Source organism: Haliotis rufescens, unplaced genomic scaffold (assembly GCF_023055435.1).
Source record: "Haliotis rufescens isolate VD_foot unplaced genomic scaffold, xgHalRufe1.0.p SCAF_5, whole genome shotgun sequence".
Taxonomy (NCBI): domain Eukaryota; kingdom Metazoa; phylum Mollusca; class Gastropoda; order Lepetellida; family Haliotidae; genus Haliotis; species Haliotis rufescens.
The window spans coordinates 27,902,061-28,046,239 of NW_025964223.1; the positions used below are offsets into that span (position 1 = coordinate 27,902,061).

Genomic DNA, 144,179 nt, shown 5'->3' on the forward strand with positions numbered 1-144,179 from the left:
GCACCCCTTTTCCCGTGTCACTGTACCCTTGTGGCGTATCACCGTACCCCTACGGCGTGTCACCGTACCCCTTTTGCCGTGTCACTGTACCGATGTAGCGTGTCACTGTACACACATGGCGTGTCACTGTACCCATGTGGCGTATCACCGTAACCCTACTGCGTGTCACCGTACCCCTTTTGCCGTGTCACTGTACCGATGTAGCGTGTCACTGTACCCATGTGGCGTGTCACCGTACCCATACAGCGTGTCACTGTACCCACTGTATTTGTGTTGTCCTGACTTAATTATTTAAGTCGTCATATAGCTGGAATGTAGATAAATGCGGCGTAAAACAACAAAACAAAAACCCAAACAAACATTAATCTTGAATATAGATTCTGATTTATGTCACAGCGTGACTTTCACTGCGGGACTGATACCGGTTCGCGTGTTACATCATGCGTGTCGGGGATGCCCAGAAACAATTGTTTTGAACCTCTGTAACATTTCGGATGTACCTTTATGGAAGTAGAGTGTATACATTTCGTCAGGGCAGTGTACACCGTGACATTTAATAAACGCCGATACCATGAGCATGACAACACTGCTTAACATCGCTGCTTTTCGAATACGGAACAAGCTGTCACAGCGAAAATCAATGTTGTATTACGAATCACTGAATTTCGGCTTAAAGTTGTTCAATAAACGAGTAGCAAAAGACATTATTATTATTGCGTAAGATGCACACAAAATGCGGGAGAATTACATACGTATAGAAAACCCCAAATACGGCGTCCTACGAAGTTCTTATGAACATAATATAAAATGAAGAAACTACATAATAATTATCATTTATTCTTTTATTAGTAAAATTTTACAGTTCAGTTTATAGTCGTTTTGATCAGAGTGTCGCTGTAGATCTGGAAGAAGTGCAAGTAAATGACAGTGAATCACATTTGTTTATCATATACTATGTATTGCATGTATCTTTAAACTATTGTACGTGTAACAGCGATCTTAATCTATTCGATATATACATAGAGAATAACGTGAACAGGCTGGTAGGAAGCAGACCCGGGCGCCTTCGACATGTGGTGTGTAGGTACATGGGAAATGGACATAACTCGATTGTGTTATGTCTGAAGTTTGGTGTGTGTGTGTGTGTGTGTGTGCGTGCGTGCGTGCGTGCGTGCGTGCGTGCGTGTGTAACAAATCTAGACTACAAAGCGAATTTGACGCCTGTGATGTGATTGTTTGGCTTAAGAAATTGTTAACCGCGAAGAGGTTACGCTATGTTTTATGAATGAAAAAAGGTTCCAGTGTGACCTTACGTATGTGAACTGTCATGAACGAGGTCACGGTTATTCAATCAAAACATTGTATTTAAAGGAAATCGAGCTCGGGCATGTTAAGCGAACTCTATACCCCCTAATGTGTTCTGGACAGTTATGGAAAGGACATCAGTCGAATACGCGATACAGTTGCAAGGTCCAAGTACGATGAATATATATAATGCCGTTAGTCATACCTCCTCTCGCACAAGTAGTCATATTTTCTTTGGCATGGAATATCATGCCACTTATAGTTGTCGCGGGCCACGAGTGCAAGGCAGTCTTGATCAGTAGTGACACCGCCCACTCCTTGGTTTGGTTCGCCGGGTGCCCAGTTTGTGTTGGTGAAACTGGCCTGGTCAACGTCCCACACCCACAAGCCCTCTGACCTGAGGTCGCTAGCACCGACCCACACCGTGGCGTTATCTGGATAGACATTGTAGCGCTGTTTGTATCTTTTCATTTAGATTGTTTTCTATATCAATGACGCATGGGTAGATGAATATATATATATACAGGTAAGGTTCAATCGGCGAAATACTCACGGTTAACATACGTTAGGAAGGCTTGGACATTAGACGCTTTGCTAGTTGTGTTTAACGTTGCAAGATGACCACCGAATTCACGACAGAAACTCTGAAATGTAATTTGTGCTTGTTTGAGTATCTTTAGACGAATTTCAGAACGTAATATGTCAGACAGATATGTTTCAAGGTTTCATATTTAAAGGTAATCGGGTCCCTCGGTAATCGGGACATCTTAAGTGGAGATGGGGTGATGGTTGACTGTTTGGGTTTGGCCATATACTTCAAATGAATTCGAAAACCTCTCAACAAAAGTATTTCAGTATTCGTCAATGAAATCGTATTTCGGAAACAGTCATAGCACTTCCACTGTCAGATAAGGTTGTATGGCATGTCGGATCTGTGGAGCCATTAAATTGAGGTGAGTTGTGCCGAAGGGAACAGGTGTTGACGTTTACCACTGTGATGCTAACATGAGCAGGGTTATGGTGCTGACAGATTAAGAACCACAATCTATCATATTCAAGTACAGTAAACTACGTTTATAACGAACACGCTTTTATCGAACCGACGGATATAACGAATTGTTTTGGGGTCCTTTGCTGTATATGTGCTTGTAACGAACTACGGTTATAAGGAACAAAGAATAGTGGCCCCATTGAGTTCGTGATAACCGTAGTTTAGTTTATAAATCTGCTAAGCGTATACTAACGTTTCGGTTCTTACAGCATTAACTCTATAAAAACAATGTCCTTTCAAAATGGTTAGCCATCTTAAGCTCCAGTTTTGACTACTTTTATAAATTCTGGTCATTGTGTCATAAACTATTTTTTATTATCTTTGCAAATTAAATGTAGAATGAAACTATGTGCATCCTGTACAAAAATATAACAACAACGACAAAAAGAATCACAATCGGAGCCAATGTCGGATCTGAGCGAACGATCCGACACGCCTATTTGACGCAACTCTTAACAGTGAATGGCGGCATTGGACCCATGAATAGTGTACATGTAAAGCTTGAAATATTTGATGTATACCTAACATTTGTAGATGTTTGTGTCAACATATAAAACTGAATTTTAAATTTTACAACACAATATATTATCTCACTAATTGTCTTTTACACTGACATGCATCTTAACTCACCCCGGCGTGCAACCACGACGTAAAACCCTGGTACAGTGTATAGCATGACTGGTCGTATTTCGTCCATCCGTCTGGACACACTGCAAAATAACTTCAGTTTTGTTCACAACTAAACGATTAATCTACAGTAAATGGAATTCAATAACAAAAATATAAAGAAACCTAAAAACACTTATCTCCCAAATGCAATATCCAAATGCATTACAAAGGCAATAACACCCATAATGATGATGAGAATGGGATAACGAGACAGCATGACAGCGACAAGGTCTTACCTGCGAATGTAAAAGAGGAAATTATACTTAATGACAAGAAAAAATTCAAGATCATTTCGAGAAGCTACTTCTTGCTCGACCCCGTTCTCTCAGGAGAATGTTTTTAGTAGAAAAGGTTTGTCGCGTCTACATAGATAAGACACAGACATGACGTGGATCCGACACAAAAGACAAGCGTGACAGAAGGAGTATTATGTTGTCATTGTAATTATATATTGTAACAGCCGGGCATAATATATAAATCATATAAATAAATGTTACAAAATAAATCCTTATGATCTTTGTCATGCCTTTGTTATCCAATACTATTGTGTGACTCCCTCAGAGGAAAAATCACACCATCGGTCGTTTGATAAACACAAGCATAGTCACACGAAAGTACGTATATATCATGATTTACAAATCTTAAGTATAGGAGGTAAAGATTAGATAAATATATGTAAGAATTATACAGTAAACGGTTACGAACTCCACTTATTTTAGTTTGTTATAACCGTAGTTCGTTTTAAGCATTTTCGACTGTCAGCCATACGGAATTTTTTCACTCTAGTCGTCACATTTTACAGGCAGAATATATCCTTTTCAACGGCTATAGAAATCATTGTTTTACTATTGCTGATTGAGTAGTGTCAGTACTTAATCCAGTTAATCACTTGTAAACAGCCGCGATTTCTCTATATCCATTATTTCGTTCTTGGCATGTTCGTTATATCAGTCAATTTCATATAATACATATACAGCAAATCTCCAGGATCGAAAGAATGTTGTTATATCCATCAGGGGTCATGGGGTCATGACAAAATTGGACCTTTCAGTTGTCTTTTTTAACCTTACATGTGCGCCAAACTCATATGGTGTATGTGCAAGAAATCTTTTCCCGGTATAGTTATATGAGTTAACGATGAGCAGTGGACCTAGGACATGCAACAAAAGTGTTCTGGAGATTTAACAAAAGAATATCCCAACTTGAATAAAGACTGCTAGCCATTGGGGCAGGAGACTGATCAGCATGTATAAAACATTGGGATCTTTTGTTGAGGTTTTATTCCTCCTATCCCACATAGAACATAATTATTACAAATGGTAGTATCTAAATATATAGTGAATTATTGCAACGTTAACCTTGGTATAGTACATATGAGTTGACAACTTGTGAGATTGTTCGCTGATGTTTGTTTCAGTTTGAGAACTTTATAAAAGAAAAGTGGATGATTTCATCATTTCATCATTTCATCATGCCAAGTCAAGTCAGGTGTTTTATACAAGATGTAGGCCACTTGTCATATATAATCTTATATACATTAAAAATATTGCATTACTATTCAAAGTGGTTAGGAATATCATGTTTTACAAAAGGTTCTCATTGTTCATATGCATACGGCCATATACTAGTATATATTTACCGAAATGTCTCAGTATAGTGTTTGTTGTAGACATGCGATATATAATTTTGTAGATATTTGTCTTTGGGTAAAATACATGTGGTCACTTTTCCAATCTTTATATCACACAATTAAGATGTAAATCTAGAAATGGTATTCATCTTCTGTATCACGTCTACAAAATGGGCATTAACGTTGCGATACACCAATACCCAAACAACTGCCTTCGTTTAGTTTTAATCTTTATATACCACATCTTTACCTATTCAACATATTACGTAAGGGTAGTTATGAACTGTTAATCTTTGTATTCCTGCATTAGTACACTCATACCACACATAGCACATGCCCTTATCCTTGTGTAATAGATGCAAACAACGCTAATTTGATTAAGACATTTGAAACCCACTGTCAGTTATCCATTTCATAATCACATCACGCTTTTCGAGACATTTGACTTGTTCTATGCCCGTATTTCATCACACTATGAACCATTTGATGCCAGGATGACCATATCTGATCTAATACGCGTAAACAACGCAGATCATTTACTGGACAAAATTGGATATGACATGTACCATACTGTGCAATGGACGGAGCCATGTTGATGTTCTGGCTAGCACGACACTGCAGGGCTGACATCTCAGGTGACACTGTCAGATTGTCGACCGCATTCGTGGTGTAGTGGATAGAAGCATCAGCCCGGAGAGTGGAAGGTCATGGGTTCGATCCCCGTACGCATTATACCAAAAGACATCATAGATGGTAATTGTTGTTCAGGTGCCTGGCGCTAGCTAGGCTATATCAGTGGTCTGGCACTATATAATCGGCATTAGTCCGAACTAGTACAAGCAGACACACACAAGTGCATACACCTCACTATATAAGTGCAAACATTTTGAACGCGACGTTAAACCCCATTTCACCTCACCCCACCAATGAACGTCCTGCAAGAGTTCGCAACATATCACTTCTGTATTTTGCCCTGAACACATGAACTTCTGCGTGTGACGTTGACATTAGACACATATCAATTCGTTTTGTTCTGGAAAATCCACATATCTTCCTCCTATATTACATGCTGTAAACATCGTGCTGGATGCTTTATTCACAACATATTCAATATCCTTTTCATTTTATTGTGACAGGAGGGTATATAGTGTGATCTTAAGGCAATGATCTCTGGGCATACCATACTCATCTTCAAGTATTCCAAGCACACGTAATGTACTTGATTACAAAGAGCAATACCATATCTTCTTCCGAAGTTTATCATTAATGACATCTACACGAGGCAAGAGTGTCCACTGTGGCAAAGTTTAGTTTCCTCCCTTGCCATTTTAATCACAGAACGTTTAACAAAATCAACATCCGTGTTCCGAAAACATGGTCGCTGCTATGGCCACAACCATTGTCTGTCGAATATTGAAACATTAAGCTATTATTAAAAAAACTATGACAAAAGCATAGGCATGCCACAAAACAAAATCTTAGCTTAGTCGCAATAGCTAACTACATCCTGCCATTAACAATCATCAGAAATAGTGTTTAACAATATATCCTACCCCATAACACTTTGGACATATGTTACTAGATGTTGATAACACTTTCACGCAATATCTCAGAAATCGTTTGTGACAGTCAACAAATAAACCGCAACTGCCACATCCAAGAACAGCAACATTTGACTCATGATAACCCACGCATTTTGTATACTTTCACAACTGTATAACTGTATAAACCGCTCGATATATTCAATGTCCCACACACTTCACACGTATACAGTAATATTGGTTTAATATGCGCATCAGCTATTTTAAATATAACAGAGATTTTCTTTAACGTGTAGTGTACCTGTTTCACGGAAACTAAAGTTTTAGTAGCTTTATCAACAAGAATATTAATTCCCTCGAACCAACACAACCAATTTGTAAACAGCAACCCTTGATAATTATAATACGTCGATATGTTTACATGTTTATATTCCCATGTATCTATTTTCAGTGCTTGTAAGTTTTCCACGATTCCGAAAACCTAAGATTTCTGTGTTATCGTAATTAACATGTAATCACCATTTAATGCTAAATTCGTTGGGAACATTTAGATATCTTTGCAAACCATAATAACAGGAAAACTTGTTGTCCCTTCAATGTTGCCCCATGTACACTCACCCCGCCCCTTTCAATGCACTAGCTTACGTGTATTTGACCTTTTAGGTTTTATATTGGATGGGCCAAATGTTTTACTGTCGTTTCAAGAACAAAATAGTAAAGTCAAGCAGAGGAAGACTGCTGATCATAAAGCACCTGGGAGACTAAAGCCCCCTGGGAGACTATACATGTACGACACTCAAGACATTTCAAATCAATGAATAAAAGATATGTTCTTATGAAAATTCTTTTTCTATTATTTTTGCCGACTGTACCACAATGTATCGTCACGTACACTGTGGGACACAAGGGACACATGGACGAACATGTTGATAGTGTTTAAGTCACGTGTCTTCCAATCCATTAAGAGGGAACACATGAAAATATGGAAAATATACGAGTTTAATTGCCGTTTTCATGATCATATACACAATGACATGTTGTTTCAATCGAAAGAGTCTTCATCCGACAACAGGTAAAACCCCATTCAAACTGCAAAACAAAACGACAGAGGGAATATATTCCTACAAGATGGATTTAAGATACATATAATGTAAATCTAACTGCAATGGTTGGTGTTTGATCATTTGAGACGATACTACATTTCTAAAATAAGGATTAACCATATATAAACATGAAACTATATGATTAAGTATCAAGCATGATTGGAAATGTTTTTATTAGTTTTAACAGAACCCTCGGTCAATATCTTTCTAAGCTTAAGGATGTTGCAGTGTTAATAAGAACATTTTGAAAGCACAACTGCTTGACGAATCTTGCAAATGTCAGTGTCGTAGGGCTATTCAGATTTGCTAAGAGAACAAGAATACAAAACAAACTGGTAGAAACCACGCGTGAATATGAAGGCCCGTTTAATATCAAGACTTTCTATCATTGTTTTATAGTTCCTACCCCAGATCCCTAAATAATAATGAGAGAGTTTACAGTGGAGGTTACGTACGGCCTTTCACACAGATAGGAGTACTTTATTTCACAGGCAGCATCGGCAAACGTGTGTTCTTGCCTGCCAAACAACATGACACAATCTTCTTGTAAATCTGCTGGTTGGTTTGGCTCGTGTTTACCCCAGGGGAGGAAAGTGGCAGTTTGTCGGGTTGATTCCCACACAAACACTCCTTCTTCTCGCACATCAGAGAGTCCGATCCACACGTTGTCAGTCTCTGGTAACAAAGGGCGTATACTTTCCAATGTAATGTTCTACTATTTACAAATAGCACACATATGGATTTACAGTAACTACAATACTTCATTCAAACCACACACACACACACACACACACACACACACACACACACACACACACACACACACACACACACACACACACACACACACACACACACACACACACACACACACACACACAAAATTAATTATTCCGTGAGACCTCGGGTTGGAATAGATCCGCAGCAAACTCTTTCAACAAAAAAACATTACTATAATATTGTTATTGGAACACCATGGTAGAATTCATTTGTGGTCAGTATTATAATACTTACTAAGAACATTGGATTCTGCTATCAATTCCTGTAGATGGCCATTTTCAACTTTGGTCTCAATTGAAGCCAGAAACGCATCATGTTGTTCGCACGCAAACTGAAGACAATAACATCAGTCAGTTCAACAGAATAATTGTGACATGTTGTAAGTGACACATAAACGAAACAATTGACATGTTGGATGAACAGCAGCCATCACATGAATTTCAATTCAATTTGATACGACTCAGGATAAATATGCAGTTACCGTTACATCCACCATCATCTCCCCGATACCTTACTGTAACTGAGAGACCCGTGAAGGTCTTCAGCAACCCATGCTTGTCATAATAAGCGATTAACGGGATCGGATGGTCAGGCTCGCTTACCTGGTTGATGCATGTCACCGTATCCCAATTGCGTCGATATAAGGCTCATGGTGTAAATCGCTGGATTGTCTGGTCCAGACTCGAATATTTACAGACTGCCGTCATATAGCTGGCATATTGCTGAGTGCGGCGTTAAACAAATAAACAAACAATTAAACGATTGTTTTGGAAAACGACATTTTTGATAAAATGTTGATTCTTAAAACAACATGCTGTCAGTTTTTAATTACATCGATCAATTCATAACCGCTCCAAATGGGTGGGAGGAAACTTACCACTGCCTCTGGCCATGACTGAGGGCTTTGTCTGAACAGCCGATAGCAAGATTTGTCAAATCTAATCCAACCATTTGGACATTCGCCTGATACTGTTAAACATAAGCCAATGTTTAAAACGACATCATAATACACGTCGCAGCCAGTGTTGCTTATATTTTAGGAAAGGTATGGCAATGTTAAGTAAGATTGTGTTTTTTCCTGCTCGTTATTACAACAGTTAATAGTAAAAATAGTATCAATCGGAATTTGAACATGTATCTTCTAAATGATGTGCACACGCTTTTCGATGTCATGGATACACCCCTCAAAGATAACCTACCTGTGGTAAGTGAGATAATCACAGTCAGGAATAACGTTAGGGCAATCATATTCACAACTGCTCTTTTCTCTTTTCGTTGGCATATTAAACCCAATGAAGATGCAATCCAATTTATATGAATAGGCCAGGTCCCTACCACTCACGTGACCAAATATCTCTCGTCGCCTCCTGTTACTGAAAGTACAATTCCCAGGTTCGATGACTTACTTATACCCCTAATGGGTTTACGAGGTTGTTATGATTTGTAATAAGACCTTTAAACATGTTTTCGTAACGAATATGTAGTAATTAGGCCATCCCAATGAAGGACAATTTTAATAAATCATGACGATGAAATGTTGAACCTGGTTTTGTGGGTTATAGCCGGAGCCAGACTCGGGACATTATCAGTCCCAGCACACTCCATTCGCGACCCTCAAACGTCACTTTGCGTGCGCTCGCTTAAACCTTATTATGTACATCCATGAAGCAATTAACGAGTGTCCTCATTAAACAGAAGCAGCAATTATAGCGTCAAGACGTAGACTGGAAATGGACAGCAAATCATAAAGTGCCCCTCTAAGATTGCCAACACATATGGCAGTGAAATAAAACCTCCAAACAAATTTGAAAACATGTTCATTACACAAACCACACTCAAGAAGGCCAAGGGCAGAGGTAAGCCATATAACATTCCACCATCTTTAAGCTCACGATAAAATTCTCTCCCAAGTGATGCAGCTGGGTTCTGACTAATCATGCATTGACATCATTTGGGACCTGTTGCATTAACACAATACGCGAGACATGCTTAAGGAAAAGCCAGTGCTGTCATATAGAAGTGACAGTTCACGATCTTGCCATGTGACGATACCATGGTGTCCTTCTCAGGAATGCCCCGTTGATAAAGCAGTGCCACCTTCACAAAGGTTGAAGTCCTTCAGTCAAAGGTTTTAGAGGTCGATAGGTGACCGTCATACGTATCAGATTTGCGTATTATCTCGATATGCTTACAAAATTAGACACTTAGTTCCGCCCTTGATGCAATTACCTTCTAACCCGACCTTTCAGACGTCTGTTGATGTCAGCATAAATACTGCATATATACAAAACCCTTTATAATGGCACTGTGTACATGCAGGCATAGAATGTAAAAAGTATCTTGCTTTATATTTTAATATTTTAATGTCCACTTTCTGTAATGTCAATGCATAGAAACGTGTGAACTTGAGTCATTTTATAATTTTCAGATTGACGAATCATGGATTATTTTCACCCGGCTGCTTTGTTCATATAACACGCTGTGTCTATGTGGCGGTATATTTCTTTGGTTAAGTAAATGTTCTAAGATGTTCCAACATGTGACCTGACATAATTTATATACATGTACATGTTCCTGATTAGTACAACTCTTTTTCAGGTCATGACATATTTTTGTTCAGGAGAAAAGCCAAATGTTTTATTTATTATGTATTTTCATAGTGGTGTTAGTCTCAAAACCACAGTGTCAAATATCAGCGTAGAAGACTGAAAGGAGTTCAGAGCAGTTTTACTGGTGTGTAATACTGACTCATGATATATTTGATCACGTAATACACAACAGGTATCTGTAATAGCATACACACTTTACTGGTGCACGGATGGTGATCTTTCACTAACACTCGGGAGAATAGCGATCACAACTGTTTGTTAAGCCCTTGAACGGCATTTAGAAGTGATACTAATAAGGAAGAGAATATATGGATGTCGACTTCCTAGTTATAAGGAACACAACATTTCGGCTATATACTTACTCCTTCATCAGGCGAATAAATGCTATGAGGCAGAGAACATATATGTGTACCTGTAAGACCAAACAAGGTATTAAGGTAACAAAAGTGGAAACTTAACAGGAGAAGCAAACAGACAATTGGCGCTGAAAGGTGATTAGCAATGGACAAATGGAAGCCATCACTCAACTTATCACTCATTGGTAATTGGTAATTATCTATAAACTGTTTGTTGTTTTACGCAGCAGTCATTCATATTTCAGCTGTATCACAACAGCCTGTAAATAAACGATGACACGCAATGAGCCAAGTCACCGAGACTGACGTCAGTGAGAAACAAACCGGTTTCGGTGCACTGACTGCGTCGATCCATTTCTATATATATGCAAACCGATTACAGTTGCGATAATTACTTCCAAGGAACAGAACTATGAGTATGTATGTATTGTAGGAATGTCATATTTCTGACGAGTCAGCACGAAGGAACATTCGTATAGAAACCGCAAATGCATGGTTTCGTAATGACAGTAAAAGTCATAGACAAATGGAAGGCTGTCGAGGTCAAGATAAATGTAAACTGCCACGTGGACACACTGTGTTTATCCTTAGAAAAGAGTGCAATGCGCTTTGGTCCGCATTCGCCCTTACACTAAATACACTCTTGAAACGGAACGTATAATGACCCAAATTGCCCGAGATCTTCTGAGTACCTTAATTGCACTACGTAATAGATTCAAATCTGTTCCTGGTATCAACTGAGAATTACGTACAATAACGGGAAGGCAAACTTAAATCTACCGATAAAACCGGCTCTATGCAGCCGGCCTGTCAAGGGTTTGACCCTCCTAGCTTACCAGAGGCGACAGAGATTGGGGTTGCTAGGCACAACAAGGGACGGGCTGTGCGCCAACGGCGGTACATCATTTTACAGTAGAATCAAGGTTTTGTTTCCGATGCAAAGATGGCAGAAAATGTTGTTGGCGACCAAGCGGCGATCTGTATGCCAGGACAATAATTCCTGATCTTGATCGGATTTAAGGGGGTGGAGTCATGGTTATAGGGCGGCATCACACATGACAGGCGAACGTATGCGGTTACTGAGAATGAACATTTGACTGGCCGGCGATATGTTGAAAGTTTGCGTCCTGTCGTTGATCCATTCGCTGGAATTATCGGCAGAAATTTTGAACTGCAGGATGGCAATGTCATTTCACATTGTTCTCAGGTCGTCATCGGTTATCTCCGACGATAAGGCACCCGGACATTGGACTGGCCCACTGAGATGTCCTCAAATAAAGCTTCTTTAGGGACTCAGCCACGTGGCCCAGCTTGGGGTAGCTACTCAGGCGGAATGGCGGGCAATGCCAAAGGCAACCATACGCAAGTTAATCAACAGTGTGCCATCGAGGTGTCGTGAATGTATCGCCGAACATGGTGGACACACCAGGTAAAGATCTACACGCTCGAAACTAACATTTCACAGACATTTATCGGCAGGATATCGTCACTCTAATTTCATCAGTTCCTTATTTTATACCCGTAGCATTTGTTATTGGTTACTTGTGTATGATCATTGCTCACTATAAGTGCTTCATTTTCGCACCGTATGTGTTAATAGGACAGAATAATGTAACATACATATAAATATTATATCACCGTAAGATACCTGATCCAGTTGGAAATGATTATGATCAAATATGTTTATTAACCTTCTGTATTTACACAACGAAATGATGTTTCGATTTTAAGGATATTTTCACCCGATGACTGGTAGATTTTCATTCAATCTGAAAAAAAACCAAATTAAACGAAAGCATTATAACTTATAACAAAAATATCTCAGGCTTTAAGGATTTGTCTGTGTTCAGTTACAAATTTCGTATTGCAAATAAATCATCACACTAATGAAGTACAGTGAGGTACAGGGAACTATTGGACAAGGAACATCGTAAGTGAAGGCAGACTTATGAATTTAGATTTCTGTATTCGTTCAATGCGAAGTTCTAGCACCTGCACCGAAAAACCGCATTGCAAAAATAAAGAAATGTCAACTTTGTCTTCACTGACTCTGCAACGTTGAAAATGCCGCATTAAATGTCTCTGTGTGAATATAACATTAAATACATCCATGATTAACTATGTACAACTGATGCCTCAGTGGAACAAAAGTACACCGGAAAAATTGCCTGATGTTCTCGATAGGTTACCGGTTATACTTATGATGTTAAATGTTTACATGTATGCACATAACTTTACTAGCAGGGTTGAACACATCTTCCCGAGGCAAGGGAGTTAACTCACTGTAAAAGTCCACTTTCCACCCTTGCCACCCTTGCCAAGATGTAACTCCGGAATTCAAGCCTAGTTCGGTAAGGTTGAAAATTGGACTTTTATAGTAAGTTAACAGCCTTGCCTCAGGACGATGAGCTGAAAACGAATGTGATAGTTTTACACTGGATATCATCAACAATGATATGCAATATGCAAAAAGCGTATAAATAACGTACGGTCTTTCACACAGATAGTGATATTTCAGTGAACATTCAGCGTCGGCATACTTGTGTGCTCCCTTGCCATACAACTTGACACAGTCCTCTTGTTTCGTCTTCGGTTGGTTAGGCTCACCATGAGCCCAGTCAAGGAAAGTGGCATTTTTTCGGGTGGACTCCCACACAAACACACCCTCATGCCTCACGTCAGCAAGTCCGATCCACACGTCTTCAGTGGCTTGAAACAACGGAGGTGTAGCATTAAAAGTTTGAGTTATATCATTCATCAATGTATCTTTGTTGCCATACACGACTGTGATCTAAGTTTGTACGTAAGCCAGATAATAATGATGATGAAACGAATGAAGACATACAAATACATTTTCCTTGTGTTTCGTTTGATAGTTAATGAAGAACTACTAAGTTAGGAAGTCAGGCACAAATTCAGAGCTTTGAACACGAAGCTACACCAGCGTACATAATTAGTAAATCCATTAAAAGAAAGTACATGTACATTTACAGGAAATTAAATGAAAGGTCGAAAAGTGTACATTGCGCATTCCAATTTATACACTTAAAGCTGTAATAGAGAGGTGGAGCTTAAACATAAATATCGGTGAAACTTTGTCTTGTTTTAGATACTTACTTAAAACATTAAATTCGGTGATCAATTCTTGCAGATAGCCATTTTCACGTTTTGTCTCAATAGACGCAAGATATCCTCCTTGTTCTTCGCACATAAACTAAAAACGGAAGAATGACAATGGAACAGACTGAGCACTGGTAGAGAGGGCGACAGCTTAATCATGAAAACTTGTACTTCGACATTGTAAGTCATGATTATAAGGAAGCGCCTACTTTTGGTTGTAAAGCATACGTTAATGTCATATGCAATAACATTTAGTGGCGTGGACACTACACAATTACTGAGGAAGGTGACGAATTAATAGAGACTATAGGTCAGAAGTATATTCAATTAACACATGTTCTTATGTCATGTACGTACCACGGCCTCTGGCCATGCTTGAGGGTGATTTCGGAACAGTCGGTAGCAGGAGTTGTCATACCTCACCCAACCATTTGGACATTCGCCAGATACTGTTGGACAACGTTACATTAAATATATAAAGATCAAATAAAGAGAAATGCTTCACTACGACACAAATAATACAGTTCCATGCACATTTGCCAGTGTTACCTACCTGTTACCGATATAATAATCACACAAAGTGCTGAAACAAAGACACTCATATCTGCTCTCCCGTTGGAATAATGTCCCCAACAACGATATAATCAGATTTATGTGAATGAGCCGGGCCTATATTTTCACGTGACCGACTATCTCGCCGCCTGTTTCCAGAGGTACATTTCCCAAAAAGATTCCGATTGATTTATTCCACCGTTTTGCATAAGCTACTGGACTGGCATCTACATCAATAAATTTTATTTATCGTTCACCAGAGTAAAGTATTCATACTCTTAACTTAAACATTGGCCTTTTTTGAATAATTGTAATGTTAAATTGATTATAAATTATAATAATTGGCTTCTTCCAGAATTATATCTCCGGCTACCAACTTTAATACTCATGCAGTAAGAGATAGTAACACCCCTAAGGCACTACTATCACCATATCTCTAACCTGGAAAGGGTAGTTGAGTGACAATTAATAGGCCAAAACCATATGTATATTTTCAGACTCAATCATATCTCGTAGGAAAGAAAAAAAGACATCGCACGAGGTGTATGATACCTAATGTTCGTGAAACTAGCTGTATCGCATGGTGTGAAACTAGTGAACATGCTCTTTCCTAGCTGTATCGCATGGTGTGAAACTAGTGAACATACTCTTTCCTAGCTGTATCGCATGGTGTGAAACTAGTGAACATACTCTTTCCTAGCTGTATCGCATGGTGTGAAACTAGTGAACATACTCTTTCCTAGCTGTATCGCATGGTGTGAAACTAGTGAACATGCTCTTTCCTAGCTGTATCGCATGGTGTGAAACTAGTGAGCATGCTCTTTCCTAGCTGTATCGCATGGTGTGAAACTAGTGAACATGCTCTTTCCTAGCTGTATCGCATGGTGTGAAACGAGTGAACATGCTCTTTCCTAGCTGTATCGCATGGTGTGAAACTAGTGAACATGCTCTTTCCTAGCTGTATCGCATGGTGTGAAACGAGTGAACATGCTCTTTCCTAGCTGTATCGCATGGTGTGAAACTAGTGAGCATGCTCTTTCCTAGCTGTATCGCATGGTGTGAAACTAGTGAACATGCTCTTTCCTAGCTGTATCGCATGGTGTGAAACGAGTGAACATGCTCTTTCCTAGCTGTATCGCATGGTGTGAAACTAGTGAACATGCTCTTTCCTAGCTGTATCGCATGGTGTGAAACTAGTGAACATGCTCTTTCCTAGCTGTATCGCATGGTGTGAAACGAGTGAACATGCTCTTTCCTAGCTGTATCGCATGGTGTGAAACGAGTGAACATGCTCTTTCCTAGCTGTATCGCATGGTGTGAAACTAGTGAACATGCTCTTTCCTAGCTGTATCGCATGGTGTGAAACTAGTGAACATGCTCTTTCCTAGCTGTATCGCATGGTGTGAAACGAGTGAACATGCTCTTTCCTAGCTGTATCGCATGGTGTGAAACGAGTGAACATGCTCTTTCCTAGCTGTATCGCATGGTGTGAAACGAGTGAACATGCTCTTTCCTAGCTGTATCGCATGGTGTGAAACTAGTGAACATGCTCTTTCCTAGCTGTATCGCATGGTGTGAAACTAGTGAACATGCTCTTTCCTAGCTGTATCGCATGGTGTGAAACGAGTGAACATGCTCTTTCCTAGCTGTATCGCATGGTGTGAAACGAGTGAACATGCTCTTTCCTAGCTGTATCGCATGGTGTGAAACTAGTGAACATGCTCTTTCCTAGCTGTATCGCATGGTGTGAAACGAGTGAACATGCTCTTTCCTAGCTGTATCGCATGGTGTGAAACGAGTGAACATGCTCTTTCCTAGCTGTATCGCATGGTGTGAAACTAGTGAACATGCTCTTTCCTAGCTGTATCGCATGGTGTGAAACTAGTGAACATGCTCTTTCCTAGCTGTATCGCATGGTGTGAAACGAGTGAACATGCTCTTTCCTAGCTGTATCGCATGGTGTGAAACGAGTGAACATGCTCTTTCCTAGCTGTATCGCATGGTGTGAAACTAGTGAACATGCTCTTTCCTAGCTGTATCGCATGGTGTGAAACGAGTGAACATGCTCTTTCCTAGCTGTATCGCATGGTGTGAAACTAGTGAACATGCTCTTTCCTAGCTGTATCGCATGGTGTGAAACTAGTGAACATGCTCTTTCCTAGCTGTATCGCATGGTGTGAAACTAGTGAACATGCTCTTTCCTAGCTGTATCGCATGGTGTGAAACGAGTGAACATGCTCTTTCCTAGCTGTATCGCATGGTGTGAAACGAGTGAACATGCTCTTTCCTAGCTGTATCGCATGGTGTGAAACTAGTGAACATGCTCTTTCCTAGCTGTATCGCATGGTGTGAAACTAGTGAACATGCTCTTTCCTAGCTGTATCGCATGGTGTGAAACTAGTGAACATGCTCTTTCCTAGCTGTATCGCATGGTGTGAAACTAGTGAACATGCTCTTTCCTAGCTGTATCGCATGGTGTGAAACTAGTGAACATGCTCTTTCCTAGCTGTATCGCATGGTGTGAAACGAGTGAACATGCTCTTTCCTAGCTGTATCGCATGGTGTGAAACTAGTGAACATGCTCTTTCCTAGCTGTATCGCATGGTGTGAAACGAGTGAACATGCTCTTTCCTAGCTGTATCGCATGGTGTGAAACGAGTGAACATGCTCTTTCCTAGCTGTATCGCATGGTGTGAAACGAGTGAACATGCTCTTTCCTAGCTGTATCGCATGGTGTGAAACTAGTGAACATGCTCTTTCCTAGCTGTATCGCATGGTGTGAAACTAGTGAACATGCTCTTTCCTAGCTGTATCGCATGGTGTGAAACTAGTGAACATGCTCTTTCCTAGCTGTATCGCATGGTGTGAAACGAGTGAACATGCTCTTTCCTAGCTGTATCGCATGGTGTGAAACTAGTGAACATGCTCTTTCCTAGCTGTATCGCATGGTGTGAAACGAGTGAACATGCTCTTTCCTAGCTGTATCGCATGGTGTGAAACTAGTGAACATGCTCTTTCCTAGCTGTATCGCATGGTGTGAAACTAGTGAACATGCTCTTTCCTAGCTGTATCGCATGGTGTGAAACGAGTGAACATGCTCTTTCCTAGCTGTATCGCATGGTGTGAAACTAGTGAACATGCTCTTTCCTAGCTGTATCGCATGGTGTGAAACGAGTGAACATGCTCTTTCCTAGCTGTATCGCATGGTGTGAAACTAGTGAACATGCTCTTTCCTAGCTGTATCGCATGGTGTGAAACTAGTGAACATGCTCTTTCCTAGCTGTATCGCATGGTGTGAAACGAGTGAACATGCTCTTTCCTAGCTGTATCGCATGGTGTGAAACTAGTGAACATGCTCTTTCCTAGCTGTATCGCATGGTGTGAAACTAGTGAGCATGCTCTTTCCTAGCTGTATCGCATGGTGTGAAACGAGTGAACATGCTCTTTCCTAGCTGTATCGCATGGTGTGAAACTAGTGAACATGCTCTTTCCTAGCTGTATCGCATGGTGTGAAACTAGTGAACATGCTCTTTCCTAGCTGTATCGCATGGTGTGAAACGAGTGAACATGCTCTTTCCTAGCTGTATCGCATGGTGTGGAGATCGATGAGTTTGATGACGTTGTACATTTAACCTAATTGCAACTACATATATTTGTATAAAGCATTTAGATGCATTAGAGTCAAATATTTGTTTAAAAAAACACCTGAGGGAACATCATTTTAATATGTAGGGAGGGTGGTGGTGTATTTTGAGAAAAATCTATTTTTGCCCCAGCTATATCCAACAAACTATTTATTTACTGATCATGAACACCATCAAACATTCTATTCATTTTCACAATGAACATAAAATGTTTTGTGACCTGGTTGAGGGCGTGATGTATTTCACCCCTGACCCATACTGGTGGTACATATCAAGGACATCACATCTGTACCAGCCTCTAGATGGAATAATCACACTACCATCAAAGTGACTGCATTCCATTGCTAAAACTTCTGGTGCCTTTTCAAATTGGACCCGAGGCGCACAAACTGTCCTCAGTCCTTAACATCGTTCATTGGCGTGTTGGTTTCTGAAAGTACAGTGCTTTGATACATCCTTTACCAGGTATGAAGCAATTCCGGAAGTGTATACGCAGTATGTCCATCTCCGCCCCTATTCTGTTGGTCATTTGAATGGGGCGTCGGTAGCACTGTCCAACTTATCTTTGCAATGACTACTCTGTCCCGATAGACACAACTAGACACAACAAATAGGTTTGAAATATTCTTGAAGAAACAGATCAGCAAGAAGGGGATCACAGTTGGTGCCCATGGGGATGCCTACTTCTTGCCTAAAAGTCTTGTACCCAGCAAGCGTCATGGGGTTATAACGATCATCACAATATTCATCGTTGCGTCCACTTACGAACTTGAACTTCGTGTTGTACCAAGTTTACAGTTGTTAGATATGTCGTCTCAACCGATGCAATCTCGTGTAGTGAACCGTTCGTGCTCCGCGAGTGAACAGACGGTGATGGTGATTACAACCAGTTCCATTGAAGATAAACCATCTGCTGACTCGGGGGAGTCGATCGTCTCGCGAGCCCCCCTCACCTACGCTGAACCGAGTTTGAAGCTTGATTTTTGTGTAGATTAAATATATATGGTCGAAATATAAAATCAACTCCGGATGTTGTAATCACACGCCCTCCTTATACGAACAAGGTCTTCTTTCAATGTTGTCCCCGTCATATACTGTTTTGTTACAACGAGTATATTCAGAAACGTACATGTATCTCGCGAGTTTGATAGGTCTGAAATACACTCGTAATAAAACGGTATCCAAAGGAGACGACCAGCTTGCACATTCACCCGTCCGTGCTATTGGCTCGACCATTGATCGTGATGTAAAGGGGTTATGATGACGATGAGTGTTGTTCGTATTGTAGATAAGTCGCGACTCCTAGTGATGACAAGAATAAGGGAACTAAACATTGAAGGGTTACATTTCATTTTGTGTCCAGTTGCAACATTGCGTTCTAAATTTAATTCAACAAATGTAATATTTGTCAGAATCTTTCTATTTCTTTAGTACACATGCCTTACGTTTTAAGTCCTTGTATGTTGTTTTTGCTCGTTGATCTTCCAATATTTACTCAATCGTGGATATCAAATAGTTTATTGATCTGGTTATGTATAATGCACTTGTCCGAGTCCATAAAGATTTCATGGACATATTGAGAAATGTTTTTCACAGGCTCAAGGATACGTTTTTATTCCATAAACTGTTTTTGTGTGTTTTTATTCAATCACGTGTATGGAGTAGGATTATTTACGCTTTAAGTGTAATTTCATGCACACATGAGAGTTGGAGGATAAACGTGTATGAACATACATGCACCAAATGTTTCATTATATAAGAGTCCAATGCAATAAACTTAGACATATCAATTGTGTGTTACGGAGTTTATTTCCTGAACGACTTGTAACAATGCATGATATTATACACGGGTGTCGCTGGTGACGGAATTCAAACATTATCCCGACACACTTGCTTGTAATCTGAAACGTAAAGTGAACATGAGTGATATTGAGACGAATATCATAATTGTAATTTCATAATATAAACTTTAATTCAGTACGTGTTGAAATGGGTTTTTTAGGTTTTGGACCTAATCCCGTTATATATCAATCGAGAATTCAGAAATTCATCTACATTCATTCACTAATCTCATATTTCAGGTAATCAAAAGCTCTTACACGTGCCTTGTACCGCATGGTACGTTCTTACTAATGATGATGATACGTACGGCCTTTCACACAGGTAGTAGTACTTAATTTCACATCTATCATCGGCCCATGTATGTCCGCGTTTCCCGTACAGTATGACACAGTCTTGTTGAGTTGTTCCTGTTTGGTTAGGCTCAGTACTCCCCCAGTTGAAGAACGTGGCGTTCTTCCTGTCAACCTCCCAAACCCACACATTCTCCTCTCGGACATCTGACAGGCCGATCCACACGTTGTCGGTATCTATAGGATATTCAAACATAATGATTCTGATTTTAAACAGACGTAAGAATCCAAATTATGAAGTAATGAATTTTCTATATTACATTCAAACATACTGAATCCGTGTTTAAAAAAACATAAGAATCCAAATTATGAAATAATGAATTGTCTATATTTCATTCAAACATACTGAATCCGAGTTTAAAAAGACGTAAGAATCCAAATTATGAAGTAATGAATTGTCTATATTACATTCAAACATACTGAATCCGAGTTTAAAAAGACGTAAGAATCCAAATTATGAAATAATGAATTGTCTATATTACATTCAAACATACTGAATCCGAGTTTAAAAAGACGTAGGAATCCATATTATGAAATAATGAATTGTCTACATTACATTCAAACATACTGAATCCGAGTTTAAAAAGACATAAGGATGCAAATTATGAAGTTTTAGTAAAAAATACATATCTAAATGTTCCGATGGCAGCTTTTAAGAACAATACACATGAATGTTTCTCTCCCTTGAAACCCTGCATATGGAGGACATGCAAATAAGCTACTTGCAACTGTCAGATAGTTAGATATACAAGTAACGATGGACTAACTCTACCTGCGAGGTTCAGCTCCGCAACCAGCGCATGGACGTTTGTGCTTTCACGCTGTGTCTCTATTGACGCCAGATAAGCGTCCTCTTTTTCACATTCAAACTTTCGTGCAACAGAAATAAATGTTTGTACATGGAATGGCGTGTGCATTTCATTAATGTATGGATTTATAATTATAAAACCGCCAACAATGATATATAAATTGCAATTTTATGTACACAGTTTGTCTTTGTCCACATGTTTGTATGAGCCATAAATGAGACTTCACTTTAAATGCAAAATCATAACACACACTTCAACAGATGCACATTATATTTCAGGCTGATAATGGTTGTACATACCACTGCTTCCGGCCAAATCTTTTTGGAATCTCTAAAGAGTCTGTAGCAAGAGTCATCATACCGTGTCCAGCCATTGATACACTCGGACCAAACTGATGTGTTGAATTAAGCATGATGGGACATACTTGCATTTAATGCACACATTAGCGGCAAATCAAGCTATTGAAAGTTAGCACAGAGTCACATAAAGACGTGTTGAAGCAAACCAATAAACAGAAATTGAAATATTTGAAGATTAGTTTTGTTTTATTGAATTAATGTTTTTTTCAGAATTTGTATGTAAATGTTAACAAGATTAACAAACAGGGAGGATACATTAATCTTTTAACTTTCAGACATTTAACATATTTTGCGAGCCTTATATCGACGTTAAAGGAATTAAGGTGTTCCATATGTGTGCAGCGTAACACAATATCTGCACTTACATTTGTAACGTTTCCTTTGTTTATATTACCTTATTGTGAATTAGTTACATATAACTTACCAGGTCCTATAACGACTGAAACACAGAGGAATGCTAACACAATGGACGCCATAGCTGCCTGACACACAGAGGTGACACCTGGGGGTGTGAGAACACAGGTGGTGCGGTCATTACCCGATCAGGTGGTCATGTGACTGTATTGCACATGCTCTTGGAATTTCTCTCTCAACCAACACAGGCGAGGGGAAAATGAATTTAGTTTATACACGTTTTTTTTACAATTGAGCTTATTGGCAATTGAAACGTTAATAATGGAAGAAAGCAGTGACATCGTGAAATGGAGTAACATGGCTCCTTCCAAACTTTTTCTTTTGAAACAAATCTCTTCTGAAGAAAAAATGGGGCTAAGACATTGAGGCAAGAAGTAGGCATCCACGTGGACACCAATTGTGTTCCCCTTTTTGAAGTCTTGAAGTCTACGGTCATTATACTGTCTGAGTGTACGTAGAGTTAAAACCCTACCATTTCGGTACAGTCTGTATCAACCAAAGCGTGTCCAGCTGGACTATGACGTAGTAAAGGGCACTGATACGTTAAGCAGACAGATTTTATATCACTTTTAAAAATATTTCTTAGAGAGGTTGGATTAAACGTTTTAAAAGCATAGTACATATATTATGTCGTACGACGATGAGAGTGGTCGTCATGCTGGTTCAATCACTGGTTCGTCTGCTACAGTTTCGAATATTCACACGCTACCGCGGTATAGCCGTGATATTGCTGTGACACAGACAAAACTCATTACTACCTACTCAAATTATTATTCGATCCAAAAGCAGCAGTTTTTGGCAACTACATTTGTTTATGACACATGAATTTAAGTACGTAAGTACCTATACCCAAACCAAGGCGATTACTAAGCCTTCTGCGTCAGATGTCATGTTTTGTGAATAAGATTAAATGGAAGATTGACCCTGATATATTTAGACTCACCGATTAGCTTTGATAAAACAACCCGTGCTCTGAAATTCTCACGAACGTCTTAATCAGTAGGTTGTCCCCGTGTCAGTTGGTAGTATGGTATTCCTTGTCGTACCATTGCAGGCATTGCACGGTAACAATGTGAAGCCTCAAAGTACCAACTGATATTATGTAAACACCAATATCGCTCACAACAAGATACCTACACCTTTCGCCTATCTACTTTACTAGAATCACAACTTGAATAACCATTTGGATCATTAATTGTTCTGTTAAGGTGAGGTGAGGTGAAATTGGGTTTAACGTCGCGTCCAAGATTATTGCACTTATATAGCGACGTGCATGCACGTGTATGTTTGTGTGTGGCTGCTTGTACTAGTCCTGACTGATGCCGATTTATAGTGCTAGCTCACTGAGATACCATGCCGCAGTTTAACATGAATACCCCACTCAGACACAGTATACTGACTCCGAGCCGACCAGTCCTTGTTTTAGCCCCTTAATGCCGAGCGCCAGACAGGGTAACAACAAGTACAATCTTTTAACGTCTTTTTGTATGACGCGGCCCGGGGATCGAACCCTGGACCTTCCGCTCTCCGGGCGGACGCTCTACCACAAGACCACGGAGGCGGTCGTTCTGTTAAGGGTTGAGGACAGAAGTTAGTGAATAACTAATTAGTGCATAACTAGCTGTTTATAAGAAATGAGTGGAAGCATTAGGGTAGCTGTGTTCATGTGTGCTTGCGTACGTGCGTGCAATTCAGCAATTCAGCAATTCAGCAATTCAGCAATTTTATAACCCTATTTTATTTATGTCTTTGATTTGCCTCAAAGAACGCAAACGTTTCTGACACACATGTAAGTATCAAACTATGAAACAATCACAGCGTAGCAGTAATGGCTGTGATTGCATCTGTACACTCACATGAATGACAAACATTACATGTTTGTAGCGTAAATATTGTCAATATGAAACCTGTGACATGATTTATCGATAACGTGTTTAAACAAAACGGAGAATGGTCTTACATGTACAGGGTTATAGCTAGAGTGTACAGTCATGTAACATAAACCGTTAACTATGGAGGAATCTTGTTAATGAAACTATCATTTATGCAAATACTAAGAACCATTATGACCCACACATGTATCAAATAAAGCAAGCATGTCCCGTTATAAGAGAATTCATACGAAATTAACATATCATGTACCCGGAATATCGACCTGCTTTACAACTTTGTGTGAAAGTCTCTTTACGCAGTAAACTTTCGAAAGGGTGCACGTTCTGGAATAAGCATGCTTTCGACCCTGACAGCAACATTATTTAACATTGTGAAACGCTTATATCAGAAAGAACTGCGTTATTCTCTTCTCTCATTGAGTTACTTGACGTTCAAATATTTGTTGATTTCGAAATGTCAGACGAAACAGAAATGTCATCATTCTTATTTGGGGCTGAAACAGAATTTATTAAAAATCTGGATCAACACATCTGGGAAACTATCATGCTACAATTCGCCTAGTATCTTTACAAACTAAAGCATCTCTTGATATGTATCTTAAAGTGGATATCTGTCTTCGTATTGATATTTGAATTTCATAAGCTGTGCGGAATTGTAAAGATGCTATGCCTTTCTGTATTGTCATAGCCGCGTGTTATTGAATATATTTTCATTGTAATCTTCGGAATAACATCTGTAAGAAATAAAGAATCTCTCTCGCCATGGAGTAAATGTTACATACTAGCACAGAGAACAGAACAAATGCATTCGTGATACTGCGTTTACATTTAATTAACGTGGACTATATGAGTTTGCCTCATCGGGAATCGGTATACTAATGACGACTGTTGGTGTCATATTTTGCAAAACACAGAAATCTAGTTACTGCACTTCAGTTTAAACCATACGGTCGTGATGAAGAAGACGTGTATTGGACTGTACACTCTGTCAATTAAGTTAGGCAGCTTGAGCCTCCATCACCAGGAAGCTCTGGGTATAATTGGGGTCAGCTTCGGTGGAGCAGCCGACGTCCTTACGTCAGGGGAAATCTGACTTCCCAGGAGGGCATCAAACCTGGGTGTTTACCTGTCCTCGGACATACGAACTGGGGGGATGTTTAGAATCTCACGAAGGGGAGGTAATTCCGACCACCTCTGTGGAACAAGCATTGCGTCCAAGTTCACATGATTGGCAGGACCAGCAGTTTTAGAAGCATCATGCTGTGCTTCATCTCTGGATATCTGAGAAGGATCTCGGGTTCGGGTGGCCCATGTTGTGCTCGTGGTTCTGTCTGAGCAGAAACACACAATAATCCGAAATACTGCATGTTGGTTTGGGGTCTGACGCATCTCTGACGAACCACAGGGACGTTGCTCGTTTAAGAAATACAAACTGCAATGTACAAATTGTATCAATCACTGGACTTTGTCACTGTACGTGAATATAGATTTCGATCAACAGATATGTGCCGTAGATGAAGGCCATTCTGGTCACTTTGTCGACTAGTCAGGACAAAGGACACTGAAAGTAACTCATCATAGCTGTCAACACATCTGTGAAGGTTCTAAGTTACCTTCGTCAGCTTTTTCTTTTTGACGCAGTAGAGAACAACCAAGAAGATTATCCCAAGGAAGCAAATTCCCACAACAGCAATCACAGCAATCGTACCGGGCTGCATACTTGAGTCTTAAAGTACAAAAGCTTCATGCATATGTGTACTAAATAGCTTCATAGTTACACAGGAGGCTTACCTAGATTGTGTGTGATCACTGCTCGAATAGGGAGATCCTTTCAATACATTCATTTATACATCTGGTTAGCGATAACTGTCCTCAATGACGTGCAACGCCCGTTACAAACTGTTGTGAATAAATAATGGTCCAACGTTCTTCACTCTCTGAACTTGTCTCTGCCCAATTGTCATCGAAATAGAATCAAAATATAATTTCTGTTACATTTTGTGCAACCTTTAAACATCTTGATTCACCGTTAACCCGTTTGGGGAGATAACTAACAAGGGCTATGCACATAAGCCAGGGAAGCAACTCGTGGCGTCATAGCTGCACCGAAATGGAATTAACCGATTATCAAAATTATGTTACAGTATGCACAAAATACACATTAAAGTAAATACCTCCTGGAGTGTTTCTTGATGCATAAGCTGGTGCTGAGGCCATGAGTGACCTAGATATCAACATGTAACGCGTTGTTGTTGGAGTTGCCTGTGTTGTCACGGTTGGACACGCATGCGCTCTCTTTGGTTGCGATACAGCCGATAAACCTAGAAACATTATCGGGACGAATCGGGGTTCGACCCACGATCAAAGGTTTCGGGCGTGCCCAAGGGACGCAACTCCTGCACAACGAATTGCTGTGCCTTAGACGACCGGGACATCCATGCTCCCACCAATATACATTGACTGTAAGAATGAGGGCATGTGGTTACGTACAGTGTTGACATCGTTCTTCCAATTCATAGCATTGTGGTATAATGTATTGACCACTGACCATTGCTTTTCGGCCTTTTGGCAATGGCTTTCTCTTTATGTTGTGGTCACAGGTGCCCCTGTCGCCTAAGTGGTTTGATTCCTATGACGGGGTCTTCAAATACAAGGTTCGACCTGATAATGGTTCCTGATTTGTCGGCACCATACCTGTGCTCATGGGTTTCTATTGATATAAAGCTGACACGCCGTGATATAACGGAGATACTCCCCACTGAATCAGTTTCCCATATTTTCAGTATGGTGTTCTTGATGAGATTTACATTTATTAACTTTTCCTTTTCAATTCAACCCTACGTATCGTACCATAGGCCGACCACGACAACAGTTGAATAGTACCCCAGTTACAAACAGAGACATGTGCAGGGCGTTGAAAAGGTGATCAAAATGTGACACTGCTTGTGTCTATTACCAACTCACCAGGTATGCAGTAGTAGTTCATAAGCATGTAACTAGTTTGTGTCAAGTGAGTAAGGAAGTCACATGGCCACCCTGCAGTGACCCTGTCAACTCTAAGCATACAGTCAGTTCTTCCAGTACAGTTGGTGTAAAACCCCAGGCCTTTGCTTGTCCGTGCAATTCAAACTGACAGTCGTCTTTTGCGTGTGTGCAACACTTTGTGCGGTTCCTGTTTAAGTCTGTTGATTCGCTGGGGCAGTTGATAGATTTATTTTTAGAGCCAGCATAGAAATCTTTAAGAGCGATTATCTCCCCTGGTTGGCACTCCGGTTACAGAAAATCAAAATCTGAGGACCCTGTCCCAAAACAGCCCGAAGATTGCTTTGGTGTCCATAGGAGTGGATCTGCAGGGACAGATAGCAAGGGGAAGTTATCACTAGATGTGTTAAATAAATGTGTAATTCGACAATGTATATTGCCAAAACGTGACCACAAGACAAAGGTCCTTGATGCCGTGTATACATGCAGCACAATTGTGAATACTGTACGGTTATTATATGGTTACATTGTATCATCAAATGTTTCTCTTAATTACATCTCGTAGGAAGGACATTGTTAAATACTCACTTGTCCTTGGACTGATCCACATGAGCAGTAGAACCCGTATTGCGCTGACCATCTTCCTGTATGTTCTTATCCACATGTGATCACTGAAAGTCCAGCTTTTAATGTAATACATATTTGAAAACTCCAAACTAAAACCCTTCTTATTACTTCGATAGTGTCAGTGTTATTTATAATCTTAATACCATTGATCAATGGAAGTCTCCCTGTCTCCAGCCTGACTGGGTGTCTGTGGCACGACATTGCGTGTTGATTATAAACCTCTCTCTTTGTTTGCAGACTTGTCTTGAATTTACAAGCATTGTTATCATTAATTTTAATCTGACTCCCAGAACCTCAGAGCTCAGAAGCAGATATTATGTTCTGCCGTTGGGTTAGAATTGAATGTATTTATTAGGTTGTTTTACAGGTATAGGCCTAGGTACACGTTTGAAGGTCGGTTCGCCATGACTGTGTCTCTAAATGTGTGCCATATCCGTGATCACATTGGACTTTCAACCCGAACCAAGCCCACACGCTATGAAGTATTGTTAAAAGGCAATACATTCAACTCGATCACACATAATCTGAGACATGTTCATTTGTAAGCAAATGGCCTCTCCTATAGTGACATTAGTGTCTCGGACAGAGATATGTTTGTTCGCCTCATAATCAGTTCTATAATGTGGAATATAACGCCTTTTCTTTCCTGGACCCTACAGAGATGATGCGTGTGAGTGAGTGAGTGAGATATGATGAACACCACTTTTAACCGTATGTTAGGCAGCTTAATATGGAAGTGTATTCCAGATGTCAAACATTCACCACTTGTTGAAAACCACGGACACTGATATGATGGAGACAAAACGAAGAATCTTAATCAGGGCGCACGCGGTATCGGATGACACGCATGAGTATGCACCTGTCAGTATCAGACCAGTACGTATGTGCTTATTGATATACTGTGTGTAATGGGGTCTCCATCGAGATGTATACAATTATTAGTCCAGAGATATTAAAGTCATATTAGTCAGCAATCAATCGTTTTAGCAATACCCTTAACTATTAGTGTATAATGAGTTTCTGATAGCTGGGAAAACGAATATCGATGTTTTCCTCACAAATAATTAGTTACTTTATTGACCACTTCCCTGCAATACTTCAATGGTGTTCCGTTGGCGAGTGACGCAGCATACACAGTTCTATCATACTCGGATTATTGATAATTTCATTGGTAATTGGAACGAAAATAAATTTAAAGTTTATCGCAACCATTGAGGTGTCATTCAAATAATATGGTATTGTGTTTTTTTCCAAAGGTAATATATATGGTTACGTACTAGTTTTAAATCTAGTCCTTTGTCGACATGTGTTATATAGTCTATATTTATGCATTATTAATGTATAATTTTTCTCTCGTCACGATATGGCTGAAATATTGCCGAATATTAGTAGATTGAGTATCAGCTCCAAACTCATGACGAATGAAAAGCAATACAGTCAATAGGATTTTGTTTGTTTTTTGTTTAACACAATAGTCCAGCTGTATGACGGCTGTCCGGAAGTCAGTGACTGAATCCGTTCAAAACAAACCTGTGACATAATGTCCAAACAAACTGTTACTTTGGCAGTCACCCGAGTATATTTCCTCAAGTTTATTGATAGAGCACTTTGGTAGATGTTTGATGGTCTTTTCACTGCCAGTGACCACATGTAAAAATCGATGAAATGTGTGTGTGTGTGTGTGTGTGTGTGTGTGTGTGTGTGTGTGTGTGTGTGTGTGTGTGTGTGTGCGTGTTTTCTGTTTACATTTATATATTGTTTGATAGGCATTACTTAGAAGTAGGCGGATGACAAAGTGGACACAATTAATGTATAGCAACTTCTTTAATTACTGTAAAGCGACGTTTGGGTATAGATCCTTATACCATTGTCAAGCAGGGCTTACTTAACAACGGTATAAGGATCTATATTGAAACGTCGCCTTTACAGTAACTAAAGAAGTTCCTAGCCATTAATTGTGTCTACTTTGTACGCTTATATAGTTTATTTGTTGTGTTTACATATTGTTGTTGACAATCCAGGTTTTTATGAACTGAACATGAAAACGGGGTTCGGATACAATATCTATTTGTGTGATGGAAGTATGTGATAAATCTAGTTTTGAGGTAATGAAGTCCCGGTCTGGTGGTACCTCCACTTTACAGAAAAAGAATGTTGATGAGTGCGATATTTTCGAAGTGCAATAGGGATATTGGTTACAGCAACATAAGACATCATACACTCATTGTTCACATTCGAGGGTATCGTGATCACACGTTAGACGCGTGAATGGGGAGTTGGACAATAAACTGTTTGCTGTAAAGGGGGCAGCGGCACGCACATTTATATGAAAGCAAGGTACTCACCGTTTATCAACATTTAATCAGTTCAAATCACCTGGACGCCCTCTTCCGTCAACCACTACCGACACTGACAGAAGTACTATTGTAAAAATATTACTTTTCACGGTGATGCGGCCGTCAAATCGGCTGTTTCAATCAGAGGGGGTTTATTGCGATTTGATACTTCTGGTCGACCAAATGAAAGTATTTTCCAAATTTATCTTAGAATAATCTTCATATTTGAGTCTTGCATTAGTTGTACAGACCCGTGTCAAATCCATGTAGCTGGGGTCATTTCATGACTACATCTAGGCGCCAATAAGACATCTAGAAAAGACATGTTTTACCATGCTGCATTAACCACATCAAAGAATTCCTGCCTTGCATCAGATATTATTTGGACGCAACATAGTTTAAGGTGCTGGGGAGTAAATCAGAAAATGTGAAATATTCGAGGACCAATCGTCGTTAATTCGCAGCTGCACGTACATTGCCAAAACTCTTCACAATTACGGAATAGCAAATTGGAACTCTAATATGAGTCGTTGAGTGAGTAGATGTTGTAACAGTTGATTTTTATATATAATATGAAATACAGATCCAACTATTTCTTTGATCTTCTGATCGGATGAATGGGGTGTCATTGTGATTCCTTAACCCAGTGCAAAAGTCATCATGATACTTCATGTTGTTTGAAATACATCCATTGTAACAACTCACACTGCACTTGATGCTATTAAAGGATAACTCGTCAGAAAGGTTAACTTTTAAAAACATGATTTATTTGTAGCTCATTTTTATGTTACAAGGTCATTCAAAATTGAAACGCATCGGTTAACCAAGGAATCGGTTCGTACACAGTGTCGTGTCTAATCAGTAATTAACTACACACATAAATAGTTAACCAGTTGTAATCAAACACACAGTTTTAGGTTTACATTCAGAAAAGACAAAACATTGGGTCATATACGTGGGAGCAGCAATTAATAACTGGCCCTGTAATAAATGTCACTGCACTCACGATCCGGAACCGCCAGGGACAGATAAATACCACCCCCATTTGGCATGTACACAAGTCGCAAGTCCGGTGCACGTTCGGTGTAGTCAAGGCACTAGATATTGTACGACTGCTTCATTCATTTGCTGCCACTAACAGTTATCACTGCCTTCAACAACATGTACTGCCACTAACAGTTATCACTGCCTTCAACAACATGTACTGCCACATGAGAATGATCATGTTTTATCTCACTCTATTTTGGTTACAGATGCCTCATTATGTGTTTGCATTAATTTTGTCAGCCGATCACCTGAGCCTTAGACTTTTATATCCATATAATATATGTTATGAAAAGATTTGTGTTATAAGTCGAAATAAGTTCATATAAACGAGAAACATATTCCATCAAGTAATGACCATAGATAGGGTTGAACCGGAACATCTTTAGGCGGAAACCAGCACCAAACAACAGTTCACCTGACACGACTAAGTCCATATGTACACGTAGCGTTGTCACACGACAAATGCTTGCAGGCATGTTGCCTTCATGATTGTCTTTTTCTTTGTCGTCACTGCAGAGTTACACTATTTCCCTCGAGGTTCGAGATGCCAAACGTCTGTCTTTACTGCGCCATTTTTGGACAACTGCGTCGCTGCTTTGTTAACAGTGTATGCTGAACGGACAGTGTGCCACATTTTAGGTACTGTGTCCACAGAAGGAGCCGCCGGAGAGTCATGTGAAGGGTCATCATCCAGCGGCTCAAGGCGCCTGGGGCGACGGACTAGTGCAGTTGTTGCAGGGGCTACTGGGGGTACTTCTGTACTCATCAGGGGAATAACCTCCCCCTGCAACACATGACAATAATCTCGGAATAAGCGACACATTAAGTAAACAAAAGGATGCTTATGTCTTTTACAAAATGCCAAAGGCGTCTCTAAATGTTTGTTGAAACACTGTTGAAAAGTACCATATACCGTTCATAAATATTCATGAAACGCAGTATGGTCCCAAATAGTCTAGGAAATACCTGTGTTTTTCTGAACTTCCTCTTAATAACGTATCCAGCTATGACAGCAAGAACCAATACGACCAGTACTACTGCCACTGGTATCTGCCAAGAATCTGAAGAAGAAATGTAGGATCGTTTTGAATGTACATGTCATTATTGTTTTTCAATAAGACGAAAATAATAGAATATTACCAAACATGAGTACCGTTAGTCAGGGTCGACCTTTTTATCTCAGGGACTCCTGTATTTGAATTTAATATTTCTGTATAACCCGGAGATTGCATATCGTTAGGGTGTTTTGTTTATATATCTGGGGATAGTCCTGTAGGTCCAGGAGTGCTTGTACCCTGGGGTGGTTCTGTGGGGGTATTTGATCCTGTAGACCCAGGAGTGCTTGTACCCTGGGGTGGTTCTGTGGGGGTATTTGATCCTGTAGGTCCAGGAGTGCTTGTACCCTGGGGTGGTTCTGTGGGGGTATTTGATCCTGTAGGTCCAGGAGTGCTTGTACCCTGGGGTGGTTCTGTGGGGGTATTTGATCCTGTAGGTCCAGGAGTGCTTGTACCCTGGGATGGTTCTGCTGATGTCCCTGTGGATCTGGGGTCGACGGTGGTTACTCGTTTATCGTTTTCACAGACAGAGTTAACATTATTAGAGTAGATGGAACCAGCAACGTCTTCGTCATAGGAACCAGAGCGAGTAGTGCCAGCTGTGCATGCTTCACCAGACGAAGCTTCTTCGGAATTGCAACTGATATTGATCACGTCACCGTTTGAACCTTGAATACAATAAGAAGAGAATTAATTAAATAATTAATATTAGAGATCTATGACGAATCATTGTGTACTTCACAGGTATACATGGGTATTTCATGTATAATAGCTATTTCTAAATATAGGAGGAAGATATTCTAGGGAGGGTGGTGTAAAAAAATGTTTTGGGGTTGGTAGGTTTTAATGGAGAAAATCTGTTCCAGACAATAATGAAAAAAACCCCACCAAAATATTGCCCCAAGTGATACAACAAAATTACAGTTGACTGAAGTAGAGAAATATATTACATGCCTTGACGCTATGACTGAAATCACCTTTGATTTGTACCCATAACCATGTTCCCTTAGTCATGTTAGATAGTGTTATCTGGACGGAGGAATTCTCGCTGGTGTAGGTGACTCCAGTGAAGTTATTCCCGGGACATAGCAATGTCTGAGAGTTGTTCCCATCAGTTATTTCCAGATTGGTGTGTGATCCGTTGGAATAGAAATGGATGCTTTCTATGATGATTGATGTGTCACAGGGTGCTGCTACTCTACATGAAACATCGTTCCTGGAGGTCGTGTTCTCTTCGCTTTTAATAAATACTGTCGTATGACTTGCTGTCTGGTTAGACGTAGGATCCAGTATATACGTTTCTGAAAAACAGGAACATAATACGAGTCGGAAATTAGTAAAAATAATCAATGTAGTTATTAACATGTGATTTCGTCTTGATGAAGTATGTTTATGTCTGTACTACTACACATTCCATCCAAACTTCAGGAAATTGCGAGTGCTAAGCTACTTTTGTTATTCCTTATTTGGCACATGCATACTGCACACGCTTCATGTAAGGTGTTAGCATCACCATATGGCTCCTAATAATCGTGGATTATTCGTGGCACAGTCAGCGAACTCCAGCAATGACAGGTGTATCAGCAATGACAGACTAAATAATGAAACAAAGTAAAATTTACTTTACGAGTAATCTTACCCAGGACACAGGAGAAATCCATGACCATGTATGTCGTGAAGGCCATGTAACCAGCGTCCACATACGTCATGTTTACTCCCTGGCGGGTCACTGGCCTCATGCACCTTGACTTCCCTACACACGCAGATAGGTATTCAGAGAGAGATATTCCCTTATAAAGAGACTTGTAGTCGTTTGCATCGTACGTGCAACACTTCCCACGATCATAATCAGCTCCAAATGCTGCCAGGGCACACCCAAGATTTGCTTTCTTTGCAAATGCGTAAATATGTTCGATTACAATAACTTTAGGACTATCGCATGAAGGTGTAAAGAAATCCGATTCATCTGACCCATCACCATAGCAACCCACTAATTCATTTGTGAAGGATTCTGAAAATTAAAAAAAATGAAACAATATATTTTACTTTAGTTATCACTGAATGAGCGTGTTTAAGGTATATTACACGATCTGGGTAAAACGAAATACGTATAAATTACCCAAACCCGATTGATATGAGAATATATCAGTTTTGCACATGTTATCAATAATACTGATCAGTTTGTCAACTAAACTAAACATACAATACTGTTACCGCCTATAGTTGTGGAGTAATACACTGGACCAATAGACACTTCCACAGAGTACATAAACAGCAACATACTCTGTCAAGTAAATAAGTTTGGCAGTGGAATAGAGTTGGTCCACAGCATTCTATAGCTATACTGGACGTACGAGGCAGTATAATGGAGCAGGTGGTCAGGTTAGGTGACCCGATGATGTGAGTCGATGCACGCAACATCAATCATTGGATGATCATTACTGAGTGCGGTGTTAAACGCATAGCGTCTGGTTTAACGTCGCTTTGAACAGTATTTCGGTAATACCAATGAGGGTCAGCATGATGACGAGAGGTAGCTGAACATTTCTGAGCCTATCTGTGATGGACTGTGTTGATAGAGTTGGTTGCTAATTATGTCATATCATATTATATATATTATTCTTTATAATTCCATCCGAGGTCTGCCAACGACACTGATAAATGTCTGGATCCAACTGGTATGACGACCTCCTCTTGGTGGTGTAAAACGTCATCCACAGCTGAAATTACGTCATGATTATTTGCATATTGCTTGTCAGATATTCATTTCTTCAAGCCTTGATATTCTCCCGCAGTTGGAAAAGCAGCTTAACAGGATATTTGCCATTAATGATTTGACCTTTAGGGAGGTAGGATTCCTTTGAGAGCCCAGAAAAAAAGAAGCCATAACTTTGTCAGCTGATGGAACAGACTTTTCGTGAGTCGTCTGTCATCCATAATCATATCACGTATTTTAGCAACATTTTCGTTAATGGTGGCAGGTGAATGTCTTCCCATCTTCCCGACGCAAGGGAGTTAACTGACTTTTATAGTCCAGTTTCCACCCTTGCCGAACTAGGCTGCAATTATGGAGTTATATTTTGGCTGGACTAACGAGTCGATGCATAGTCCAGTCGAAATCGCGCAACGAAATCCACATCCGGTTGGTAAACTGCCGTGCAGATTTCGGTCGACTGCAGGATTTGGAAAGCATGTGCTTCGCCAACTGAGCGTCGTCAGATATTTTCAAAATATTCTCATGTTTTTAATCAAGGTGGTCACGTGATTTGATGCACTTTGCTAAGTAAGGCCCGTTTTATTACAAAATAAATCTTGATTATGTATCGGATTGATCGCCATTTCGATTGAAACAAAAGCAAGTAATATGGGAGGTGGAATCTAACTGGTCAATAGGAGGGACATATAAGGGACATAACTCGTAATAGCCACTGATGACGCTACTATCGAACCCAGATATTCCGGCCTAGTTCGGCAAGTGTGGAAACTGGACTTTTCTAGTCAGTCAACTCCCTTGCCTCGGGAAGATGATGTCTTCCTGGCCCTTCACTTCCCATCTTCCCTTCTCAGTTTTGTTCAACATAGAATACCTAATCCTTTTTATGACTGCAGAGATATTCAGTCTGGTGGTGTATTTGGTTCAAATGCAGCATGTTAGTTGCGTAATTATTGTACTTAGACGTGCACACTGATGATGAAATACTATATACCATTCGTATTCAGGCTCATGACTTTTCAGCCACTCTGCATATATCCCTCGAGCTCGCAACATCCTGCAGTTACTGTATTTACACAAGATCAAGGAATTATGCTTGTATTCGTGACAAATTCTGAGGAACGGTATTATACAGGCCTATGTATACTTACCCTGAAAGCAGATGAACATGGCCAGAAATGTGGCGGTACGTCCGTTCATTTTCAGAAGTATGTCGTACGGACCATGGGTCAGATAGCCGGTCGGGGTTGAGGAGGAATGTCAAGACTTCCTGATTTTCAGAACCTGCGAATACGTGTCAGCTGTGAAAAGACATTATATACTAGATGGTTACCTCTGTAGGTTGTCACACTCGAGTCGCCATTGCAGAAAGCGCTCAACAGCTATGTTTATGCGTGTAGGAATACAACAGTTGGCAGTAGTGCAAGATTGAAATGATATGGGACATTTGTGCTACAAACATAAAGGACCGCCGAGTTATTATGTTTCATTACAGGTTGAGACTAAACCCAGTGCGTGTGTCCTGTGAGGCACGCATGCCCATAACAGTGTGGTGTCAGTTTGCAGACTGTCCGTCATTCAGCGCATTGAACAGAGCCTGGATATACTGGTAACTCTCTACCTTTGCCTCGGCACGTGTTAGATAATGCCGATGACAGTGTGGTGTCAGTTTGCAGACTGTCCGTCATTCAGCGCATTGAACAGGGCCGGGGTATACTGGTAACTCGCTACCTTTGCCTCAGCACGTGTTAGGATAATAAAACAAAAATGCCATGGGTATTATCTAACTTAGACACTGTGAACGCCGTGGACGCCGTGGCAGTAGTTACCAAAGTTTTAATAAGTATCGGATGAAAGCAATAATAAAAACTTATATCCTTGATTAGTAATTAGACAGAACGAACGTTATATAGACGTTTATCTCTGTCGGATAGTTTGTTACAATAACCGATTTAATCTTAAAATTATATATTTTCCTTGTATAAAAAAATATTGGGAAAACACAACACGTAGTACACTACAATAACATGCACCTTGTCTTTCTATCACATATACATGTTGTCGACATACATATAATAAAAGCATGTTTAGAAACCAATAGCAGCGTTATCAAAACCCACCAAATACAACCAGAGATGCAGCACACAAAATGTTGTCGATTGTTAAAGCAATTATCCTTTTAATGAGTCTCAAATTGTGAATGTAAACGACTGCTTCACATTGTGTCCATTTGGGGTCCCTTGTGGTGTTCTAACTCGTCAGTAGAAACAAACAATTGGTGGAAGTTCCTGATATGTGGACCCTGATCTGGGGTAAGACCGACGGCGTCTTGGTGAGTCACGTGTTGCTTGCCTCTCTGCGGGATAGCGCTAATTCCACAGCAACGTCCTGACGTCATGTTACATATGATCTTATGCTTACATGCCTCAAGTGGGCAAGGGAGATAACTCACCAAATCACTTGCCTCCTATTTTCCATGTAGCTGCCAACCCAAGGGTTCTAATCAGTTGTTCAACTCCGTTGGTCATCATCAATACACTATTTCAAAACAAACCTGTATATTTCTCTTGATTAACAACAGGCAATAATTGATGTTTGATTCTTTATTAACCTATTTGCATCCAGAGTTTCACGATCAGAGACTTGCAGAAAGTCTGAAACGGAGAAATTGAGTTGGATTGGAGCGACACCTATAAATGTAATACAGTAAGTCTTTAAGGGACTGAGGCCTTGGTACTGGGGTGTTGGAATTACCATACCTCCATGATCTCTATGGTTGAGATAACGGGCGATAGTTTAAACATACCTTTTTCATGCTTTTCATGAAATCATAATATGTTTAAACTAGAAAATAATAACGGGACAGCATACATTGGAGTGACGTCACACATGTTTGCACACATCAGATCGATCAATTCTTTCTGTTTTGGAGAACGTATTTGCAACTCCCAGCAGCAATTACGTATTGCCACACTTTGTGCTTATTTATTTACAGATGTCGCAATATTCAAAATATCCATAACATTCTTGATATGGCGTTGAAAGAAGTCATCAAACGTTACGTCATTGTTACTTACGGTCTCTCGCAGAGATACTGGAAATGAGACGTGCATATATCATCAGCCCATTTGAAGTCATATTTGCCATACATCATCACACAATCTTGCTGGGTTGAGCTGCTGCCCTGGTTGGGTTCCTTTCCACCCCAGTCAAATATAGTCACGTTCTGCCGACTGTTCTCCCAGACCCAAACATTCTCGTGTCGAACGTCCGACGCTCCGATCCATATTTTATCATCCACTGAAACACAAATATGATGCGATTATATTCCGATGCAATTTCTTTCTACATAAAGGGACACAGGTGTCCCTGTCGTCAAAGGCGCCGCACCTCGCCACGCAGAGTTACGTCCCTTGGACACGCCAGAAACCTTTGATCGTGGGTTCGAGTCCCGGTTCGCCCCGATTATGTTTCGAGATTTGTCATCACCGTACCCGTGTTCATGGGTTTCACCAAAGTGGCTTTTCTCCCACACGCCGTGAAATAACTGGAATACTGTCCAAACACCAACTCTTCAGGCTTAACCTGCATTAATGTAGATAAATATAATCAAAATCACTTGGATGTTTTGGTCTACGTCACCACGACTTTGTTTTGACTTCTTGATGCCAAAAGATACATGAGGCAGACCCACATTTATTTTCGTATAAGATATGTACATGTTACTTTCAGGGGTACATAGACGTCATTTGTGCATATATTCCAGCAACTGACCTTTGCCATTGAGTTCTCTCATCAGTGCATGGGCGTTTTGTATCTTGCTTGCAGTCTCGAACTGCGCGAGGTAGCCACTCTTCTTCTCACAGTCAAACTATGTAAGAAACGATCAAAACCTAATATACATATGTAACATTGTACTTTGTTCCACGCGTCGACATATATACACATTCTACACTTCTACCCACACACCTCTCGACATCAATCGCCTCGGCCAGTTGTACAAGTGTGACCACAATGTTGGGAACTACGTACGACTAAAGTAGAACAAAAGATTTATCTTTATTGTTTGAGTCTTGCTGTGTTGTCAGATTAGTCTTTGAATAATGTTAAAGTACTCACAATCCCATTAACTTTTATACAGTTCCAATATACATACATAACATACTATTTTACTGAATTGTTTGATAGACATTACTTAGAAGTTGACGGATGACAAAGCAGACACAATACTGTAAAGGCAACGTTTCGGTATAGCTCCTTATACCGTTGTCAAGCTTGATCTTATACCGAAACGTCGCATTTACAGTATTAAAGAAGTTGTTATCCATACGTTGTGTCTACTTTACTATTTTATTACTCTGTTCATAATTTATGCATGTTCGTTATATAAAATAAGATTTGCTGGCTCTGTTTAGATGACATATGACACTGAGGTCATTCTTTAGAAACATATACCACTCACAAATATTCTGTATATTTATATGTTTTATTCTTTATATACGCGCTCAGAATACCTACAATTCGGGTTTCTAATCAAACAGACACGCTAACATCGGCTTCCCGTTATCGCGGCCCTTGGTAGTGTCATTGTCACACAAACATTTGATATATTTTCTCACCCCTGAAGGTTACGTAACCTCATTCAACTCTCCCACCCTCCTACTCCGTCTCATCCATGTATCACGGACATACCACTGCCAGCGGCCATTCGGTTCCGTTTCGGTACACTCTGTAGCATGAGTTGTCAAACCGTGTCCAGCCATTCAGACAGTCGGCCGCTACTGAAATACGCGAGGAAACACATTTCACCACAGTTTTTTACGTGTAACGGCTGTCAAGTTAAATTATTAGTTTGAGTTTGATAGCGTGTGGAGAAACTTTGGATCCCTTTCAACATTTAAAATATGTGTTGAGAATTTATTTACCTGATGGAAAGACCAAACAAACTGCTAAGACTGCTGTTATAGGTGACATCTTGGTTGGCAGAGAGAACGAGTGACCAAGATCAGATATACCTTGTCTTACTGATAAGCGTCTGGAACATTCGGTATGGTGCCCTCAAAACTCGTCATGTACCTAGAAAGGGAGTTTTATCGTAGGAAATTGCATGATATATATACATTTCAAACAAACACCGACAAACGAAAACACCACACTAACATGTGAAATTAAATCTATTTTAATCTATTTTTATTTTGTCAATGTTCCTTTAAAATTTATAACCCAGGATTTGCCCTGATTATGATCCTTGGATTGTCAGAATCAATTCGGAACTTCAGGGATTTCGCCAAAGTGGTAAATGTCTAAGATCTTGATTAATTAGGGATGTCCTCACATACTGTTCAACGCGGCGTTAAACTATACCCACTCACTCACCAACTCACTCAAAAGCTACACAGCACGATTGATTACACTAAACACAAAACATTGATTCCAGCCTAACTGACCATTCAACCTTTGAATCATCAGGCCAGTGCGCACACGTTGAATGCCCATTCAACCTTGAATCATCACGACAGTGCGCACACGTTGAATGCCCATTCAACCTTAAATGATCACGCCAGTGCGCACACGTTGAATGCCCATTCAACCTTGAATCATCAGGCCAGTGCGCACACGTTGAATGCCCATTCAACCTTGAATCATCAGGCCAGTGCGCACACGTTGAATGCCCATTCAACCTTGAATCATCAGGCCAGTGCGCACACGTTGAATGCCCATTAAACCTTGAATCATCAGGCCAGTGCGCACACGTTGAATGCCCATTCAACCTTGAATCATCACGCCAGTGCGCACACGTTGAATGCCCATTCAACCTTGAATCATCAGGCCAGTGCGCACACGTTGAATGCCCATTCAACCTTGAATCATCAGGCCAGTGCGCACACGTTGAATGCCCATTCAACCTTGAATCATCAGGCCAGTGCGCACACGTTGAATGCCCATTAAACCTTGAATCATCACGCCAGTGCGCACACGTTGAATGCCCATTCAACCTTGAATCATCACGACAGTGCGCACACGTTGAATGACCTCCACCGTGCGGGTAAATCAGCAATATCGTGGGATCCTCCGTGAGATAGCATGCCCCTACTGTTCACATTACTTAATATCAGTTGTTGTCTTCTTGGACGCAATACCCCATCTACGGGAATGAATTAGTAGCAATTAACACCCATCCTACTACGTAATGCATAATTGAAGGGGTGGTTCATTCAAAATAGAATAATACGAGTTATTTCCCTTAGATCAGAAAAATTATAAATACTTGAAATCTTTTGACAGCGGTTCCTTGAGCAGTTGGTTATAAGGACACTTCTAGCAATATTCCAGCAATATCACGGCAGGGCCGACCGCTGATGGGGAGGGTGCGGGGAACCAGCTTTCAATCACTAGATTTAATGAGTTCAAATACAGTTTGGACTCCCCATACATCCGTGCAGGTAAATAGACCCACACAACATATGTTAGTCCTGCACCACGACTGTGGAATATATTTATTTTATGAAAATAAAACAATCGAAAAACGTATACAAAAGCAAGGCTAGGGAAAATTATTTTTTTAGAGTCGAGAAGGGTATTGTGTAATATAAGATTTCATAGACTAAATGTTAGTCTAAACAGAAGGATGTTTATTTTGCATGAATACTTTCAATTACAGTAATAGCTTGAGGACGATAGCAACCCACTAAATATTTCGTCTATACTTTTATAAAATACAAACCCACTTTTATTCTACATATTTTGTAACGGTTATATACTGCAAATGGGATCAGATATTATTCCCTCAGCGTCCGAGGAATCTTTAAATTGAATCTGAAAAGAACATAATTAGATAGTTGATGTACAGATATACGTTTTGGATGCATAATAGTTGCCACTGAATTATAAAAACAAACAAACTACCGTACCTCTATAACCTTATCACAAACACATCAATAGCTAAACACACGTCCTGTAAAAGTAATGAAGATTGCCAGTGTACATACATACATGCACATACGTCTGTTTCACAGTCCACGAACCATATTATTGACCCTTACAACCGGGTCTAACTGTTATGCTGTAGTCCCAAATGAAGCAAGTCCCGTCTCATTGTGGCCCCTTTTCACTTTCAATGTAATTGCTGGTTTCTATCAAAATGTTATATAGTCAGAGATCAAGCGTTAGTCTAACGTACTCCCATAAGTTCCCAAGGGAAGCACACGTTGTCAGAGGAAATATAGGGATTCACGCATATGTAAAATACTTCATACGTGACATATTCATTCTTATCTTGAAAGCACTGATAAGGTCGAACATCAATTTTATTCACCATGTGCCCAAAACACATGAAAGTAAACACACACACACAACTCCTTTTATCCCCTCCAGGTCAACCCCTACTTTTATACAGAGTATTTTCTGCACAACCTATATTTTAATCAGTTTAGTTCTATATGCATATGCTCAGATTATGTTTTTTTTAGCTTTTGTCTTTTGATTTGTCTCTCGCTAAGATTCTGAATCAGTGCCCGTGGTGACGCGGGACAAGAGGACTGCACCCCAGCCCCCAATACTGACCTACAGATGTGTGTGTTTCGATTCTGCACCCCTAACCCTCTGGACTGATGCCGACTTATAGTGCTAGCCCACTGAGACACCATGCCGCAGTTTAACATGAATCCCCCACTCAGACAACAGCGTACATCAAGTACCATCTTTTCACGTCTTTTGGTATCCCGCGGCCTGGGATCGAACCACGGACCTTCCACCCTGTGAGCGGACGCTCTACCACTAGACAACGGACTTTTGAACTAATGTATTTGAGCACATACCATCAAGACAGAATATCTGTGTGAGGAGAACGCCGGTTTCCCTGAATGTCGCTTGCTATTTTAGAACACTTGATACCAGACCTAAGGGTGCGCTATCATACAGATATGGGAACAGAAAAATATCTACAAAGTGTACAGAGCAGGTGCGCCGGATGCTAGAGCATTCCTTCTGCCAGGTGGCCCGACACCTGATGATAGCAGCAGGCCAAAGTCCCCTCCCAGCGTACAGCGGTGCACGTACTGGGGGGCACGGCGACCACATGACCCACTCGACATGTTCATAAAGACTATCTATCTACATCTTTGTCCACACGAAAGGTGAAGACATTTATTAAACTCATCAACGCAGATGACTTTTATAGCTCTTTGGTTATCTAGGACGTTGTTTAGATACACTTTGAAATTATTGCTGTTATGGTGAACGCCATTTGAGCGTCCCTTGAACTAGACTGACTGAGTATGGTTTTACGCCGCTTTCAGCAATATTCCAGCAATATCACGGCAGGGGACACCAGAAATGGTCTTCACACATTGTACCCATGTCGGGAATCGGACCCAGGTCTTCGGCATGACGTGCGAACGCTTTAACCACTAGGCTACCTGAACCTGGAAATAGAAAGTTAACGAGAACGATGGTAGTCATTAATTAGCGACTTCCTCTCGGTCAATGCACATACTTACAATGCTTGTCGGAATTAATATGGCCAGAGGTCATTAGCTTGTTGTAAGTGTGCACAAATGTGTTCAATATATTACAATTCCTTAAATTATTTAAATTGGTACACATCACATCGACCTTCAATATTTAGATAATCATTGTTAGGACAAACCTCCACTCTCCACAGATACACTGCAGGTGTTTAGAAGTTTGTTTTTCTGAGTACTTAGATACGGTATCAACAAAATGTACAATCTTTCTGGCACGTACTAGTGCTGGTATGTTAACAGTTAGATAGCGGTGATGTCTGGTAAGACAGAAGTGACAGTCAGTTAAACTTCACAGATAATGACAACTGAGCAAATTCTCATTCCCACTCCTGACCAATCGTCAAACGTGCATCTTGGTCTGGTTATTTGAAAATATCACTTGTTCATTGAAAACATATAGGCTCCTTCTCACATATTTTAATAGTTCCCCGTGTAGGTACATGGGCAGACTTTGCCCCTAGTTCCCTATGTTTGTCATAAGCGCCAGCTACACGTAAAACTGGGATTGGATGTTGACGTGGCTGTTGACGTGGCTGTTGACGTGGCTGTTGACGTGGCTTTCACAGAGAGGATTTTTCCTCATCTGGTCCATTATCGCAAACTGGCTTCTCACTAAAAGGAAAACAAAAATTCACTTTTCAAAAGAAAACCTTTCACTCGAGTATACTTTCCAAAACAATAATACCATAAACTCCACAATTTGCGTGCTGGAAAAACTCATATTTGACAAAAGAATTCAAGGTACTGGCCAAGCTGCCATTTACTCCTCTCTTAAAGTACAATAACTTTGTGGGTAATGTACACAGCAGTGAAATGAAAATGCCACACAAATAGAAAGTTTTAAAACAAACAGTTGACAAGCGACATACTATGTATAGTAAAGTTTTCTGAATGTCTATCATTAAATCTTGAAAAAAGTAAAATTAATTTGTCCTTGAAATTTGAATGCAATGTACTTCCTCTCAAGTACCTCAGCAACTGAGAAATGTAGACGCCAGAAGCTGTAGCCGATGGTATTTTGCTCGCACAATTTGAAAATCGAACCATCACTCTTGTCATACAGCTTCATACAGAAGGAAGGTTCTATCTTTTTAAGTTTCTATGTAGATGGGACACTAAAAATGGTTTCTCAGTGTTAACTTTCATGTCCATCTCTGGTGGATAGATGAAGTAAAGATGGGTTTTCATGTTGGCGTTGTTGATATATATGAGGACATCTGTATGTCTGATAGGTCGCGATAAAAGTCAAAGCCTGAAGGGTTTCATATTCATGACACGACTGCACGTGCAAACTGAAAGTACAGAGACGGGTATTTTATTACATGGGCTCAGCATATCATGAACCTATGTATGACTCGGCAGACTCTGTATAGTGGGTTGTAATCAATTGTTCACGGCACTTTAGATACATTTAAAATATGTGTTTTCGAAGACATCTCCCCCCCCCCCCCCCCATATCATATGCTGGCATTGGCAAGTACTACAATTGGTTTACATCAACCCCTATCTTCATATATACACAATGATAACAGAATACAATACTTACACATCTACTACATCTTCATCCAACGGAAATATTCCTGAAGTCAAGGTTGGTTTGTATATATGAACTTGTTTATTCTTGTGATGTCATGGGGATATTTATTACTTAATTACTATCTTGTGTACAGTAGTTTTCGAAAGTACAGGTGTGAGTCATCTTTGTGGAAAATCCTCATTAACGTGTGAGGTGTATTCAACGCCGTATTCAACGCCGTTCGCATTTCAGTTAAAAATTCTCACCTCGTTCGTTCAATCGCTTGTTTAAATTTAATTTGACGCATAGCAGAAAAAAATGACAAAAAAGATGACGGTGTGGAAAACTTAAGATGAAAGGGAATCGATGCGCACTGTGGGAACATTGTGATGACGTTGTAAACTGATATGACTATTTTAGGCAATATAGTGACGGAGGGGAGACGACCGTGGGTATTATTATGATGATTGACGCCCTCAAACCCGGAGGAAAACAACAGACAGGTTCTAGGGTCTCTAAAGCATAAACGGTTTGCATAAACGACAGATGTATACTGAACCGTAAAAGAAACATTACCATGGATAGATATATGAGAAACCTTATTTGTCCAAACACTGTAAACATACTTTGAGACATATTAAAAGGATGAAACTTAGCAAAACTGATCATCAAGGTTGAAATTAAAGTGTCAAATATTTTTAAAGTGAAACGCAACACTAGTCTCTGAGAAAATGGCGTCACAAGCCAGTATTCCGTGTGTCCGCCATATGCAGTGATGACTGTCGTGCAACGTCGATACATGGAATGGATGAGGCGGTTGATGATAACGCCCGAGCCACACGCAGTGCATCCGAACAACGTTCCCCATGGCGTCTCTGCAATCTGCTGTTGAGATGCAGTAACGGCTCTCGTCTGACTGCTGGTGGCGATGGCGTGGTGTCAGTGTGGCCTGTGACAGTGGAGTCGTCTGCTCGTTAATCGTCGACGCACGGTGTCCGCACTGATGTGTCGCGGGTGTGTCCCCATGGTCTGTCGAGCAGTAACAAAGCGATCTTGAGGATGCTGTTGCCCAATCTGACGATCCTGACGTCGGGTGGTGACCTTTGGTCTTCCAATACGTGGTATACGCTCCATACGCTCATCAGTAGTGATGGTGGTCTGGTACCTGGTAGCCTATATATGGTCCTTACGTGGACTTAAAATGCATTGGCTACTTGCCGGACGGTTTGTCCTGCTTGCAATCGTCCAAGTGCTTGGTGTCGCTGATTTCTTGTCAATCTTGGCACATAAACGAATGAATGTTATCCGATCTGGGTGGATTTTATTAGGGCAAGAAATGAGGGAACGCATGTGCATTTCAATTTGCACGGAACCCACGTGCATCGGGTTAGCATGCGCATGGCCGTTGCCGTGTTGCGTTTGGGCAATCGGTTTTATTGTCATCTCCTTTGTTTTTTTTATCATCAAATTTCATTTTTCCGGACAAGGTAATGTTAAATTTTAGAAATTTTGACGAACATTACCCAGATATTTAAATGACAACTTTTCATGCAATTTTACTTTGGGTGACGTTTCTTTTGCGGTTCGGTATGTATAACCGATAGATTGGTCTTATGCAGAGTTACGGAGTCTTGCGGAACATATGCGTCAAGGTAACTTTCTACACATGCTATGTAAGTATTTTTCAATTTATTTCAATTGAACGTTTATTTGGAATATTGACAATATGTACGAGTGAGAGTGACTGAGCGAGTGAGAGTGAAGGAAAGAAGGAAGAAGCATGGACGACTCAAATTGGACGCATAGAATAGAGTCCTCCCCTTATGCCCTTGTAGACGCTACCATATCACCAACAGATACAAGTAACCATTAGCTTAGGGCTGAAAAAGAATGAATTTACATGATTATTCAATCAGAAATAAATCTTGTAAAAATCATATGAAACAAACATTTCTGCTCAATTTTAGATGTGCCATGTGTTCGCTCAAACATGATAATTGTTACTCCATTTCTATGAATAATACATAGCTAGTCACTTGAATATGTTTTTATCACACCTTCGATAAGCTATCAGGCGTGGGTGAGATGAAGCAGCTGCTGTGATGTATTTCAACTGCTGCGTTAGGCCTGCAAGCAAGCAATCTGCATGTGTGTGAAGGTGAGAAACACAATATAATGAAATTCATTAATATCTGATACTAGTCTACTCTTTCAAGAATAATTATATAGCAATATACATCGGGGAAAAGTGGAGGTTAGCTTATACGAGCATTTAACACGTTTATAAGTCACCGATATCTTACACTATGAACCGGGCTATACGGTTATAAATAGATAAGTTGGATGTCAACAAACTGACACGTATATTCATGTTCATATCTACTCTTTCTGTTAAAAAATCTATGCTTTTTCAGCCTTATTATAACTTATATTGACATCAGAGTATGCAATGAATTAATTATACTTTATCTTGTCTACAGGCGCCATTATCAACCCGGGACATGTCTCCATTATTCTTCATTTTGTCATTATTACAATGTAAGTGAGATATTTTCCATTTTGTTATCCATATTGAGCCGACACAACCCATTAAACTGCAACATGAGAACTTGATCCATAAAATCTGAGTGAGCGAGTGAGTTGGGTTTTTCACGTCGCTTTTAACAGTATTCCAGTTATATCGTGGCGTGTCAGCTTAATGTGGGAGGAAAGCCCGAAGTGATGTGATGCAGGTCTCAGACGTTTACCACTTCGGTGAAACCCACGAGCACGGGTATGGTGCTAACAAACCTAGAAAGATAATCGGGGCGAACCGGGATTCAAACCCACAATCATAGGTTTCTGACGTGCCCAAGAGACGCAACTCTGCACATCGAATCGCGACGCCTTAGACGACTGGGCCACCCGTGTCCCCCGTGTTCCCCGTTAGCATCAATATCACGTCATCTGAACCGAATCGAAAAACTACAGTGGATCATAGCATGAACACCGATCCACGCCATCAGGTACAATTGTACTCCTTGATCTGGACATGTTTTACGCGTTTTGGTTTCAGTAAATACTGTATAAGAACGAGTTATTAGGGGTCTTTTCGCCCACAGAAAGGGCCGGATTAAACTATTTTGATGTAATAATTACTCGCTAATATATAAGTATTGGTGCAAAGTGACAAAACGCTTGTCATAATCAGTAGAAAGTTCTGCTACAAGCAGAGTCCAGTGTACGATTCCCACAATGTCATAAGCATTTGTATGGAACACAGTCAGCAATCACCATCGTCTTTGTCTTACAGGTTTATATCTTCTACACGGACTAAACCATACAGCCTGCTACAATTCCGAGTTAATCATTGATTCCCCTCTCTGTGGAAATAGTGGGAATCTTGCACCGAAGAAGTTCCTGCTTGGGCAATTGTCCCCAAATAGCACATGTCGCACAAGACTCAGCGGACAACGGGACTATCATATTGTCCGTGACTGTTGCAAATTCCACGGCGGGGATACCGTCATCGAGGAGGTGTGTATTCCAGGACAGAAAATGCGGTTGTCAAGTCCCCTGTCTCACATGGCAAGGTACTGTAGTCGTGGACATCGCTGTGATTCCGGGAAGCGGTTGACGAGCAAGGAACTACATTCAGGAGACTATGTGTCTCTGGAATATGACTGTGTACATGGCAAGTAGAAATTAAGTAATATTTCTTATGAAACGTACGTATCTATGGTTCGCGACAAATTGAAAGAAAATGTACTGTGAAAATTGAACTGTGCGTCGTCGCTCTTTTACATATAAATGTGTTTGTCTTTGTTAGGAACATTATTTTTCACTACACATAATAACAAGTGTTATAACATTAACAGATACATTATCTCATCGATAAAAAACACCAGAGCCTGATAATAACCAGTTCCGATTATCCGCCGAACCACAATCCATTGGGCGTAAAATAACTGAAAATTATATGAATAGATCACGGAAAATCAGCGATGACACCAAGTGTTAGCGAATAGAGAAAGCATGCCCTGCCCTTCCGGTAGCACCGCCACTCACAATGAGTTTCATAACAAAGTAAGTGTTTGTTGCGTGACGTCACACAGCAGTACTCCCGTGAACAAACAAGACAATCAAGTAATCCATGGACCAGTGGTACGATAGCACATCCACTGATATTGTGAAGCCAAAATCTACGTTAATTTTAAATCTGCTGCACGCAAACAGATATTCTGCTGCTTCTTAAGAAAGAAAAACCGTTGAAGAAATATGTTTGGTTTGCATGGGACAGCAGCTCCTGCGCTGAACATCCGTGATTTAAATGGTTAGCCTGACCACAGCCATGGCATAGAGCAGTCCTGTGCATTTGTGTCACTGTCGGTTGTTTGAAAGTGCAGGTGTGGGCAATTGAACTGTGAGAATATTTCCTTGGCGCCGGACTACTGCATGTTTCATTAACAACCTTTTCATCACTATTTATTTCATTCTTTCTTCTTTGTCAGTAAAAGAAGAAATCCATTTTAATTCCGATGAGGTGCTTAATGGAAGAAAGGTTTACCTGATAAGCGATCAGAAGGATGGAAGTGTCCGAGATGCTAAATGTGCTGCCTACAAAACAAATCCCCGGTCATCCATCATCGTCACTCTCGTAGACAACATTGTTTCCTCGGGAGCGTGTACAGTCTCCTTCGCTAGTTCAATGTATGGGAGTACAAATATTAATTGTGCCAAAACAGAGATTGTGAATGGTTGCAATAACGTGCTGTATAGCAGCAACACCAGCAGGGTAGATATTAATCTGACCATGACAGTTATTGCTGACGGCAGTGATCGCCAGTTTTTGTGGATGGTTGTTACAGGTAGGCATGATTAATTTTATTGTTATGAATTCTCAATATGAAATAGTTTTTATTCACATGTAAACCAAGTGTTATTGTTTATGTTGATACGGTTTACCGTAAGTTTTACATTTAGGTTTGACTACCAAAACCTGACAAATCTTGTTTTTTTCTGCTCAACTACATTCATGAAATATAAGTCAGAGGCATGATCCCTCACCTGCGTCTTTTGTAGCTTCTGATGGAGGTAACCTGACAGTGGCTTGTGGGACGAAGATACCACCGGATGATTACACAACAGCCTCAGCAACACAGTCCACAAGAAGCCGCCTGACGACTCAAAAGAGTTCACCTAATTACACGACTACGTCTTACTCAAAATCGACATCAGATTATCCTGCTACTATCAGGGCAACAAATAGCAGGGGGATTTCAAAATCATCGACTTTGTCCACCTCCGCTATAGCTACTGGGTTAACGATCCCACATTCAATCTCAGGGTCTGGAGGAAGCACGAAAATACATTTGAGCAAAACAAACTCCATGTCTCATTCATCTACTGGCTTACAATTGACCATGTCTTCCTCACCTTTACTCACAACGTTTGGTAGAATACAGGCTTCAAGTACAACATCAACCTCATTATCTACAAACATGCCATCTTCACTTCCACCAACGTCTTCGCAATCACATTCCACAACAGAAACATTTTCCCCTTCCCTGACACATTCGACCACAGGAGGTCGACTACAGTCTTCCAGACACACATCATACTCGACTCGTCCCACTCAAGGGCAATCTTTATCTTCGTTTAACGCGTTATCGTCTTCAAACGTTACACTATTTCGTCTCATAAAAACAACAAAACCATCTTTACATCCACTGACAGTGTCGATCGCGGGAGGCTCTGAAACTGCCCATACATCGACAACGTCAACGAGTGCATCAACCTCAACAAAATCTTGGCAAAGATTGTCGTCAACTACAGTGACATCCAAGCCACCTGTTGATGAAACAACACGGGACACAAGTAGGTAATATACATAACATATTATGGGAAAATGAAACAAAGATTGGACTGCCAGTGTGCTTGCTGTTATGCCCTTGTTTAACATCCCAGAGAATGAATGAAGAATGATTTTGACATTCGTGGGAAGACCGTACATACTCTATCGAAAAAAATAATTATAATGATTGTATAGTTTTTGGAATGACAGATTCGTACTGACTATAAAACGTACCATTACAATTTACCCAAAACACTTATTGCATGTATTATAATTAACTTTGTATCATTCCCCTATCGCAAAGATAATGTGCAAGGTTTGTATTGCTGAATCATACTGAATAGTATCATCAAACATAAGAACATACATAGTAAATCATTTGCCGTTTCCTCGACAACGTCAACGAGTGGAAGATTAAGGTTTACAAACACCACATCATTCTCACCAGTAGACACAGAAGGAAAAGGCTCATCTTCTCCAACTGTGTCAACGATTGGAAGGATGCAGTCATCCAAAGCCACATCCGTTTCCTCGGAAACCGGGCAGGAAACATCCTCATCCACAACAACGCCTATGCCATCAACACAGGGTGGAATACAGCACTCGACAACCACATCTTCATCTTCCATCACTGACAACGGCAAGCCCTCCAACATCTCTACTCACACTTCAGCAACCCAACATATGCTAACAGCTTTAATGTTCGGTGCATCAACCTCAACAAAATCTTGGCAAAGATTGTCGTCAACTACAGTGACATCCAAGCCACCACCTGTTGATGAAACAACACGGGACACAAGTAAGTAATATACATAACCTATTATGGGAAAATGAAACAAAGATTGGATTGCCAGTGTGTTTGCTATTATGCCCTTGTTTAACATCCAAGAGAATGAATGAAAAATGATTTTGACATTTTTTGGAAGACCGTACATACTGTATCGCATAAATAACTATAATAATTGTATAGTTTTTGGAATGACAGATTCGTACTGACTATACAACGTACCATTGCACAACACATGTATTTCGTCTTCAGTGTCATTGATATATGTTTACCCAAAACACTTATTGCATGTATTATAATTAACTGTGTATCATTTCCCTATCGCAAAGATAATGTGCAAGGTATATATTGCTGAATTATACTGAATAGTATCACCAATCATCTGCAAACGTTACACTATTTCGTCTCATAAAAACAACAAAACCATCTTTACATCCACTGACAGTGTCGATCGCGGGAGGCTCTGAAACTGCCCATACATTGACAACGTCAACGAGTGGAAGATTAAGGTTTACAAACATCACATCATTCTCACCAGTAGACACAGAAGGAAAAGGCTCATCTTCCACAACTGTGTCAACGATTGGAAGGATGCAGTCCTCCAAAGCCACATCCGTTTCCTCGGAAACCGGGCAGGAAACATCCTCATCCACAACAACGCCTATGCCATCAACACAGGGTGGAATACAGCACTCGACAACCACATCTTCATCTTCCATCACTGACAACGGCAAGCCCTCCAACATCTCTACTCACACTTCAGCAACCCAACATATGCTAACAGCTTTAATGTTCGGTGCATCAACCTCAACAAAATCTTGGCAAAGATTGTCGTCAACTACAGTGACATCCAAGCCACCTGTTGATGAAACAACACGGGACACAAGTAGGTAATATACATAACCTATTATGGGAAATGAAACAAAGTTTGGTCTGCCAGTGTGTTTGCTATTATGCCCTTGTTTAACATCCAGGAGAATGAATGAAGAATGATTTTGACATTTGTGGGAAGACCGTACATATTGTATCGAAAAAAATAATTATAATGATTGTATAGTTTTTGGAATGACAGATTCGTACTGACTATAAAACGTACCATTACCATTTACCCAAAACACTTATGCATGTATTATAATTAACTTTGTATCATCCCCCTATCGCAAAGATAATGTGCAAGGTTTGTATTGCTGAATCATACTGAATAGTATCATCAAACATAAGAACATACATAGTAAATCATTTGCCGTTTCCTCGACAACGTCAACGAGTGGAAGATTAAGGTTTACAAACACCACATCATTCTCACCAGTAGACACAGAAGGAAAAGGCTCATCTTCTCCAACTGTGTCAACGATTGGAAGGATGCAGTCATCCAAAGCCACATCCGTTTCCTCGGAAACCGGGCAGGAAACATCCTCATCCACAACAACGCCTATGCCATCAACACAGGGTGGAATACAGCACTCGACAACCACATCTTCATCTTCCATCACTGACAACGGCAAGCCCTCCAACATCTCTACTCACACTTTAGCAACCCAACATATGCTAACAGCTTTAATGTTCGGTGCATCAACCTCAACAAAATCTTGGCAAAGATTGTCGTCAACTACAGTGACATCCAAGCCACCACCTGTTGATGAAACAACACGGGACACAAGTAAGTAATATACATAACCTATTATGGGAAAATGAAACAAAGATTGGATTGCCAGTGTGTTTGCTATTATGCCCTTGTTTAACATCCCAGAGAATGAATGAAGAATGATTTTGACATTTTTGGAAGACCGTACATACTGTATCGCATAAATAACTATAATAATTGTATAGTTTTTGGAATGACAGATTCGTACTGACTATACAACGTACCATTGCACAACACATGTATTTCGTCTTCAGTGTCATTAATATATGTTTACCCAAAACACTTATTGCATGTATTATAATTAACTGTGTATCATTTCCCTATCGCAAAGATAATGTGCAAGGTATATATTGCTGAATTATACTGAATAGTATCACCAATCGTCTGCAAACGTTACACTATTTCGTCTCATAAAAACAACAAAACCATCTTTACATCCACTGACAGTGTCGATCGCGGGAGGCTCTGAAACTGCCCATACATCGACAACGTCAACGAGTGGAAGATTAAGGTTTACAATTATCACATCATTCTCACCAGTAGACACAGAAGGAAAAGGTTCATCTTCCACAACTGTGTCAACGATTGGAAGGATGCAGTCCTCCAAAGCCACATCCGTTTCCTCGGAAACCGGGCAGGAAACATCCTCATCCACAACAACGCCTATGCCATCAACACAGGGTGGAATACAGCACTCGACAACCACATCTTCATCTTCCATCACTGACAACGGTAAGCCCTCCAACATCTCTACTCACACTTCAGCAACCCAACATATGCTAACAGCTTTAATGTTCGGTGCATCAACCTCAACAAAATCTTGGCAAAGATTGTCGTCAACTACAGTGACATCCAAGCCACCACCTGTCGATGAAACAACACGGGACACAAGTAAGTAATATACATAACCTATAATGGGAAAATGAAACAAAGATTGGACTGCCAGTGTGTTTGCTATTATGCCCTTGTTTAACATCCAAGAGAATGAATGAAGAATGATTTTGACATTTGTGGAAAGACCGTACATACTGTATCGCATAAATAACTATAATAATTGTATAGTTTTTGGAATGACAGATTCGTACTGACCATACAACGTACCATTGCACAACACATGTATTTCGTCTTCAGTGTCATTAATATATGTTTACCCAAAACACTTATTGCATGTATTATAACTAACTGTGTATCATTTCCCTATCGCAAAGATAATGTGCAAGGTATATATTGCTGAATTATACTGAATAGTATCACCAATCGTCTGCAAACGTTACACCATTTCGTCTCATAAAAACAACAAAACCATCTTTACATCCACTGACAGTGTCGATCGCGGGAGGCTCTGAAACTGCCCATACACCGACAACGTCAACGAGTGGGAGGTTAAGGTTTACAAACATCACATCATTCTCACCAGTAGACACAGAAGGAAAAGGTTCATCTTCCACAACTGTGTCAACGATTGGAAGGATGCAGTCCTCCAAAGCCACATCCGTTTCCTCGGAAACCGGGCAGGAAACATCCTCATCCACAACAACGCCTATGCCATCAACACAGGGTGGAATACAGCACTCGACAACCACATCTTCATCTTCCATCACTGACAACGGCAAGCCCTCCAACATCTCTACTCACACTTCAGCAACCCAACATATGCTAACAGCTTTAATGTTCGGTGCATCAACCTCAACAAAATCTTGGCAAAGATTGTCGTCAACTACAGTGACATCCAAGCCACCACCTGTTGATGAAACAACACGGGACACAAGTAAGTAATATACATAACCTATTATGGGAAAATGATTATGCCCTTGTTTAACATCCAAGAGAATGAATGAAGAATGATTTTGACATTTTTTGGAAGACCGTACATACTGTATCGCATAAATAACTATAATAATTGTATAGTTTTTGGAATGACAGATTCGTACTGACCATACAACGTACCATTGCACAACACATGTATTTCGTCTTCAGTGTCATTAATATATGTTTACCCAAAACACTTATTGCATGTATTATAACTAACTGTGTATCATTTCCCTATCGCAAAGATAATGTGCAAGGTATATATTGCTGAATTATACTGAATAGTATCACCAATCGTCTGCAAACGTTACACCATTTCGTCTCATAAAAACAACAAAACCATCTTTACATCCACTGACAGTGTCGATCGCGGGAGGCTCTAAAACTGCCCATACACCGACAACGTCAACGAGTGGGAGGTTAAGGTTTACAAACATCACATCATTCTCACCAGTAGACACAGAAGGAAAAGGCTCATCTTCCACAACTGTGTCAACGATTGGAAGGATGCAGTCATCCAAAGCCACATCCGTTTCCTCGGAAACCGGGCAGGAAACATCCTCATCCACAACAACGCCTATGCCATCAACACAGGGTGGAATACAGCACTCGACAACCACATCTTCATCTTCCATCACTGACAACGGCAAGCCCTCCAACATCTCTACTCACACTTCAGCAACCCAACATATGCTAACAGCTTTAATGTTCGGTGCATCAACCTCAACAAAATCTTGGCAAAGATTGTCGTCAACTACAGTGACATCCAAGCCACCACCTGTTGATGAAACAACACGGGACACAAGTAAGTAATATACATAACCTATTATGGGAAAATGAAACAAAGATTGGATTGCCAGTGTGTTTGCTATTATGCCCTTGTTTAACATCCCAGAGAATGAATGAAGAATGATTTTGACATTTGTGGAAAGACCGTACATACTGTATCGCATAAATAACTATAATAATTGTATAGTTTTTGGAATGACAGATTCGTACTGACCATACAACGTACCATTGCACAACACATGTATTTCGTCTTCAGTGTCATTGATATATGTTTACCCAAAACACTTATTGCATGTATTATAACTAACTGTGTATCATTTCCCTATCGCAAAGATAATGTGCAAGGTATATATTGCTGAATTATACTGAATAGTATCACCAATCGTCTGCAAACGTTACACTATTTCGTCTCATAAAAACAACAAAACCATCTTTACATCCACTGACAGTGTCGATCGCGGGAGGCTCTGGAACTGCCCATACATCGACAACGTCAACGAGTGGGAGGTTAAGGTTTACAAACATCACATCATTCTCACCAGTAGACACAGAAGGAAAAGGCTCATCTTCCACAACTATGTCAACGATTGGAAGGATGCAGTCCTCCAAAGCCACATCCGTTTCCTCGGAAACCGGGCAGGAAACATCCTCATCCACAACAACGCCTATGCCATCGACACAGGGTGGAATACAGCACTCGACAACCACATCTTCATCTTCCATCACTGACAACGGCAAGCCCTCCAACATCTCTGCTCACACTTCAGCAACCCAACATATGCTAACAGCTTTAATGTTCGGTGCATCAACCTCAACAAAATCTTGGCAAAGATTGTCGTCAACTACAGTGACATCCAAGCCACCACCTGTTGATGAAACAACACGGGACACAAGTAAGTAATATACATAACATATTATGGGAAAATGAAACAAAGATTGGTCTGCCAGTGTGCTTGCTATTATGCCCTTGTTTAACATCCAAGAGAATGAATGAAGAATAATTTTGACATTTGTGGGAAGACCGTACATATTGTATCGAAAAAAATGATTATAATGATTGTATAGTTTTTTGGATGACAGATTCGTACTGACTATGAAACGTACCATTACCATTTACCCAAAACACTTATTGCATGTATTATAATTAACTTTGTATCATTCCCCTATCGCAAAGATAATGTGCAAGGTATATATTGCTGAATCATACTGAATAGTATCATCAAACATAAGAACATACATAGTAAATCATTTGCCGTTTCCTCGACAACGTCAACGAGTGGAAGATTAAGGTTTACAAACATCACATCATTCTCACCAGTAGACACAGAAGGAAAAGGTTCATCTTCCACAACTGTGTCAACGATTGGAAGGATGCAGTCCTCCAAAGCCACATCCGTTTCCTCGGAAACCGGGCAGGAAACATCCTCATCCACAACAACGCCTATGCCATCAACACAGGGTGGAATACAGCACTCGACAACCACATCTTCATCTTCCATCACTGACAACGGCAAGCCCTCCAACATCTCTACTCACACTTCAGCAACCCAACATATGCTAACAGCTTTAATGTTCGGTGCATCAACCTCAACAAAATCTTGGCAAAGATTGTCGTCAACTACAGTGAAATCCAGTCAACCACCTGTTGATGAAACAACACGGGACACAAGTAAGTAATATACATAACATATTATGGGAAAATGAAACAAAGATTGGTCTGCCAGTGTGCTTGCTATTATGCCCTTGTTTAACATCCAAGAGAATGAATGAAGAATAATTTTGACATTTGTGGGAAGACCGTACATATTGTATCGAAAAAAATGATTATAATGATTGTATAGTTTTTTGGATGACAGATTCGTACTGACTATGAAACGTACCATTACCATTTACCCAAAACACTTATTGCATGTATCATAATTAACTTTGTATCATTCCCCTATCGCAAAGATAATGTGCAAGGTATATATTGCTGAATCATACTGAATAGTATCATCAAACATAAGAACATACATAGTAAATCATTTGCCGTTTCCTCGACAACGTCAACGAGTGGAAGATTAAGGTTTACAAACATCACATCATTCTCACCAGTAGACACAGAAGGAAAAGGTTCATCTTCCACAACTGTGTCAACGATTGGAAGGATGCAGTCCTCCAAAGCCACATCCGTTTCCTCGGAAACCGGGCAGGAAACATCCTCATCCACAACAACGCCTATGCCATCAACACAGGGTGGAATACAGCACTCGACAACCACATCTTCATCTTCCATCACTGACAACGGCAAGCCCTCCAACATCTCTACTCACACTTCAGCAACCCAACATATGCTAACAGCTTTAATGTTCGGTGCATCAACCTCAACAAAATCTTGGCAAAGATTGTCGTCAACTACAGTGAAATCCAGTCAACCACCTGTTGATGAAACAACACGGGACACAAGTAAGTAATATACATAACCTATTATGGGAAAATGAAACAAAGATTGGACTGCCAGTGTGTTTGCTATTATGCCCTTGTTTAACATCCAAGAGAATGAATGAAGAATGATTTTGACATTTGTGGAAAGACCGTACATATTGTATCGAATAAAATAATTATGATGATTGTATAGTTTTTGGAATGACAGATTCGTACTGACTATAAAACGTAACATTACCATTAACCCAAAACACTTATTGCATGTATTATAATTAACTTTGTATCATTCCCCTATCGCAAAGATAATGTGCAAGGTTTGTATTGCTTAATCATACTGAATAGTATCATCAAACATAAGAACATACATAGTGAATTATTTGCCGTTTCCTTCCAGGAAAATCAGACAACACTGATGACAAGGTTGCCTTTAGTAAGTATACTTATAAAGAATATTGAATGTTTACGGCAGTTGTGTTTCATGTGTTGACGGGGATGAATATAGTAAACTACATGGGAGCTAAACGTCTAAGAGAATTCCTTCCGTTCCAGTACTGGAGGTGATCACAAGCTTGACGGGAGCAGCCCTCCTCCTTCTGATGGTGATCACTACAGCAATGTGCTTGTGCTACAACAAAAGGTATTATATATCTTGTGAGAGAGTATTTATTGCCCATTGTAAGATCGTGGATCCTCAATCAATAAGAGCTGCAATATTAATTTACGAATTGTGTGTAGGTCCATTTCCTTGTACGAGAGTAACAAGTGATTTTAACAGAATTATAAAATATGTTTCTTGTACATTGAATGCGATTTTAATAAGGTTTACAAACATATACGTTAATGCGATACATTATCCTACTTACATCTCTGATAACCATGCTGAATCACAGCGTACCAAGCTGAGAGTCGTGCAGCCATAGAATAGCAATTCTGTCTGACATGTTAGTTGCAGCGTTAAAGTGACCGTATCATGAAAACAGCAATAGATTTTTCTCACACCATTATGTAGGCAGTATAATGTACAATACGATTGCCTAGGAACAAAGTGTAAAAACATCAAGTTACCGCTGTTGCGCGTAATTAAAAATACGATTTGTGTGGTCTCTATTTGTAAGAACCCAAACTATGGAATAATTGCCCTTACAAAAGCAAGTATAAAGTGTCAAAACTAACCAAAGCAGCACTGCGACATGTTGGCCATTTGTCGCAATGTCGCGTTGACACATTGTCGCGCTTTGAATCATATAGTTTTTAGTTAACAAAAGGGCGACAATGCGACAATGTGACATTTTTTCAAGGTCAAAATATGTCGCATTGTCGCTCTTTGGTAAAATAAAAATGATATTATTCAAAGCGCGACAACTCGAAAAATGGCCAAAATGTCGCGTTGTCGCATTGTCGCTCTTTTGTTAATTTTGACACTTTTTACTTGTTTATGTAAGGGCAACAATGCGACAACGTGATAGTGTCCCTTCTAGGATTCCATACAAAAGGAGGCGTGGTTTACTTAGCCTGCAGGCTGATTGGGTATTACCACCAGCCGGGTACAGAATATACCTATTCGTTTCATTAGTTGTTGGGAGGCCTGTGTATATATACTCTTCCAAAAAAAAAGAAACTATACATGCATAAATTTGATAACACTGGACCTGATCGCTTTTGCATGGCAGAATTTGTTTTCTTAAATAATCGTTAAATTTCATTAAATTTTCGAGTAAACATGCAGATTGCCGAAACGTAATGTTGTGACGTCGCAACGGAGCAATTTGCCAAAACGCAGCTGCAATGCCATATACCGGCATCATGCAAATTTCTGAACTGTCGTGACAATACCTGTCATCAGCCTCACAAGTACCCAGACTACGTCGAATACCGCTCGCCAGACTTGTCCCCTATTGAACATCTACGGGACGTGCTGGATCGTTGGGTCCGTCAACGTCAACCACCGCCACAGACACTTCAGGAACTGTTTGTGGCGCTTGAGCAGGATTGGCAGAACATCCCCCGCAGTGTTATTCGGACTTCGCTGCCAAGAGGTGATAGCAGCTCGAGGAGGCCAAAATCGTTACTTTCCACCTACCCCGGGTGTTTTTGTGCCTGTATTTGTTACATGCATATTGTACAATAATTAACCTATAAGTACCACTTGTTACACTATTTATGAAATCTAAACTCGAAAAATAAACCCAGTTGCAATCCTGATGTATAGTTTCTTTTTTGAAGAGTATAATAGAAAAATTGAATGGATTTCACATATGTCAAGAGTATGGCTAGTGGTGGCGTGTCAAGTAACCTTGGTTTAACGTGAATTATAATTTTCACGTAAAATATTTTCCTTTTCAATTTTAGGGGCGCGGGTTCCAAAACAAAACAAATGAGATGAGTACCGTAACGCGAAGAATAAACGCATTAAAGAAATAGCATGTTTCGCACATCGTTTTCTCACCGAATATTGACAGTTTGTGACATTATGTCCGGTTAATCGTTAGACCGTAAGTACAGTCAAGACTCGTTAAACCGACACTTGTTAATCCGACAATCGGCTTTATCCGACACTAATGATGGGAACCGATTAAATCAGTACTATTTAGACCCGTTAATCCGACAGTGTCGCACTCCGACTCCGACACACTTAATTTGCAACGAATTACCGAAATCTCTCATATAACAACGGCTCCAGAGATAAACTTGCTTAACAATAAACAATTAATGCTTTAAATAAAGAAAACAGTATTAATCACATGCTTGGATTACCTCAATCGCATTGAAATCAGATACAAGTTCTCGCTGTCGCCGAGGATATCCCATTACAGCTTTTCGCGAACTATGACCTGCCAATGAAATGACTAACAGGAAGTCAACGTTATTAGCCACTTAGAAAGCAGCTTTCCTAAGCTTTGCGGTTCCAGTATCAAACTTGCGACTGCCATTCCAGACTATGCTTTTTAAAGTATTTTAAATAAGTCATACAGTCCGTTTAATAGTCGAGCTTTAGAGGTTGTATGATTAGAAAACATATTCCACTAACAATGTAACATAACAATATGAACATTTCATTTTTATTTTTTATTACGTGTTTGTATCGTTATCTATCGTGTAGTTGTTCGATTTTCTATCACGAACGTTGATACTACTTAATTTCGTTTATCCGACATACTCGTTTATCCGACATAATCGTATGCATCAACCATGTCGGATAAACGGGACTTGACTGTATAAGAATCAGTTAGACAGGTCAACTCATTTTGAGTTTAATATCAATGCCTTGTACTGTTGCAGGATGCACGAGCTGCAACGGAATTCTCGAAAAAGGAAGAAACTGTCAGGAACCAACGTATCTGCATTGGAATTAAAGAGGAACTCTGTTGTATCATTAGAATCTGGATATGATTCCATTTCAGCGTTGCGCTGAGGTGGCTGTTCAGTTCATATGACAATTTATCTGTAGTCAGCTTGTAGTGTATAGTGAAAGGGTTGCCTTACAGAAATAAACGCTGTCTTGGGAGTTATATCAGTTATCAGACATCACCACTTTTCGTAAACCCAAAGAAGAAACCTAAAAAGGTCTGGAACGTATAAACTTGCCCCGCATGTAACTATTATTAAGTCACACTGTTCATTGTGATGTAGAATGTAAGACGTCGCCGTCGGATATTGCAAAGCGCCAAATTTAAGTTCTGTTGTTGCTCAAAATTGACATACACTCTCCCGTTCCATTGTTTTCTGCTGAATATGCTTTAAATATTGTAGTAATTGCAACTTTGCAATGTGTCACCTGTACTAGTACATACCATTATTCAAAATGACAACCGTCAATGACTGAGAAATTAGCTGCTTCATTCAGAAGTCATTATTTCGATTTGAAACCTGAGTACCTGTATTTTCAAAGCTGTGATAGAAAATGCTTTATCGTGCTGGTTTCTCTTTGTTCTCCATGCGACTGTGCGAGCTTGTTAAATCACGATAATAGCCAACGTGCATGTTGATTATATACTTGTGCAGTGTGTCATTCAGTGTCTTTCTGTAATCAAAATAACATGTTTTACCGGTACGCGATGGAACAACAGGAAAATATACAACCTCTGGCAAAGATGTACATCCAACACTTTAGACGTTCAATTGTAAGAGACACATAAGTATTCATGTACCCAGAAAAGTGATGATGTTTGATTTCATTTTTATGCTCACATGTAACAAATTATGGTCAAATCAGAAAAATAGACAAGACCAGGAAATGCCCAGACTTGCCATCATTGCATCTGTTCTTACATGCTATTGCGTGCAGAAGGCTAAAAGCTGCGTAAAACCATACGCGCTCTCTCACCTGTTATTGTTATTGGGTTTTATGAAGGCGTTATCATGATAATTTCAAACATTATGTTATAACAACAATAGTACTGAAGAATGTAATACGTATACGAAAGTGTTCGTGGGATCGATCCTTTGATTCTTTGGAGTATCGGCTGTGATGAAGATTATCTGAATACAATCTTACAGTTTCCATCCCATCTTCAAATGCCTCTCCTCCCACCCAGAACCGAACATGTGTTTTTTTAACAGAAGTGTCGGTCTTAAACCAGAGAAGATCACTGGGGAGCAACTGGCGAACTAAAACACGCCAAGTAAATATAAAACAATAACGTATAGTATGGAAGGTCTTCGGATTTTGACATTGTACCTCTCGCACATCCCTAGCACCAGGACCAAACAAGAAGGGGTGTTCCATGGTCCGGGCAAATTAGCTCGCCTACTTGGGGTGCACTTCTCCCTTCTTGGGTAACAGTGTATGTTTAAATTATTTTCTTATATATATTCGGAAAACAATAAGACAAAAGTCGCATGATCACACGGGGAAAGTGAACGTACTGACGAAAGCGAACCGCCGGTGATCTCGTGTAATGGTTTTCAGATGAGTCCAAATTCACTCTGACCTTTCTGTACAGGCATGGACGTGTCTGAAACGTCAACGTCAACGCAAGACAACACGACGAATTTAGGGGTGGGTCTGTAACGATATGTACGATAGCGCTCGTGCTCACCGTGCATGTATCGTAACTATATCCAGTAGCATAACGTCATTAGACTTAAATGAACAGCATGAAAACCTTTCCCATTTAGCACATCTGGGATATGATCGGGAGAACAGTACCCAGAAATCAAAGGCTATCCGCTACGTAAGCCCGCATGGGCCATGCGTTGCTAGAGGAGTCGGAAGGACTCCCTTAAATTGTCATTGTCAAATAATCCATTGCCCCCTCAGATTAGGATGCAGAGATTTAAATGCACACAAATATCAGACATATTCATGATTCTACTACCTGCTCCTGTGGATATCATTATGAGGATCTTACACATTACTTCCTTTCATGTTGCAACTACTGTAATCTTCGGAACAATATGTACTACTATATAAAGGGATACGACTTGGATTCAGTATCATATGGAAATGCTACAACAACTACTGATACTCACCTAAATATTGTACAATCTGTCCATTTGTTCATTGCAAAATCAAAAAGATTTAAAATCTAAATATGTCTTCATAACGATTACATCGATCAAATAGTTGTTTGTATGTGTGATATGCTGGTATGCTGTTTGTTTTTGTACCGATATATGTATGCGTGTATTTGTGTGTTTGTGTGTGACTTGTATATCATCATAATATTTGCAAAAGTAGGCACAATCAATCTAAATTTATTATTTTATGTACAGCTTACTCTTATTAATTGTTAAATGTTCTTTGTAGGAAGAGGTGTTAAAATAGGTTGAACATGTTCACCAATCCCATTCCTTTTTCTTTGAAATAAATATTGTTTGAATCAAATTGTTAGTTGGAGATTAATTCAGACCATGACACGCGTATATACGAATGTTTGATCAATCGTCGGGGCATGATCCATCATTGATTATTGTTGACCACACACCCTTGTCGTCTTTCTTGGTTCTTTGCATCCTTACAAAACACCGCCAACATGTTCAGTTGATAGTCCTTCCCTTTTCTTAGGGCGGTCGGGTAGCCTTGTGGTTAAAGCGTTCGCTCGTCACGCCGAAGACCCGTGTTCGATTCCCGATATGGGTACAATATGTGAACCCATTTCTGGTGTCCCCCGCAGTTATTTTGCTGGAATATTGCTAAAAGCTGCGTAAAACCATACCCACTCACTCCTCTGTACTCCTTTGTAATTCACTCATAGTTACCCTACTGTATTTGGAGAGAACGAAACCCGAAAGAAAATGCGTATAATAGTACCACGGATCAACAGAGCAAATATCAAATGACAAGAGGAGAGGGTCAGAGGGCTATTAATGACAGCTTGACTATTCCGGGGGAATTACCTGATATTTCGTGAACATTTAGACCTCGAAATGCAGGTCCGATATGATGGTAAACCTTTGACAAGTACAGGTTTTTATAGTTAGTATCATATTTAGAGACACAAAGTATAATTTTTATAGCTAGTCATATTGCGATACGATATTTAGGCCTAATGTGGTAATATGTACAAGCTTAACGAAATATCTTAACAAATATCAAACAATGATGTTAAACTATCTGGATGTTTATGAGCGGCTTAGTTATTATGGAATACCAAATATTTTCTTTAACTACCATATCAACTTTTGAATCTCCTATAACCGATTCGATATTATCCAAGTTAAGAAAAAAAGATAAACTTTATGACAGACACCGATCGAAAATCTCTTGCCTGTTGAATACCGAATCTAATTATTTTGCGGCAACGATGGACAGAAGACTGGCTTACTCCGCGAGCCAAGCCCAAAGATAGGAAAGGGTACGTGCATCTTTTAACCCGAGATATCAACCGATAACCGACATGATCACTGACTGTTGTTGCTCTTTGCTCACTCATTCCATTACTCACCGCATGTAATCCAATATGTGCAATTGTTATAACATCGGGTATTAATTTAATAATTTTATCTGTAACTTTAATGGGAAACTGCATCAGTTTGTAGTTTATTGTTTTACAGTGCAGAGTGAGGCCGATGTCCGACGTACAGACAGTCGCCATATCTCACGTTCAGGCATCTGCAAATGGGGTGACAGGAACCGAGGCCACAGTGACAACAGAATCAAAGAACAAGGAAGACAAACTCAAGCCATAAGACGCTTTTCAATGTCACGATCAATTCCAAAATGGAAGTTTGGAAATGTTTTGAGTTCACAAAAAGTTAGAAAAATAATGTGGTGAATGAAGTTTAACTGTAGCCTGAGTGCTCCAGGCATTCTATACACTGTCCCTAACTGCAGGGATATATAATAAAAGAATATCCTGGGCGCCGGGACATGTACATGCGCTTATTCCGGGAAAGGAAGACCCTTACAAGACAAAGTGGCATTGGAGGTATACAGACTGCCGTTATTTAGCTTGAATATAACTGACTGACAAACAATTGCGTCCCCTCTTCGTGTCAGGATTCGCTGACAATTGGTTCATGCTACTGATACTTGATTGGTCAGCATCATACCCATGCTCGTAGGATTTTACAAATGTGAAACGTCTTTGACCTGCATTACATCTGGCTTTTAATTCGAAACAGAAACATAAACATGAAACAAATAGATACGTTTTTACAATTATTAGACACTGACGCTCACACATGACAATATAATTACAAATCAATAAATGTGCTATGTTGTCAGTGAAGAGATAACGGATGATGTCATTGTCATAGTTTATTTGTTGTTTGACGCCGCACTCGGCAACCCAGTGTCTGTAATTCAACAGAGAGATAATAAACGTGGCACAATCCTCAGCGTAAAACATGCCGACAAGTTGTACAAATGCAGAACGAGGACTTACACGGCGTGTATCGAAACAGTCTTTACACACATCACAGGCTTGGTATAAATATCACTGATAACAATGTATCCTCAAACACATGGTGACCACTTATTCTACATATATGTATAAACTATGACCCAATGAAGCTGTAAATAATTGGCACATAACAACATTACATACATATGGCTATGAGATATTATATTTTATCCTTGCTAGAAATGCAATGCTCATGCATAATCCTTTTGTGAATATTTGACCCCTTAGATAACATATCAAGCGGCACAAGATTACAAATTACTGTGTGTGATATATATAATTCTGTCAGGACACAACAGATAGCGAGACAGTCTTCCAAAGGTTGTCTGCTGAAATTAAACATGTTCTGTCTGACTTCGCTTTACATGTAGTATTGTGCCAACACCTTCAGTCTGTATTTGATACATCAAGATGAGGATAGTTTCACTGCTCTTCACAGTGATTTGGGTCCCACTTGTGACACCAGCATCTTCAGGTAAGCCATATCTTTCTCGGGTTACTTATGTACGCAGTGGGTACAGTTGGGCAAGCAGTATTTAAAGTTTTTGCATGTCAGTTTATGCTAACACCCTTTAATACTGGCTTCATTACGAAACACACTGATTACCAACCGATCATTCTACGGCACGACATGCTAAACTGGTAATTTAAGTATTTCATATTTTTCAAAATGGTAGAGGTGATCAAGGGGCGTGTACATATTAAAACTCCTCATTCGGGCATTGAAATGCCAACTGCTGCCTCAATATGTTGTCAGATGACGCTTGCTAAGAATTCATCTGTACTCAGTTGTGTATGTACTTACGTAACAACTTCTACCCTAGATTCAGTCTGTACATCGTGAACGTCCTGAAACAGTTTTTTTTTGGTACATGTTGAGGCCTGGCATGTGTTTTCCGAGATTATTTTTTCAATGTTTAGCCCACGTATGTTTTATAAGAGTCAAAACAGGTTGCTCAGCTGGCCATATCTGAATGTCTCCGCGATCGCGAGACGGGTCCGATGCACAGACGCGTTGTCATCTTGGACGCGGTATTGTTTATCAGATAAATCATATTTTACCATTAGTGCTACCTCCCAACATGATCAGCCACAAAGAGCCAACACCCGTTCCAGGTGTTCCCCCATATCGTAATTGATACTCAACGACGTGTTTTGTCAATAATGGTTTGGGATACAGACTAGCACTTGACACGGTACATCCTCGCGCACATTTTCTTTCTGATATTGTGCCTAAAACATTTATGTAATTGAATATGTGTGCAAAACAAGCTGATCTGTGACCTGAACTGTCAGGCTGAACTGAACCTTCACGCCCCTACCGTAATAAAAGGGGGTATTGATGTCTCCCAGATCCTTTCCTATGTACATATGATTGTCTATGTTTCTGTTACGAATGAAACAAACGGCAAAAATGTTTGTCAAAGACAAAATGTTGAATGTGTTTGTCATTAATGTTCACATGCTGTCAACAGCATGTTTGTATAGTACCTGGTTCATCAACCATCAAGTTATAGGTGGGTATTTGCCTCCATCTTCAAAGCTCCCAAAACATACATGTACATTTGTTTCAGAGGTGAAGCTGGTGCACATGAATGGGTCAGCTATCCAAGTCTGCAAGAAAACCCTGTGTTATCAAGACACCTATGACGTGCAGTGCGGCAAGGATTGGTTTGCACCAATTAGAAACACATTTTCCCTTAAAGACCCTGCGTTTTCATCAGCTAACAATTGCACAGGCCAGAATACATACCCCAAAGTTTGTTGTGATGTGAATCCCACTGACTGCAATTTCACCAGTGTTAAGGACTTTGACAAGATAAGACATGTGTGTTCGGGGAAGACCTATTGCACGGGTCAGAGAGCACCGTGGCACCCTGTGTATGTCAGTAAACCCGATATGAACTGTCCATATCAACAAGGACTGACAACAATGCTGACAACACAGTACGTGACGACAGAGTACATGTGTGTACCATGTAAGTCTGTATAAGAAATATCCAATAGTTAAACCGCTGACCGCTGACACGCATACATCTACATGACATTTTGTAAATGGATACACTTTGTTATGGCCGTAACCTTAATTCAAAATTCTTTAATGCTATGTACATAATTGTTCATACACACCATGTTGCTTTCGAGAGTCACCTCTTTTTGAGCTCCAAAGATACTTCTACTGATCTCGTATGTATTCATGACAGTGTGCTATATATAAAATAACATAACCATTTCTTTGCTTAAGAATGAAATTTGACAATTATTTATAAAGATGTACAGTAACAATTGTCAATTAGCGAGGAAATGGCTGAGTTCCCCTTACTTTTTTCAAACGAGGATTTCATTGGTCGGATTCCGGAAGTTGAAATACGAATCAGACATTGTATGGCACTGAGTTGTATAATCAGATGCTGTTTGTATTTGCATTTTGTAATTGTTGTTAAATTACAGTAATATCACACCATGACAGCTTAAATTGAAAGGGCTAGTCGGGTAGCCTTGTGGTTAAAGCGTTCGATCGTCATGCCGAAAATCCGGTCTCGATTCCCGACATGGGTACAATGTGTGAAGCCCATTTCTGGTGTCCCCAGCCGTGATGTTGCTGGAATATTGCTAAAAGCGGCCTAAACCCATAGTCACTCACTCACTCACTCACTCACTCACTCACTTAAGTTGGAAGGGAAGCCAAAATTATTCAGGACATAGGTTTTTACCATATGTTTTTCTTATATGCAGATCATTCAATTCAAAGAATGTGTGAGAAAGGGACAAAAAAGGGTATAGGACTGTTTCTTGCATCAAAAGATTATCCAGACTACAATCCTGAATCTACAGGCTTTAACTGCTCCTGCAAGCTTATGTTTGCAGCCAATAAAGTACTGCAAGTTGCAGTGATTGATCTACGACTTTGTTCTGGCAGTGGTAGATGTGGGCGTTCACTCAACATAGGTGACACCAAGGTCATTAGTGTCACTAACACAAAGGAGGAGTACTCAGGTTTTGGAGGTATTGTTGGACTGAAGGAAATCTATTCCGGCGCTTCAGCAACTGGTGACGTGACGTTGAAACTTACAGATGTGGATTCCAAAGACGCTTTATATTTGTGGTTGTATCTGTATGCAGAAGGTAATTATTGAGAGAGAGAGAGAGAGAGAGAGGGAGAGAGAGAGAGAGAGAGAGAGAGAGAGAGAGAGAGAGAGAGAGAGAGAGAGAGAGAGAGAGAGAGAGAGAGAGATGTGATATTATAACAGTTTGGATATACATGAATATAGGCCTGAATGAACCATTATTGAAACGAATGTTGTCAGGTTATAGGTAAATATGTCAGAGTTCAGAGCATTACAAATTTTGTAGTTACACTGAACACGCCTCTCGTGACGTGCTGTTGATAAAGAGTTTAAATGTTTCAGGTTCCGATATGACCTTAACTTGTAATGGTGAGACGACTTTTACTACACCCACCACCACCACCACCACCACCACCACCACCACCACCACTACCACCACCACCACCACCACTACCACCACCACAACTGCACCGACCACATGGACCACACCGACCACACCGTCTAAACCAACTACTTCCACAACGCCTACGACAACACCTGCTACCACGACAACGGCTGCTACAAAACAGCAATCCACAATTACTGGTAAAAATCAATATATAGTACAGCAACTCAGTGTATGGAGAGATGGGGAAAGGAGACACTGTCTCCACAAGACACCGCGACTGGATTGACGAGGATCAGCCCTATGTCAGCCCTTATATTGCTAGCATTGTGCTGTCGCTGTAGTTAATCTTGGTATTCTTTTCCTCAAAACACGCTATACTTTTCTTTTGTGAAACATGAGGATAAATATTTGTTGCAGTATACAAACTGGAACAAATATTTGTTTTCCAAAATAATTTCAAGTGTCATTCAATGTAGTCAATTTCTTCGCATTGGTTTCGTCATTTACATATATACTTTCACGTTGATTCGTTGATTTTGAACAGGGCGTGAAACAGTTACTTTCCCGGTTGTTCAGTACACATTTCAACTGTAACCATTGACTGACAGCCTATGACAAAGTCAATACTAAATAACTTACTTAAGGCTTATGATTATAACTTTGTTAATGTGCTGGAAAGTTATGGAACTGCTACGGCCAAAGAGAGTTCGGTGTTTAATGATCTGTGATATATTTCGGGTACTCCAGTGAAAACCAAGAACAATATGGAGTCTAACAACGATAAGCTGTGTAACTGTGGAACTGAAACAACTCTATCCAGGAAGTTATTTTGTAAGTATTCTATTCATATCTACTTTGCTATATCTGTTTATTTGCTTGTATCGCTTGCATACATAGATAGCAGGTTCAGAGTTGATTCCCGTCAGCATTGTTCCTTTTTACGTAGACAGCAGGTTTAGAGTTGATTCCCGTCACCATTGTGCTTGTATCGCCTGCATACATAAGTAGCAGGTTCAGAGTTGATTCCCGTCACCATTGTGCTTGTATCGCCTGCATACATAAGTAGCAGGTTCAGAGTTGATTCCCGTCACCATTGTGCTTGTATCGCCTGCATACATAAGTAGCAGGTTCAGAGTTGATTCCCGTCACCATTGTGCTTGTATCGCCTGCATACATAAGTAGCAGGTTCAGAGTAGATTCCCGTCACCATTGTGGTTGTATCGCCTGCATACATAAGTAGCAGGTTCAGAGTTGATTCCCGTCACCACTGTGCTTGTATCTCCTGCATACATAGATTCCCGTTATTATGCAATAGATAACAACCAAACAAATATATGATCTTAGGAAACTTTATTTTCTAAATAAAACACATATCAAACATAGATAGCAGATAAGTGTGTTATTTCTAAATAAAACACATATCAAGCAGTGTCATCTGCCTATAAAGAGTCTCTGAATCACATCACCGCTCAGTTCATTCATTAACATAGCCATCCATAATGGCATATGAACTTATACCTAACTTATTATGCTAGTTTTAACAAGCATCATCATATGTTTTAACAAACTCTCTCAATTTGAGTATGTAATATTAACGTAATATTTTTTCATATCAAAGATAAAGCTATTTGTGCCGCAATTGCACAAGTTAAACCTTAGCAAATAATATATGTCCAGAATGTTTGTAAAAATATGAAAAAACATAACTAGTTGTCACATTGCCTTTACTAATGCTTCGGGGATGACAAAAGGGATACAGTGCACGCATTAGGCAAACGGCCTGCCCAATACACGCAGTGGGCAGTTGCACAGATTGGGTGTAAGATATATATTTACGCTTTATACAATCTCATTAAAATCAGATCTTAGTTCTCGCTATCGTTTTGTTTAGCGGCAGTGAGAGTGAGTGAGTGAGTTATCATTTAACGTCACATGGGCAATATTTCAGCCATATCATGACGAGAATTAATACATTAATAACATATAAGTATATTTACTTTATAAAAATACCTGTCATCAAAGGACAGTACAATAACTAGAATATCACGGAGTGTATTAAAACTAGTTGAAGAACAGATAAAAGCAGAAAGAATCAACAACACGATATAAAAATGGGCTAGAGATCGTCAGTAACTAAAGGCAGATCACCATACCAGGGACCATGGGGACTTACAGTGCCTTTGCTTCCTGCATGGGCCCTGGCTGGATTTATAAGCGGCAGTGGGAACTTGGATATGATTTTAATGAGATTGCGCTTAAAACGCTGGTTACAGTCTTAATATAAAATTGACAAATTCTGATGATATGTTCTACTGTGGTTTTACAGAAAAGCAGAAAAATAAGGAATCATCATTTGAGGATATTGGTTGTGATGGGGGATAAATAAAAGCAATATCATCGTCACAAGCAAGTGGTAACAAGAAAACATATCTGATTGGCCACAGTACAGTAGCCGCCTTGTAAAAGCACACAAGTCACTGAGTCTTGCCACGTCAAAATTGATAATGTATGGTAAGCCCCCTATCTGATTCCTTTTGTATATTCCTCAGGGATATGAGCAACTTACCAAGTAATGAATAGTGTTCTGGTGACTCGGAATGCATCATGCTTTAGATCGTGGATATATGCTATCAACTAACATCATGTAGTTAACGTGTAAGTGACATGGCGGTTTCCAAAACTCATTGTAACACAGGCATAATTCACCGACAATATGTCTTTGTAACATGTAATGATAACTGGATAATCATTGCATTGACAATTGATATTTACATGTGTCAGAGGCGGGGTGTGTGGGGTGTTACGAGATGAGAAACATAATTTCAATTCACACTGATCCGATGACGTTTCAAAATGTGCCGTAAAAAGAATGGAAATATATAACCGAACTGTACAATGTTATAGCAGGTTAACCCAAATGTTTCAGACATTGAGCTGGCAGCATCTGCGCTGGGGGGCATTGTCTTCACTGCAATATGCTGGTGCACGTATACCATGTATCACAGGTTAGTGGCAATAGATAAAGCACATCATCTGCCTGAAGTAAGTTACAATGACTCGACAAATGGTATCACCTATTTCAAGAGTAACAGTTACTTTATGAGATCATTGACTTATCTATACAAGTAACGTATTACACTGTACATTTACCCAGAATAATCTAGATCTAAATTGCCAAGCCATACCGCAGAAATACACGATATGTGTAACCATCATTAGAAAGTTCGATACGCCTCTGTAACAACACAAAGAGTTCAATGTAGTCTTCTCAGCTCCGTCAATAGATCAGATTTATGAACAAGCAGCTATCGAGAAAATCCCTATTGACACAATAAGTAAAACACAACACCTTTGTCGATATATAATTGTCTGTGTTTCATGTTGCAGGCATAAAAAAGCAAAAAAAGCAAAAAAAGCAAAAAAAGCAAAAACTCTAGAAATGAAGAAGGTCTCGACCGCTGACCAGTTTCCTTTGCCTGCCCGTAAAAAGAACTATTTGAACAACGACACCAGCAATGTCTACAGCATTGAACCATATGACTCTGCCTCTCAGGTGGGTGCAACGAAAGCTCGCAGGGCGAATAATCTCAATAGAAACCAGCAAGCAGCCCGTCGGAGAGGAGCTAATCAAGGTGTCCCGCGGAAAGTGTCTGATCCATATAATCCGTATGATGTTCCTTATGAAAACATTCAAGCAGATGTTGGCAGAATACTAACAAAGGACGAGGATGTACAGTCGAAGGATGATATCATCAACAAGCTGGCTGAAAAGCTCAAATCTCAACCTGAGTCAGAGAAGGTAGTACGTGACCTAGCTAAAGATGGTACAATGTGCCATTATGACACTGATGTTAATGACGATACTGACATCAAGATTATCCTTGGTGGTTTTGAGCTGGAAATGCTTAAAAAAACATTGACAGAAATGGAATCAAAAGATGAAAGTTATTCGTTTTAAGTGGAAGTTAATGGCTCTTGTAGAAAGAAAATTGTCATGGACGTGATAAACTGGGACCCTACTCTGACTATAACCTTATCGCTTTTGAATTAATTCCCATTACCTTCACATAATTGATACACCTACATGTATCTTCAGCCATATACATCGATATATACTATAGAGGTACATGCATGGACATGCAGCGAAGGCTATCAGTAACAGATTGTCAATATAAGCATGATATCCTGAATGTTTTCATATAATGACATCCTCACTTGATCAGTATGTAATTACACGGGGCGAACCGGGGCGAACGTCCATCATATTCTTCCATGCAAGCATATAATTGACATAGTTTATATTGGTTGTTTATATTTTGTTTATATCCAAATGGTTAAAGATGATCGAGTTTATTTATACCCAATCGAAGAATATTGTATAAGTGATTTCCTACAGCTTGCTATCCACTTCCGTTTTTTCAACAACACCCCTGCAACAATCCTTAGATGTGGTTTACGTTTAGTTATATCATGCACTTTACAATGCTGCTCTGAAAAATCGAATTGGAATGTTTGGAATGTATCTCCAGATTTTGTACGGTATTTCATGTAATCACTATTTTTTGTAAGGTATCAATTTCTGTATTTAGGCACGGGGGTCCAGGAGAGGCAGAGTTACGCCCCATTCAGTGACAGGATCCCACATATCCCAGATTCAATATGATTTCATTGCCTTGCATTGTCAGCGCCATACTCATGGTGTCAAAGTGGCAACATTTATACCTTACGGCACTTGGGGTTTTTCTCACTCATTAAACTAACGTACATTGGAAATAACGAGAAGAATTGTTCAAGGAAGTGTTAAACCCAACTAACTAACACATTATTTCTGTGCATTTGTTTTGCATGTAGATCATTCTTATAATTACATGAAAAGCATATGACATGCTGACCAGATCTTGTAAAATCTATCACTATTTCTGGTCATGGCAACTGCACATTTAATTACATTGTAGTATTCTGACAGTTTAAGTTAGATATATAGATGGCAGTCTATATTACTATTATACTTAACGGGTCATTATTTCTTTCCAGGAAACCAAGAAGTATATTCTATTCTCCTTGTCAAGAACGTTTTTGAATTACCTTTTCTCAAGAAGCCGAACACATTCTTCTTGCGTTTTTGTTTTCTGGTACACCATCATATATAACATCCCTGGCAACTAGTGAACGCTGTTCCGATCAAATGGACCCGTGAACTTAGTTGTAATTGGGCATATTCGAAAACTAGAAAAAGTGTTAATATCATTGTAATACAAATAGTGTATAGCAGTATACCTGCCGATATCCCGTGTTATATGTTCTTGCTAAGCATGTATTTTCAAATTTGGAAAAAATAAAGAATGAGAAAACGTGAACATTGTTTTTGTTTCGAATTTTAGTTGATTATGATCCTCAGTGTTTCTATACTCTTTTGCTTGAGATAATGCCTGAATTCCAAACGAGACAAGGGCCATTTAGAAACTGACAGTACCAAGACTGAAATGACATATAAAACGACGTTTAACGCCAATTCGCTAACATATTCAGAGTATCTAACGGTTGTGTGATTTTGCTTAAAACGAATCATTTTACAGAGACATCTACGAAGCTGTTTCTTATAGGTTCTCTGAGTGGGCGAATATCTTGCTGATTACTTGTTATCGTATCGAGCTATTGGTTTACATTCAACCGTGACATAGGGTAATACTGCTGACATCAGCATTAAACAACACAAACGATCACGACGATCACCATCCATCTTGTCTCATAGGTGTTAATAGCACTCATTTGCGTTATTTCCTCACCACCTCGAAGTGTGAAAGTGAACTGCTCCTCGAAGTGATAGGCAAACATCTTTGTAAATTTAATTTGTTTGTTAAAGACTGGGTATGGTATTTGGCCGGTACATTACATCAAGGGTATCTACAGAAGCCAGGCTGCCACTGCAAAATGTTTAGTTACACTTTGATTAATGCTAAAAGGATACGAAAATGGGGTATCAGTGTTTTATCAATACTCGTATGCAGTGGTTAATCTAATTTTGAGTATCAAGGCTTTTGAAACAATGATTGAGTGTCTGCTTAAGATTGCCACGTGTGAAGGTGAGCGTTAGGGCAGGCAGTGGGACAGCTTGACAACAGATGCATGTCTCAAGTCACGTAATCTGTTATGACAAAATCACAAATACAGTATTTAACGGTTACTATTTACAAGGATTTCATGTTCACTGTTCTATGCTCCTGGATACTATATATATTTGAGAAACCAATATTGAACTTAAAGGAGGGTTTGTTATGGCATATGTTGACCAAATGGATAAAAAAACTGAAGCCTATTGCATTTGTTAGTATAGCCCGCTGTGATGCCGGTGGAATTGGCATACAGCGTAGTAAAGCTCACGCATTGGGATAGCTTCATTGCATGTATAGTGACATCTATTATATATGGCAATATAAGACGCATACATGTACAATACTACGTGATGAGAATACCTTCATATTTTGGACCTGCGGTTAACTGATGGAATAATTATTGGTTTTCGAAACACATGTTCAAAAGATACGTTCAGTGGGCACTATATACATAATAGCAGCCATCTGAATAACGTTCAATGTTATATTATGAAAAAAAAAATATGATTTGGATTTTCGATATCAACTTGCTATAAATAATGAACAAAATAAATTGTTCATCATTCATCCTTCACTAAACAGTTGTGAGTTTGAAGTTAGCCTGTGTGCACCATTAACACGAACAACACGAACACTGGAGTCATTCTTAAAACAAGCGTTCATATGGTTATATCTGTAGAGGGCAGAACATGGAAAATGTCAGTTATATGGCGTGATTCAAGGTCGGAATGTCACTGAGATTGTGGTGCTGACCTCTGGGAAATGTCCTCGCTAGTAACAGTGTATATCTCGTCGTTGGTAAAAGCGAATCTTCTTCCTGGATGATAGCACAACTGATAATCAATGCCCAGGACTGTTTTTATTACTAATACATATATATCCAACTGACACATAGTGATGTTCAAGTGATATGTATCTGATAATATGACTCACTACTCCCACCTGCATTGAGCCTCCAATCGGGACAGAGTTCAGGTGTAACTTTGTTTGCAGTAATTATGTCATACTGACACGAAATATTAGAACGCATGGGCAGTATAATATACTAAGCAAAACTTTGAAGACACTACAAACGATATACAGAGATCGTATTAAATTTCTACCGTTTTTGTCTCTAATGGTTCAAGTATTGACAGAAAAAAGAATCAGAGAAGGTGGACAGCTTGGCAGCGTTTCTGTGGATGAGGTCATAAACCTTTTAAAAAGCGTAGATTGGAGGTAGAGAGAGTAACCTAGATACGTGAAATCATTATTATACACGACTGTGACAGTGGGATAGTGTCTGTAACGTTCAAGAGAAATTAAAATGTTCCACAGTGGTACACATATCAGGCAAAGTCTTGCCGAAAGTACAAGGTTCGCTTCATGCCTACTGGCTCGTTCACGGCGAATGAGGCATTATTGTCAGGTGTTTCTGCTCTTTATAACTTGCCCTCGTACGAGGCCCTTGATGGAAATAATTGAAGATGAAAACATTCATTATCCATGACTCAAGAGCAGATTGTTATCTGACGTCATTCAAGCAATAGACTCACCGACTTGGAGTATTTTGTCAGTAAACCAACAATGTCTATATTTTTCTTTGTCAAATGAGTACTATTTAGAATTACCTACTTGCAACTCGGAAGGAAGTGTTAATGCTAAAAGTCCCATGCCGAAGCTCGAGTTTTAAAGCATTAGTTCACTAATCTTTAAATAGATAACATATCAACATAAAAGGACAGGGAGAGATTGGATTGCATGTACCTGTTTTCTCGCCACATCTAGGTTTCTCACGTAAATCACTTTCTTTATCAACTTTTCAATGATTAGTTGCGTACTTAACTTTGATATTAGACTTTAGAAAAATATATTTGTATTTAATTTCACAAAAACTAATAACCCTTTAATACAGCCCTAAACACAAATAAAGAACAGAAAAAGAGCCAAATGCCAATGCGTCACTGTGTTAGCAAAAAATAAAATTCTCATTACGTTAACTTTAAAATTTGTCTGGTCACCAACTGAACTGCACCGAGTGAGAACCTAGCCTTATGTAATCATTTAAACAGTAATCAAATTCTGGTCGTAGCTCAGTGATTAATTTTATACTCTGCATCAACGACAGAGACGCAGAGATAAACGACTTATATATAGTATTACACACTTCAAAAAAAGAAACGCACAGGTGGAATTTTAGCAACTTAATTGTACCTTATAAAGTCGATATATTTAATTTAATATCATAGATACAACTATGATATTTTAGAGCTCGATAGTCACGTGTTGTCGTTGTACAAAGACACTGAAAACTGTTCATTGTCATGTCACATTAGGCATACTTAACAATTGAATGACATGTTTTGATTGCTTTTATGCCATCACTGCCATTTAATAAATCAACAGGAAGACAGAACACATTACTGTGGGCTTGCTGGGGTACTGTGGTTGCGTGTTAATATATCAGTATACACAGGATATATATTTTAGGAGGACTTTTAAAGTACAGAAGAAAGAAGCAATGCGGTATTGATTTCATAAGATCATTGGGGGAATCAGTAAACGGTTAGTCACCGGTAGGTAAGTCTCGGTAAGTGGCCATCACGATACAATTGCGTGTTCAGGGTCTGGCATGTTGTTTAAATGAATGATGTATTAGGACACGTGACAAAAGCGGGTCAGAGTCGAACACTTTAAAAAGAAGGTTCTTTGTGTTAGGAGGGCGTGCGGGTTTTACAACCGGTCGATCAAGTCGAGTCTAGATCTTACCATTCACCCACTCTGTCCTGCCCTGGTTGTGTAGTGAGATATGGACTGAAGTTTACTGTGATTATCAAACCTTGTGTTGTTCTCATACTTGAATGTGGGGGCGCCGGTACATGACTGCTTTTGTATTTAATTTGGAGCAACGGTCGTTAGACCCCTCACTCCTTGACTTAGCGCAGCTCTCCAAACTATGCGGATTGTAGAGTCATGGCTTACAGTGACCATGAAGACACGGAACGGTAACTGTTGTAGGAACCCTTGCCGCACCTAAACGCATTTACACATACCACAAATGTCCCATCACACCAAACTAGTTCTTAATACGTTCGTGAAAATGTTGTCGAACGGGCTCCAACTGTGTATGAACGTAGTGGACGTAGTAGCAACTATTGACAGTCTTTTTACGAACTCATGGACGGGCTCGGACGGGGAGGGTGCTCTAGAACTTTGAATCCTGCTCAAAATTTTATCCCGTCCATCTCGTTCTGCAATTAGACTGATTGACAACGTACTTAAAACGAGAAAGACGTATTACGAACGGAATCGACGTAGTTCGAACCCACTATATATGGACGTGTTACGACGTGGTGAAGTCGGACATAAATTTCAGTACGCGTGCACACCCACCGGGTCGACTTCTCTTTGGAGGCATGATGTGTACAGCTCGGAGCCGTAAACTTGAATGAAGACTGGCTACAACGCGCTCGGTAACCATAGAAGTCGGACCAGGACGCGAATACACTAGCACTTGGGACGATATGAGGACGTAGTGCGAACGAGTTGGCCGGGTTAAGAATCAGAACTGGCTTGGACGTATTGTGAACGAGGTAGAAAGAGGTTGAACTGGTTAAGAACGGGTTCAGAATGGCTGCGGACATGCTCGAACTGCTTCGAAACGTTGTCGGGGTGAGGTGAACGGGCACTTTTACACGATCTGAACTTGATACAAACGGACTGCAGACTGGCTAAGAACGAGATAAGAACGAGATAGACATACTGAGGACTACCTATGAACGAACTAGCATCGTATTTTACGCCAAACTACGCGTTCTACCGTGATCACAGCCCGTTCTAGTATTTTGTATAGAACGGGGTAGAACGGGATAGAACTACTTTGGTGTGATGGTAGCATGAGCACGAGATAAGAACGAGATAGACGTATTGATGACTGCTTATGAACGAACTAGCATCGTATTTTACGCCAAACTACGAGTTCTACCGTGATCACAGCCCGTTCTAGTATTTTGATTAGAACGAGGTAGAACGGGACAGAACTACTTTGGTGTGATGGTAGCATTAGGTGCTGTTTGTTGGTTTTTGTGTGTGTATATTTTACGCCGTACAATAGTCCAGTGATATGACGAAGGTATGCAAATAATTGAGACTAGACCAGACAATCCAGTCATTGACATCATCAACGGTCGTAATTTCCTACGACTTTGGGTTACTCCCGATCATCCAGAAACATAAATTAATGTAAATTTGTAACCTGTACGACACTACGAAAACTTTCGCTGAAAATGTGCATCTATTATGCATCATGATACATATTCATGTTAAAAGGGCGGTGGCGAAGCCTTGTGGTTAAAAATGACGCCAGTGATTCTAACTGGAAGATAGATAACGCTAACTCTATTAAATACCCTATCCTAGCTACAGGAGATTCACATTTCAGGTGAATGCATATTCCCATCCTACTAGTTTCAAGAGTAAGCTCAGTGTCTCCCTAAGCTAAATATCGAGAAAATGCATACATCATTGTGATATGAAATCCCAAAATGCGTGTAAGACTCTCATTGTTGTATTCAATGTCTTATTGAGTGGTGAACTACAGAGGTTGGTTTGGCATACTGAGCTGCAAACTGAAAGTCGAAAAGGGGCGGTGGGCGCCTGCTCTTCGCGCCGGGGGCCCGGGTTCGATTCCCCACATGGGTACAATATATGAAGACCGTTTCTTGTGTCCCCCGCCGTGATAATGCTGGAATATTTCTAAAAGCGGCGTAAAACCAAACTCACTCAAAAAAACATACTTGATTCATTTCAATGCAGAGCATGTGCATCAATTATGCATCATGAAACGTATTTAAGTTACAAACATACTTGATTTATTACAACACAGAACATGTGCATCAATTATGCATCATGATACGTATTCATGTTTAAAAACATACGTGATTCATTACAACACAAATTTGACTCTGAGGCCCTACTATCACGATTTACATCTACAACTGGTTTTGGATACACTATGAAAGTAGATTCCACAAGATTTGCTTCACACTATGCAAGCATATTTTCAACTGTTACTGGGTTTGAACGTATCTCCTGTACTCTGTAGCACTGACGTGTGCTTCCCCAACTATATAATGATGTACACGACGTCTCCGAGATACATACACGTACGCTGGAGGTCATCTGTGTCCTGTTTTCCCCTGGTTTGAGTGAGTGAGTGAGTTGGGTTTAACGCCGCTTTTAACATTATTCCAGTTATATCACGACGTGTCAGCTTAATTTTGGAGGAAAGCCCGAAGTAATGCAGACGTAATCTCACACGTTTACCATTTCGGTGAAACCCACGAGCACGGGTATGGTGCTGACAAACCTAGAAATATAACCGGGGCGAACCGTAATTCGTAATAGTTGATTTCCTTCTCCCAATCTGCCTGGCAAGAATCCACCTGCAGAGCTTAAGGTAAGGGTGTTTTACAGTACTAATTACTCAACGATCGTATTTATATATAATGATGAATTTGTGAACGTATCCTCATCAATTGTGAAGGTGTCAGGTTACAAATGCATGTACCGCTTGGGTAGAGTATAGATATTAATTTATAACTGGCATTATTTTCCAAAACGACGTTAGGCCCGACGCACTCACTCTTTACTGTTTGCCGAAGCAACAGCACTGAAAATGTGTACCATTATGTGTCGACTTCAAATTGTGATACCTTTAACGCTTGTAAATTAGGCATTGAACGTCTGTAGCTTCGTACGTCAACGTGAAATCCTAATAACGCCATACCGCTCATTGTGACGCTGAAAATTTGACGTTACAGCCGATCGTAGAAAAGTGCAAAAGTCAACTCTATAGTTCCCAAAACACGAAATACACTGTCGTGGTTGATTTCTTCCGAGTTTTATATCTCAATTGTATTGCCACACACACTCATCACAACTCATTGCAACTCTACATAATGTAACCAACTGACATGTTAAAATGCCTACCGACTATAACAGAGAAAGAAGTACTTTACCATAAACATTTACTCCCTCTGTGATGCGATCGTCAAATCTGTTGTTTCAATCAGAGATGTTGATTGTGACACCTCTGGTTGACCAATGAGAATCGAGTTAATTCCAAATCCATGGTAGAATATAGTTTAAGCACTATTTGCAGAGCAGTGTGCTTCCTCACAGGGACACAGGGACTTCTCCACCAGCAGTAATCGGTTACCTCCTCTAGCTGCAGCACCACTAAACATGTGGAGTGATCCAACTACTTTTTGTTGCCTACTAGGTACAGTGTAGGGTGTGACAAAGCTTCCTCGATGCACGTCGATTTCCTTATGATTAGAAGTAGATAAGCATGATAATGCATTTACTTGCATACGTATATAATACACATAAACGTTTCTCTTTTCTGTGTTCACAAGTAAACGTTTGTTTTACGTTACGAAGGTCTATGACAATTACAAAGAAGTAGAACGAATACAGTAGGATGTATGTATATAAACGTGATCATATTTCATCCTAGAACGATGTGTTCAAATATATATATATATATATATTGCAAGGCGCGTGGGTCGACGTTTTATCTTTTAGGAAGACAACTCCCTTTCTCGCCGTGCACGAATCGTCTATGCTCACCTCCAGCAGCACATCCATATAATGTCATGGCCAGCAATAAAACCCAGAACCCATTGAACACGTCTAGAGATGATAGGGAGGCGTGTGCGTCAACGTCATAGGCCGCCAACCACGTTAGCTGAACTGGGAGACTACACACAGTATGCGTCGTCGAGTAAATGAATGTTTGACAAATCGTTGCAGTTTTACATACTCCTGATCCAAAAACGTTAGCTTTGAAATTTCCTCTCTTACCCCTGTCGTTAAATGGGGTGATGTAGATTTTATAATAGCTAGCACAAAATTAATACTGGGTTTCTTATTAATGGTTATAGCAATATTACCGAAGACGTGGGGCCACGATACTTGACAATAACACACAAAGACAAGTTATGCATATTGTCAACAACTTTAAAGATAGTTTATTAAATAAAGTGTATGTGTTTATAATGGATGCTTTCTATTATTTTCTTAGTTTTCAGGCCCAACAGCAGTATATAACGGTTACATGTGGTCACGCGAGGAAGGGTTATTACACATAATGCTTAAGTTCCAGAATGGATATTTCAAGTGATGATCTTCAAAATGTCTCCTAGGACACATACGTATCAACATACAACCAGTTGTAGGCCAGTTGCCCCGGGGTTGAATCTGGGTTTGACACACAGCAAAAAAAATGCAGTTTCCGGTATCCGGATACCTGCCGGATACCACCGGACACTTACCCAAAACGCGTCCGGGTATCCGGTGGCAGATACCTTGCCGGATACCAGATCCGTGGTATCCGGCATGGACACCTCACCTGAAAGTATGCCACCTGGAATCCGGGTATCCGGCACCGGATACCTCACCGGATACCTCCATCTGGGTGTCCAAGGATCCGCACCGGATACCAAGAATCCGGCACCGGATACCTCATTCTGAGTTTCCAAAAACATGTCACAATTTGGGGGTGCATTTTGTTCAATTAAGTGTGAAACACCTAAATATATATTGGAAACTAACCATGAAAATTGAACATTGCTGAAGGTATCCGGCAGGTATCCGGATGCAATTTTTCGAGATGTCTTATTTCTGGTAAATAATGTTAGCCTGGGCATATCAGATAGCTGTAGTAATATTCTGTGTCATTTTAGTTGTAAATATCCCCTTAAAGTTGAGATCTATGGGCATGTACTTTTGGAGAAGACAATTTTTTTCAATTTCATCTATAATTCTTTTTAGATGTTAAGCTGTTTCATGAACAAACATCAGTTCTAATACATGTATGATGATATCCTTAAATTTCATATTCAGACTTCCAGATTATTCTGAGTGAAAGTATAAACTCATCGACTGTGCGCTCACTTGGGCCTTTGGTCCTAGTGAGATGATAATATGATTATTTGTAAAGGTACAAGTACTTGTTATGAGCATACCAGCTTCATTTAAGTTTGAAACACAATATGCCTCACTCTGAGGGTGACATGTACCAGATTTCATCACACTACAGAGAGCTGTTCCTCAGTTACTGTGAACATTTTTACTGAAAGACATTGAAAGCTAATTTGACCTTCAATATCAGTTGCGACTATTTCAAAAACAATTGTAAAGTGCTTCATTCAGTGTAATATTGACAAACATATGACAATGATATACAACTATGTGTATAAGAGTTATTTAGACTTCTGCGGGAAAAGGCACATTAGAGAACAAGAGTCATCAGAAAGATGACATATCCCCCCGGCAGCTGTCTGTAAAGTAACCACTAGTGCATTTCTGTATGTAATGAGTCAACAGTTGAATGTTCTTTAAGAAGCATACATTGTTTACCCACAAAAGATCCACCATGGTCGCATCCATATGAATGCCAAGTTTCGATCAAATACATTGAATGTTTTTCGAATTCTGCCCCAGAAATGAACCTCATCCCCAATTGAGTCTATGTCCAACTTGATTCCATTAAAAAAAAATAAAAAATAAAAATTAGAAAAATCCCAAAATTTGAAAGGCACCACTTCAGTATGTGCATGATAGCTTTGCCAAGTTTCGATCAAATACACTGAATGGTTTTCGAATTCTGCCCCGGAAACGAACCCCATCCCCAATTGAGTCTATGTCCAACTTCATTCCATAAAAATTTAAAAAAATAAAAATTAGAAAAATCCCAAAATATCAAAAGGCACCACTTCAGTATGTGCCTGATAAGAGTTGCCAAGTTTCGATCAAATACACTGAATGGTTTTCGAATTCTGCCCCGGAAACGAACCCCATCCCCAATTGAGTCTATGTCCAACTTCATTCCATAAAAATTTTAAAAAATAAAAATTAGAAAAATCCCAAAATATCAAAAGGCACCACTTCAGTATGTGCCTGATAAGAGTTGCCAAGTTTCGATCAAATACACTGAATGGTTTTCGAATTCTGCCCCGGAAACGAACCCCATCCCCAATTGAGTCTATGTCCAACTTCATTCCATAAAAATTTTAAAAAATAAAAATTAGAAAAATCCCAAAATATCAAAAGGCACCACTTCAGTATGTGCCTGATAAGAGTTGCCAAGTTTCGATCAAATACACTGAATGGTTTGGGAATCCTGCCCCGGAAAAGGAAATGATTACGGACGGACAGACGGACAGACAGGCTGATCACTATATCCCCCGTATTATATGCCGGGGGATAAAAAGTAAGTGTATGACCTGTTGCCAACTTCTATCCCTGCCCTAAGGAAGAGTTTGGCCATTAACAATTTTTTTGTCTGGCTGTGACATTGACCTTTGACATAGCAGATCAATGTGTTATTCCAAAGATGTCCAAGCAATGCATGGTTTTATACGATAACTGTGGCTATCAAACTGAGGCAAAATATTGGAAAATCCCCATTTACACAGCTGGCTAAAGAAACAAACAACAAACAAATTATCAATTTCTTTTATTTATATGCATATATCACACATTGAACAGTGTTCATATAATGGTTCCTGATGCAGTATGCACTTTCCTCCTATTCTTCAATACTCATAACAGAGCGGGATAACTGTTCGCTTGAAAGCATCAGCAGACCATGCTCACCAGTTCAGAGTTACTTGCCCTCAAACATCCTTTTCCTTCTATATTGCCATGGAAAAACAGGAACCAGGATGAGGGGAGGCCAGATGGGCTCTATCCCTGTTGCATTGTGTTAGTAGAATTGTGAACATTCTATTTGGTGTTTGGGTCCACATTTATAGACAAGTACACGCAAACATCATTCCTTTCAAGTGATTACCACATGGCCAAAGACAATAATTTCTTCAACGTCCTTGAAGGATCCCACTCCGACTTGGCATTGGTTGGTCTTCTCACATTTGCCTGACCACCCTTTGTGAGTGTGTCCCAGTGTCAATTGGCATATAACTTCTCGGTAGGCTCCCATTGAAATAACAGGACTCTCCTCATCGCTGTCTGCCAATCACTTCGGATATCTGGAAGGGTCCTTCCAGACTGTCAACCTGTCATCCGGGTATCTCAAGCTGGACTTCAGTTTCTGCAAAATTATGTATAAAGATTGTAGCAAAAGAAAAGAATTGTTGCAACATGTACTTACAGATAAAGGGCAGCAAATTCACTTAATTTATCATCTTTGAGTTTTGTTATATACCAAACATTTGAGATATATATTGTTCCATGCTGATGAGTTGAAACAATCATTAACTGACATCTCTTAAAAATGTTCCTAGCAACCTATGCTTGCCATACAAGCCAAAGTAATAGATGAGGTAGCAAGTGGGCTCATTGAAAGCTCGTAATCGTACCCAAGAACATGGGATGTTGTCCATAACAGTCATCATCGGTGCGTCTGGATCGAGCTCATAACATTAATCTCTGGTTTGTCTAGTTGAGATTTGAGATTTGATTAATTTATAATCCTTGTCATTTAGCCGAACTATTGCTGGATGTGGTGTTAAATGAGTGAATTGGGTTTAACGCCTCTTTGAACAGTATTCCAGTTATATCACGGCATGTAAGCTTGATGTGGGAAGAAAGCCCGAAGTGATGCAGGTCTTACATGTTTACCACTTTGATGAAACCCACAAGCAAGTGTATGATGCTACCCTCGATTCAAACCCACAACCATCGGTTTCTGTCAAGCCCAAGAGATGCAACTATGCACAGCAAGTTGTAGTGCCTTTGATAATTAGGCCATCCATGCCAACAGGTGATAAAGAACAAGCAAACTGAAGAAATATTTGCAGAATAGCTACATGAACATGATGAACCAAACAGAATAATTTCAAATATTTACCACTCACTGCTACTCTTCTCTTGTTCCTCATTGCTTCCCTTTTTCCATTGATGCTGTGCAGATGACTGACTCATTCATTCATCCAGACATTCTGCAAACATAAGTAGCATTCACATTAGAGAAATGTCCAAACTGTACATGCTGTACATTGAATTCAATTGAAAAGGCCCCAGTTGAGTTTCCAACTTAGAACTGTCCTTATTAAAATATTTCATCCCAAACATTCAGAGATAAAACATAACCCCATATTTAACAACTGTCAAACAATTATTTGACAACAAAGCCAGGGTCATTCAACATACACTTTACATAAGGAATCACTTGTTGCAAAAAAGATCCTCGCCAAGGTCAGAGTCATTCCATGAAATATTGAATGATTAAGTTATGAAGCTTATACAAAACAAGGACATAACAGTGTAATTATAACAATATCCTAAGCGTAAAAAAAATAAAGTCTTTGGTGGCCATTATTGTAAATTATAATCTGTAGTAGCATCCCACGAAAGTTAAGAGTTAATAATCGTTCCTAGATCTTGGTACTTTTCTTCATTATCTATAAAAAAGCGGATCTAATTTGAATCATCTTGTTTTGACCACAAATCCATTACGCCTCTTATGCTACCAAAAAAAGTTGACCATAATACTAAAAAAAGGACCCTTGGCGTTTACGGTAAAGTATGTAGAGCAGGAAAATATCTACATCAATCCGTTCCATAAGATCTCTGCACAGAAATCATAAGGCCTCGAAGCCCTGCTACGTACCTGGCAATGCCAATCGCCTTTCCAAATACTGTTGACTTTCGCGTTGTGGATGGCTGAGAGGAACTTCGGCCGGCATTTCCGTGGTGGAGGTGAATGAGAACAATGTATCGATACACGAGGTAAGCTTATCGTAATCAAGAATCACAGTGTATATCGAAACACGAGGTTTGTTTACATCCATGTTCTAAAATGGCGCCCTGGACCGTAGGGGAATATGGGTAAAATGGCTTGTTCCGGGTTAACACTAAGCTGGGCCCCGTCTCTAATATCACACTATTGTTTGGCGCAAGTTGACGACGCGCATAGGGAGCCGGGAACCAGGTTAACCCGACATAAGCTGGTTCCCGGCTCTCTATGCGCGTCGTCAACTTGCGCCAAGTTATATTAGAGACGAGGCCCAGCTTATACACTGAACACGATCGGTCATTTCGTCAAAACTGGCCAAATATTGAGATTGCAGCTGAGGTCATGCTGGCAGCTGAAGTGACACATTAAGGTAAGGAATATGTGAATATTACAATGATCACGTATTAAAGTAATTTACCACATGTAAGCCTGTCACATCTGACACATTAACTTTTATAGCCAACATGTAAGTAAATGTATAATTATATTTTTATATGACAAGTAGCCTGTCTATCATATGTTAGTATTTGCTTATGTATATAATGTAGAAATATGTTTACTTTAACTGGATAATTTGTTTGCTAATGTGACTCACTGTCTTATTTCATATACTCCCTGTACTCTGTGAGAATGATTAATAGCCTCAACATATTTTTCCAGATGTGAAGAATCAAGAACAGCTTTAATAACAGGGAAGTTTTGCATCAGAGATCATCGTGAAGTGGAAGAAAAGACATTTTAAGGGTATGAACATTTTCACTTGAACAAGTTGAACAATAACCATGATGACAACTTTATCATGGGGGAATTTTTGGTGGTGGGGTAGCCTAGCGGTTGAAGCGTTCACTCTTCGTGCTGAAGACCCAGGTTTGATTCCTGCCACATAGCTGCGATATTGCTGAGTGTGGCGTTAAACATCAAACAAAGCTAACAGACGCATACTTACTCACGTGGGGATTCCAGGTTGAAGTTAGTCCCCATCAACATGATCAACCTATGCTAGTTGTGAGAGATAACTTAATGGATCGGGTGATCAGGCTCCCTGACTTGGTTGATCCATGTCATTGTATCCCAATTGTGTGGATCGATGCTCATGATGTCAATCACTGGATAGACTGGTCCAGACTTGATTATTTACAGACCGCCGTCATATAGCTGGAATATGGCTGAGTGCAGAGTTAAACAACAAACACCAACATGATTCTACAACCTGCTCTTGTGGATACCATTTTGAAGATCCTACACATAACTTCTTTTCGGGTCTTAACTATTGCAATATGTTCTACTACATGTGTTTTAAACATATATTTTTTTTATAGTGAACTGGATTTGCAAACAAGCCGATGGCTTATCTAAATGATGCTGAAATACAAAATAAGTATTAATAAAATACTAATTCTATACTATTGCAAACTATCAGTTGAGCAATAATGTAATCATCTGATTATAAGTAGATAATGAAGGAGAAGTCCATATTGATTAAATCTACCAGATTCTGAGATAAATGCACGTATTGATTGATTTATTTCAATGTTTTCCTGTACATAATTTTCAACAATTCCATATAAAGCTTTCTTATATCATATCCATGCTGTATAATAATACCTATTATTTCTAATAATAGCATAATTTGGACACACAAATAAGTAATGAATGGTATTTTTATAACAGGTCCCACACATGCGGGATAGGTCATTTGACATGAATCAGTTTTATGTGAATTTAAATCACTACAAGCTGATCTGAGTCATGAAAGGATATGCCTTCGATTCTGTGAAAATGGAAATGCTAAAACATCTCCCAATATTATCCATGCAATTACAGAATCTGTTCACTTGTTTTTGTATGTAAAATATTTTTGAACGATTACATCCATCTAATGATTGTTTGTATGTGTGATATGCCAGTAGAGGTATATGTGTACAAGCATGTGCATACACATAAAAAAAATTATGTTTGTTTGGCTAGGTACCAGTATATGAATAGGTTGTTTAGTGCGACTTGTATATTAGCATCATCATAGCTTCAACAGACAGTTTATGTATATCAAATGTTAAATGTCTTTGTAGGGAGAATTGCATATCAAAACTGTCATTATTTTATTACTTATGAGTAGAACTTTTTAAGTATCTGGCATGATACATTTCCTTGGTCCACAGACACATGTTACCAGTAAACTGACTTGATAAGTAACATAACAGTCAGTGTGGTTGGAAACTAATTAAGCCGTCACTACTCAATTAAGTAATTAACAGACAATTGCAAGTGATAATACCCACCTGACACTAATTGCCCTGTTAATCCCTAATCCACCATGAGTTGACATTGAGCTCATCTTGCTAATGAGCTGTTGTGAGCGTAACGAGATGATAAACATCAAAGGTGGGGCAGGCTTTGATCAAGTGTTCTGTAGAAGAGATTATGTCACTTGTTTAATGTTTATTTAGGATTAGCTACATCCCTTGATGCGACCAAGACCATACTTGAGGTTATCAGACAGTTTGTCTGGATACAGCCTGATGTCTCAACTGTACTTATTGGATTCTGCCTTGTAGCAAACTCTGTGTGTGACAAGGACTTTGACCACTCTGTGCAGATGCATAACAATGCGTAATGAACTTGGGGTATGATTCAATTATGTCACACAAGTCAAAGATGGGTTCCACTGTATTTAGAAACAGATGATAGATGCAATACTGTGTAACTTTATAACAATCAAATGATTTACAATTACCCTTGAAAAGTTCCAAAACCAAATAGAACTACTTAAATTATGATTACACTTGACCAATATATTTGGCAGTTTTTGCCGTTATTGTTAATCTGAATTAAAGATAGGATAAATGATAAAAATATGATAATGCATATCACACACAAGTGTGTATTATACGCAAATAAGTAAGTCTTGTATACATTGATTAATTGGAAAGGGTCCTAATTGGGATTGTTCACTAGCCAATATATTAGCAAATATTCCCATGGGCGCTTATTAGAGCGAGGCGCTTATTACGTCAAATACTTTAGTTCTGTTTTTATGTATAAGAACCTATTTTATGCAATTTGCATTGCCTTGTTTACCTTTCCTTATGTTTTGATGTAATGCAAACATTTGAGAAAAATTCAGGTGAGCCTGCCTTATGGCACTACAGGAATTGTTTTCAGAAGATCAATTACAATTTTGTATTTTCTGTACAATTTACTGTTTGCTATGGCTTTTTTACATTGGTTAACATGGTTTGGTTAACAGTTGCTTGATAAATTGTCATTACCTTACTCATTGAGAAACCAAATTTTTACCCTTTGTCAATATATGTGTGTTTCTTATATTTTTAATAACAAGCTTTTAAAGATGTTATATATTGTTTCAGGCACCTGGATTTCACAATGACACCAGATCAGACAAGTCATACAAAGGACTCTCCGGATGATGAATAATCCTCCCCAGAACAACTAACAGGTTCACCTCAGAAAGTGATGATTCTGAATGAATAATGCCACATCAGTGTGATTCTGTAGGTTGTTTTATTACGACATTAATCAAGTCTAAAGGAATCAATACCACAGCAGTGAGACTGTTTATGTGGTGTACACTGAAGCTGACTATACAAATCTGAATGACTTTTTGTGGTTTACTGCACAAACATAATTGACTTTAGATATTCTTCTACCTTGAAATTCTTCTGAGATTTGACTAATTTGTTTATTTAGAAAATGGCATTGAAGCATCTGTTTCTGTTTTTGAATGTTCTTGCAAACACCTCTGGTTACTGAACCAATGAAATGTCATAAAATCAATAAATATGATTTTTTATCTTAACAATTTTTTTGTTTTGCTTCTTTAAAGAAATATGATATTGATCATTCATAACATAGGTGCTAACATATATCAAATATACTAATGCCCTGAATGTTTTCCTACAATTAATACAGTTCACTGAACGAAGTTTTTAGTTCCATGTCAGTAGAAAAGTTACATTGATATTTTTATGTACCAGTACTTTATTGGGTGTTTTCTGTGGATGCCATTAGTCTTATGCACCCATTTGGGTTAATGATATTCTGTTTCGAACTTCAATGAAACTCGTCTGTCAAGATGTAACAAGTATTGATACAGTTCCAAAATAAACTTTTAATCTCACCAGGAACAAAGGCCCAAGTGAGCACATAGCCAATGACTTTCATTTTTTTGTCAGAGTGAGTATGGTGTTATGCCACTTTATGAGCAAAATTCAAACAATATTATGATGGGTGACACCAAGCAATGTACCGATGTGGTGAATCGAATGCTTCAACCACTAGGCTAAAACAAACTGGGAATATGAAGATGATATGTAAGGATACCATCATACCAGGACTGAATGCTTTTCATTTAATACGCTAAATTGAAATATATATGAACTTGAAAAATGTTTTCACCAAAAGTACATGCCCATAGATCTCAACTTCAAGGGGATATTTACAACTAAAATAGCACAGAATATTACTACAGCTATCTGCTATGCCCAGGCTAACATTATTTACTAGGAGAAAGACATCTCGAAAAATTGCTTCCGGATACCTGCCGGATACCTGCCGGATACCTTCAGCAATGTTCAATTTTCATGGTTAGTTTCCAATATATTTTTAGGTGTTTCACACTTAATTGAACAAAATGCACCCCCCAAATTGTGACATGTTTTTGGAAACTCAGAATGAGGTATCCGGTGCCGGATCCCTGGACACCCAGATTGAGGTATCCGGTGAGGTATCCGGTGCCGGATACCCGGATTCCAGGTGACATACTTTCCGGTGAGGTGTCCATGCCGGATACCACAGATCTGGTATCCGGCAAGGTATCTGCCACCGGATACCCGGACGCGTTTTGGGTAAGTGTCCGGTGGTATCCGGCAGGTATCCGGATACCGGAAACTGCATTTTTTTTGCTGTGACACGTACTATTCATCTGAGAAAGAACTTGAACAGTCACTCCATTTAATTGTATGGCCGTATACAGCGGAGAGCAGTTTTAAACATAAATCTCCCAGTGACTATGGTAATATGGAGACTAGTTATGGCGATGACGTGACTGAGAGTGGTTACATGAACCAATGTTCTACGACAATGGATACACTATTTTTTTTATTAAACTTTTCTGAATGTATTTCTGTCTGCTACTGTTTATTATCAGCTATGAAGTAATTGTGAAGGAAACCATACATGTATTAGATACATCCAACGTTCTTGCACTTTCTGATATACTTCCAGTGTCATCAGCTGATACATTCAACATGCGAAACTCCACCTCTACCGTCTTACCCAATCATTGACCACCAGACAGTTTACTTCTACTTTGCCTGCCGCACCCGGATCCCAGGGACCAATGTCGTGTAACGTTGTCCTTGAACAAGCTCCAATCCTGGACCATTGGTAAGATATAAAAATAATAATTTCAGCTGAAATATGACTTAATCTAACTTTTCAAGAGAAAAACAACGATTGGGTGCTTCTGCACCACATGCACTATAACTGCGCAAGCATACTAGAGAAGATGCACACACTATGGTTCAACGCTGCAATATTCCAGCTGAACAACGGATGCCTGTAAATAATCGAGTCTGGACCAGACAAACCAGTGACTGAGATTATGCGCAACATCCTACACCTACACCTTGGGGTACCGTTATACCATATCCACAAAGTCATCGATCTTGACAACCCGACCCATTTAGTCACCTCGTTCGGCCATCATAGATTGACGGGGGCATAACCAAGGACCCCAATGGCACTTTATAGAGGCAAAACACTCGTGTTAACAGTTCTGGAAAAAATAATTTATGTTTGTAATGTATTGTAATGTATGTGAATGTTTTAGCAAATGACCGATATACTCTAGTATATGACGTCCTGCATGGAGCCACTGACATCCGAGGTGCATCATTATTCTCGTTTACGTTAGCATTAGTGACCTGTTGAAAAATTGGATTAATTCACTTTGATGTTTGTCTATCAAACTGTTATCATAAAGCTAATTATCACTTGACAGCTGGGAGAATTATAAAGACTGATAAACTACCGTGAAAATAAAGCAATACTCGGAGGAGCTGTATCTTAGTATAATCTTCAGGAGAAAGAGATGTGCTGTCACTAATACTAAGTTTTCGACCATTTTGTAAGCAATCATGTATAGATAGCGGTAAAACGTTATTGTGGTCATTTTGTGAACTTACATACTGTTGTGCTGTTTCTACTTTCTTCGAGGACCCTGCCACTGACAATAACTGAAATATTGTACAAAGCGGCGTAAAACCAAAATCAACCAAATATATTTAACATGCCACGCGTGTACTCACATGACACGACTCTGGTGCTTTTGTCCTGGCGTGTGAAGTGACTGAAACGGCAATATACATGTAATAGTAGATCGGTGTTGGGCCAGACATTTCTGTACTGAACCGTCTTGATCATCTATAATTTGCGCTTTGGGTGACAGTGTTTACGTTGAAAAAAACATTTACCTACTGAAAAAAACATGCTAGGGGTAGGCGTCATGGCTAATAATCCTTACATGGGGCACAAGATAAGTCATATTACAAGCTGATCTTCATTCTAATCGGCTCTTAAAACAAAGGGGATTGAGGATCCCAACATTATCACCAAGTGTTACTTAGAGCGCCCGAACGGAGAGCGGAGGGTATGTGATATTCATGTTACACACATGCACGTCTCTGGTCGCTACACACGTCGCTATACAAGTGCAATGATCTTGAACGCGACGTCAAACCCCATTTCACCTCACCTCACGATTGAGTACATGTATACACTACGTTCCTCCATCACACTGACGTGCGGCCTTGTTACGACGTAAATTGTAATAAATAGGTAAATTGTAATACTTGCAGTAAATTGTAATAATTTTGACGTAAATTGTAATAACAACGTAAATTGTAATAATATTTGACGTAAATTGTAATACGCAAATTGTAATAAAAACTGACGTAAATTGTAATAATCTCTACTTGCGGTAAAATGTATAAATTCTTACGTAAATTGCAATAACCTTACTACCGTAGTGTCCAAGACGCCAATTGACTAGAAATGATCTTTGTCAGTTGACCTTGCGTTTCACATGTACAATTCGAGAAATGATGACAAACGTACAAAACTGTTAAGTTAGGGATGGTTGGTATAGGTTTTATCGTACAATCGTTATTAAAGGGTGGTGTCAACATCGATAAATTTACATGACTGAAAGATCCCTCCTCGGGTTCAAAATTATGGGTTACACAACCGTATATTCGACAAATAACTTAATTGTGACATATTGTTCAATACTCTTATAAGGCTATTCAAGATGTTTTTTGCATGACTTGCTTCAACAGTACTTTGACCAGTCCGACACGACTGAACGAGTGATGACGAAGGGTACAAACACAGGCTGGTCAACCAGTGTGTCGATTTGCAGTGGAAACGCTATACGAGTTGATAAGGAGTGCATGATCCTTTTCTTGAAACAAACGAGGCAATTTAATCATATATATACAATTCATTTCATTTTGACGAAGAATTCAAATACAACAAATGAGTTGACGGATCCCGTGCATACAAAAATAACATCCGGTATCTTCGGATAACTCTTGTACAGTTTCAAAGAGTAAACGAATTATCATAAATTTCGTGCAATCAGCTGCTGAAATATATCTGCTTGTATCCAAATAGAAAGAAATTGAAAATTTATAATGAAAATATGTTTGTCACTAAAGTAAATTTTCTCTTTGACCTTGAAACGTACTTGAAGATCATTCAACTCGACAATCGTTATGCTTTCAGGGGATTATTGTCCGTCTCAAATTAGTGATAAAAAATTAAAAACGTATTATCTACGAAGAATATATCTATGTCTTCGTTGGACATACTTTTATTTACGTAGAAGATACGTTTATCTAATGTATTTGCTACATTCTAATTCGTATATCTACAGGTTTGTGTTTCTATTTTATCATTTAAAATATCTTACTTTGTTCATTTGTTACATTTTGTATAACCTTTAATTGCTCATATCAGCATTTTTGTGGGACCTCTTACATAGTAGTGTCACTCATCTTTCACTTGGAACTATATGTAGAAGTGCAGTCATAGATCTGATGCCAATGACATATAGAAGTCGTATTTACTGGCAATCCACCGACGATTGCCGAGTTTAATGATCTTAGAATACTCTTCGTATAAGGTCAAAGAGAATATTTACGTTAGTGACAAAACCCTTATCATTATAGATTATCCATCCTTTCAATTTTGATCAAAACAGATATATTTCAGCAATAATTGATTGCAACAAATTTATTATACATTCTGATGCTCTTTGAAACTGAACATAACATGTCCGAAGATACCGGATATTATTTGTGTATACTTTGAATTATGATTTTGTACCGTTATCATGAAGGATTCTGTTTTTGTTGTTGGGGCAAGGAGTTATTATCCAAGCAAAAGTTGTCAGTAAGTTGTTGTTAGTTCTTCAGGACTCATGAAAGGAATCCAGACAGTTACATTTATTCATTTATTTCATTAAATATACTTCTTCCTATGAAAGGAAATAGTTTATGTTATATTAATGATCCATATGTTAATCATACATTGCTACAAATATTGCATAAGTTAACATGGTTTGCATTTATTTATTATTATTTCTTTATCTGTGAAGGGGCACGGGTGGCCCAGTCGTCTAAGGCGCCGCGATTCGCTGTGCCGAGTTGCGTCCCCTGGACACGCCAGAAACCTATGATTGTGGGTTCGAATCCTGGTTCGCCCCGATTATGTTTCTAGGTTTGTCAGCACCATACCCGTGCTCGTTGGTTTCACCGAAGTAGTAAACGTCTGAGACCTGCATCACTTCGGGCTTTCCTCCTACATTAAGCTGACACGCCGTGATATACCTGGAATACTGTTAAAAGCGGCGTTAAACCCAACTCACTCACTCACTCTTTATCTGTGAGAAGTTCACAGAGATCGAGAATACACAATATCTAATAGTATATGCAATGTAGGTAAAGAATATCCACGCCCTCCTTTTGATATTAATAAAAACATTGTATATAATGTTATGTATTAAGTATTCTCCTTTCCCATGCATGGGGAATCTATGCTGCATTTGCTGACGACTGTTTTTTCCCTTTGACATCTGTCACTCATTTGTTGTATTTGAATTCTTCGTCAAAATATAATGTATAAATACGATTGAATTGTCTCGTTTGTTTCAAGGAAACGGTCATGTGCTCCTTATCAAATTAAGTAAATCTCCAATGCAAATCGACATAATTTCAGGGTCAGGTTGCACAGAGCTCTCTTCGGTAACTCGTAACTCAATGTTATTGCAATGGACTCCTAGCTAAGCTACAATTGGATGATAAATCAATTAACATATTTGTCGAATAGAGGATGGATCTTTCAGTCATAAAGTTGTGTACAGTTGCTAGAGTATCATTCTAACAATACAGACATGACTCAAGCTGCACGTAAAATAATTGATAAAGGTAGTCCTTGTTGGTTCACATACCCACATGTACATCGCCCAGGACATTGTCATTATTTGCTTTACATCCTCCGAGCAACGATAAAAAATTGAAACTTGAATAATAATAAATTGATATTATGTATATGAACATGTTTAAATCAGCTTGCACACAGACTACTGCAGAAAGACATCATGTGTCATCCATTTGCTAGTTTAGTTTAGTTTAGTTTAAACATATTTTTTCACAGAACAAAATGAGAATTGTATTGGGGACAAGTTCTTGCAACTTAGTAAACCCCTCTCCGCATAAAATATGTACAAATATACAGTTGCAAAATAAATAAATTTGCTTCAGTCAGTAAAAGTCAGACTTTCCACATTTCCACATCAATACATTTGTGGAAGTTTGTTACGTTATAATTATTCCATTGTGTATATTACTACCTACTTTACCAATTGAAATATGATTCCATTAGGTTAAATATGAACAATTATGATGAAAATCGTCAATAGGATATGTTACAATTAAGTACAAAAAACACAGAGTATTTCTCAAATAAATAAGAAAACTAAGTTCATTCTAGTAATAAATCCTCTTCTGGACAACCATATAAAGGAAATTCCAATGCGTTTATATATACATATAATTATACAACAATGTAAATTAACGACCTCAATCTTTCCCCAACACCCATACTTTAATGACGATTGTACGATAAACCCTGTACCAACCCTGACAAGGATAGGTTCTAGTCATTTAACGCCTTTGACACTAAACTTATAAGGTTATTACAATTTACGTAAAAAGTTATTACATTTTACCGCAAGTTGAGATTATTACAATTTACGTCAATTTTTATTACAATTTGCGTATTACAATTAACGTCAAATGTTATTACAATTTACGTGTATGTGTGTGTTGACGATGATGCAGTAGGATGAAAGGTTAGGGATCATGAATATTTTGGGGGATATTTATGAACTTGTGTGCCTTCACTAAAACGTAGTCACGATCCCTAACTATTTTAGTTTTGTTTGTTTTATTTTGTTTATTTATTTATGACTAGTTGCCATTGTTTATCGTACAATAGCACACTGGAGGGAGAATAAAGCATAAGGGGCGCAGGTTTATTCTCGCTGCAGTGTTTTATGCTTCGCCTGTTTTACTCTTTGGATTGTCTGTGCCTTGTTTTGCTCAGCATGCAGTTGCTCAGCACGGTGCCTTACTAACGCCTCACGCACAGAGAAGCCGACTCGTAGTTGTCAAAATGTATGTTCAGCGAGCATATGTGAGTATACAATCGTGAAAAGTTGAAACATATAAAATAATTATATGAATAAAAAGAAAAAACAAAACAAAACAAATGACCTAGCTTTTCAGAGTCTGAATCACATTTGAAAAAGGTTCGTCGCAATTTCTATTGGACAATTATAGTCGGGTTCAAAATTATTGCGAATTTTAATGTCATATTCGAGGAAGCATACATAAAATATCAATATTGACACGTGTTTAAACATGAGGTATGGTCAAAGGGAAGCAACTCTTCTTCAATTTTAGAAGTTGCAAATTAGAGTTATCTTCCTTGATTATGGAGCAGACGACTTTTCCTGATATATGTCAGAAATGAGTGCAGAGGAGAAAAGAAGGTTGATTCTACAGCTCCATGATGTAGGCATCACTGATGCAAGGAGCACAGATACTCCTCATTCTACAGTGCATAGAGTTAAGAAGAATATTGAGAACGGTTCAGGAATTGAGCACAGAAAAGGAGCGGGGAGACCTCGAAAACTGGTGTTTGGTGATCGTGTGAGACTGGGTATTTTGGCTTCTTTAAACAGAAGGGCGAGTATCTCAAATATCCAACATGAAATGGTAAATAGAGGGACAGTAAATGTATCCAAATCTACAGTAAGAAGAAATTTGATTGAATTTGGTTGGGAAAAAAAGAAAGGAATTGCCTCTCCGCTCTTGAAACAAGAACACAAGAATAGACGTGTAGAGTGGTGTTTGGCGCATGAAATTTTGACTGGAACAGTGTTATTTTCTTAGATGAGAGCTCTGTATGGGTGTATCCTAACAATGTTAAAATGTGGACAAAATGTCATTCCGTTCAATTATACCAGAGACCAAAGTACAGTCCGAAGTTTCATGTTTGGGGAGGGATATCTTCACTTGGAACAACGCCCATGTGTGTCTTTGAGGGTAATTTAACCAGTGAAAGGTATACAGACATTTTGGAAGCTCACCTGATCCCAGATGTTTTTTATGGAAATATTTGTATTTTGCAACAGGATAATGACCCCAAACACACCGCAAGACATGCACGGCAGTGGTTTGTGGACAACAATGTGACCGTTTACGACTGGCCTAGCTACAGCCCGGACTTAGAAAATGTGTGGGGACTCATGAAGGAGTCGGTGAACCAAAAGGGATTGACAATGAAGCGCGAGGTGGTGCGATATTGGGACTCTCTCACTCACGAGACTCTAACCTCTCTCATAGGAAGTATGCTCAATCGTATAAAACTGTGTTTGGAAGCAAATGGTGGTCTGATAAAATATTGGTGTTACTATGATGTGATTAAAGAAGGTTTGTGCTCACTTAAAATATGTTTTATTTTTTTTTTTTGGGGGGGGGGGGGGGGGGAATTTTCATATTTACAATTTTAAAGATTTTTCAGTTCTCAATAATTATGACTCGAACAGTATAACCTGTTCACGAATAGTTTGAAATCAGGTTCAAAGCAATATAAAGACAAACTAGCGACACTCACTATAGTTTTATTTAGGGACAGATACACACTGAACATTCTGGCTTTTGATAACAATGATCTCAGTGCACAGCAATACTGGCGTTGTTATGTGTAACTTGAACCATCCCAGGGAACACAAGCTTGATACGTGCACTATTCAGCTGCCCCTACATTTCAGGCATGTCAGTGTTAAAACTATTGGAGCTGGAATGGTTTATTAGGTTACGCTTGGCAAACAGTGTTTTTAGATTACGATACGATTCACATGATCAGCTTACGTAGGTCTGATATGTAGTTGACGTTACCCAACTGGTAAATTTTGGGGCGACATGGAACATCCTCATTATTATCACCAGTTCTACATAAACCATTGGAGCATACACTGTAAAACGTGTTTGTTCAATGACATACGTATAACATGCTAAATGGTTTTAAATTCACAAGGAAAAACATGGGGACACTGCCAGTATTGAACATTGAACGAAGGTTCGAGCCTAAATATTTTTGAAGGAGAATGTCGTATCTTCAACACTGAACTTCGTGCTTTGCAAAATATTATACTGTCCAATGTTATATTTCACTGTCATGATCATTACAGTGTCTCACATCAATGATATAATGCACAGATATGCATTTAATCCACAATGGCTATGTTTAAATCCTGTTGGTATGATTTCATTTCTTCGTTTACGTCCTCTAATTCTAACATGTGACCAACCTTTGAGGTTTAACGCCGCCCTCCCGCACTCAGCAATATGCTTGCTATATATTGCGGCGGTCTGTAAATAAATCGAATCTAGACCAGGCAATCCAGTGATTGACATCATGAGCATCGATATATGCAATTTGGATACAATGACATGCATCAACGAAGTCAGTGAGCCAGATGCCGAAAGTCGCCTCTTTCGACAAGCATTGTCACCTGTACATGTTGCGGCAAGTTTGGGCTGCTGAAGACAGGAATAAGGTGGCCCATCACACCACAGCTTTTGGCGGCCTACACTTAGGGGATAAGAAATATCTGTATGCGTGTTCACATATATCCGCTGTGATTTGACGTCACAGAGACAATTCTTTTTGGGCAATATTAGTATTGTATAAGGTACATGTAACTTTTTGTTCGTTGTTTCAATGTTTTACAATTTTTTCGACTCCCTTAGCCACAAAATGCTCTGTGGCATTACCTCTCGACAAAAGTTAGTTTTTTTATAGTTCTTTATAAATGTGAGTCAGATATTAAACACGACATCCACTGTTCTACCATATGAATCCACGATGTTGTCCACTGTTTACGCAACCGACAATAAGAACGAAAATAGCGTGTCTGATGAAATCAGGGGCATTACACACACGCACGCACGCACGCACTCACGCACGAACGCACGCACGCACGCAATCACGCTTACATGCACGCACGCACGCACACACACACACACACACACACACACACACACACACACACACACACACACACACTGGTACTTCCCGATCTGTCCGGGAGTCTCCCCGATTAGCGACGCTCATCACAGTCACCTGTCGGCTCCGTCTTTGTCCCCGGTTCATGGAACGCATTTGTTAAACGATCCAATTCATTCAATTCTCGGTAGGTGCTGTAGACTGTGAGTAGAAAACGTTCGTGTCTGATCAACTCATTGGCTGTGTTCAATCAGGAAGTTTTGGGTATTGTATATAGCTCAGGTATTTTTAAAGCAACTGTCCCAGCGCCCCGCATAACATCATGAGATGCATAACATAACACAACATCGTGAGACTATATCCTGGAAGGAGTGGACATGTAACAATGCATGTTTTAATGTGTCAATATGCACTATGGCTTTTAATGACATTTCTACCGCACATTTCAGCTAAAACTGGTAAGTGTACACATATCAAGTTAATATGTTTTATTTGTTTTTGTTTAATCTCCTTTTAGTTTCATCAACTGAATAACGCATAGCGTTTATGGCATTTCGGTGAGTCGATTCATATCCCCAAAGAATATAAATTCTTATGATTCATATAAATGCCATCGAACACATTGTTTGGCCGTTTGAATTTTTGATGATCTTAATCATATGTATAAATGATTGATCTATAACAGTTTACTTCATTCCAGCAGAACTATCGCCTCCAGTTCAAGTCAGCACAGGTTGCCATGGAAACACACATGGGGATTTCATTACCCCTGCTTGTGCGAACCAGAGTATTATTGCTGCGTCTGGTGTTTATGCTATGGTTAAGAAGGCAGACACCGGGTGTCCCGAAGTTGCCACAGACGCAGACAGAGATGAAGAAAAATGCTGTACCTACAACACCAGAGACTGTAAACTGTTGTATCTGGCTTCAGAAATGTCCTTCTATGAGGATTGCACGGGGGTTTACACGTGTAACATGAAGGTGGCCACACAACTGACCCAGGGTTGCAACGATGTTGGCTACCTCTTGAGATCCAACTACATGATGATGGAGTACTACTGTATACCAAGTATGTACCAGCCAAAGCTCGATCCTCTACCGTAATGTTCAAAAAGCCTTCATAATATTCACAACCGACCAACTAACTGGATGTAGTATTTCGTATCAAATATATACATGTAGCCACGTAAACCAAACAATTATGTTCTGTTGCAAGAGTTGCAAAACCAGATATGTTTTAATTCAAACTGTGAGCCTAAATATTTTGTTCTAAAAGACAAATTATGTAATTTCTGTGGCAGACAATTTCTACTTTTTTTCGACAGCGTGCAGAATGATTATTGTTTCCAAGACTTTTAAGAAAGTATGAGAGTATCTATCGCCTTAGGCTCTAACTTATTTTGTTTAAAAACATGTTCGTAATGATAATTAACAACTACTAGTAACCATTCAAACAGATGTAGTGTTTCGTAGCAAATATATACTTATAGCTACGACAGCCAAATACGTTCATATTGTGTACTCTTGCGGTGTGACAAGAGTGAGTGAGTGAGTTGGACTTAACGCCGCTTTGGACAGTATTTCAGTTATATCACGGCGTGTCAGCTTAATGCGGGAGAAATGCCCGAAGTGATGCAGGTCTCAGACGTTTACCACTTTGGTGAAACCCACGAACACAAGCGTTGTACTGAATCGGTGTTTGGGTTTACTAAATCTGTCTCTCATTGGCAAATAAAAGACGGTTGACGTTTACACTTTTGGATTGGAATCTTAAGTTTAAGATTATTTTCTAGCGTAGATAAAAAACCCAACACTCATCTTTTTTTATTTCGAGTTAAAGTTGAGTATGCGTTTTCTGCGTGTGTCGGTATCGTATACACGTGCCAATCTCTTCTCCCACATTGATCCGATATCAAATATAAAATCATGTCACTTTTGTAGGATCTCTGACTTTGGAGGGAGTGGAAGATGCTAGTGTCTCAGGCACGGCCGTGTATGTCAAAAGCAAGGATTATCCTAGTGGTATCCCAGCTGGCACTGAGATAAGCTGCTCCATTGCCGCCTCCTGCGACACGCCTCTCGTCATTACAGCAATACATGTGGATCTTTACATTGACAGCAGTGGAATTTGTCAGCAGCGTCTCAACATCAAAGATGGAAATGAGGAACAACAGGTAGACTGCACTAGCAACAACGGAGACAACTTTAAGATAACCGAGGCCTTGACCAGTAAAACCCATTCTCTGGTGATCAGCTTCTTGAATAACAACAGTGGCAATAATGGACGCTATTGGTTCGAAATAAAGGGTATGCATGTTGTTGTTTTTTGTGCCTTTCGTGATGCAACTAAGTGAGTGAGTTTAGTTCAACGCCGCTTTTGAACATTACTTCATGTCATGTCAGCTTGAGGTGGGAGGAAAGGCCGATGTGATGTATCTGCATGATGGCATTAAAACAAGACAGTAATGTTCCATGTAACGGACAGTTCATGAGTTACAGTACTGCATCGAAATATCAAGGGTCCGTTGTTAGAACAAAGTGCGGGGCGACGCATTGTAATACATGTGAATGAGTGAGTGAGTTAAAATGTAACGTCGCATCGGCATTATTTCAGACACATTGCGACCCCAAATTAACGTATGACTGCATTGAATGATATAAATATATGATATTTTCTTTAATCATTTCAGCTGAAACAAATGTTGCAACTGTTACAATGACGTGTGGAAATGACGCAGCATCTGCCCCACCAACTGTAGATAAATGTGCAGATAACCCAAATCACTCGAACAGACCTGCTGGTGTCACTGAGGATCCTGTCTTGTCACAATCAAGTAAGTCAGACAATTTGCTCATTGTAAAAGATGAAGAGAGGGTGTTTCACGTGTAAGGATACCGGTCCGAGCAAGGACTGTCCGGATTCTTTGACAATAATATACCTTGAACTGTGAACTACCTTTAAAGTAATTTATTTTGGACATGATCCATCATATTCTTGCTCGCATGCATATTCTATCAATCGGTTTGTCAAACGGATTCAGTGATTGTTACGAGAATGTGAGATTTCGTCGTGTTACAAACTATAGCATGAGCATTTCATACTAAAGGAAACACACATTTATTACGGACGTTTATATTCGATTTCTTTTATGAATCTTAAATTCTATATAATTGTTTTTCAGACAGATTTAGGAGTGCTACGATCGGTCTGGGTTCTATCCTCGGTATAGTTTCTATCATTATGGGTGTGTGCCTCATCATATTCTGCAGAAAATATGTTGCCTTAAAGGTATGGAAACTTATTTAGCATTAGTCCTTTGAAGTCAACACAATATTTCTGTAATCTTATATAAAATATAGAAATATTCAAAAGACCTTACAGAAATCAACACCACTGTATTTCCAGATAATATATACATGATGTTTATATTAAAAACTATTGGTAACGCCAGTCACCACCATATCGGGCATTCTATGTAATGAAATATCGCTTGTATCTGGGACTCCGACATATGTAACTTTGCAGTGACTTTGTTTCATCGTGAACATTGCCGTTAGTGACGCAACAACCTGGTGCTATGACGTCATGCCCTAAACACGGTGTTCATCTTTGTTGATCTTGTGAACCGTTAAGACTGTGAGCCTCCGAATCATCTGCCGGTCTTGGAGCTATCTGTTGGGTTGCTTATATGCGAATTCAAGAACATTGAAATCACACCGACTTATGTGTTGACATCGTTACTAGCAATCGTCACGATATAGCTGAAATATTGCCGATGTGACGTTAAACTTTAACTCACTCACTCACGTTACTAACAAGTCGATGGAAGCTTAAACCTCCCTGACTGTTGCTTGCCATTTGTGCGCCACGGTCATGTATTACGGTTACCTCTCCGTGATGGTTATTATTTCCCATCAGTCGTTTGCGTAGCACGGCGATGCATTTTAACAAAATTATGCTAACAGTCTTCTGGAGACATTTTCCGCTATTACATCGCGTATAGGTACATTTAACCATGAATAAATAAATGTGACCAACATAGGAACTGTTTCCAATCATTCCTCATGAGATGCCATATTTATTTCCATAAATATGTGACCTATTTGTGTCCTTTACATTTGCAAGATAAGAGTATGATACAACTGTACGACATATGTGATTGGTACAAACAGAACGTTTAGTTGCGTATGTGAGTAAATGCATGATTAGAGTGTTGCATAGCTAAAAGTTAAATCGCACTTATTTTCCTTCCTTCAAGCATCAGGCAAAAGTCGGACCCCCCTCCAGTAGTGCCGATGATTCTGGTGGCCTGGAGGTAACGGATTCCCTTCAACAGCCATCTTTGTCTTCACCCTATTGCCTTGCCACCCTATAACCTTGACAGTGTAAACATTCATTAACACTATGATTTTTACACAACTGATACAACGATAATAAGTCGACACTAATAATTTATTTGAAAATTCAATAGATCATCTTCGGCTACATTAAATTAATTTGGGTTTGATAGTACGTATTTAAGTTATTTCAGCCTCGTGATTCAGGTATGAGTAAATTCATGTTTATGATAAATATAATACTACTAGTATATATTTTAACGGTTCTAGTTGCAACTAATATCTTCCCTGTGTTACTTTGACTTTCAGGAAAACTGTAGAGCTACCAAAGAAAAGAATGGCGGTAATTCAATAGCACCAACAAGTACCGGTTTCCCTCCTCTTCCTGAAGCGAAGCGGAACACTGAACACCCACACGTTCCCAACAATTTTTTCGGGGAATAAATTTCACTCCTTGAACTCGCTAGCACATGACCGTCGTGTGATGTAAACATCCTAGCTTATAATCAGAAGACATGAACGCCTTGTCTGAGGGAAAAGAGAACTGATAATCTGGTAGTGGTATGTGACCAGCGGCTATTGTTCAAGCATTTTCGTTTGTATCTTTTAACGATGAGCACGGTTGTTTTAATTGGTGAAATTGATTTCGTCATCAATGTCACTGAATTTCCTTCTTGCGACCAAATCCCTCAGTTAAAAATATATCTTCTTTTCAAATGTGATAAAGCGATTTCAAAACTACAAAACATTATTTCAGGCCATTTGTTTGTTCGTAATGTGCTGTCACATCAAATCACTGCTATTATATAAAGGGCAGTTGATACAAACGTACGTGCCAGAGATTCGATGGGTGTTAGGTTTCTTTTTCCGTATATCAAAGCAATTGTGTGCTTCTTCCTAATTCTAAGGGAAGCAACCATACACTGGGGGAAATGTGTGCAGTATGGATTTATGTAATACCTACCACAAATTGTTAAATACATTATCTAAAAATATGGGGGACGTAACTGTTGAGAAACTGAGAACTTATTCATTGTCATCATTTCGAGTCCTATTTGGTTTTATACTTAGCGTAAATTTCCATTCCTATCGAAGGATTATTGCACATATGTCCACGTGTATTGGAACACATTCTGTATGTAGAATGATATGTTTGTTTTCTGAATAAAACAAAGAAACACTATTTTTCTTAAGTTGCTAATCTGTTCACCTGATAACGCCAGCTTTGGTAAAATTGTCCCTTTATAACTGTTTAACACGGCCTTGCTTATTGCATTTCTAAAATAGGCCATTGCTTACTGACAGGTGGTTCGACTGACAGTGCTGACGTGAGCTGGCTTCCTACTGGCTATCAGCTGGTGTAGGGTTCCCTGTTTTATAGAGACCTGGGTGTCTGTGAACGAACCACTCGTATTATCAATTGGTTTTGAGCAACAGCATTTCCTATCATTCGGGTTTTGCTAATTGACCACACTGCCAGTGTCGACATGTTACCTCTTCGTCTTGGTGCAGCTAATGACGACCGTTCGGACGTCCATTGCAATTGCTTAGGTGCCTGAAACTGCCTCGTTTTGTACCACAATATGTTGTCATACATCTTGAACTAAACAACCCCTCCGATGGTCAATGGTCATAGGTTTCTACGTCATCCTCATATGTCAGTTACACATGGTGCAGGTTCTGACAGACGAGAAGGGACATGCACATCCTTGTGTGTCAGTTACACCTGGTGCAGGTTCTGACAGACGAGAAGGGACATGCACATCCTTGTGTGTCAGCTACACCTGGTGCAGGTTCTGACAGGAGAGAGGGAACATGCACATCCTTGTGTGTCAGCTACACCTGGTGCAGGTTCTGACAGGAGAGAGGGAACATGCACATCCTTGTGTGTCAGCTACACCTGGTGCAGGTACCGACAGGAGAGAGGGAACATGCACATCCTTGTGTGTCAGCTACACATGGTGCAGGTTCTGACAGGAGAGAGGGAACATGCACATCCTTGTGTGTCAGCTACACATGGTGCAGGTTCTGACAGGAGAGAGGGAACATGCACATCCTTGTGTGTCAGCTACACATGGTGCAGGTTCTGACAGAAGAGAGGGAACATGCACATCCTTGTGTGTCAGCTACACCTGGTGAAGGTTCTGACAGGAGAGAGGGAACATGCACAACCTTGTGTGTCAGCTACACCTGGTGAAGGTTCTGGCAGGAGAGAGGGAACATGCACATCCTTGTGTGTCAGCTACATGTGGTGCAGGTTCTGGCAGGAGAGAAGGAACATGCACACCCTTGTGTGTCAGCTACACATGGTGCAGGTTCTGACAGGAGAGAGGGAACATGCACATCCTTGTGTGTCAGCTACACCTGGTGCAGGTTCTGACAGGAGAGAGGGAACATGCACATCCTTGTGTGTCAGCTACACCTGGTGCAGGTACCGACAGGAGAGAGGGAACATGCACATCCTTGTGTGTCAGCTACACATGGTGCAGGTTCTGACAGGAGAGAGGGAACATGCACATCCTTGTGTGTCAGCTACACATGGTGCAGGTTCTGACAGGAGAGAGGGAACATGCACATCCTTGTGTGTCAGCTACACATGGTGCAGGTTCTGACAGGAGAGAGGGAACATGCACATCCTTGTGTGTCAGCTACACCTGGTGAAGGTTCTGACAGGAGAGAGGGAACATGCACAACCTTGTGTGTCAGCTACACCTGGTGAAGGTTCTGGCAGGAGAGAGGGAACATGCACATCCTTGTGTGTCAGCTACATGTGGTGCAGGTTCTGGCAGGAGAGAAGGAACATGCACATCCTTGTGTGTCAGCTACACATGGTGCAGGTTCTTGCAGGAGAGAAGGAACATGCACACCCGTATGTTTCAGCTACACATAGTGCAGGTTCTGACAGGAGAGAGGGAACATGCACACCCGTATGTGTCAGCTGCACATAGTGCAGGTTCTGACAGGAGAGAGGGAACATGAACACCCGTGTGTATGAGCTACACGTGGTGCAGGTTCTGGCAGGAGAGAAGGAACATGCACATCCTTGTGTGTCAGCTACACATGGTGCAGGTTCTGACAGGAGAGAAGGAACATGCACAACCTTGTGTGTCAGCTACACATGGTGCAGGTTCTGGCAGGAGAGAAGGAACATGCACATCCTTGTGTGTCAGCTACACATGGTGCAGGTTCTGACAGGAGAGAAGGAACATGCACATCCTTGTGTGTCAGCTACACATGATGCAGGTTCTGACAGGAGAGAAGGAACATGCACATCCTTGTGTGTCAGCTGGACATGATGCAGGTTCTGACAGGAGAGAGGGAACATGCCCACCCGTATGTGTCAGCTGCACATAGTGCAGGTTCTGACAGGAGAGAGGGAACATGAACACCCGTGTGTATGAGCTACACGTGGTGCAGGTTCTGGCAGGAGAGAAGGAACATGCACATCCTTGTGTGTCAGCTACACCTGGTGCAGGTTCTGGCAGGAGAGAAGGAACATGCACATCCTTGTGTGTCAGCTGCACGTGGTGCAGGTTCTGGCAGGAGAGAAGGAACATGCACATCCTTGTGTGTCAGCTGGACTTGATGCAGGTTCTGGCAGAATATAAGTGAGACGTTTGAATGCCTGCTGGAACTCGTGGAGTCCTCACGCTGTTATTATTTTAAACACACGTATTTATCTACTATGGGTGTTCGTTCCTGCATACATGTCTACTTTATATATCATTACAGCTTTTACAATTTCAGTGAGAACTCTTCATAATGTACAATTAGCAATCGTAATGTTGAATAGTTTCGGGAAGTGCTAAATCTTTTCGAGGATGACGATTATTAACCGTTTCGAACTCTATGTGCTACACTCAATATGTACTTTTGACACGAAAACGCTCAATACAAAAAAAACATTTCACCTTTAACACTCGGAATAAACCCCAAGAATGTTATTCGATAATGTATAACCAGCGTTTAAATACCCGCTTGCCCGACCGTCCGAGACGGGTTGTTAAGACATGCACGTCCGATGGCCGGATGTTTGTAGATTATTTAATGAAATAAGGGTAGGACTGCCATTTAGAAAATGAACACATATTTAAATATGCAGTATTGTGTAGGGGCGGTCGGGTAGCCTAGTGGTTAAAGCGTTCGCTCGTCACGCCGAAGACCCGGGTTTGATTCCCGACATGGGTACAATGTGTGAAGCCCATTTCTGGTGTCCCCCGCCGTGATATTGCTGGAATATTGCTAAAAGCGGCGTAAAACCATACTCACTCACTCAGTATTGTGTAAAAATGAGTGCATATAACATGCAGAAATTAAGACACGGTAAAAGTTTACAATCAACATAATGTTCATTTAAATAATACTTCAATCTGGTTACAAGACATCAAGCATCAGTAGTGTTATTATCCACATGATAATCCGTTTTCCTGCATGTAGCGTAAAATATTTAACTGCACCTACAGTGGCACATGATTGTCACTGTATATTGTGCTGATATGTTAGTGTCGGTGACGCCATTGCATAGATAAAGGATGTTGGGATAGTTTTAGTTAAAAGTTTTAACTGTAATCCCCGCGTCCAAATGAGTGCCTATCACGCCAGCGAGATGAGAATGAAGCTACTACAACCAGAACAGGCAGGCTATCCGTACTCAGGGCCTGAATTTATGATCATGTTGTTACGCTGTAGTTTGCAAAATTCCAGTTATATCATCATATTCTGTAAAAGGTCAAATCTGGACCAGTCAGTTCAGTGGTTAATCATGGAGCCACACCACGCTTAGGGGGTAATGTCATGTGATCAACCACGTCACTGAGCCCCGTCAAATTTTATCGCCTCTTACAGGCAGAAATAAAGTGGGATCTATTCTAACCCGGGTCCCTGCGGTACATGCTTATCCTAATCTTTCAATGGATAGCAAGTCTCGTTTATTCATGATCTACCACACTCTACGACTTCACCCCTGGTTCAAGTAAACTGGGACGAAGTAAATGCCGCGCTCATAATACGACATTAACGTCAGGCTACCATTTAGAAGGCATTGAAGGATGACCTCGGCATAATTGATGGGATGATATAAATTATAAGGGTATTAGAAGTTTACATTTTCACCACACAGGAAGTTTCTTTCAACAAAAGCAACCTACAGGGGTAATTCGACCTCATTCAAATAATGTCAAAGAAATCTGTAATTGTAGTCTCACAGTTCATTTCGCACATCTGCCACTGAGGTATTATAATTTGTGTTCGCTTCTTAGAACATTACTTATGTTCAAGTGTAGCGTATATGCCAGGGATGGGTATGTCTTCAAGGGTATGATATATGGAGAGAAACTATGTGCTGACGGAATACGGCCTAGTATAAAATCAACTTAGAATTATTTATCAGCCTTAAATCAATACAAGTCTTTGAATGGTATTTAGAAGTGATACACACAGGAGAGAATTTAAGGATGTGAACTTCTGTTTTAATAGGAACAAAGTGTTTCGGAGTATATGCGTCCGTCCAGAGAGAGGAAGGTCTGGAGTTCGATCCCCGGCCTTGTCATACAAAAAGACGTTAAAAGATAGTACTTGTTGTTGCCTTGTCTGTCGCTCGACATGAAGGGGCTTCAACAAGGCCTGGTCGGTTCGGAGTCAGTATACCGTGTGTGAGTGGGGTATTTTGCATGGTATCTCAGTGGGATAGTATTGTAAAATAGTCATTAGTCCGGACTAGCACAAGCAGCCAAACACGCACAAACCCCATTTCACCTCACCTCATCTTCATCAGGTAAATGAATGCTAGGATGTAGAGAGCATATGCATGTGCATGTCAAAACAACAAAAGTAGTAAGATGGAATGGACTTCAATTTGTCCATTGCGTTTTACCAATCAGTGCTAATTTAACCCCTGGCTTCCATTTAGTCCATGAAAAAATAAATTACATTACTGGTCGAAATTTTGAAGATTGCTTGAACGTAATGCAGGAAAACGTTTGGCGAGTCTTACTTAAGTTTAGAACTTGTAGCCATAACTTACCTTTAGAAACTGGGATATGGAGAAAATAGCTTTAACCGACAAATGTGTCTACTTTGTTAACTATCTGACATTAGAGATGAATTCCATTATTTTTTGTACCTGTCCATCTTTAGAAGACGAAAGAAAATTGCTTTCAAGCAGATTTATTACAATCGAATCAATATGTATAAGATGAACGTACTTATCAATAATACACGACTAAGAACATTAAGAAAATTTTCCAAATGTTCTAAAATCAGCATGTCATTATTTAAACCCGGACATCAGGAATAAAGGTGGCCCAATGTTATTCCATCACACCACAGCTTTTGACGGCCTACACTTAGGGGTTAAGAAATTTCTGTATGCGTGTTCACACATATCCGCTGTGATTTGACGTCACAGAGACAATTCTATTTGGGCACTATTAATATTGTATTAGTTACATGTAGCCTTTTGTTCGTTGTTTCAATGTTCTGGTACGGATTAAGGCTTCTGTTTTGTCCCCGGTTCATGGATCGCATGGCAAAAGAGCAAATTCATTCAATTCTTGGTAAGGGCTGTTGGCTGTGATATTTCGTAGAAAACGACCGTGTCTGGTCAACTCATTGGCTGTGTTCAATCAGGAAGTGTTGGGTATTGGGTACATTAATTTAGCGTAACATAACACAACATGTAACAATGCATATTTTAATGTGTCAATATGCACTATGGCTTTTAATATCATTTCTACCGCACATTTCAGCTAAAACTGGTAAGTGTACACATATCAAGTTAATATGTTTTATTTGTTTTTGTTTAATCTCCTTTTAGTTTCATCAACTGAATAACGCATAGCGTTTATATCCCCAAAGAATATAAATTCTTATGATTCATATAAATGCCATCGAACACATTGTCTGGCCGTTTGAATTTTTGATGATCTTAATCATATGTATAAATGATTGATCTAAAAACAGTTTACTTCATTCCAGCAGAATTATCGGCTCCAGTTCAAGTCAGCACGGGTTGCCATGGAAACACACATGGGGATTTCCTTACCCCTGCTTGTGCGAGTATTATTGCTGCGTCTGGTGTTTATGCTATGGTTAAGAAGGCAGACACCGGGTGTCCCGAAGTTGCCACAGACGCAGACAGAGATGAAGAGAAATGCTGTACCTACAACACCAGAGACTGTAAACTGTTGTATCTGGCTTCAGAAATGTCCTTCTATGAGGATTGCACGGGGGTTTACACGTGTAATATGAAGGTGGCCACACAACTGACCCAGGGTTGCAACGATGTTGGCTACCTCTTGAGATCCAACTACATGATGATGGAGTACTACTGTATACCAAGTATGTACCAGCCAAAGCTCGATCCTCTACCGTAATGTTCAAAAAGCCTTCATAATATTCACAACCGACCAACTAACTGGATATAGTATTTCGTATCAAATATATACATGTAGCCACGTAAACCAAACCATTATGTTCTGTTGCAAGAGTTGCAAAACCAGATTTGTTTTTTTAATTCAAACTGTGAGCCCAAACATTTTGTTCTAAAAGACAAATTATGTAATTTTTGTGGCAGACAATTTCTACTTTTTTTCGACAGCTTGCAGAATGATTTTTTTTTCCAAGACTTTTAAGAAAGTATGAGAGTATCTATCGCCTTAGGCTCTAACTTATTTTGTTCAAAAACGTGTTCGTAATGATAATTAACAACTAACCATTCAGACTGATGTAGTATTTCGTAGCAAATATATACTTATAGCTACGTCAGCCAAGTACTTTCATATTGTGTACTCTTGCGGTGTGACAAGAGTTAGTAAGTGAGTTGGACTTAACGCCGCTTTGGACAGTATTTCAGTTATATTACGGCGTGTCAGCTTAATGTGGGAGAAATGCCCGAAGTGATGCAGGTCTCAGACGTTTACCACTTTGGTGAAACCCACGAACACAAGCGTTGTACTGAATTGGTGTTTGGGTTTACTAAATCTGTCTCTCATTGGCGAATAAAAGACGGTTGACGTTTACACTTTTGGATTGGAATCTTAAGTTTAAGATTATTTTCTAGCGTAGTTAAAACCCCAACACTCATCTTTTTTTATTTCGAGTTAAAGTTGAGTATGCGTTTTCTGCGTGTATCGGTATCGTATACACGTGCCAATCTCTTCTCCCACATTGATCCGATATCAAATATAAAATCATGTCACTTTTGTAGGATCTCTGACTTTGGAGGGAGTGGAAGATGCTAGTGTCTCAGGCACGGCCGTGTATGTCAAAAGCAAGGATTATCCTAGTGGTATCCCAGCTGGCACTGAGATAAGCTGCTCCATTGTCGCCCCCTGCGACACGCCTCTCGTCATTACAGCAATACATGTGGATCTTTACATTGACAGCAGTGGAATTTGTCAGCAGCGTCTCAACATCAAAGAGGGAAATGAGGAACAACAGGTAGACTGCACTAGCAACAACGGAGACAACTTTAAGATAACCGAGGCCTTGACCAGTAAAACCCATTCTCTGGTGATCAGCTTCTTGAATAACAACAGTGGCAATAATGGACGCTATTGGTTCGATATAAATGGTATGCATGTTTTATTGTTGTGCCTTTCGTGATGCAACTAAGTGAGTGAGTTTAGTTCAATGCCGCTTTTGAACATTACTTCATGTCATGTCAGCTTGAGGTGGGAGGAAAGGCCGATGTGATGTATCTGCATGATGGCATTAAAACAAGACAGTAATGTTCCATGTAACGGACAGTTCATGAGTTACAGTACTGCATCGAAATATCAAGGGTCCGTTGTTAGAACAAAGTGCGGGGCGACGCATTGTAATACATGTGAATGAGTAAGTGAGTTAAAATGTAACGTCGCATCGGAATTACTTCAGCCACATTGCGACCCCAAATTAAAGAAGGCGTGGATTGTGACGTTCTCAATTGATACGCAGTCAACAATATTGCGGAGTTTATCCGAAACTAATTGGTAATGTTTTGAATTTTAATGAATGTGGGGTATTTTCTAATGACATATGGTGACTGCATCGTAACACTTCGTGTCAAGCGTGTTAGTTCAAGCAGAGACCATATTCCGATATCGGTTTATGGTCCCTGGTTCAAGTGACTGACTTTCTATTGGGCAGAATCTTGTTAAACATGTACATTATATACCAAGCACTCGCAGTTGTATTAACAATTAATATGTCATGATTACAAGTTTCAGATATACGATACTTTTGTAAAAGTATGAATACTTAATACTAATAAATTAAATATTCGAACTAGCAAATATATCAATTCTGAGGCAAGTATACGTATATGGAATAGACAGATCCTTTCCTTTCTGATATAGCGCTCCATTATGATTGTATATTCAACTGTATTTTATATCGCAATAACTCCAATCTAGGAAAACGTATGACTGCATTGAATGATATAAATATATGATATTTTCTTTAATCATTTCAGCTGAAACAAATGTTGCAACTGTTACAATGACGTGTGGAAATGACGCAGCATCTGCCCCACCAACTGTAGATAAATGTGCAGATAACCCAAATCACTCGAACAGACCTGCTGGTGTCACTGAGGATCCTGTCTTGTCACAATCAAGTGAGTCAGACAATTTGCTCATTGTAAAAGATGAAGAGAGGGTATTTCGCGTGTAAGGATACCGGTCCGAGCAAGGACTGTCCGGATTCTTTGACAATAAAGCCATCATACCTTGAACTGTGAACTACATATAATTAATTTATTTTGGACATGATCCATCATATTCTTGCTCGCATGCATATTTCAATCGGTTTGTCAAACGGATTCAGTGATTGTTACGAGAATGTGAGATTTCGTCGTGTTACAAACTATAGCATAAGCGTTTAATACTAAAAGAAACACACATTATTACGGACGTTTATATTCGATTTCTTTTATGAATCTTAAATTCTATATAATTGTTTTTCAGACAGATATAGGAGTGCTACGATCGGTCTGGGTTCTATCTTCGGTATAGTTTCTATCATTATGGGTGTGTGCCTCATCATATTCTGCAGAAAATATGCTGCCTTAAAGGTATGGAAACTTATTGAGCATTAGTCCTTTGAAGTCAACACAATATTTCTGTAATCTTATATAAAATATCGAAATATTCAAAAGACCTTACAGAAATCAACACCACTGTATTTCCAGATAATATATACATGATGTTTATATTAAAAACTATTGGTAACGCCAGTCACCACCATATCGGGCATTCTATGTAATGAAATATCGCTTGTATCTGGGACTCCGACATATGTAACTTTGCAGTGACTTTGTTTCATCGTGAACATTGCCGTTAGTGACGCAACAACCTGGTGCTATGACGCCATGCCCTAAACACGGTGTTCATCTTTGTTGATCTTGTGAACCGGTAAGACTGTGAGCCTCCGAATCATCTGCCGGTCTTGGAGCTATCTGTTGGGTTGCTTATATGCAAATTCAAGAACATTGAAATCACACCGACTTATGTGTTGACATCGTTACTAACAAATCGATGGAAGCTTAAACCTCCCTGACTGCTGTTTGCCATTTGTGCGCTACGGTCATGTATTGCTTGTTTGATAGGCATTACTTAGAAGTTGGCGGATCACAAGATAGACACAATTTTATGGATAACAACTTCTTTAATACTGTAAAAAAGCGACGTTTCGGTATAGATCCTTATACCGTTGTCAAGCAAGACTGAATGAGGGACATAGTGCAGAATATATATAGCAAATGGAGGATTAACTGTAGAGGATTAACAGTAACAACAAGGGCATACATGAGTGGGATAACATAGGTAGGTGTGACAACAAGGATGATGCTATCACAACACGATGGACAGAAAACACATAGCTAGAAGCCAATGGGGCATGAAGCCAATAAACAGATGATTATTGCTATTTCATCCCATCCGCCTACTATGAACTCATCAAACAATAATCACCTGTTTATCTGGTCATGTACTCTCCGTGATTATTATTTCCCATCAGTCGTTTGCGTAGCACGGCGATGCATTTGAAAAATTATGCTAACAGTCTTCTGGAGACATTTTCCGCTATTACATCGCGTATAGGTACATTTAACCATGAATAAATAAATGTGACCAACATAGCAACTGTTTCTAATCATTCCTCATGAGATGCCATATTTATTTCCCTAAATATGTGACCTATTTGTGTCCTTTACATTTGCAAGATAAGAGTATGATACACCTTTACGACATATGTGATTGGGACAAACAGAACGTTTAGTTGCGTATGTGAGTAAATGTATGATTAGAGTGTTGCATAGGTAAAAGCTAAATCGCACTTATTTTCCTTCCTTCAATCATCAGGCAAAAGTCGGACCCACCTCCAGTAGTGCATAAATACATTATCTAAAAATATAGGGGACGTAACTGTTGAGAAACTCAGAACTTATTCATTGTCATCATTCCATACTTAGCGTAAAATGTCCATTCCCATCGTAGGATTATTGCAAATATATCTACGTGTATTGGAACACATACAGTATGTAGAATGATATATTTGTTTTCTGAATAAAACAATGAAACATAGACGTGCTGACGTGAGCTGGCTTCCTACCGGCTAACGGTTGCGTAGGGTTCCCTGTTTTATAGAGACCTGGGTGTCTGTGAACGTACCACTGGTATTATCAATGGGTTTTGAGCAACAGCATTTCCTATCATTCGGGGTTTGCTAATTGACGGTGGACCAGACTGCCAGTGTCGACATGTTACCTGTCGTTCTTGGTTCAGCTGATGGTGACCGTTCGGAACATGCACAACCTTGTGTGTCAGCTACACATGATGCAGGGTCTGGCAGTAGAGAGGGAACATGCACACCCTTGTATGTCAGTTACACATGGTGCAGGTTCTGGCAGGAGAGAGGGAACATGCACACCCTTGTATGTCAGTTACACATGGTGCAGGTTCTGGCAGGAGAGAGGGAACATGCACACCCTTGTATGTCAGCTACACATTATGCAGGGTATGGCAGGAGAGAGGGAACATGCACAACCTTGTGTGTCAGCTACACATGATGCAGGGTCTGGCAGGAGAGAGGGAACATGCACATCCTTGTGTGTCAGCTACACATGGTGCAGGTTCTGACAGGAGAGAGGGAACATGCACAACCTTGTATGTCAGTTACACCTGGTGCAGGTTCTGGCAGGAGAGAGGGAACATGCACAACCTTGTGTGTCAGCTACACATGGTGCAGGTTCTGACAGGAGAGAAGGAACATGCACATCCTTGTGTGTCAGCTACACGTGGTGCAGGTTCTGGCAGGAGAGAGGGAACATGCACATCCTTGTGTGTCAGCTAAACATGGTGCAGGTTCTGACAAGAGAGAAGGAACATGCACATCCTTGTGTGTCAGTTACACCTGGTGCAGGTTCTGGCAGGAGAGAGGGAACATGCACACCCTTGTGTGTCAGCTACACTTGGTGCAGGTACCGACAGGAGAGAGGGAACATGCACATCCTTGTGTGTCAGCTAAACATGGTGCAGGTTCTGACAAGAGAGAAGGAACATGCACATCCTTGTGTGTCAGCTACACATGGTGCAGGTTCTGACAGGAGAGAAGGAACATGCACATCCTTGTGTGTCAGCTACACGTGGTGCAGGTTCTTGCAGGAGAGAGGGAACATGCACATCCTTGTGTGTCAGCTAAACATGGTGCAGGTTCTGACAAGAGAGAAGGAACATGCACATCCTTGTGTGTCAGTTACACCTGGTGCAGGTTCTGACAGGAGAGAAGGAACATGCACATCCTTGTGTGTCAGCTACACGTGGTGCAGGTTCTGGCAGGAGAGAGGGAACATGCACATCCTTGTGTGTCAGCTAAACATGGTGCAGGTTCTGACAGGAGAGAGGGAACATGCACATCCTTGTGTGTCAGTTACACCTGGTGCAGGTTCTGGCAGGAGAGAGGGAACATGCACATCCTTGTGTGTCAGCTACACGTGGTGCAGGTTCTGGCAGGAGGGAGGGAACATGCACAACCTTGTGTGTCAGCTACACGTGGTGCAGGTTCTGGCAGAAGGTCACCGCTGAGCCTCGTCAAATTTATTCTAACCCGGTTCCCGGCGGTTTAGTTTATTCTAAACATATACAATCTTTCAATAGATAGCGACTATCATTTATTCATTATCTACCACACTCTACGACTTCACTCCTGGTTCAAGTAAACGGGGACGAAGTAAATGCCGCGCTCATAATACGACATTAACGTCAGGCTACCATTAAGAAGGCATTGAAGGATGACGTCGGCATAATTGATGGGTATGTTAAAATTTATAAGGGTATAAGAGGTTTACATTTTCACAACACAGGAAGTTTATTTCAACAAAAGTTGACAACCTTCAGGGGTAATTCGACCTCATTCAAATAATGTCAAAGAAAACTGTAATTGTAGTCTCACCATTCATTCCACACATCTGCCACTGTGAATGGTATTTAGAAGTGATACACACAGGAAAGAGACTTTAAGGATGTGAACTTCTTTACTTATGAGGAACACAGCGTTTCGGAGTATACGCTTACTTCACTTTTACCTCACCCTGGGTCGAGTAGACAACACGACGCAGAACAATTTTCTGAGACTGTGTTGGAATAAGTGGGTACTTTCCAAAATGAAGGATTAATGTGCATATGTGAAGGCCATTAATAATTATTCAAGAACTGGAACCAAGACGAATTGTATCGAAGGAGTCGATGAGGTTTGTGGTCGGATGGTTATTGACGTTAAAGAAAATAGTTATGGTGATCTGTTTCTAGACTTTTTGATAAGTCTACCTAAGTGGTAGATTATATTGTAACAACACATGAAAATTTACCTTGCTTTAACGATTTAATAATGTGATCAAAATATCATCTCTTGTGAGTTGTTTCAATGCACCAGCTTGTATATGAAGAGGTTGTAAATGCACTCGCCCGTGTTAAATGCGGAAAAGCGGCGGGTTCCAAACTTATACCTGCGGAAGCGCTCAAAAATAGTTCCCGTGTGGATAGTTTGCTGAGGCTTTTTAATTTGTGTTTTGAATATGATATCTGTCCTGATGTTTGGCGCCATATTATTATTTCACCAATCCTGAAACAAAATGCCGATCCCTGGGACCCACTGGGATACAGTTGGATCTCCTTAATCAGTACCCTGTAAAGTTTATTCTGATATTTTAAACACACGGTTCACAAAGTGGCTTGAACGTAATACTATTTTGGCCGAAGAGCAGAATGGATTCCGTAGTAAGCGGACACTAAATTGACACTTGATAGGGAAAACTGGGTTCGTGAGCTTTGGAATGACACTGGCCATACTACAGGTAATAAGCTTAGAACGTTTAGGTTGTTTAAAAATACACTGAATCTTTCATTGTATGTCATATTCTGGATAGATCACGACGAAGCACTTTAGCTAATCTTCGCTGTGGAACTTTACCTTTAGAATTAGAAAGAGGCCGTTATACACGCCCGAAAACCCCTGTTTCTGAACGCGTCTGTAAATCATGTAATGGCCAAACTGTTGACGATGAAGTTCACTTTTTGGTAACGTGTGACTGTTATAGAGATCTAAGACTTTATCTTTGGCAGAAAGTATCCCTTGTTAACCCCTCGTTTATTACCATGTCTCCAGCAGACCAAACCGTATTCTTAATGCAGTGCGACGATCTTGTTAAACCACTTGCTGCATTTATCTTCTCAATGTTTCAGAGAAGAAAATATAATATAAAAACATAAATTGGGCAGTTGTATACATGTGATAATTCCTATCATTTTCACTGTTGTTTTACTGTGTTGTATGGTTTGTTGTATGGAGATGCTGCGAGATGTGATGAGTGACTGGCCTGTAAGGTTGTGGTTATGTTTGTTTCGTATTGTTGGGTTTAATGGTATGTGTATGTGTGCTGTTGGGTGTGTGTATATGCGACAGTGGAGTGTTGACGTTACTTTGTTAGTGTCTTTGTACGTGGTTGCGAAGGAGGGCGTGGTTGATAATGCAGATAAGGGAGTTGGTATGGATGCGTGAATTGGTACATGTGTGGGTACGTTTGACAAATAGGGTGTGGGTGAGGGTACTGTGTGACGGTGTGGTGAGGGTTCGGATGTGATTGAGCGGTTGTCAATGAGGGTTTGAATGTGTTTGAATGATCACGAGCGGGTGTGTTTGAGTGATTTGTGTAAGCTGCTCCGATCGAAGGACTGGATGTCGAAATGGACGTGGCTGTGTGTAAATAGGATGCTTTTACGGGGGATATTGTGAATGCTATTTTCATAATTATTATCAAATGTGGTGTGTATATATATATAAAACATTGTTTTTATGAGTCTTTTAGTGAGGTTTTACATTCTTGCCTTGTCATTTTATATGTACAGCGAGTGACACTATAATAAAATATTCTTCTACTTTTTCATCATCATCAGGAGACCACCTCCGTGGTCTAGTAGGTAGAGCGTCCGTCCGGAGAGCGGAAGTTCCGGGGTTCGATCCCCGACCGCGTCATACCAAAAGACGTTAAAAGATGGTACTTGTTGTTACCCTGTCTGGCGCTCTGCATTAAGGGGCTAAAACAAGGACTGGTCGGCCCGGAGTCAGTATACTGTGTCTGAGTGGGGTATTCATGTTAAACTGCGGCATGGTATCTCAGTGTGCTAGCACTATAAATCGGCATCAGTCCGGATTAGTACAAGCAGCCACCCAAACACACACACGTACATGCACGTCGCTATATAAGTGCAATATTCTTTGACGCGACGTTAAACCAAATTTCACCTCACCTCACCTTATATGTACAGCGGGTGACACTATAATAAAATATTCTTCTTCTTTTTCATCATCATCAGGTGACCACCTCCGTGGTCTAGTAGGTAGAGCGTCCGTCCGGAGAGCGAAAGATCGGGCGTTCGATCCCCGACCGTGTCATTAAAAAGACGTTGCAAGATTGTACTCGTTGTTACCCTGTCTAACGCTCGGTATCACGGGGCTTCAACAGGGAGCGACAGGCAGGGTAACAACAAGTACTATCTTTTAACGTCTTTTTGATGAGATTTAATGTTAATTTCAAAGGTACAAAGGAAATGACGAACACTGAACACTATCGTCGAGAAATTTGTGAGCATACTCTTATGCACTTCCTGCATGCCAATGTTGCCCACAACCATCACTGGGCAGACTGGTGTCTCATGTTTGAATGGAACAACTTACACACCGATTTCTCTCTTGCGATTCCGAGCCATGTCAAATATTCTCACTCCTGGGGACCAAACTGCAACGTACAATATATAGCATACAACGCTTTGCATATTCGTCACCACAAACTATTACCAGCATGCTTAAATGCACAAATTTGGGTTGACGAATTTCCTTTTTAAATCCAGCATAGTTGCTTTCATATATGAATATGTACATATAATGTGTTTCTGAATCTGATAAAATTGAATGACAATGTTTCTGCTCATAGTACTGGACAATTGACATGAATCTGACATGGCGCTGAAACAAACATTGACTATGTGACCCTAATAAGAAAATGGTGTTCTTTTATATTTTACCTTCATTATGTTTTATCAACATAGCTGGATGTCGACGTCAGGTGGTTGTTTTTGCAAATGGATAACATGTGAGTGAGTGAGTTGGTTTAACGCCGCTTTTAACAGTATTCCAGTCATATCGCGACGTGTTAGCTTAATGTGGGAGGAAAGCCCGAAGTGATGCAGGTCTCAGACGTTTACGACTTCTGTGAAACCCACGAGCACGGGTATGGTGCTGACAAACCTAGAAACATAATTGGGGCGAACCGGGATTCGAACCCACAAACATAGGTTTCTGGCGTTCCCAAGGGACGCAACTCTGCTCAGCGAATCGCGGCGCCTTAGACTACTGGGCCACCCGTGTCATGTGGTTCTGCCCACACTTTCAATCATTTCAAACAAAGGTCTGGACCCTTTCCTGTCCAGCTTCCACCCTTGCTTAACTAGACTCGGATTTCAGAGTTATAATTTGGCTGTACCAACGAATCTGCATAGTCCAATCAAATTCTCGTTACGGACTCAACATCCAGTTCGTAAACAATATGGGGACTGTGGTGCAGATTTCGGTCGATTGCAGGATTTGCAAAACATGTGTACCACCAACTGGTCATCGACAGATATGTTCCTTATCTTTTCATATTTTTTATAAACGTGATCTGATGCAATTTGTGAGGTAAGACCCGTTATAAAACATAGATTTTGATTATCGATCAGACCCGGGTCGATTCCTCACATGCTTACTGTGTATGAAGCCCATTTCTGCTGCCACCTCCGTGATATTGCTGGATTATTGTTAATGGCGGTGTAAAACCATACTCACTCACCCACTCACAATGGAGTCACGAAATTACAGCCAAGATGACCAAGGCTGGTAACTAGTCTGTAACAGTCCCTTGCTTCTGGAAAATGTACTTATGAAGCCGAAACTGTTAATAATTCTATATCATAATAGATTTGTCATGACCTTAAGTAAATGCACATATGTTAAGTTGTTTTTATCATATTTAGTCAAAGGGAGCCTATTAGCCAAAGGGAGTCAGCTCTTAGGCGCTTGTGTGTTTGTTGAACTGTACGAAGCTGTAGTCCATACTTTATAAATTGACAACACACTTGTCTCCGATGAATGTTTTGTAAATATATTTTGGTACGTGTACATTATATTCTTGTACGTGTACATTGAGCTCACTGACAGGAATATAATGATGAGGATTTTGATTGACATTTTACATTGCTAAGGTGAATGTAATAATTAATAAGCAGGTGTTCGTGAACCATATGTATATATATAGGTCTTACATTGCGTGTGCCTTCAAATGCAAGTGATATCATATTCGATCTAGCCATGAAATTTCAACATAGTTCGGCAAGGATGGAAACTGCACTTTTATAGTCAGTTAACTCCCGTCTAGCGGAGACGAGCGTAACAATTAACTTACACTTTGCACATATTGTTGGTAGAAGGGTGGCGTATGAATACAACATTCGTAGTTGATGATTCAACTATGGGCTGTTCTCTCAAGGTGCAACCTGGCAATAAAATCATCATCTGTCCTCGTGATCTATTATGAGAAACGAAATAATACCGATTCTAAAATCATGTTCATTATAGCATTCTCTACACAAACATCTCCAATTTTAAAACATCTACATCAAGTGAAAATGAGGTGAGGTGAGGTGAAATGGGGTTTAACGTCGCGTTCAAGATTATTGCACTTATATAGAGACGTGCATGCATCTGCGCGTGTGTGTGGCTGCTTGTACTAGTCCGGACTGATGCCGATTTATAGTGCTAGCTCACTGATATACCATGCCGCAGTTTAACATGAATACCCCACTCAGACACAGTATACTGACTCCGAGCCGACCAGTCCTTGTTTTAGCCCCTTAATGCCGAGCGCCAGACACAGTAACAACAAGCACCATCTTTTAACGTCTTTTGGTATGACACGGCCGGGGATCGAACCCCGGACCTTCCGCTCTCCGGGCTGACGCTCTACCACTAGACCACGGAAGCGGTCCAACTGAAAATGAAGCTTCAAACTCTGTTAAGCGTAGGAAGAGACCCTATACCGATACATCGGCATATGGTCTCTCGTGTATGTGAAGGGAGCCCGCGAGTGGGTCGACTCATCAAGTCAGCATTTGATTCACCTGTTATGACACTGGTTATAATTACTGTTAGCTACCATACCCGTTCAGTGTCGGAGCACGACAGATTCGCGACATATGCATGAGCTTGCATTGGTTTACATTGGAAATAACATTTGAAATGACTGTCCACTTGGTCCAAGGGACGCTACTCTCACTTACAACACGCAGTTCAAAGTCGTAAGCAGACGCAGCGATGAATGTTGTGATGATAATTCGACCTCACATTTTGTTCATTCGTGACCATGACCTTTATAATGCCATGACGCTTACCTTGCACACAAATGAGAGTCTGTATAGTCTTTCCATGTCAAATGTATGACTGTGTTCCCGAGTTCTGTGAAAGATTAGAGGCAACTGCATAAATATGCAAGTAAAATATGTCGATACAGTTTTGAGATGCATGCGCAGTGTGTCTGTGCGTCTGGCGTTAAGTGAACAATAGTAGTACAGAGCGGGAGTAGATATCCATCTAGGAGTAGAGTAGTCGTGCATCGTGCAGGATGCCACCAATCGAATGACCAGCTGATGCGCCAAATAGTCCCGTCCGCACATGATATTTAATAACGCTTTCCACGGATGAATAACACATATTATGGCACTATTGACATCATATTTAATAGGGGAATAGCGTTTCCATGGGTAGGTCATAACAAGTTCTTCAGAGTGGTGGAGAGACCTAGTCAACTTTGTGCAAGTCAATTTTGCCCATGTAGTTCCTTGTTGCAGCCATACATGCTTAATAATTAGTATGAATGTCAAATGTCAAAATCCTGAACTTGTTTGACCAGTAAATGGAGGGGCAGTTCGAATTCTATCTGCCATTAGCTATATGTAAGTGGCTTCTGTAAGCGTCCAGACATATTGATTAAAATGCGTTCAATACTAATCGTTTAGTTGACTAAGTGACTGTAGTTGTAAGGGGGATTAGTCACGACATGCTTGAACCGAGCTAATGTGGATGAGCGTTTCGACAAACACAAGCTTGACTACCGCTGAGGAGAGACACACAGCTTAGGCTTTTTACCACCCACCACGAAGTGGTGTGGGGGATATAGGAGGCGAGGTGAAATGGGGTTTAAGGTCGCGTCCAAGATTATTACTCTTATATAGCGACGTGCATGCAAGATAGCGCTTGCTGGTAGGTGACGGTATTGATCCTCTGCCAAGTAGCTACTCAGACACTTTGTTATCTCAGATAATGATATTTGAAACAAACACAACAGGAAGTCCACACGACCATGTCAGAAGAACTTCAATGATATTTCCCCAAGCTGCCCCTTGCCTCACCTTGAAAACACTGAGCCCAATCTGATAAGAGTATGAGTTTTCACTACCCAGTACCGATTTTAAAGCGTTCTTGTCGTCATGGTAGGATGGGGTGAGTGAGCTAAAACTTTAAGTCACATCCAAGTGTTTCTTAACAAAGGGAAAACCCGAATAGCAAACTAACTACTAAACCAATACGCAAGATTAGTACCAAAATAAAGCGCTTAACATAAGCTTATCCAATAGCACCACTACAGATTTGCAACTAGATATGTACAGCTTTTGTGGTGGCTTAAAAAACACAATTACTACCTATCTACAAGTACGAGATAATCCCGTTATAACGTGAACATCATAATCACAAAAACATTATTTTATGCACATGAATACTGTAGAAAACTTATATGAGATTATGAACATTATTATATCAAATCCACACATAATAAAAGTGTGCTATTAAATCACTAGAGTATAAAACATACAGGCCACAAATTCTCTAACAAGGAAGAGATAGCTGTACGGTCACTGGACAGCGACTAGTTTTTTCGACCCGGTGACAGTGGTTAAAACATGTTATTTACTAAAATGAATACGTTTAGAATATATAAAACCTGTCGACAAAGGACAGTAAATTAACTAGATGATCACAAGAATTGTATTTTAATCAAGCATGTAACCTTAAACAAATTGGCACTATACATAACAACACAACTTAAAAGACGGGCTATGGATCGCCAGCAACCAAAGTTAGAGGCTACATGAATTTACACAATCACTTGTCTTTGGCGATTATCAGAAAGTTAAGCCTGAAATTTAAATCAACAAGTACGATTAAAACAGTCGAAAATATAAACTCTCTTTGAATGTCATGGACTTGCGACACCCTCTAAGCGGAACAATAATGGTGGAATGGAAACCTGTGTTTTGTCATTTTGGGTAGTCTAACTGTAGATCAGATAACTCATTTTAATTCGGAGCCGAGCCTATTAGCGCGAGGGTTCAAATGTAGAAAACTAGTCTATTTCGCCGATGTTGACGGGTTCAGTTACACGTGGTCTACCCTTTCGTGACCTGTCTGGTTGTATTGCTGAAGTAGTTGGCAATGGTCAGTTGGCTGAAGCCGAGCGTTCTTGCACTATGGACCTGCGTAGCCCATATCACACTCTGGTATATGTGGATGGTGTTAAATGAGTAAAAAGTAAAAAGACGCATTGCCGCCGTGACTACAACTGAATTGTGCACAGGGGCAATGTCCTGGTGGAACAATGGCAACCCACCTTAAAGTGAGTTTTCCACAACATTTAGCATTGATATTGTCATGCAGGCATGAGCAGATTAGCTTACTATTGGCTATTAATGGTCTGCTCTTTCGGGAAGAAGTCCACTGGTACGATTTCTTTGGAATCCAAGAAAACTGAAGCCATCAAATTGCCAGCTGAAGGAACAGACATAAAATCCCTTTTTGTGTTTCACAGGTCGAAGTCAGTATTTTATCCAATTGTGGTTTCCAAAGTCATGTCGAGATAACCATGTGTTTGTGTAATTATATTACTATTGGCTCCGCCCAGTATACACACGTACATCTTCATAAGATCATGGCTATCTTAACCTGTTACAGGTAAGCCGCAGCAGATTACGTATGGTATTCAAACAAGGCCTGATACGGAACCGTTATATATTATAGACTCTTCATAGCAGATCTGTTCTTATGATAACTACGAATCTATTATATTTCTTGATATTGAACACGATTTTCATGGAGTGTCGGCCAACGTGAGGAGCATATTTCAGAGAATCTCCATTGAGGCGAACTAGGACACTGCCACGGTGCTTAACTGGTAACACAAGAGTAACACAGCACCTACAGATTAGCCGACGCTGTTGACAAAAGGTGGCTTTATAGCGTACGCAGTCTTGACATTGAGCAAAAACGCAATCAGACGCATTGAGGCGCATAGACAAAGATAAAGCAAATTGAATTTTAAGGATTTATTGACACTGGACACGAAAAGTCAGAGCTTAGCTCACTGATAGTAAACTAGTCAGTGCTAAATATACAATTGACCTGATCGAAATGCGCAGAGGGGCCTCAATACAGAATATCTCGCCAGGATGCCAGTAACGGACATCGGTTCAAATCCCCTTGTAGGCAACGACCTCTGTCTTCACACCTTGACAACGACTGTTGATCGACCGCCTCCGCGGTCTGGTGGTAAAGCGTTCCCCCGGAGAGCGGAAGATCCGGGGTTCGATACCCAGCTGTATCATACCAAAATAAGTTCAAAGATGGTACTTGTTGTTACCCTGTCTGGCGCTCTGCATTAAGGGGCTAAAACAAGGACTGGTCGGCTCGGAGTCAGTATACCGTACCTGAGTGGGGTATTCATGTTAAACTGCGGCATGGTATCTCAGTGTGCTATAAATTGGCATCAGTCCGGACTAGTACAAGCAGCCACACACAAACAACCACACAAGTGCATGTACGTCTCTATATAAGTGCAATGATCTTGGACGCGACCTTTAACCCCATTTCACATCACATATGAATAATATACGAACCTCTTTTTGTGGTGGAAACATTACAAACCGATTAATATTTTTATAAAAATATACAACGAGTCGTGACCCGATTGGAATAATTCTTATGTCTTAATTGGAAATGTCACTACATTCAGAGTACTACTTGTTTGTATTTCATATTGTAAGGTATTTGTCTGAATTATCAACATCGTACACAAGCACGTGGAAGGACAAGGGCCAGGCCAAGGTGAACTGTTTACGTCTAGTAAAGCAATTGGGCAAAGCAACATGGTCACATACCCAAAATATAGGATGTAAAGTAGTTTTTTTATATGCCACTATAGCCACCATTCAGAGAACGTTTTGTATTTGAAAATGGTTTCCGTCTGGAGCTTTCTTAATGTCTGGGAAAAGATTGAAGTCTATCGGAGACAGATAAGGTGGATTCTGAAGTACTTAAAAACCACACTCGTAGTTTGCAGCGACCATTTCTCGCTTCACGTCTCATAGTCTTAATTTCATTCTTCAGTTGCCCCAAAAGTGCAGCTTACTATGCGCCGTGTATTGTCTGGGTTTTTGAAAGATTGTTCACCCCAATGACACCCATGGCATCCCATAACCTTTCCAGCACATGGGACAGACGTTGCCTTCTTTGATGGTGATCATGTCAAATGCTTCTACTATTTTGATTGTTCTTTTGCTGGCCGTGGTGACCTCGGGTTCCGACAATGTTCACAAACTGATGCTCGAACTTTCTGGATCAGCTTCAAACAGAGCCAGATTATCCAAATGTTGACATGTTGTGCCTGCTATTATATGTCACAAGCTTTCAGATTGGAACCTAACGAACTGATTCTTTCTTCTTTACTAAAGTGTCTGTGATAACGGAATGGTCTCTCTCCTGGGAAATGTTTAATGAACTAGCAATATGACGCCGAGTCATGCGCCCGTCGGCCATCAACATACCGTGGATTCTCTGGATCATTCCTGGTGATGATGTGACAGCCCTTCAAGGACGGGGCTCGTCTTCAAGCTCCTCTCTGTCACCCTGCTGCCCAACTTGTTTTGGTGGCATAGAAAGTGACATCCTTCCCTAGAATCTTCATGGATGGCGTTTGGTGTAAAGCCCCTTTTCTGCAACGTTTTCCACAGCAATTGTGAAAACAAACCACCAACTATTTCAGTCCCTTGCCCAGCCATGTTTGTTCTATGTTTTATGCATGTAACTAGTCGTGGAACTCAACACGTATTTACGATGTTGTAAAGCTTAACCTTGAACTGTCCGTTGCACTCGGACCAAAGTCGTTATTGTTCAAGTAAACTGTATCATAATGACAATTACGATTGCTTACCAATGAGCGCGGCGTTCGTGACGTGCCAGCCAGATATATGTACTGTACAAAGGGTACTCCAATCACCCCGTGAACAAGGCTCTCATTACAACCTCGTTTCTTGATAATCATATCAACTTGTCATGCATTGACAACTGTAGCGTCTACAATCTCGTCAGACATGTTCTACGGTGTGATTGTCATTTTTCTATACGTACAGAATTTGGGTAAGTACATACATTGAATTCTTTCATGTTCATGTTTCATGTACGTACTATTATCATACATACACCGTCGCGTACTTTAAATGCAATGTGTTGAGAATAAGTGAATTCAATAACAGACACGTTTGTGGTATATCCGTTATATCCACACAAACACATACGTAAGATTCCTGTACTATGTGGAATACAGCTACAGGTTAGATTGATCTTAAATGAGAAAACGGCTGGTTAATTACCTGTTATACACTCTTATTAATTTTACATTATAAATACTTTACTCAACATAAAAGAGTGCAAATGGCAATTTTAAATAACTGGTTTCACGTGAAATAATATTTATTCAACGTTCTTGAACAGCTACAGCACTATCGTTTTTAGAGATAGTTGCTATTTCCGACAGTGCTGTTTATCATTTGTGTCACGGCAGTTTCCTCGCATCAGATTATGTCGCTGTAATTCTACTGAAAGTTTCTTGTTTCGTTATTGACATATATCGGACACATTGTGGTAGGTGAATTATGGCTGTGTAAAAATCATAAGACGTGAAACTATGTCATAGATATCATGGTTGGATCCTTCGTCTGATTGTTAGACTTTGTGCCGGCTCCGTTTATGATTGTACCTGACCAGATAGTTCAGTATCGTCATGGGCGTATCTTAATATTGAATCGTTGGTTTGGCAGGGTTGGTATTCAGGTCTCAAAGACATTTAAACCCGAATCTGTCATTCATTATCCTTGCAATATTCCAGCTATATGACGGTGGTCTGTAAGAGAGGTTGGACCAGACAATACGATGACACGCATCAACCAAGTCAGCGAGCCTGACCATCTGATCAAGTTAGTCGCCACTTACGACACGCATAGATTGGTGAAGACCAATTATAACCCCTCCATTCATTCAACAGATTGAGGAAACAGTTGTTAACAATTTGTGAACATATGATATTTTCAGATGGCATTCCATGGCCTCTAGAGACTGCGACCGGGTGTTATGGAAATACTCAAGATGACTTCCTCATACCATCATGCAATACTTCATACGTTATGGCCGTCAGTGGAGTGTTTGCAATGGCAAAGGAACGGAACACACATTGTCCCGAAATAGCGCTGCCCGATGACAGAGATGAGGAGAAATGCTGTCGAGTAGCGCCAGAGGATTGTAAAATGATTTACACAGCCTCAGATATGACGTTTCATTCAGAATGCATTGGATTGGAGACTTGCAAGAAAAAAGTAGCTTGGGCTGTCACCACATGCAATACTACTATCTTTCTTGACAAATCAAATTATATGATGATGGAATTCTACTGCATTGCAAGTACGTTTACAAATATCACAAGACTATTTTAATACCCGTTCAAAGATTCTAACTGACTTACACAAATATGATTAGACGCATTTCCTCTATTTAGTTTAGACTTTGATAGATGACTTTTGGACATATATTCAGGATACGGACAACATATCTGTTGCGATTAGAATGCAATAATAATTGTCTGACATCATTATCATTATATTTTGTATTTATGCATTTATATACCGCACCTATCCTGGTACTAATATCTGACTAAATGCGGTTTATTTGTTCACCGGCCAGTGGATCCGTATGCATTCCAGGTATCATTCTTAATTCCCTTGGGAGTATCCAACCCAAGCTGCCTACGGGCGCTATATAGATGTTTATGTCCACCTCAAGTATCGGGTGCCCATTCCCCGTTGGGCGAACAGAGGCACATTTGAACAAAGTCACTTGCCCATGGTGACACCACACGTTTTGACACATATGTATGAACGTATTCAGGTTTCCATCATCTCGTCATCTACCATCAGATGAGTGAGTCCGTAGTTTAACCTGAATACCCCACCCAATCACAGTATACTGACTCCGAGCCGACCAGTCTTTATTTTAGCCCCTTAATGCCGAGCGCCAGACAGGGTAACAACAAGTACCATCTTTTAACGTCTTTTGGTATGACGCGGCCGGGGATCGAACCCCGGACCTTCTGCTCTCCGGGCCGACGCTCTACCACTAGACCACGGAGGCGGTCTTTTGAGTGTACAGGGTATACTGTATACTAGGGTTGTGTCAACACCGTAAACGCCCGTGAACGTTGTTGGTTCATAGGCTGAATAAAAACCTGGTCACAAGCAGGATATGACCTCAACACCTGGCTCTTCAGACCGATTGCCCACTCTGCTCCAGTGGAAATAATCACAACTAACATTCCGTGTATGCATATTTAAAAAAAAGAGAGTTAATATCAGTTTAGGGAAACCAAAAAGTTTTTTCCTGAATCACTATTTTCCGGAAAATAGTATATGTTAACAGTAATTTTAGTATCCTTACTTTCGTTGGAATTTTAACTTTTGATAAAACTGTCTGTTCATTTGTCTACAGGGTCTTTGATCCTCAATGTGAGCGACACAGAAGCAGGTACAACGAAAGGATCCGCTGTGTATGTACAAAACCAAGGCTATCCTAGTTCGTCAGAAATAGGAGGATCCTGCAGCGTCTCCTCCTCCTGCAATGCCACCATAGTGGTAACTGCCATACACCTCAGTCTTAACGTTAGCAGCAGCTGTTCACAACATCTGGATATCACAGATGGAAGCGTGAATCAGATAATAAACTGTTCACAGAACAACGGTGCCGATTTTGCTTTTAAAGATCTGTACACAAGCACCAGCCATTTCCTTTTTTTTGAGTTTACTACCCTCGTGCCTGGCGACAAGGGGAAGCTGTGGATAGAGGTTAGAGGTAATATATAGCGCAAGGGTTTACATTGTTTCTTATCAAATACCTTTAAATAGAAGATTTAGTCGTAGCCCACAAGGTACGGACACGATGAACTTCGGAATTGAATTGATGATTAAATATTTAATTTTAGAAATAACTTTATGAATGTTTGTATTGTGTACTGAACACTTATATCAGGTTTAGTTGACGGCCATAATGTTACTTTTCATAAGGTTCAAATCCATATTCGATCATGGACCTGCGATGTGGGTCGTCTGCAGTTTCTACACCTCCGCCTGTAGACGAATGCCCTGTTTACACAACTAGAACGCTGTCAACGACATCAAAACCAGCGTCAACAACTACAGCATTATCTCATATGTTGTCAACGTCGGAAAGGACATTTTCCAGCATCCCCGGAAAGCCTATGCGTAAGCATTGACTGGTGCCGATTGATATAGGCATTTGAATAATATTATCAAAATTCGATACGTGTGTGCCACTCGTTCTTACAAACAAATAGAATCGATTGTTAGTCACGTACCTGATTTTCTCAATATGTAGCATGTATACAGGACTTGGTGTTGAACCTCCTACTGATAATTTCGCTCAGAATTGTCCCTTCAACTGATTTATGTTTGACAGATATGTTTGACGTATCCGCTGACAGATATGATAAAAGGAATATAGCATGGCACACAACCCGCAATGAAGGAGGAAATGCAAAGTTTATGAACTTTAGTCCCACCTACACAATCTACACAATTGTCCAGTTTCCATTTATGTAACATGAACATACATCTCCCTTCCACTTTCAGAAAACTGGCAGATAGGATTACTCGTCACAGGAGTACTTGCATTGATAGGTTTCGTGGCACTACTTACTTGTTTTTTCCTGAAGAAAAAGAGTGCGAACAAGGTTTGATTCCATTTCTTTTCTAAACTTTCGTAGCTTCCAATTTGACACTGTTGTAAACTCTATTAACTCTCGCTTGCCTAAGAACAAGGATCAGATGGTCACAAGGGCTGATAAGTTCATAAAACTTGGAAACATATCTCATTTGTGAGATGTACCCCGTCATCACGGACCATTCGCCTCAGAATAGTATTTTTGTGTATAATAACATTTACTAAATCAACTACTTCTCAGAATGTGTTTTCAAAATTATATTATAATTCTATTTTTCGTAAAGTGAAATTGATAGTGAATCAACTTGACAACTTGTCAATTCGTTGTACAGGTAGACCTAGCTACCGCGACAGATCGGAAGGACAGTGATGGACTGCCTACTTACCTCTATGGCCCAGAGCCGGAGATAACTACACAGACTGCACCAGTGCAAGGACTGCTGATATCGATATACTCGCAATGGTCGCCCAGACAAACAGAAAATATGCGCGCTTCTTCAAATGATCGTGTTCCAAAGGATCTTTGGAGGTTCGACGATCCCAGAATACAGAATAAACCGAGTGGTGGTCGGACAACACTTCCTGCAGTTCGAGTAGCTGGACAACCAACAGCTCCTGTACTACACAGTGTGCTGCCATCATCAAGGGCAGCATCGCTAAATGGTCATGTTGTTAACGACACCGTTGCGGGAGATGTGGAACAGGGTGAACATATGCAGCCAGAAAGGAAGAGTAAAAAAAAGAAGCGGAAGAGAGACAAAATTAATGAAGATGACTGCAGTGCTACAGAAGGTGAAACTAGGAAAAAGAAGAAAAAAAAGAAGAAAAAGAGCGCAACCGATCATGTTGCAGATGAAGAATTGTGAAATTGTTTTATTTTGTCAACAGAAGAAGCCAATGATTTTGTGGTTGTGTTATGACTTTAACGACAGTTCCACAGTCCCTTTGACACTAACGGGCATTAAATGGTATTGCTCTTAATTCGTACAAGTGAAGCAAAATATGTCGTTTAAACCGTGTATAACTATTGCATTTTCATCAAAAGAATGTTAAACACAACATCCCGGACAACCTTTTTCAGTTATTTGCCTGGAAATGCAATTTACGCTGGTACTATAATTTAAATTACATTTTAATTCAAAACTTAAATTCGAAACACATCTGAGTAAATGCAGTGAAAAGGATTTTTAAAACATATTTTATTCATAAAAGTGTGACAATGAGAAGAGTTGCTCGAGTTTTGATAATGTTGTTGCATACAAGCACATATACATCGCATGCAAAATCAATTTGTGGTCGAATAAATATTGTACATGTCATGATCAGTATTTATCTTTTTATAATATTATTATACATTTCGTCACAGAACAAACCAGTCTGCAGTATACCCAATACACCAGTCTATGTGGGAAGGCCACTTGATGTCTGAAATAATTCTAATATGTGTTGGAATTTAAACAATAGATATATTTTGATAATTATTCAAAAGCCTTTATATATATATTCTATTTTTGTGTGAGAGTTTTACGGGAGTTGAAACAAATGAGCTAGGTTTTCTCCCATTTATTCAACTTCGATACATTGGAATTAATCTTTTCAAGTGAGATATGATTTATTTTCAGTTTCAAAGACCAGAGCCTGTATACAACACATCAGTACATAAACATTTTACTAACATATAACATAGAACACATGATATTATTATTGATGAAGGGACTTATGAAGCTTCCTTGTTTTCAATATGTATTTTGATAGCTGTACAGTTGTAAAGTTACAATTAGAAAACATAAGATTTACAAAAACGTCAATTGAAAGTTTTATGGAATAATTAGAATCAATGTAGATTAGTCTTTTGCCAGTAAAGAATTGATATTCGTTTTTAATCGTTCTAACGATATCGACATACAATATTTACATAATCTGTATTTTTGGTCGAGGCCTATGTGGAACAACTATGGATAACTTGTGACTCATCCTATCAGGACCCGACGCTTTATTTACGCATGACATTTTTATGGTAGTATTTATTATAATACACTCTAGAGACTGACATGTAGTCATAACCCAATGTGTGCTGAACGATACAACTATATGGTCATATCTGGTGTCATGCACATTAATAAGCGCAATGCCCAATGTGGCATAAATAGTTGGCAAATAAATCTATGCGATATGCAAATCATGTAATCGATATGTGAATGTAAACATCAGTTCCTTTGAATCCAGCCTTACGTCATACGTTCACATGGTTGAATGCATTCTGATATCCTTTCAACTAACTATCTTGCATGCTAATTGACGAGACCAAAGTTCTCTACCAACTTGCGGAGTTGCCCCAGTATATATACCTCATTTGTTGGCTGTGTCAAGCATATCTATACAACTATCAATACAGCGTATTATGATCACATGGTATATTCAATATTGATTGTAAGACGTACTTTGATAGATCGACATTCGTGGGTAACCATGCGCTCATAAAGACGTATTCGGTCTCGCACATTTGGAGCGACAGACCTCCTCTGAAGGGTGTTTGGTTTCTGTTCCGGATAGATCTACGAATGATAATGAATACGTTTTGTCTTTGTATGGTGACCTTGTCTTCGTACTTACATTGTGCAGGTATGGATTTCTTGATATTATTATATATTACACGGTGTAATATAACGTTTTGACGAGATATGTGTAGAGTTATCATTCGTCTTATTTGAACCGTTTGAACCATAACACATCTGTACATATACAACAAAATGTTCCAGGTGTATGTAGTGTCCATGTTCCGACCGATTCCCTCACTTATTAACACATCACATTTATACAATTGTAACAGCAATGCCGTACTCACAACTCTCGCCCTTATCACTATGTATACCTTTGCCACAATAGCCACTCTTAAACACCACATTCACTGTATCGGCCGATATCAACACTTTCACAGTTAGTCACGATTCTTTCACTCAACATTTCTAGACTCGCTCATTTTGACTAATGAGATTTCCCATTTCGGTAAATAGTTATTTGTACTCCATACTGTTACGTGTCGACCTCCAAATTGAAAAAAATAAGTTGACCCATCAATTTATACGTAAAGGAAGTCAGTGTGAAACGAACAAGCAACAAATAAATGATACAAATTAACAATTGTAGTACCAAATTAACTATATTTACAAATCGATACAAAATACCGTACAGCAAATTACAATGGCAGTACTCAAGAGGGCGGCAGTACAAAATTCAATGGCTGTATAATTCACACATCCGCTGGTCTTGGTGTAATGTGTGAGGAAATTGAGTGAGTGAGTTGGGTTTAACGCCGCTTTTAACAGTATTCCAGTTATATCACGAGGTGTCAGCTTAATGTGGAAGGAAAGCCCGAAGTGATACAGGTCTAAGACTTTTACCACTTCGGTGAAACCCACGAGCACGGGTATGGTGCTGACAAACCTAGAAACATAATCGGGGCGAACCCACAATCATAGGTTTCTGGCGTGCCCAAGGGACGCAACTCTGCACAGCGAATCGCGACGCCTTTGACGACTGGGCCACCCGTGCCCCCGTGAAATGAGAGAGTCATGTGCATGCCCCCTCACGTGTATATGGTCTTAATCACTTCTAGAAGGTTCTGTACCATACTGGAATAGTCTGGCTGTTCCAGAAGATTCCAGACCCGTGTTGGATTTATCTATATATGTTTTAGATGGTTCCAGATTAAACTTGACCTCAAAAGCATCAAAATATAGTAACTTCCATACCACTGCTTACATTAGATAGTACAACGTTCTTGACAACTAACTATTGTCAAAACACGATGCTATGAACTTCCACAATGTAACACAATCACAACACTTCTTTGCAAGGCATTTAGAAGTGATACACAAAAGGAAGAGAATATATGGATGTCAGCTTCTTTGTTATGAGGAACACAACGTATCGGAGTATATGCTTTCTCCTTCATCGGGTGTCATTGTGTTCCTCAAAATAAAGAAGTTGACATCCATATATTCTCTTCCTTAATCACAACACTGTTTAACAATAAATTACACTGCTATGTAACAATACAAGAAGCATATTTGCATCACAATCATGTTAGTTTGAGTTACAAATACAACTCTAACTACTACACTCTTTTTCAGTGTCGCTCGAGGCTGTTGGTTGTTATGGCAACACAGCGGACGATTTCCTAATCCCCAGATGTGATTCGGACAAAGTCATCGCCGTAGATAACTTGTATGCTATTGCCAAGAAAGTGTCTTCCAACTGCCCCCAAGAGTATACAACCAGTGTAGTGGCGAGCAGGCAGATGTGTTGCTCAAAGAACCCTGAAGACTGTGTGATGGACTACAGGGGCATCAGTGACTACCACACCGTCTGTGCCGGGGCGTCCTATTGTACCAAGAAGGTAGCATGGCAGGATACAACATGCAATGGGACTGGATATCTGGAAAGATCAAATTACATGCTGATGAATTATCGTTGTATAGCAAGTAAGTTCAAATACATCATAGCGTTTGAGTTAAACAATCCGAACATTATCATATCTCTCTACACAAAATATATCGAATGTGAGATGTCATCCGTCAAACTATCAAACACGGAAAATAAATGTAAGCATATCATAATGTGTAGGTATATACTGATTGATGGATATGAATAGTTTGTTCCTCCTCTTTTCCAAACGTGTTGCCGGAATAACCGAAGTATCAAACAGTCATATATCAATACAAAGGTCATTGTAATGTCCCCGCCGTCATATACTGCTGAAATATAGCGAGGAGAGGCATCAACCTTGCTCATTCACTAAAATGTAATACAATCTAACATTAGTCGTTGTGGTACTATGGTTTGGTGCACATCAATCTGGTATGAGACAGGATCACGGGCACGGTCAGCTGCAATGTGTTCAACTTTCTAAATGGTTTAACACTTAAGAATGATATATATTGCGTACCCACTGCAGACACATACTTATACATCCATGCATTGTAAACGGCATTTATTCCAGCATCCGACATCATATCTATTCCGTCAAATGCATCTAAAAACGGAAAGAATGTTACCATCCAGAATGAGGGATATCCGTCTTCAGGCATAAACCCAAACACTGACAGCACGTGCAGTGTCACATCGTCCTGTGATTCATCTATAGCTGTGACATCATTACATCTGGATTTTAAATACGACGCCGGTGGAGCCTGTCAGCAGTACATAGACATCATGGACGGTAGCTCTCGTAACAGAATAGACTGTCGCTACAACATGAACTACAGCTCTGGTACATTGTATACCAGCAGAGCACATTTCATAACAGTCAACTTAAGAAGTAACTTATCAACTAACAGTGGGCGCGTATGGATTCAATTTCATGGTAAGAAATATAATCAGCTTAATATATACACTAAATCTTTGATAGGGATAATCGCTATTGAAATATACACTGGACATATACTCGTGAAGATACGGGTGGAGAATAGGCCTTCGGAAACCCATGCTTTACATAAGAGGCGACTATGCTTTTCGTAAGTAGGCGACTAACAGCATCGGATGGTCAGGCTCGGTGACTTGGTTGACGCATATCGTCGTATCCCAATTGCACAGATCGATGCGCATGATATCAGTCAGTGGAATGTCAGGTACAGACTCGATTATTTACAACCCACCAGAGTTGTATGGTTCATTGCCTGTAGAATAATCAGGGTACTTGTATATGTTACCCTTGAGATAAAGTACCATTCATTTCCACTTCGACCCGCAACATATTTCAATACCACGTTAGGCCATCTGTATTATTTGACTCATCGCCCGTCGGTCCTAAATTACAGTCCCGCTCACATCTTCCTGAGGTAAGAGTGTTCACTATCCTATATCAAAGGCAAGTTTCCACCCTTGCCATTTCAAGCCTACTTTTCGTGGCTCAATCTTGGCGCAATCCCTGTAGGGCATGAGTTGTGTCCCTTGTGAAGAAGACGCAATATCCTATCATATCGCTGTTCTTATGTCGAAAACGACCTGGTCGATCAGATAATGAAAAGATTCTAGATTTATTGCTGACGAACAAATACAATGACGGATTACCACCATGAGCCACTTATTACTGACGCATTTCTCTCGTACAATAATGGAGGCATACAGACAGTATCAAGTAACATTGCACATCGCGGTAGCATGAAAAGCTCAGGAGGTTTCACCTAAAAACGCACGGCCATAAGCGTTCACTCGTTCGAGTTAAAAGATAATGAAGTTAGATCTCAAGTATATGATTGCTATTCTTTCGATTTCAAACCCTGTTTATCTTGTCTTTAAAACTTTCAGTCAGTTTATCGGTTGTATTCTCAACCAAAGACATGTTTTTCTTTCATTATTTTTATTTACTTCTCAACGCCCCTCTGGAGCATGGAGCACAGACAAAACAATATTTTGGTTATTTCTGTGGGCAAGGATTGTAAATTGGAAGTTGGAACGTAACTAGCAGTCAATGTCTATGTATAAATGTCAATTATATACAGCCACGCACTATCAAGCCAGCCTAGAGGTGCAATGTGGGACGTCAATGCTAACAGTTGCCCCGACTGTCCCAACGTGTCCAGAAACCACTACAACTTCATCTCCGACATCAACAATTGGTAAGCCCCAAAACCGTGGCAGGCACAGGGATGATGACGACCAGTCAGGTAGGTAGCAAATATATTGCCAAGCGTTTGAATTACATAATGCGATTTGTTTAAATGTTCGTGGTTAACCTCCACCAAATTATGGCTCAGGTTTCTGTATATTAGAAAACAATCAATAAGTATTTGGAAAATGTCACATTCGTCATACACTGGTATCGATCTGATTACAGGTATCGATCTGTGGAACATTTGAGAAGTTATTTGTCAAATGATGGTCATGGTTATTAATGACCGGTCACGCATTCAAAATACAACTTCAAACATATACTTGATATTTAATATCAGAACTACTTGTTTAATTTGGAACGAAGGAATGTTGTACTTAAGATGTTCATGTTAAACAACATGTAAGGCGTCTCTATTAACAATGTAACCTGTAAATAACATAATTGGAGATCTTTAATTATACATTATGTAATAATATTAATTACTTGATCATTGTTTCACATTTCCAGATGGCTTGAGCCCAGGGGGAACAGTCGGCCTCACAATAGGCGTTGTGCTGCTCGTCCTCCTCTTGCTGATACTTCTATGTATTTGCTGTAAAAAGAAGCAGAAGAAAAACGAGGCATGTAAACCGAAAAATTCCTTATTTACTATCGATGAGGAAATGTTATGCAGTAATATTTATTATCTAAACTGTTTCTTTGTGCGCTCAGGGGAACGTTGTATCTGTTTCGACAGACCTTGGTAAACAAATCTATCGGAAATTCGAGCAAAACGTGTTTTGAACGTTTTTTTATTACACTTACGATTATTTCAATTGACATTTTGCTATTTAACAGTTCTTGTGATTTCTGGATGGATCAGGGACCCTCCATCTAATGTTCTAGCGAGGGGATTAGGGGCTGGGGGAATGGGATGGTGGATAGAGGCAGTTTTGTTCTGTCCCTGCTTCAAAACACGCAGTTGTGTCCTGAGACATAAGGTGCAAACCGGAAACATATTTTATCAGGACATCCAGGTTATCCAGAAAACAATTCTCTATTCTAGTAAAATATTGTGATAAAATATATTTTGAATCAATTATATTTTGAAAACAACCAGAATACTAAGTGTCTGTCCTTCAAAATAGGCTCCATAAAGGTTTTGCTGTTGGTTACTCGTAAAACTAAATATGAGTTTTAAGACATTGCCACACAGGGTGGATGTATGGAGAACACTAACAGAGATGTATGCGTATGTTTACTAAGTGCAGTATACCCATTCCGGAAATAGCATGTGTATTTGCAAGTACGTGTGTTGTCTGTGTGACTGTTGTGGGTAATGCATTACACAAACACTGTCGCTCGTTACCACTCCTGACATTTCTTCACGATACATGGCCAGCAGGTTCATACTCGTAATATTTCACCAATTGAAAGTTATGACGTATATGTGTAATCAGATTCAGTAGTTCTATAAATCCATATCTCATTGCATGAGGTACAACATTCAATGTATTCGCCCATGAATCGTGATTCACGGGGAGTATGTACATTGTGTACGGAGTGTGTGCGTGTTTGAAAGAAAGGACTGCCCTGCGACGCACAGTATGTCTTCTGAACATAAAGAATGAATAAATGTCTTTGTTACTACCAGCCATTCAACTTACAGAAAACGTATTCTAAACCGGTCGTCAATACAACTATTATGCTGTATTGCCCAAACAATGCAGACGGGTAGTTATATCAACAGGGTTGGTCAAATAATTATCGAGAATAGTTCACGATATCGGGGACACTCAATAGTCGTTAACACAATATATTTTGGGACGAATATAGGACGTGATTTAAGGTTCAGAAATTGGAAAAAGCAGCAAAATAGTATTGGTGATAAAACGATGCAACTAAATTTAATGAACCAACGCAATCTTTGGCGATCGTCTTTTAGGTAAATAAACGTCTTTTTTTCTGTACACGCTGTACATAACGTATAAAACGTATCCACACATCTCAAGACTAGAAACGAACGTTATCATGATATCATTACATTTTATTAATCCTATTAATCAAAAAGAGGTGTTTTGTGAGTTTTGAACAATAATTCAGTAAAGTCACAGAGACACAGACCGTAGACATTTGGCATTTTTGTGACACTCGGGCGAACGATGTAAACTGCTGACATGCCTAGCATCATATTGAGGGCAAATGGTCACCTGCGCGTCCTTCGGCAATGGAGATCTGTCTAATGGAGATGTAAATGCAAGTATTTCGAAAGATACAAATCTATTTTTCAACCCTCGTTTTACTCTTATTCGAATCTCTCCGTTTTGGAGATCCTTTTATGTTATGTAGTGTAAGTTTATACATTCCAAATCTACCATCTTTTGTTTGGTATCTTCAGGTATTTCTCGCAAGCCAAAATTCCATTTTTCTGTTTCAGATGAAAGTAGGCAAAAGCCTCGACGATTTTCCTGATTCTGAGTTTGCTGAAGCCCTCGGTATCCCAGGAACATATACCGGCAGCACAGCCCCTGCTGGCTCCTTGCTTCACACAAAGCCACGGCGACTGACGCCAATAGAGGCTCCAGGAGAAGGGCATGTGAGGACAGCATGGAGCACCATCAGCTCCATGACACCAACCCTGTCGGTGATAAAACACATGTCATCGGCTTCTGGTAAAACAGATGACAGCAAGTCAACCCAACCTAATCGTATGAAGACTAATGTGTTTGAAATAACGAGAGAGATACTGGAACAAAACGGGAGGGTGCCGTCTCACGACATCAATCAAAATATGAAGAAATGGAAAGAGGCAAGCGGAGTTCATGGCAATTAATTATCAAAGCATAGAGCAATGGAATTCCTGGGCTTTGATTACAATTGCCCTCGAAATTCGTCTATGGCATTTACAGCATCCATTTTATTGATGCTGTACATTAAGGACTCCGTAGAATTATTCCAGAAAAATAACACTCATTAAACGGTGATCTCAGTGGTTTAATCACTGTGTAATTAGTGGATCCATACAGTGGATATTTATTGTGCCAAATTAATACAGAATGGACATAATATAGTGAAACTCCTGAATCTAATGCGGCACCCTAAAATCATTATAGTTTCATTTGTTACATGATCAGTGGGTGGTCATCACATTCATAGATATATATTATGCATTCATGTCCCTTACTATCACACCTATTGACAGGTAACCGGAATAGCTGACACTATCAGTAACGTTCACCCTGGTGTATGAGCAGCATATCCTTTTGCCTAAACAATGATATATCTCATGTAATGTCCTGAAATATATCTTCCGTGATATCAATGATACATCGGGGATGACCACGACTGCTTACATTGTAAGTGTAAACAAATCAATAGTCGTTTGAAGTGAGGCGGTGCGATTAGCTGATCATCCGTTCCTTGTCACCAGGTTGACGTTTTGCAATCGGCAGTTAATGTTGACCTTAATGTCTGAATATCATGATCACACTTTTAAACATGAAGTATCGCTTCCTATCTAACCATATCTTTGTCGTATTATATGCACGCGTTTCCCTACAACGAATGTTGGCGAACGCGACATGTGAAGGTCTTTTGCAACATTGTAAAGTTCGTCCATATATCTTGTGAATTTTAACAGCAAAGAAATATTTAGTAGCTGAGATATATAACTGAGGGGTGAGAGAGAATCTTCATGAAACTATGAAAGGCACTGACAGATTATGTCATCAACTACATATATACAATGTTCAAAAGAAAAATTTGGAAATCACTGAAACCCACTTTGTTATTTTTAAGGGTGGATTGGTGCATGGAGTATTAATGAAATTGTATTGATGAATGTTGTATATTTGTTGCTAGTTATCATCATGGTTACCTGTACATTTAATTATGTTAAATAAAACATAGATATTATTGTGGCTTTTTAAAATTTTGAATATTAGATAATTTCAGACCAAGAAGAACATATACATATTCAACAGTACTTACTTATATCAAGCTTCGTGGATGTCGATACTCTGATGTCATTCAATAATGGTCAAACAGACAGCCAATTCCCTTCCACTACTTTATCTTTCTGAAATAGAAATAAAAGAAACTTGTGAAACCACCTCATCTATTTCATATTCAGATTGTGATAATAGATTCCTCACATGAAAGTGCTATAAGAAGGTGACTTCAACTGTTCAATAGTCGACTTTCTCTTTATGTCGAGCAATATTCCAGGCACTCCAGCTTCAGCTCCATCGCACGATTGTTTTAGATACAATCGAGCATGCTCTTTCTACGAACATTTCACACTCTTGCATAAACGCTATTTGATCCGGGTTTCAACTTCCAAGGCATTAGTAAAGCTTCCAAGGTTTTATGGCAGACATATGGGGGACATTTCCAAATTTGACGCATCAGTGTTCGATGCAATGTGCTATTTAAAAATGAACTTCAACCCTGGTGGACCTGTTACCGACACAACTAGGTTCAAACCCACAACCATCCGAGAGAACGGATCCTTGGAGTACAAAACAACCCTATCAGGTTCCGGAGATTGTATCATTGTAGCACACATGATATTGCAATGTTAAATACAATTAATAGCAGAAACACATTCTTATAGATTTCTGTCATGTACTAATGT

The 144,179-nt window shown here is 39.8% G+C and overlaps 11 protein-coding genes and 1 long non-coding RNA gene across 36 annotated transcripts; 5 read left to right on the top strand and 7 right to left on the bottom strand.

Annotated features, from left to right (window-relative positions):
• Nucleotides 1-845: 845 nt before the first annotated feature.
• On the bottom strand, nucleotides 846-3,384 carry LOC124112802 (C-type lectin BfL-2-like). Its single transcript, XM_046472949.2, has 5 exons — nucleotides 3,262-3,384; nucleotides 2,987-3,066; nucleotides 1,859-1,949; nucleotides 1,511-1,739; nucleotides 846-902 (listed from the first exon to the last, which is right to left on the bottom strand). Exons 1-5 carry the CDS (start codon nucleotides 3,314-3,316, stop codon nucleotides 884-886), a joined length of 474 nt encoding a protein of 157 aa, XP_046328905.1. The 5' UTR covers nucleotides 3,317-3,384; the 3' UTR covers nucleotides 846-883.
• Nucleotides 3,385-7,176: 3,792 nt separating this feature from the next.
• On the bottom strand, nucleotides 7,177-9,422 carry LOC124112791 (macrophage mannose receptor 1-like). Its single transcript, XM_046472938.2, has 5 exons — nucleotides 9,279-9,422; nucleotides 8,957-9,048; nucleotides 8,314-8,410; nucleotides 7,755-7,974; nucleotides 7,177-7,285 (listed from the first exon to the last, which is right to left on the bottom strand). Exons 1-5 carry the CDS (start codon nucleotides 9,325-9,327, stop codon nucleotides 7,255-7,257), a joined length of 489 nt encoding a protein of 162 aa, XP_046328894.2. The 5' UTR covers nucleotides 9,328-9,422; the 3' UTR covers nucleotides 7,177-7,254.
• Nucleotides 9,423-12,708: 3,286 nt separating this feature from the next.
• LOC124112772 (perlucin-like protein) lies at nucleotides 12,709-14,854 on the bottom strand. Its single transcript, XM_046472915.2, has 5 exons — nucleotides 14,718-14,854; nucleotides 14,522-14,613; nucleotides 14,162-14,258; nucleotides 13,534-13,753; nucleotides 12,709-12,813 (listed from the first exon to the last, which is right to left on the bottom strand). Exons 1-5 carry the CDS (start codon nucleotides 14,764-14,766, stop codon nucleotides 12,783-12,785), a joined length of 489 nt encoding a protein of 162 aa, XP_046328871.2. The 5' UTR covers nucleotides 14,767-14,854; the 3' UTR covers nucleotides 12,709-12,782.
• Nucleotides 14,855-20,150: 5,296 nt separating this feature from the next.
• On the bottom strand, nucleotides 20,151-22,292 carry LOC124112783 (macrophage mannose receptor 1-like). Its single transcript, XM_046472926.2, has 5 exons — nucleotides 22,145-22,292; nucleotides 21,661-21,752; nucleotides 21,325-21,421; nucleotides 20,510-20,729; nucleotides 20,151-20,261 (listed from the first exon to the last, which is right to left on the bottom strand). Exons 1-5 carry the CDS (start codon nucleotides 22,194-22,196, stop codon nucleotides 20,237-20,239), a joined length of 486 nt encoding a protein of 161 aa, XP_046328882.1. The 5' UTR covers nucleotides 22,197-22,292; the 3' UTR covers nucleotides 20,151-20,236.
• A 1,386-nt stretch (nucleotides 22,293-23,678) lies between these two features.
• On the bottom strand, nucleotides 23,679-27,767 carry LOC125373210. Its single transcript, XR_007218354.1, has 3 exons — nucleotides 27,597-27,767; nucleotides 25,640-27,373; nucleotides 23,679-25,458 (listed from the first exon to the last, which is right to left on the bottom strand). It is a non-coding gene; the product is annotated as an uncharacterized LOC125373210 (long non-coding RNA).
• A 2,949-nt stretch (nucleotides 27,768-30,716) lies between these two features.
• LOC124153106 lies at nucleotides 30,717-37,356 on the bottom strand. Of its 4 annotated transcripts, XM_048384552.1 has the most exons (7): nucleotides 35,938-37,356; nucleotides 33,713-34,084; nucleotides 33,051-33,374; nucleotides 32,529-32,741; nucleotides 32,313-32,474; nucleotides 31,985-32,079; nucleotides 30,717-31,802 (listed from the first exon to the last, which is right to left on the bottom strand). In XM_048384552.1, the coding sequence occupies exons 1-7, from the start codon at nucleotides 35,984-35,986 to the stop codon at nucleotides 31,542-31,544; spliced, it is 1,476 nt and encodes a 491-aa protein (XP_048240509.1). In that variant the 5' UTR covers nucleotides 35,987-37,356; the 3' UTR covers nucleotides 30,717-31,541. The 4 variants fall into 4 exon arrangements, with proteins under 4 accessions (XP_048240509.1, XP_046325494.2, XP_048240508.1 ...); XM_046469538.2 differs by lacking the exon at nucleotides 32,313-32,474 and having other exon boundaries at nucleotides 32,475-32,741; XM_048384551.1 differs by having other exon boundaries at nucleotides 32,367-32,741.
• Nucleotides 37,357-37,374: 18 nt separating this feature from the next.
• Nucleotides 37,375-42,680, bottom strand: LOC124112764 (perlucin-like protein). Its single transcript, XM_046472903.2, has 6 exons — nucleotides 42,604-42,680; nucleotides 39,712-39,862; nucleotides 39,479-39,567; nucleotides 38,561-38,657; nucleotides 37,864-38,086; nucleotides 37,375-37,440 (listed from the first exon to the last, which is right to left on the bottom strand). Exons 2-6 carry the CDS (start codon nucleotides 39,758-39,760, stop codon nucleotides 37,422-37,424), a joined length of 477 nt encoding a protein of 158 aa, XP_046328859.1. The 5' UTR covers nucleotides 39,761-39,862; nucleotides 42,604-42,680; the 3' UTR covers nucleotides 37,375-37,421.
• Nucleotides 42,681-46,887: 4,207 nt separating this feature from the next.
• On the top strand, nucleotides 46,888-63,941 carry LOC124153012 (serine-rich adhesin for platelets-like). 17 transcript variants are annotated; one of them, XM_048384182.1, is made up of 17 exons: nucleotides 46,888-46,985; nucleotides 47,308-47,365; nucleotides 48,120-48,500; nucleotides 49,318-49,674; nucleotides 49,889-50,683; nucleotides 51,109-51,459; nucleotides 51,893-52,333; nucleotides 52,757-53,107; nucleotides 53,633-53,983; nucleotides 54,417-54,860; nucleotides 55,263-55,706; nucleotides 56,140-56,583; nucleotides 57,009-57,359; nucleotides 57,785-58,135; nucleotides 58,509-58,544; nucleotides 58,664-58,751; nucleotides 61,394-63,941. In XM_048384182.1, exons 1-17 carry the CDS (start codon nucleotides 46,974-46,976, stop codon nucleotides 61,524-61,526), a joined length of 5,388 nt encoding a protein of 1,795 aa, XP_048240139.1. In that variant the 5' UTR covers nucleotides 46,888-46,973; the 3' UTR covers nucleotides 61,527-63,941. The 17 variants fall into 17 exon arrangements, with proteins under 17 accessions (XP_048240139.1, XP_048240141.1, XP_048240143.1 ...); XM_048384184.1 differs by having other exon boundaries at nucleotides 57,788-58,135; XM_048384186.1 differs by having other exon boundaries at nucleotides 57,012-57,359.
• A 2,294-nt stretch (nucleotides 63,942-66,235) lies between these two features.
• On the top strand, nucleotides 66,236-74,774 carry LOC124153000. The gene is made up of 7 exons (XM_046526089.2): nucleotides 66,236-66,436; nucleotides 67,536-67,940; nucleotides 68,698-69,087; nucleotides 69,372-69,614; nucleotides 70,165-70,248; nucleotides 72,344-72,422; nucleotides 72,805-74,774. Exons 1-7 carry the CDS (start codon nucleotides 66,373-66,375, stop codon nucleotides 73,373-73,375), a joined length of 1,836 nt encoding a protein of 611 aa, XP_046382045.1. The 5' UTR covers nucleotides 66,236-66,372; the 3' UTR covers nucleotides 73,376-74,774.
• Nucleotides 74,775-101,082: 26,308 nt separating this feature from the next.
• Nucleotides 101,083-106,453, top strand: LOC124112732. 5 transcript variants are annotated; one of them, XM_046472884.2, is made up of 7 exons: nucleotides 101,083-101,390; nucleotides 101,618-102,001; nucleotides 102,874-103,239; nucleotides 103,623-103,766; nucleotides 104,115-104,221; nucleotides 105,192-105,318; nucleotides 105,580-105,706. In XM_046472884.2, the coding sequence occupies exons 1-6, from the start codon at nucleotides 101,318-101,320 to the stop codon at nucleotides 105,306-105,308; spliced, it is 1,191 nt and encodes a 396-aa protein (XP_046328840.2). In that variant the 5' UTR covers nucleotides 101,083-101,317; the 3' UTR covers nucleotides 105,309-105,318; nucleotides 105,580-105,706. The 5 variants fall into 5 exon arrangements, with proteins under 5 accessions (XP_046328840.2, XP_046328821.2, XP_046328824.2 ...); XM_046472865.2 differs by having other exon boundaries at nucleotides 101,091-101,390; nucleotides 105,192-105,248; nucleotides 105,580-106,453; XM_046472868.2 differs by having other exon boundaries at nucleotides 101,092-101,390; nucleotides 101,633-102,001; nucleotides 105,192-105,248; nucleotides 105,580-106,453.
• A 5,817-nt stretch (nucleotides 106,454-112,270) lies between these two features.
• LOC124112261 lies at nucleotides 112,271-118,334 on the top strand. The gene is made up of 3 exons (XM_046472285.2): nucleotides 112,271-112,608; nucleotides 113,477-113,842; nucleotides 118,195-118,334. The coding sequence occupies exons 1-3, from the start codon at nucleotides 112,356-112,358 to the stop codon at nucleotides 118,332-118,334; spliced, it is 759 nt and encodes a 252-aa protein (XP_046328241.1). The 5' UTR covers nucleotides 112,271-112,355.
• A 10,211-nt stretch (nucleotides 118,335-128,545) lies between these two features.
• LOC124152984 lies at nucleotides 128,546-143,458 on the top strand. Of its 2 annotated transcripts, XR_007218367.1 has the most exons (7): nucleotides 128,546-129,303; nucleotides 130,255-130,620; nucleotides 131,701-132,060; nucleotides 132,273-132,470; nucleotides 132,858-132,958; nucleotides 133,281-135,570; nucleotides 137,082-137,361. XR_007218367.1 is itself a non-coding variant. In XM_046526085.2 (6 exons), exons 1-6 carry the CDS (start codon nucleotides 135,510-135,512, stop codon nucleotides 142,374-142,376), a joined length of 1,449 nt encoding a protein of 482 aa, XP_046382041.2. In that variant the 5' UTR covers nucleotides 133,830-135,509; the 3' UTR covers nucleotides 142,377-143,458. The 2 variants fall into 2 exon arrangements, 1 of the variants encoding a protein (XP_046382041.2); XM_046526085.2 differs by lacking the exons at nucleotides 128,546-129,303; nucleotides 130,255-130,620; nucleotides 131,701-132,060; nucleotides 132,273-132,470; nucleotides 132,858-132,958 and adding exons at nucleotides 137,951-138,313; nucleotides 139,452-139,616; nucleotides 140,072-140,184; nucleotides 141,981-143,458 and having other exon boundaries at nucleotides 133,830-135,570; nucleotides 137,082-137,432.
• Nucleotides 143,459-144,179: the final 721 nt, after the last annotated feature.

Bases quoted from the DNA above. Each gene is read 5' to 3' on its own strand.
- LOC124112802 (XM_046472949.2), bottom strand. From the start codon at position 3,316: ATGATCTTGAATTTTTTCTTGTCATTAAGTATAATTTCCTCTTTTACA. The intron at 3,067-3,261 runs GTAAGACCTTGT...GTTATTTTGCAG, and splicing joins TTCCTCTTTTACATTCGCAG to TGTGTCCAGACGGATGGACG. The intron at 1,950-2,986 runs GTGAGTTAAGAT...ATTACATTTCAG, and splicing joins CGTCGTGGTTGCACGCCGGG to AGTTTCTGTCGTGAATTCGG.
- LOC124112791 (XM_046472938.2), bottom strand. From the start codon at position 9,327: ATGATTGCCCTAACGTTATTCCTGACTGTGATTATCTCACTTACCACA. The intron at 9,049-9,278 runs GTAGGTTATCTT...TATGTTTAACAG, and splicing joins GATTATCTCACTTACCACAG to TATCAGGCGAATGTCCAAAT. The intron at 8,411-8,956 runs GTAAGTTTCCTC...TATTGTCTTCAG, and splicing joins AGTCATGGCCAGAGGCAGTG to TTTGCGTGCGAACAACATGA.
- LOC124112772 (XM_046472915.2), bottom strand. From the start codon at position 14,766: ATGAGTGTCTTTGTTTCAGCACTTTGTGTGATTATTATATCGGTAACA. The intron at 14,259-14,521 runs GTACGTACATGA...TTCCGTTTTTAG, and splicing joins AAGCATGGCCAGAGGCCGTG to TTTATGTGCGAAGAACAAGG. The intron at 13,754-14,161 runs GTAAGTATCTAA...CGTTGTTTCAAG, and splicing joins CACCGAATTTAATGTTTTAA to CCACTGAAGACGTGTGGATC.
- LOC124112783 (XM_046472926.2), bottom strand. From the start codon at position 22,196: ATGGCGTCCATTGTGTTAGCATTCCTCTGTGTTTCAGTCGTTATAGGA. The intron at 21,422-21,660 runs GTATGTACAACC...GTTGCACGAAAG, and splicing joins AGATTTGGCCGGAAGCAGTG to TTTGAATGTGAAAAAGAGGA. The intron at 20,262-20,509 runs GTACGTATCATC...TTTACGTTTCAG, and splicing joins TACTACCTGTGTGAAAGGCC to ATTACAAGCAAGTGTGTCGG.
- LOC124153106 (XM_046469524.2), bottom strand. From the start codon at position 35,986: ATGAACGGACGTACCGCCACATTTCTGGCCATGTTCATCTGCTTTCAG. The intron at 34,085-35,937 runs GTAAGTATACAT...TTTAATTTTCAG, and splicing joins CATGTTCATCTGCTTTCAGG to AATCCTTCACAAATGAATTA. The intron at 33,375-33,712 runs GTAAGATTACTC...CCTGTTTTTCAG, and splicing joins GGATTTCTCCTGTGTCCTGG to AAACGTATATACTGGATCCT.
- LOC124112764 (XM_046472903.2), bottom strand. From the start codon at position 39,760: ATGTCACCTATAACAGCAGTCTTAGCAGTTTGTTTGGTCTTTCCATCA. The intron at 38,658-39,478 runs GTATGTCCGTGA...TTTCTTACATAG, and splicing joins CCGAATGGCCGCTGGCAGTG to TTTGACTGTGAGAAGAAGAG. The intron at 38,087-38,560 runs GTCAGTTGCTGG...TTTGTGTTTCAG, and splicing joins GAGAGAACTCAATGGCAAAG to TGGATGATAAAATATGGATC.
- LOC124153012 (XM_048384182.1), top strand. The intron at 47,366-48,119 runs GTAAGTGAGATA...TTTGTCTTACAG, and splicing joins CATTTTGTCATTATTACAAT to GTTTATATCTTCTACACGGA. The intron at 51,460-51,892 runs GTAAGTAATATA...ATCCACTGACAG, and splicing joins TGAAACAACACGGGACACAA to TGTCGATCGCGGGAGGCTCT.
- LOC124153000 (XM_046526089.2), top strand. From the start codon at position 66,373: ATGAGGATAGTTTCACTGCTCTTCACAGTGATTTGGGTCCCACTTGTG. The intron at 66,437-67,535 runs GTAAGCCATATC...CATTTGTTTCAG, and splicing joins TGTGACACCAGCATCTTCAG to AGGTGAAGCTGGTGCACATG. The intron at 69,615-70,164 runs GTAAAAATCAAT...CGGGTACTCCAG, and splicing joins ACAGCAATCCACAATTACTG to TGAAAACCAAGAACAATATG.
- LOC124112732 (XM_046472865.2), top strand. From the start codon at position 101,318: ATGCATGTTTTAATGTGTCAATATGCACTATGGCTTTTAATGACATTT. The intron at 102,002-102,873 runs GTATGTACCAGC...TCACTTTTGTAG, and splicing joins GGAGTACTACTGTATACCAA to GATCTCTGACTTTGGAGGGA. The intron at 103,240-103,622 runs GTATGCATGTTG...TAATCATTTCAG, and splicing joins CTATTGGTTCGAAATAAAGG to CTGAAACAAATGTTGCAACT.
- LOC124112261 (XM_046472285.2), top strand. From the start codon at position 112,356: ATGGTTAAGAAGGCAGACACCGGGTGTCCCGAAGTTGCCACAGACGCA. The intron at 112,609-113,476 runs GTATGTACCAGC...TCACTTTTGTAG, and splicing joins GGAGTACTACTGTATACCAA to GATCTCTGACTTTGGAGGGA. The intron at 113,843-118,194 runs GTATGCATGTTT...CACCTGGTGCAG, and splicing joins CTATTGGTTCGATATAAATG to GTTCTGGCAGGAGAGAGGGA.
- LOC124152984 (XM_046526085.2), top strand. From the start codon at position 135,510: ATGATAATGAATACGTTTTGTCTTTGTATGGTGACCTTGTCTTCGTAC. The intron at 135,571-137,081 runs GTATGGATTTCT...ACTCTTTTTCAG, and splicing joins TTCGTACTTACATTGTGCAG to TGTCGCTCGAGGCTGTTGGT. The intron at 139,617-140,071 runs GTAGGTAGCAAA...TCACATTTCCAG, and splicing joins GGATGATGACGACCAGTCAG to ATGGCTTGAGCCCAGGGGGA.